We start from the raw sequence: 130484 nt of genomic DNA, 5'->3' as shown, positions 1-130484 counted from the left end.
GCTGCAAAGCTGTTATTCAGTACAAAAGGAGTAGAGACTCCAAAGAAAATATTTTGTTTAACACAGAATAAAATGACACGAAAACGACTGAGTCAACAACTGGACATCTCTCCTTTTTGGTCTGGGCTCCTACCGTGAGATACCCTGAGGGGATCGATGGTTTTTGAAAGTCAAAAAAAGGACTATAAATGTCATTCTACTCGCTCATTTCTCCCCTCCTTGCCCTCACCAGGAAAAGATGATTTGATATGAAATTTGTTTGGCAGATATGTAATCTACTAAAATACCCCTGAAATCGGTGACATGCTTGCAGGTAAACTGCCTTCCTTCATGGACTGGTAGGAACTCATCTCGTTCACCTATGGAAGCCTTATATAAGCTGTTTGGAAAGCTGAAATACAATCCTTTAGAAGTCTTGTTTAGTGTTCATGTGGCACATGTGGGGTACAACTCTCGCTGTACCACTAGGAATTTGTCAAGAGATAAGTCACTAGCAAATGATCAGTCATGTCCATATTAATTTTGTTTTGATGCCTTCAGAACACAATGAAGTAGCTTATTATTTATGCCAAAAGAGAAAGGGAGTTTAAAAGCTCTTACAAATACTGCTCTTAACACATTTAATCTCACTAAGACCTTAAAAATCAGCCCATTTCTGTCAAAATAGAACCAATTTTGTGGTTCTGTCCTGTGGTTCATGAGCAATAGAAAAACAGCTAAAAAACCACATTATTTCTTCCCAGTTGCCAGAATCTAAACAGGGCTTTTTGGACATCTTCTCTTCATCCTCTCTCCAGTACTAATGGTAACACTGGTTAACAATTCCTCCAGAAGAGATGAGGAGGCCAAAAGAGCAAGTGATATACTTAAGGTCAAGGAGGAGAGGAGAGAGCAAGGAGAGGCACTTCTCTCTGTCCAAATTCCCTTCCATTTCAGCCTCCGGCACTTTTCCCTCTTATATCATGTTAGTAATATGTCATATTTTTCCAGGTAAGAGACATTTTAAGCTGATGTACGTCTCTCTACCTTTCCAAACCTCAAGGCACATTGCCTAATTGACTCAAGCAGTCACGTAGCCCAACAGAGCCTGTGCTCCTGAAGGTCTGTGTCTCACTGAGGCTCTTCCATGTCCTCTCCTTTCCATGCCACAACTTTGTGTTGGGAAAAGCCTGCCCTGAGGGCAGCTGGAACAGAGCCCAGCTCCTCTTTCTTGAGGGAATTACCAGGGGATTGCAAGGAGATGGTCTGGAAGGAGAAGTGCTTGCACATGGGGTGCGTGCCTACAGCATGCAGCGCTCTCACCACTACTCATGGAGAACCAAGCTAAGGAGGTTTTTAATTACACTTTTCCATGGAAATAATGTAAAATTACTTTTTCTTTTTTTCTCTTTCAGAAGGCTCATTTGCAGCCCTGGAAAGACCAGCCACATGGGTATTTTAGACAGATAATTACAAGTCAGATTTCTTGGGCCAAGATATTAAATCCAGCCACATCCACCACATTGCCAGCTCACTACTTTAACTTTTCATGAGCTGCTGAATGGTTATTAAACACAGCACACTTGCTATTCAGTACAAAATTGTCATAATATATCACAGAGAGAGTGAGTAAGGAAGAAAAGATTCCAGTGCCATGCAGGAGGGGTGATACCACAGTTACCACAGCACCCTTTGTGCCACAGGACTTAGGCCACCTTGATGGAGGCACTGCAGGAAAGGCAGTGCATGATGACCTGCTCTGGATTTTTATGAGACCTTCTAAAAAAGTGCCATGAAGCAGTAAGGCTGTTGACCATGCCTAAGAGGATGACTAAGCTTTGCTTTAAATTTTCTATGCTAATGGCATTACTGAAAGCAAAAATTGTTTAAAGTTTCATATTTTGTAGCTATCTTGAGACTTCTGATGAATCATTGAAGGGAAGTAAGATCAGGGGAAACAAAACTGAACTGCATTTAGTTGGGATCCAACAGCACCATGGCTAAGAAACACTCTTCTTGGTGCAGTGCCTTACCTCTCCTTGGCAAGATCTGCTGCACAGTCATCAAGGTGACACACAAATCCATTTAAACTACCCCGTCTCCAAGCCCAACCTTAGTAACTTGGGATTCTTCGATCTGATTGACTTTAAGTGTGGTAATTCCTCATGTAATGAGCTTTCTGTTGTTATTGCAATTCATTCCAGTACGCTGTCAATCACTTTGTATCATCTCCTTTTGTTAGAGTCCTTTATTTTCAATTCTTTTTTAGTTTTTATTTTTTGCTTTTCTTTGAACTTAAGCTGTTCTGTCCGACTGTGGGACTGTGTTGCTTTTACTCACTTTTAAGCAAACATTTTCAGGCCAATTTATAAATGGGCTTTCTACATTTCACATTCTGAATTTGTTTTAATTGCCTGTGAGTTCCTCTATAGATTTCCTCTGTAACAATTCAGCTTTGCCATCAATTTTGTACCTGAATGCTGGCTTAGCTTAGTCTTTCTGCCTCAACATTATCTTCAAAGTTGTAACGGAGCCATCAGAATATCACCGTCTGGGATTTTTCTTAGAGGAAATAGGCAGTTTTGCATTTGTTTTTCAGAAGGTCAGGGTGAGGTGACAGGAACTGGAATGTCACCAAAATCTCTCTTCAAGCCTTTGATCCGGAGGTGGGACGACATCACTTCACATGCTACAGACTGCTTGTTCTAAATGAGAAGACATTTATAAGCTCTAATGAATCCATGGAAAGAAAATGGACTTTGGCAAGAGGGAGGTAAATAACTTTCTACACAGGAAGTCAAATGTTTGATTTAAAATTTTACACCTGAAGGGCCCATCTGAGCCAAGAAACATTACTGGAACCCCCATCTCAGTATTGCTATAGGCACAGGTGAAGAACCTGCTTCCTAACGCTGCTTTTCTAGTTTCGTAAACATTGCAGATGGAAACTAGAGGTGAGAAAATCAGTCCAATGTGAACAGATGAGAGGATGAAACCACCTCGCTACAACTACTAAAAAGCAGGAGATGAGTTTGGTGTCACTGGTGGGCCCTGAAAATACCATGATATATTTACAGCAGAGAAACTTTCTGCAAACCCAAATGCATTGGGAACAGTAGACACAGCATGGGGAGCTTATTCAAATATTCTCTTCCAGCAAATATCCTTTGCTGACATCTATCATCATTTAGCAGAGAGAAGATTAAAATTCCCATTAGTCCTCTTTGTTTAATGGCTCTTATTGCTTCTGTCACTTGATGAGAGCTTAAGCAGTACGTGCGCTGATCTGAGGACACCTGGTCCATCTGAGAAGTACTAGATTCACCCAGATATACTGGGGAACTACACTCCCCATTTCCCATCTCAGCCTACTCATGTCCCAGGACAGTTTGATGAGGACCTGGAGTGAGTACAGGTGCTGAATATTCATAGAAAAGGGAGCAAAAGCCCTTTTCATGGTGGGGGGCTGTTGGTGGCCCCGGTTGACAAGGCATGATGGAGATAAATTGAGCATATTTATGGGGAAGGAGTATGAAAGGCAGAATTGTTCTCTGGAGATCAGCAGGTTTAAAACACAGAGAATCAGCCAGCATCTATTTATAGGGTCAAAGGGCCTGTTTGTGAGACTATTGATGCAGAGACATTGCTCACCATTTGTTCACAATTAAAACTCAATTTGTAGACAGCCATTAAAATATTTGCCTGCTCCCAGAAGCAACGTGAAACCACCTATAATTCTATACATTAATTTGCACATCACTGTGGGTGTCTGCAAGGCCTGTGGGCAAGGCTGTCTACTGGAGCTGTAAACCAGCAGCAGTACCTGAACTGAGTGGGCACCAAGCGCAGGGTTTGCTCTGGAGGTCTCTGTAGGTTTAGTGCACCAGAACCCAGACACGTCTTATTTCCTTCCCTTTTTGGATAGGGACTTCCAGGCAAAACACACATAAAAATAAATGGGTAGCCTGGAGATTGGGCAGTCCCACATACACCTGATCTATGTGTCTGACACTTCTAGGAATGCTGTGCTGCATGCTAAGATCTTCCTTTGGAAGTCATTGTAGACAGTGTAAATGCTGTCAGGGTACCTTTTCCTGCAGGGCGGAGGGCCTTGGTATGTATTTGTCTGTTTCAAATCAAAATAATGCTGGACTTGACAAGGAGTCAGCATAGACTGTGCTACCATATGTCTCTTATGCCTTGTGTTTGCTGCAGGTAAGAAACAGATGGACAAAGCACCAAACCCTTGGTCACAGGCAATACCCAGGAGCTCCTCCTGCCAGTGTCACCAAAAGCCATCTTGGAGGACATATCCTTGAGTGGCAATAACTCCACCACGCTCTCTTCCCACAGGGCTATGGGATGGCATTCCTGTTCCCATCTCTGGAATAACAAAGAGAACTTTTTCTCTTCCTCAGTACCAGCTGAGAGTTCCCAGGAAGCTGCAGTGAATACGTGGCTTTGATTTTCCTTGACCTCGTTATACCTAATCAGATAAGACAACCTGCTGAAGAAATTCAGGGGAGTATGGCAGGTAGGAAACAGGGCACTGGCAGTAAGTCTGTAATATAGTTAGGGATTTGAAATGTACTGGGTCTGAGCTGTGATCCCCACAAGTGGGCCAGATCTCCTTCTAAGAAAAGGAATAGAAAAACACAGCAAGACTGCATTTGTGCTCCAGTTTTAAGAACAGATTAGGTAAGCATTTCTGGGGAGTGATAACAACCTAAGTAACATGGGCAGGTTCAGGAAGTGCATGTGGGACAGCCTCCGACAAGGGACAGTTGTCACACAAGAATACAGATGGCACTTCTGATGTCTGCAGTGGCTTCTACATGCCAATGCATCACTCACACTGCAACCCACCCAGCCACATGAGGAGACGATATATACCAGCCCACATGTTACAGAGCCTTTGAGACTTTCCAGCCATACTGCTTGTCAGATCAGAGCTGCTCCTCTTAACCCCTTCCCTGCTGGTCTCTCATGGAGCTCCTCAGTATCAGGACCTCCTCACGGGCTGAGGTCCAGCCCAGAGCATTGCCTCATCTAGCCACAGATATGCCTACTCATACTGAGCTGCTGATGTCTGCTGGCTGCAGGTGTTGCATGCTTTCTGGGTAACACCCTGTCTTTTGTACCTGTGAGACATTCACATACAATTCTTCCAGGTGGAAAGGACTGCTTGGGTGATGGAAAGAGTAATTCATCTCTTCCAAAAATAAGAAAAAATCAGTGTTTGACACTTGGGGGCTTGTCCTTGTTTCTTTTTTAAAGAATGCTGTCCCTCTGAGTATGTCTCACTGATTGTTTTCTTGCTGTCTGAGAAATGGAATCCCACGCAATGATACATAACAGACACCAAAAACACCTGAAGTCTGCAGCAGAATTGATGTCCTCCAAGCCTGGAGCAGATATCACCGGGACCTGCTGACTGACTGCTGCATTCATGGGGGAAGGCTTGAGCCTGACAAATGTGTTTGAATTCTCTGAGTACATCAGGGCATTACTTGATAAGTATGTAATAGAGGACATCATCCATCATGATTTCAGGGAAGCATTTGACAGCACGGCACAAAGGGAATATGATTTACAAAGTAAGACAAAAACAGTATAAGGAAACTATTGATATCATTTACAAATCAGATTGACAGATTGAGGGAGAGGGTGGGGATGGGACATATTGTAAAAGAGGGCTGGGTGGGGGGAGAGCTGTATTTCTGTAAACAAACCTCCAAGTAACCCAAATCTAATCACTGGGGGTACTTGGGTTGAGAGGAGAACAAAAAAAGAAACATACAGAAGCCAAGCCTGCTTACCTGAAATGAGACTGCGACTGCATTCAGCAAAGCAAGAGAAGAGGAGACAAAAGCAGCAGGAGCCATAACACCTGCCACCAATAAAAGCCAGTCTGGGGCTGACTCAGCACAGCAAACTGCCCTGGGATTTCTGCAGCTGTTCTGCATCAGGGCTGGGTGCTCTGACCCAGCTGGGTGCAGGCTGACCAGCAGCAATGAATGGAGGAGTAAATGATGAACAGAATGGGTGCATCAAGATGGCAAAAGCATTTTACTGTTGATTTCCTCATCTGCTTGGGCAGCAGGACCTTTGGAATGGGACCTGCATTTTCTGGGGGCTTGTGTGAAAGTTTTGTGAGTGGCCCTTGTGGTTACTGCTCTGTTAGCAAGCAATGCCCTCCCTGGTGGGCTCAGAAAGGTCCCTTTGAGCTCTGTGTGGTGATGCTCTTTGCCTCTGTGCAAGCTGCTGCTTTGGGCAGATAGCAAATGTCAGCTGGCACCACCAGCACAAAACCCAAATCGGCAGAGAGGAAGCTACAAAAATTTCTCATTTTTACTCCTGCAAGGCTGGGGGTGCAAAGCCTACAATTTGTGCTTGTTTTCTGTTTTTTTCCACTTCCTGATTATTGCCAAGTATTTCATATAGACACAGCAATTTAGTTAGATTGATGGCCCTTGTCTCCCTAGTGACAAATGCAATGCCTGCCAGACGCTTGGCTCTAAACTGTCTTTACAATCATTCTGCTTTTTCAAAAGTTTAAATGCCCACTAGAGAAAAACTTAGTTTGTCATTTAGAGCCGCCTTGGCCAAATTAGTTCACTCCTGAGCAACACCAAGCAGTGCAGCACTCCTAGAAGGCAGGGAGGTCTCTATAAAGGGTGGGTTTAAATTTACACTGAGTAGAAAAGTTGAAGAGTTGAGGGCAGGAAGATGTTAAGGAGTAAGGATGTACCCAACAGGTGCGCTGAGGGTGTGCAGGCTGCATGGCAAGGACGCTGAGGGATGTGGCTGGTGGCCATGGTGGGGATAGGTTGATGGTTGGACTTGATGACCTTACTGGTCTTTTCCAGCCTCAGTGATTCTATGACAGTGAGTCTGGGTGGTACTGGACGTGCTGCATTTGCATCACGCTTATATAGGGCTGCACAGTTTGCAGAGGAGCCTTCTCTGTGTGCTTGGCTCACCTGGAGCAATGAGCTGGGTTTGGCTGAGCGCTTGGGGAGCAAGAACATCTCTGCCTCAAATAAAAGCAGTGCTAGAAAGTTCCCTGAGAAGCAGGGATGCTGGAAGTATTTATTACTTGGAAAAATAATCCAACCCATCAGCTTTCAATTTCTTTTATTTTTATGCAACTTAAAGAAGAACAATAAAAAAACCCCAACCAATAACCATGCACATTCAGGAATAGACTCCAGGAATTAATCTCCTCTTAGCTGACACTTTAAATGTCAGCCCTGAGCCTGGAGTAAATTTTCTCAGGCAAGTTATAAAACTATGAAAACAGGATTTAATAATGGTAATGCTGACAAAGCCTCAGCCGCAGCAAACCCAATGGGTGCCTCTGTGTATACCTACAGCCAACTGGGCTGAAACACAGAAGGGGTGGGAGCTGATTTATTGTTATTACTAGGTGCACTTCTATACAATCTGGAGACCTTCCTTTTCAGACTGGTAGAAGTCTGGATCTAGGGGTAGATTAATGTTTCTAATTTCCCCACCTGTGTTGTTTTATTCAGCCCTCCATGGCGAACCAGCATGGTGGTTGTTGATGGGTTCTGCATACCTTTTTCTCTGTGCAGAGCACGCAGAGCGTGTTCCATTGTGTCCATCAAAATAAGTTCATTAAAGATGGGGAGGCTGAGTCTGCTATGCCTGTTAGCAGAGCTGAAATGACAAATATCTGGCAGGAGTGGAGTCTGGAGCAAACAAGAATTTACTTAGACTGAGGAAGAAAGTAGGGTCTGATTTAGTGTTCAGTTCAGGTGTATGTTTTACACATGGGCATATAGAAAGGGAAAATTCATTGATTTGCTTCAGAACCAGTTTATGTCCTGATGAAGCAAAGTGTGTAAGTGGCTCCTTAAGTCTATTCCTGTTCAATAAAGCATTTATGCAGCTGCCTATATCCCGCTGATATGAATGTAAGGTTTAAGCATCTGCTTACAGTGAAATGTTCTCTTTCTTGTACTGATGCTGATGCATGCTGCTGTATTCTGAACACGAGTAAAATCACAGACTGAGGATGCAGGGGTGAAGGACAGTGTTGTCATTACCATGTCACTGCTGACGGGTGGTTCAGATGTTCTCCAGATACTACTTCAGGGATGTATTTTCAATCTTACCATTACACATACATAAGGGATTCATTTTTAAATCAGTTGCAAATTCTCCTTCATGTAAATAGTTCTTCCTCATATGGACAGTAGGAAAAAAAAACCAAACTAAAAATAATAGAATAAATCAGAGTTCTAATTTCGAGGATGAAATCTGTGTAGTATTTTTGCTTGCTATGTCTATCAACAAAAATCCTCCACTGGTGAGCTTACTTTTCCAGCTCAGACAAGGGCATTCTGGGTTCAGTTTGAGGCACATCACAGAGGCACATCCCTTCCACCCCTTGGTTAGGAAATGCCCCCAGGATCCACGGCTCAGCAGGAACTGCAGCTCTCAGGATCAGATCCACACACTGACCTATACAGTATGAAACCCAGAACTGATAACCATATTGCTTTACCAGGTTTTGCAACAACTTAGGGAGGGTCTCCTATTTTTTGCTATCTCCCATGCTATTGTCTCTAAGATTAAAATTCACTGTTGCTGCTTTTTCCAGAGAGGAGCTGGGAGCTGAGCTGAGGTTTCCTTTTATTTCAAGTGTTTTTTGTTATTGATAGTGCCGAAGAGTCATCTGTGGCAATTATTTTATTCTGTCAGTGAAACTTCCTACATGGGATTTATTTTTACAGCCATCATCCTTCAGAATATTTCTTCTTTTTCTTCTTTCAATTCCATTTTCATTTGCAAAGCAGCTTCTGTGGGCTGTCCTCACACAGACATTTCCGTAGACCCTGGGAGTCTGAGTTGCTTTGCTGACTCTGGATACGAATTGCCATCTTCTGTGCATTTCAATGGGATTTGTTTAAATCCACGTTAGCTTTGTGGATTTCGATAGCAATTTTACCTTGGACATCACCAGTGTTTCTGCAGTGGTTTGGGTCACACACAACAATGTGTTTTTTTCTGAGGTGTGAGATCCAAACATCGCTTGACCACAAAATGCCTTTATCAAATTTAACATGACTGGCACTTCACTTCTTTTTGGTCATTTATCTTACTCACTTTCCCCCCCCCCCCCTTATTTTTAATAACAATGTTTTAAACTGATATGATCGGAACCCATCTAGAAATGTAAGTCTTTACATTTAGGGAAAAGGAAAAGACCTGCGATAGCAACTGCAAGTACTCAGCTGTCCAAAGGCTCATTAGTCTTCTGCACTTCAAATTGGTCAACACTGAGCCCTTCTATCATACAACAAAGCTTTCCACAGGGTGTAGCATTACACAGCCATGCTGTCATGTATAGCACCGAGCTTCCAGTGTGGAATTTGCCATGTCTGCCATCATATTTCAGATACCAAGCAAATAAAAACACATATTTCCATAGAAACTGTAATGTGCTGCCAAATACTGTCCTCAAGTATGCAAATATCTCTTCTAGTATAGCCAAGGGAGCCTGTTACTATATTCTAAAGAAGAAATTGGTGCCATGTGTTGGTGTATGCCATTCACTGAATCACAGAATCATTAAGGATGGAAAGACCAATAGGATCATCTAGTCCAACAATAAATCCATCAGTTACGTATGTCCCGTATGTCCCAGTACCTGTATCATGCCTATTGTTTTTACTTTTGCATGGAACTTGATGACCTCTGCACTACATAGAAGTCACGGTTAGCACAGGTCTAACAGAACCTTGGTCAGAGAGAACTGAGAGACCTGGGCTGCTTGAAGGGAAAGATTTAAAAAGGGCTGTCAATGCAGAGATCCCATAGGAAAAGAAATGAGGTGATGTCTGCCTTAGTTGTTGTCACTGTTTTTCCCAGGCAGATCTCTAATTTTAAATGTTTGTCACATCTTTTTTATTTCCCCCATAAAGCAAGTGCAATTGCTCTGTGCCCTGCTCAAAACCCTCAGGTGGAATTGGGACACTCCATGCATTCTTTATGCCCAGGGCAAAGCTCTGGTTTAACCGAAATGAGAGTAATAATCATTAGATGAAACAAGTAAATGAAAACATTGTTTGCGTATACCTGACTCTTTTCGTTTGGCTTTGGATGAAAAGCTCTGATTCACTGTAAACAATTTAAAGATTTTCCTTCAGCAGAAAATCGAGCCAGGTTTTAAAAGTAGAACAGCTATTCTTTCAAATGAAGCCTCAAATAATACTTCAAAAGTGTTGTGGTGAAATGCGTTGCATTACCAAAAACTTTGTATTTTTAAAACTAGACAAAATGCTGTATATTTCACCCATTTTATCCCCTTCCAGTTCTCAGCTGAAAGGTTCACACTTGGGTATAGTTCCATCCCCGTGAGGTGCCTGTTGTTGAGCAGAGATGCTGATGGTTATTTCAGTGAGTAAGATCATTATCCAAGAAACAATCTCTGCAGCTGGCAAAAGTGTTGAACTGCTAACACATCCCAGAAGGAAGCGTGGCTGTGGTTTCCATGCTTCACTCCCAGCCAACAATCTCCCCATAGGCAAAGACCCCAATCTACTGGTCTGATGCTGCAGGTGGATGCTCATCCTTCACAATTACAGTGAGACTTCCCAACAGTTATTCCATCAAGTTGATTGAGAAGAGGATGAGGATAGAACTAAATTCCCTTTTGTATGTTGGAGACATTGCCTTTAAGAATGTAGGTAAGTTTTGGGCTAAGTTTATTTTCTTGACTTCTGTTTCTAAAGGATGTTGGGCTTAAAAAAACTTGAATTTTTGAGCTGGTTTCATCTCCATAATCTCTCATTGGAAGGCAGCACTAACTGTTGATGACAGTGAATGAGAACAGCAAGAGAAAGTACTCACCAGCACAACACTTTCAGACATTGTGTTTCAAAGCACTGTTCACACTGCTGCGTCACCTTTGGGGAATGAAAGCTGAAGAGTCACACCGTAATCCTCTTCTGATAGTGGAATATTGAAAAAGATGATGAGCCCCTTACAATAAGGCTTAGGAATGAGTGGTCAGATCCCAGACTGAGTGCCATCTCCTAGCAAGTCATTTTTCACACACACTGTTCTGGCTTTTACTAACAATTATAAAACTGAAATCCAGTGGCATTTGAATATTTCAGTCCTTCAGGTCCTGCAGTAGAAAACTGGGCTTGCTTAGAGATGTAAATACTGCTGCAAGAGCCTAAAACTAAGAATTTCAGCTCACTACTGCTCTGCAGCACTCTAAAACTGAAAAAATCAATATGTATTCTAATAGACAGGAACAAACTGGGTCTTAAAGAGTAAATAGGGCTGTGTGGGATACAATAAAGTAAATTTAACTAGTGAACTGTATTAACTGTAGTGATTGTTCTGTATTCGGGGAGGATAATTTATGTAATGATCGTCAGTACTGTTGGAATTTCCACTCCAGATCTTGAAGGTCATCGGCTGAGCTGGGACCTGAGCCTTTCCAAAGGTAAAGAAAGTATTTTCAATTAGATTAAACCTCATTATTATTTTCCAAGTCATCTCACCTCCATCACACAGCCAACATCTGAGAGCACGAAGCCTGTTGCTCTGTCTTTTGGGCTATCCCTGCTGGGGCTGCAGCTTCTGGAGCAGCAGAGCATCGCTCACTGCTTCTTCCCCAGCGGATGTCAGAGAAGAAAGACTCTGAGAAACATGGATCCCTTCCTCTAGGCTGCTTGAAAAAGAAGGCTGTGATTTGGTGGGAATAAATAACACGTTTCCAAAGGAGCATTTCCTGCTTTGGAAATGCTTGCCCAGCTTTGGATGAAGTTTTTGAAATCTGAAGAGAAGCATTTTGGCTTACTCATTTCTCTATTGTGTCAAAATGCTTTGCTTCATAATAGCTTGAAGCTGTTTCACTTGGACTTTGATACAGTAGAATATTAGCTGTAATAACAGGATAAGTACTAGACTATAGCTGTTTTCCTTTTATTGAAACAAAAGTTATCGCTGTATCGGAACTACATGATCCACCGTGAGCGAAAAGAAACACTCCCACGTTCCCAAACCAAATAAAAACAAAAACCATCTTGTCAGGAAAATTCTGATGCATGTATTTTTCATTTAGAATGAAAACAAACTTCAGGATTTACTTTAGAGCTGAAAATCTGACCAGCATCCCCAGTGGCTGCCACACGGTGCAGTTTTGGTGGCTGAAGACTTGCTGGATGTCATCTTCAGACACAGAGCAGCTTGCCAAGCCCAGCACCAGGCTCAGTCTGAAGGAGGTTTGGAAGACCCTCACCCAGAATTCAATCCGGTTAGTGATTTTAATGTATTTATCATATTCTGTATTCCCTGTCCTTGTCTGCACAATCCACATACAACACAAACAGGAAGGTAGACTGGTAGAGACAAGCTTTTCTGCATTCAGGAAGAAAAGTTTTGTTAATCATACCATTAAACACATACATACGGAAGAATTGTGCTCCATAAAGCAAGCAAAGAAAATCAGACTAAAGAAAATCAGACCATTAGTCGGTGAGCCCTAAGAGGAATTAGGCTGCTCTGCTCCCCCTGCAAATGATGCTGGGAACAGTCCCTGAGGTTTCCATAAAGGTGCACTCACTGATGGTGGGCAATACGGCCTCAGCTCTTGTTGATCTTCAAAACATAATTTTGATACAAAAAAATGAATCAGAAAATACATCCAGAATCTTCTCAGTAATTTCTCTGTATTTTGTAATTTCTGTATTTAATTCGTATCTACCACATGGGTAACACTCTTCCTTTGTTGTTCTAGGATTGTCTTCTAGCATTAATTCTTCCCCAAATAAACACAACTGAAGAATTTCTAATGAATAATTCTGACTGCGTCTCAGGCATGGCCATTACACTAATTAAAATCCACAGTGACTGATGTCTTCCAGTTGAGTTAGATCACAAGTATATCCAACGAAGCAGTTTCCATTGCCATCTCTGTGATACCATCCTGGCAACCAGTCCAGCTCAGTTTCAATGATTTCCTCTTCTGCGTATTATGCTGTTCAGCCTCCTATGGAGGAGTCTGCATAGGAGCTTGACCTGACCCAGAGAGGCAAGGAATAACAGCAGACTTATTTCTATCTAGCTGTAAAAATAAAGTGAATATGCTCTACCAATGACGTCCTTCTTTAAACTGTTGTATCCCACCACTAGCATTGCCAGGCAAGGCAAAATCTGACCCAGGGAAATGCTTTGACACATGAATTCACAAAACAGAGTGGGATGTAAACAAGCAATGGTCTGGGACTCCTCTTATTCCTTTTAAAGCTGCTTCAAGCTGATGAGCAATTGTTTATTTTCCAGATATATATATTTTTTTCCTGTTAAAATGTTAACTCAAAACTATTTTTTAATCATGTTTTGTGTTCCCTCGGTGTCTGAGTGCCCTTGCCTGTGACACAAGATGTGCCATGCTCCAGTGCCCTTGGGCAGCAGGACCAAGGTCCTGGCTCAGTACAGATCTCACACTGTGCCACTTTTTGAATGATTTTGAGTGGAAGCAGAAGAACCCAGACAGATTTTGTTATCTGCAGGATCCTTGGTACCATCAAGAAAAGAAAACCTGCACTGCGGGGTGGCTGCTGCAGATAACTGAAGCATCTTGGCAAAACTGAGATGCTTTAATAACAGATGGTAGAGAACAGGCTTCTCCTTCAGTCCTTCTCCAGTGTGGGGACCCCTCCACGTGCCATCCTGTGCAGCCTTCCTAGACTTTTCATTGCACAGCCCTGCATTGTTCCCCTCCCTGGAACATGCCTGGGGCTCTCTGCATGGCTCCAAGGGACACAAGAGGGACCCTTTATGGTTTCATGCTCCATAGACTGAGATATTTAACCAAATAGAACCTACATTCGTAAATACTGTTCTTGTCCTGGTGCATCACCATGCCCATCACACTCACAAAGGAGCAATAGCTGGAGACAGAAATACTCCTGTGCCAGGAAACCTCCAGAACCTTCACTTCTGCTGCACAAGAGTACCCTGAGATCCCATGACTTTATCAATATATTTGGGCTTCAGGTGGCCACGTGACCCTGGGAGGAAACAGGAACTGAGCTCCCTAGAACTGATACAGTTCTACATCCAAGCTGAGTGACTTGAATAGTTGCTGAGCCTTGTTCTACCAGAACTAAATTTGGGTCCAGGTGTTTGTGAAATCCGAGGGTTTTTTCACAGTAGTGACTGAAGGAGAATTTCCCCATCATTTTTCATCTTCATGTCTTAAGCCTCCAACGGAAATGTTCCAGCCTTGATCTGGAAAGGACTTAATAATGCCCTAGCTGGTGAGAAATAGCACATATATTGCTGTGAAAGGTAATGCAGCCTTTCTGAACATTGGCACTCAGGAATGTGATGGAGGTGATCCTCCACAGCTCTTAGATGCTGCAGGCAGTAAGCAAAGGCTGGGCCATGAGAGCTGTGAAATTCCACTTCCAGAGGAATCTAAGAAAAGCAGGTTTAAAAATAAGCAATCAAGCTAGTTTCATTTGTTAATGACTCAGTGATTCACCCAAGATAAAGCGTTTCAGATTGGAAGGCTTCTACTCCTGGGAGCAGCTTTCTTTGGAATCAATTGTTTTGAATGAAAATGAGAGTACAGCAGAAACCAGTACTGATGAGACTGTATCCACTGTGCTGCCTTCTTTCTTGGCCCCTTTTCTCCTCCTCCTCAACTGTAGATCTCCTCAGTCACTATCAGCTCCCAGTCAATGTAAACAGACCTTTGGCTCTTGGCTGACCATCTTAAATGCTGCACATCTCCACCACTGAACTGCCTGATTTAGATCCAAAATAAAACTGGACCCAGCACAGGAAAATGAGAATTCAAGCTCATTTCTACCTTTCTTTGTTCTCTTTGCAGTGCTCAACCCACACAACCCTACACTGACAAGATTTCAGAGCTGAAAAAAGAACTCATGTTGGCTTTTCTTCCAGCTATTGGTGATGATGTCAAGCAAGATGTTACCTCTTCCTCAAGGTCCTGCTCTGTTCATGTCCTTTGACTACTGGGATTAAAATAGAGGAGTTAAAAAAACTTTGATTGTTGTGATAAGCAGCTAAAGGAGCAAATGATGATGCTGATGCCCCTTGATTAGATCTATTGTACCAAAACCCAGAAAGCCAGCAGCCTCTAGGGCTGATCTTTTTGACAAACGTTGCAGTCTCACTCCATTTCATATTTGCTTTTTAAACCATCTCCCAAATATCTGCCCACAGGGATCTCACCCTGTGATAATGGAGGAAATGCAGAGTTTTGCAGAGGAACGGTGATGCACTAAATAACCCCTGCCAATAGCAGGCTACTTCAGTGCCAGCTCCAGATGGGTTTTTTAATCAAGCAGAGCAATATTGATGGCCTCTGCTTGAGCTCTTTTACTAATTGCTTTCCAACACGAACTCAGCTAAAGGTATGATAAATCCAAATTTCCACCAAATGTAAATATGAAATGAAGATGCATTTTGTCCACATACAGGCAGCAAACAGAAAATCTTTTACGCTTAAGACTTTCTTTTGAAGATGTTTTCACTGACTTCTCTGGATCTTGAAATACATAATTTAACATCTTATGCTTTACCTCATTTAAAAGAAGCTGCCAAGTCCTCACCTCCTTACCCACCACTTTAAGGCAGTCTTCAGTACTTACAAAGGAGCTGTATTAAGTACTCAATGTTCTCTGCTCATCTCCATTATGTTTACTAAGCAGTTAGTATTATCAGCTCGCTGCTGTTTCTCATACTACGATATGAGCTATACAAGTTCTCAGATCTGCAGCACTCATCTACAGATATATTTAATGGATTTCAGCTTCAGGAATTTGTGTTTGAATTGGTAGTTAAGAGGGATTATTAGCATAAATGTGAACATAGCTCTAAAGTGCTGAAATATGTTCAGACATTATAGACGACTTGTAACCTGCCAGAAGACCTTTTCCAACTTACCTGCTCTTTATAATAGGAAGTATGCATTTAACATCAACCTGCTGATGCAAAGGAGAAGACCTTTTAGCTCATGTTTTTACTAAGTTATCTCTGCTCTGTTCTCTGTGCTGAAGATGGCACTGTTTTCAGTTACACACTTCATTCTCTGTTTGTGAGGGTTATCATTAATTCACTCTGTCCTTGGAGAGTTTCTGGGCTTGAGCTGTGCTCCGAGTTTGGATGAACAAAGCTGGCACTTTTTTACACCCAGTTATGTCTATTTTTGGTTATTTCCACCCAGGGACCTTTTCATGGCCTCTCTTTATTGCCCTCAACATTTCAGCATTCCCAGGAATGCTGAAATCATCAATTGTACTCCCCTGCATGATTTTAAAACAAGACCTGCTGAAGAGCTAAAGGGCCCTCACCCCACAGATTTTGTCATCTTGGGGCTAAGATTGGTGATCCTTGCTGCCCATGGGAAGCTGAGCAAGATGCAAAGTGCTGATGCACAATGCAGCCTTGTGACAGATCCCTCCTCGGGTTGAGACAAGCTCATTCTACAGCCTCTTTCCTGAAGAGGTGACACAGGAGAAAGGGCTCACATTGGTGACCAACCGCATGGTGGAGAAGACACCATGCATCAGGCTTGCACTTGGTCTGAGCATCCTCCCTTACAAACCTCCTTGTCCTCAGGGCATCGACAGTGATCTGCCCAGCCACCCTGGGGCCAGGCTGCTTAACTGTGTTAGGGAACAGTAATTTCCTGTTGAGACAGCCAACAACCTTCCTCATTTCAAATTTTCTGTTTAATTTCATTCTGTGTTTAGATGAATGCTGTTTTCTCTGTGCTTGCCTCAGAGCTTTGGCTTTTTGGTTCTCCAAATTGTGGTTTGGCGAGCATGCAACCCAGCTCTCCTTGGTTAAACAGACAGCTGCTGCTTTCTGCTGAGCATATAGGAGGGCCTGGCTTTATACAGCTTGCCTTCAGTCTCTGATGATTTCCCCATCAAGAAAAATCTCAGTGTCAACCCACCTTTGTAAATATACTTGGAGATGTTCAGCTACAATAGAAGCAGTAGCATGCAGACACCGGGTGTTTTCATTAAGCCCTACAAGATGCTGTAATTTTCGTTACATAGAAACCACTCAAATGGCACTTCAAGGATGAGAATGCAGTGCTAACTGGGCTTTCAGTGGGGGCCAATTTATTAATTTCACTGGAAGCCTCAGAGATCAGCCTTCCAATGCTCTTGATGCTCCACGGCACAGCTGAAAATACTGGGTCTCCTGCAGGTATTTTCCATTTTAAGTTAGTGGCAGAGAAAAGTGGGGAAAGAATGGAATGCACAAATAATGGAAGGGCTATGTGGTACCAAGCCATTCGCTTCAGCTCTGTGAACAGAGAAATAAACCTCCCAGCAGACATTTCTAAGCATTTCTTTATGCTTTAGGACCATCAGGTTTATGTGGGGTGAGTCATGGTGCCATATTCTGTTTTTGAGAACAGTGACACATCCGGCTTAATTCTTCTTGAATTTGCAGCACAGGACCTGCCTCAAGAAACCCAATCCATCTCCTGAGACAGGTTTTAACATATGCATGGGCCAAGTTCCCAGACGCTTGGGCTGGGCTTCTTCACACATTTCCCATCCTGGTCTGCCCACTTTGTTGATCTCTTGCTAAACTTAATGAAATGAAGACTGGTTAAATCATCTCCAGATTTCTGCAACTGATAATGAAAAGTGAAAAGTACACTAAAGAGCTTTCCAACAGAAATAATGATGGCCTTGTCATTGCGTCAGGATTGTGTTTGGATAGGCAAAGAGCAACCTTGATTTTCATTCTAAAACTACTTCAATTCTATAATTTCACATTATTTTTCACGGCAGTTTTCTCCATCCAAATATATTTTCAAAATGGTTTCTTTTCAGAGAAAACGAATTAACTCTGAATTGATTTCTGCTTTCAGTCTGACAAGCCAAAAAAATGTTTTCTCCTGGATGAAAACTTGAAAAACACCACGAGATGGAAAACAACTTCTTAGCTCTCCAAAATGGGAATCACACTCCCCATCGATTTCCTTCCCTGTACAAGCTGGGTGAGTCAGACTGAGGTCAACCTCCCACAAAAAAAAAAAAAGACAAGAAGATTAGAAGAATTAGAAAAGATTCGAATTGAGCAAATAAAAGGTAGGAAAATCTCCAGCATTTCTGTATTTGAGGCCAATGCTGGCTATTCCCAGAAGCACGTAAAGACGTGTTTAGCATTTTTTATTAGAGAATCATAGTCTCATAGAATCATTAAGATCAGAAAACACCACTAAGATAAGGAGTCAATAGAGTCTCTGCTGAGCAAATGGAAGAGGATGAGTCTGGCCTTCCCACTGAGGTTCATTCAGGACAGAGCTCCTGGGAGCCGCATGTACCCACAGAGATGGGAGAAGCTGCAGATGCTGTGCTGAACCCCTGCCATTCTCTCCCACATTCCAAGCAGTGAATCATAGAGCCTATTGTTTCTTACCTGAGGTTCACCTCCAGGGAATTCGGGTGAAATGCTGGCACAGATGAAAGCCGGCTCACTGCAGTGGGAGTATGTCAGTGCCTTTGTAGCAGCTGGGAAGGATGAGCTCCCCCAGTTTAAACCTTTGTTAAGATAAGCCCATGCCCTGGGGGAGGATATACAGAAAACACACACAACTCAGATTCCATTCTTTACACCTGCAACCTCCTTGGGGTTAATAGATCACCTCTTGATTAAAACTAGAGTGCCCAAACAGCACCAAGCTCAGACGATCTGCTCCTCTCACTTTTTCCCTTCACGTACTCCTCTGCAAGGCTCAGTTCCTACAGCTGTTTAAAATGTGCCAATTTGATGTCTATTCATATGAGTCACCAAATTACATGTAGAATCCCATTCTGTTTGACATTCCATCCAGTCTCTAGGCCAAAACATATGGCAGCATATTGAATGCCTCAGCATGGTCCAAAAATTGAGCAGCAAGGGGGCTTTTGGCTGCTCAGGGAATTACTCAGATCTAACTGCAGCAGCAGCATGGCAGTAAAATACAGCAGTTACTTCCCTCTGGAAAATTCTTTTCAGAAGAGGATGGAGGCTGAAAAGAGCTGGCATCCATCTCAGAGACGGTCAAGGAAGGGTTATATGTGATGTTCCATATGAAAGGGACTTGGTTTAATGTAGGACTAAGCAAGAATGCTGGGAAAGAACAAGCAGCAAAAGCCTGACACTCCATTTTTTCACCTGATCAGGACTTGGCCACGTTCTCAAATGTTTTGGAGCACATGAGAGCTGATTATTAGACAACCATTAGCTCCTCATCTCTTCATGACCTCGTTTTTCCAACAGACAGAGTTTAGTTACAGGCATTAAATAAAAGCAGGTGGAAAATAAGCCAAAGTATCAAACACTTTTTTGCTTCATTGTCTCCATTTTTAACAGAATTGTCTCAAAATACTGCAATGAGCACCTGCCTCTCACCACCACTGTGAGGATTACCTAAAGTTGGAGCAGTGCCTTGAAGACAAATGTATGTAGGAAGGCTAACTATCATTACTGTGTTGCTAATAAGGTTATTTTAAACTCAAAGTAAGTAAACTCAAAGTAGGCAGAAACTGGAGGAGTTTCATTAAAAACAAAACAAAACAAAACAAACACACAAAAACCCCCTGCAATACAGTGTTTTAAACAACCTCAGCTGAGAACAAAAGACTAACAGTCTCAAATGAAAGAAATAGACCAAAAATTAAGCAGTGTCTTTTAATGAGCAATTGTGCAGCAGCTACCAGGTGTGTCCCTGGCTGGCTGTGAGCAGAGCCCGGGGCAGCCAGGGAGGCACTGTGCCATGTGAAGAGATGATAAAGCATCTGGATGCAGCCTGATGGGAAAGGGCTTCCTGGGACCTGGCAAAAGGCAGAGTGCAGTTTGGTGGCTGTAACCAACCCACCCTGAGCTCTTGTGCCATCAGGCTGTTTGCTCTTTTTCCAGAAAATAATGGTCATTATTGCAGCATCTCTCTTCTGGAGAGCACACAAAATGTGCTTATTGGAGCCAGTGCAGCAATCCTGGAGGAAGGGAGGGAGGAAGGAAGGAAGGAAGGAAGGAAGGAAGGAAGGAAGGAAGGAAGGAAGGAAGGAAGGAAGGAAGGAAGGAAGGAAGGAAGGAAGGAAGGAAGGAAGGAAGGAAGGAAGGAAGGAAGGAAGGAAGGAAGGAAGGAAGGAAGGAAGGAAGGAAGGAAGGAAGGGAGGAAGGGAGGAAGGGAGGAAGGGAGGAAGGGAGGGAGGGAGGGAGGGAGGGAGGGAGGGAGGGAGGGAGGGAGGAAGGGAGGAAGGGAGGAAGGGAGGAAGGGAGGAAGGGAGGAAGGGAGGAAGGAAGGAAGGAAGGAAGGGAGTACCGCTTGAGTTGGCTGTAGGCACCATGCCCGGTGATTTCCATGGAACCCCCTTCAGACTCAGTAAAGGTGGGGGAATCAGTGACTATCTCCTTATGAAATACCTGAAGTGAAGCATGCAGATGTTGCTAACAGCTCGTTAAGTTTAAATCTAAGTAGGAACAAGTATATAATGTGTGAGAGCTGGTGTAACTTCTCTGCAAGTAGGTAAAGTTGATATGTGGAGTTTGGAAGGCTTCCATCCATGATTCACTTTGGCTTTCTAATGCCCCAGCGCTTCTGATACTTGTCTGTAAGTGCACCTACCTGTAGATAAATTCAGCTGAAATATTAGACAGCACCTGAGCCAGCTGATCTCTTTCCCGGCAATGAGATGCTCCATTTCTGCAGCACAGCATTCCTGGCCAGTGCAATAATCACCATATTTCACAAGTTCAGCTGAAGTGGCCTTCTGGGGCTCTTTGGTACCTGCCCTTATTTTTATTCACATCTGTTCAATGTCCCCCAGTTTATGTCATAGGGGCCCCCAGAATTGTGTTGGTTCTTCTGCATTCTTATTTACAGCTATGTATGCAATGAAGACCTCAGACTACTTAGCTCTATGAACATTTTTTAATCATACATTCCCATAACTGTGTATTGTTCGCAGATCAAAATATTGTGGCAGGTTGGGAGCTCCTTGTTTCATAATCAGCATGAAGGAGCAAAGCTCACAAAAAACATGTAAAACCAGAAGAGAGCTGACTATGAATTCATTCATCCATCCTAAAAGAAAAGCCTCAATTTGTTTTTATACAATATAATTTTTAATCTAATTGTCATTTTAAGAAAAAAAATCACCTCTGATTGGTGGCAGTCTGGGTTATGAAGGGAACATTTGGGAACGCCACGGCAAACTGGCCCTGAATTAGAAGAAGCTGCTAAAATTGTAAGGCTTTAATTACTATCTCCTAATGCCAAGTGAGAAAAGAAAATGCTGCCATTGTGACACCAGCACATCTGCACTCCGTTGTCATCATTCTTAATTACGATGGCACATGGTGATGAGGTGTAAGATGCAGGAGGGTGGCGGAGAGGATGTGGATGTGTACCTAATGTACATCTGGAGCCTTTCACATCTGTGTTTGACACTCCTCTGCACACTCAGATGGATGTATTCCCAATTAGCTCAAATTCTGCTGGAGCTGGCAGAGCCAAGACAGGAGGAAATATTATCTTTAATGTCAAGGTCTTAAAATATAACCTTTTCAGAGCACGGTCAGACTCTGACCACATCTGAGGCCTCTAAACGATACTTTAAAGGAGATAAATAATATAATAATAGATAATAATAAATGTCAAGTTTGTCATAACTTGGAAATGCAATTTACCTTCTCAGCCGGAGGGAATATAAGCTTCTGTGTTGTTCTTTGCCATTAACATTCTGTCTGTTAATATGCTAGGTTTCTATAATTATCAGCCCTGCTCTCGCTATATTGGTGGTTGATTGAATGTTTGGAGATACACACTTGCACCTCAGCTCACATCTTGGCCCTTGATTTATCAGATCTGAGCAGCCGAGGCTCTGCCTATTTAATAAAGATGGAGCGACTCAAGAGAGCTCTGGGCACTGCTGCTGTTTGCAACAGAAGAAATGAATTACTGCAGCTTTGATCCGTGAGGTTACCCCTGTCCACAGCGCAGCCATTAATTACATCTAATGATGGGGCGCTACAGACAGATTTTAAGAAACTTCTTAATAAAGTTTGGGAGACAAATGCTTGTAATTGTGTGATCTGTGCAGAGTGCCGGGCAGCTCTGCAAAGTGCTGTGTGCACTCTGTGGCACTGCCACGAGACCCACAGGTTGCTGGTGGCAGTGCGGGGACAATGCAATGGATAAGGGAAGGGATGGGCTTTGTCTGCAGCACAGCCCATGCAGCTGAGCTCTTATCTTTTGCAGTGCTGAGAAATACAGCCAGGGCAAAGACCTCAGTTATCGTGAGAGCTCATAAGATAATTAACTGTGCAGATAAAACCAGTGAACAAATTGATCCAAAGCAAAAAGACAGAGGGGAAACGTCAGCTGCCGATCAGAATATACCCTGCTGTCTGCAGGCATGCAGCAGTGCAGCTGCAGTGCTTCTGAAGCATAGCAAGCACAGACAGAAAGCCACTGGAACAACATGATGCTGGTTCAGATGTTAACTGCAGCGCTAATAACCCTGTGAGAAGGAGAACTTAAAACAAGAGGTCAGATCCTTTAACTGTTAGGGTCTATAACCTATAAAGGGAAAAGTAAAGGCACTTCTGGATGCTGGGAGCCTTCATAATGCAAAAGCAAAATACCAAATAGAAAAGACTTAGCAGGTGGGTCACGTCTTCAGGGGGCAGTACTCTGCTTCACAATTTGTAGAAGTGATTTGAAAATGTCTGTGCTCAAGGATTTGCTCCAGCAAAATAAGTAGATCTGCTGATGCAACCTCTCCAGAACGTCAGCTCTTTGATAAAAGAGTTTGCAAACTGGACATCTAAATAGCAATCAAGGCCAACTTTGATTCACAGTACTAAGTGTGACAATGAAGAGGTTCTAGTTGGAATCCAGCATGCTGCCGAAGCATCTCTTGCTCACAAGTGTAATTTAGAGGATTAAAGAAGGTGAAGTTTGCACCTTCCAAGGTAGAGTTAAGGTTCTGTTTCTCTTGAAATGCAGATGATGCACAGTTTTCTACCTGTTGGTGTTTGCCAGGGACCTGACACACCTGTTAGGCAAGAAGGCAGGGTTGCTATGCAGCCTGGTCCTCTGCCTGCCCATGCTCACATCCTTCTCCTGATGCTTTCCTCCCCTGGATGAAATATGAATTGGATTGGAGAGAATCTGGATTACATTCAAAATGCAGCTCTGGAATGAAATTCCCATTCTTCACTTATCATTATTATGAAGCCCCATCCAAAGATTATTGCTTGCAGGAACAGCGCATGCATGGACTTCAGCAGCCTGCAGCCTGGGAACATGCTGCGGGAAAGTGTCTGCTGCAGCTCCCTGCTCCTCTCCCATCTCTGAGACAATTCCCAGTGCAGCTGGTTGGTCTTAGAGTGCAACTTTGGCCAGCAGCCCTCTGGGTGTGTGGGTATTAATAACACCTTTGTATCGTGGGATGATTAAAATAGAGATGAGAGGCAGCATCACTGCTCCTGGCGACGCTGTGGTCGCCAGCAAGGAAATGCAAATGATGCAAAGCTGAGAGAACCACTGGCAGCAACCTTGTGCCTGTCCCCTTTAGGGGCCCAGATAGCATCTCCCATGGGTATATACATTTGGACAGAGTCAGGACATGAAAATCAGCCTCTGGGAGACCCTTCCTCTTCTCCTGCAGGCATCTGCTGCATTCTGGTTTTCTGCTAACCCTGCGTATCTCAGCTGCGAAGGAGAGTGAGCCATCCATCAGCACAAGCCTTAGGCTGGGGAGGCTCTGGGGCTCTCTGGCTCTGGGATACAATTGGTTCATTTCCAGCTGCAGGCTTTCTGAAGGAGCTGCATAATCCTTCCACATGCAGCATAGGCCGTTCTTTCTCTCTTGGTGATTGTGGGAAAATGGAGCACAGAGAAAGCAGGGTCCTCTGCATTTTAAGCACCTGAAATAACCACGGCATTCTTAAAACACCATGAACTGTATTTTTTGTAACTGATTCAATAACTGCCCATTCATAAAATAGCAGCTATTTGTCCACCGTTATTTCAAGGAATATGGAGTACGAAAAGATGCACTTTGAGGAAAAAAGGCAGAGATGAAAGGAAAACCCACCAAAATAAATTAGAATGCTTCCAATCACACAACATCCCGCAGCTCTTCCTCAGCACCTGATAATGGATGCTCAACACAGCTGACACAATGCTGACTGTCTGCCCTCATGTTGCCCATGGGGGTGCAGGAAGCAACCATGGGACACAGTGTCTCTGCACCCTGCAGCACCAGCACATCCCCCTCTGACTCCCAGAATTTAGAAACAAAAGTACAATCCTTTTTTATAGCAGAACCTTCTAATTAAAATACATTTTTTCTGATCAAGCTTCTGAATGCTTCTGTTAGTGCACTGCACAGTGCTGTGCTCAGCTGGGCATCCGACCTATTTATTACCTGTGCTTCTGGTTTGGCTGTAGCCAGTGTAAACTGAAGCCTGAGGGGCTGGAGGATCAGCCCCTGGGACATGCCCAGCTCCCTTTCATTTCTTTATGTATTTCCCCTCTTGTCTGCTGCTTCCATAGGGAAAACCATCCACCTGAACCCTGATCTGTTTGCTGCACGATAGTGCTGGGACAAGGACAGGCACAGCCTGGATGCTGCCAGACCATTCCCAGCTCCATTCACATCTCTGTAACTGCCTTATGGCTGAACCTGCAGTTTGCATGAGCTACATCCCTCCTCTGCACTCACAGCACATCCTGTGCTCCAGGAGCCTTCCTGCACCAACAGACCCTGACTATAGAGAAAGCTCTTCACTGGTAGTCATATCTGGCTTGTCCTTCCAACAGCATTTCTCTGAGATGAACTGAAGACTTATATGAGCAGGGACCTTCTGAGACGTTTGTTAAGTGCAAAACATAGGGATGACTTCATGGCATGATTATCTCCTTTCTGCTCCGGCACGATCCATGCTGCACTCACCATATCAGCCTTTACAGCACTCACCCAAGCCTGTGCTATCTCACACGTGAAGCTGTCACATCCCTGCCATGTCAAACACAGCCATGCAGTTCAGGGGGAACAGTTCTCCCAGATGCTGGTGACAGGCATCAAATCTCCCTTAGGTCTGAGAGCCGAGGCTGCGTAGTTCTGCATTACATAAACTGCCCTAATCCGCACCCTTGCTCTTCAGCTGGCAGAGGTACCGACTTCACACTGCTGTGCTGCCAGCAAACAGTTTGTTTCTCCCCTCTTTCTTTAACTTATTCCCCTTTTCTCCCTTTCCCAGAACCTCTTGCTGTCTCAGACACCCGCTTCTCTCCTAAACCCCTGCAGGCCTTAGGGGTGATATTTTAGAATGTCAGAGTTGTCTTCTCTTAGTGCTGTAGTGTTTCATAAGGAAACTTGGTGCTGTGGAGAGATGAGTTCAATAGCATTATGTGCTCTGGAGAGATGACAGCATGAGAAGAACCAAGAGCTCAGAGAGGGATGTGAACAGACAGAGGCACGGAAAGCTCAGCTCTGAAGTGGAGTCTGTCCTTCCCTTGCTGGGAGGGCTTTTGCAATGTTATTTATTGCTCTGCAGCGTTGCAGAGCCCAAATGTACTGGAATATGTAATATTGGGCAACAGTTATTTCCCTCAGAAATTCCCTTAATGCTCTCTGAACACCTGTATGCATTAATAAACACATGGAAAAGAGAAGAGAAGAGAAGAGAAGAGAAGAGAAGAGAAGAGAAGAGAAGAGAAGAGAAGAGAAGAGAAGAGAAGAGAAGAGAAGAGAAGAGAAGAGAAGAGAAGAGAAGAGAAGAGAAGAGAAGAGAAGAGAAGAGAAGAGAAGAGAAGAGAAGAGAAGAGAAGAGAGGAAAAGAAAAGAAAAGAAAAGAAAAGAAAAGAAAAGAAAAGAAAAGAAAAGAAAAGAAAAGAAAAGAAAAGAAAAGAAAAGAAAAGAAAAGAAAAGAAACAACAATTAAAAACATTAAAATAAATTAAAATCTCACAAATAAATTGTGCTTTGAAAGGAGAGAATATGTTTTTGGGATAAACAAAGTGCAAAGCATTTTGTTGAGGCTAAAGGTTGATAAGCACTCTTTGAACAGAGGAGCCCCTTCAGATGAAGCCTCAGCAGCTCTCCTCTCTCTCTCCCCAGCTGCTCTCCTGCACTTTTTTCACATTAATTCTGCAGATGTTCCTCCTATGGACCCTCACCAACACATCACAGCTCGGGTTGTTCTCCTTGCCAATGCTGATGGAAGAGCAAGTGTGCAAGGTGGTCAGATGGTACCTGCTGCATAATGTTGGGATGGGGGGAGAGAGCCAGAAAAGTCTTCTAAGAACAGAGGGCTTTAATTAGCTCTCCAAGCCTCTAAGCCAAAGTAGAGCTTTCAAAGCAAATGCTGCATGCTGTTACTGTGAATGGTACCGGGCCTTGTTTCAGCCCTGTAGCAGCAGAGGGCATAATTGAACCGAATGTGAATTTCCTGAGCTTTCCAATTGCATTTTCTTTCTGATAAGCGAAAAAATAAATTACTTTGCAAATGTAAGACAGAGAGACCCTCCCATCTCTCACTCTCTTTTTCCCTTTAGGTTTAAAATTAATTCAGTCTCCTTTTAGGTCAGAAGATTTCCTCTTTGTTTCAAACTCTGCTCTTTCTGAACAGCAAGAAATTGCAGCAAGCTTTCAGGTGTTCCACGTCCTGGATTTCTCTGTAGCAGCTTCTAAGAGGTCTTCTGAAGGGCTTTTAACCTGTTTTATGCAAAGCATCAAACAAAGTTAAAGAGACAGCAGTCTCAAAACCAAGCTGCCTTCTGTGAACTGAAGGGTGAACCTGCCTGGGATAAGGCTTGTAGGAATTTTTTGCACGTTTCCATGCAAAAAGGATTGGCTTCTGCTCTCTGAGCACAGGTAGGATCTCAATGCACTGTTACTCGAAAGAGCTGCCAAGAGGAGATTCCTGATGGATGAGGGAGCAGGGGGAAATCCAACAAAAAGCAATGGGGAAACAGATCACCCTGTTGCTATTTCTGTATTTATACTGTTGATTAACCAACAAACTCAAACACTTGAGCTGTGTACTCAAGTTCCTTGATTACTTGGTGACAATTCATTATAACAGTCATGAAAAAAATAACACAAAATGTTCCTGTATGAAACTCTTGAAGCCCTGAAAATGTGGCCAATTGGACACAAATACCCTGGCACCCTGCTCCAAGGGAGACCTGTGCAAACTATAAATGCACTAATGCATTCATTTCTCATTGTTTTAAACTCAGCACAACATTGATACAAAGAGTCAAGTAATCCACAGGTATTTGATCTCTAAGGTCCCTTCCAACTCGCATGATACTATGATACTGTGATACTATGATGAATGGTATTTGTATGGAAAGTTTTAACTAGTTGAAGCATTATGTTACATTCAAGTGCCATTGAAATCCACGGGGTAGTACTGCAAGATACAGGATACCCTAACAAATTCCAAGCCTTGCAAAGCCAAACTGCACACCGTGTGCCCTTGGGATTGTCCTCTTACGCTGCCATTTTCTGCCCTTATAGGGCACCCCATAAAATGGTGTGTCCTTCCCATTTGCAGAAGGGTCTTCTCCAGCTGCATGTTGGCTTGATGCAATGGGGACAACAGAGACAATACCAGGAGCTCACCAGCGTTGACCAGAGTAGAGGGATGCTCATAGAAGCATCTATGAAATTGAGATATATATTTTTTCAGGTTTCTAGACGTATTTAATTAAGATAGGGATGATAATATTAACCCTTTTCATTAACTGGTAGCCCTGTGAGCTCCTCTAACAGAAAGTGCTGTGAAGGTGGCTGAGATTTGCTCTCCTTACAGTCTAATCCTCTAAGAGCGCCCGGCTCTGGGGAGAGAGGGTCGGCTCTGCAAAAGGCGACGTGCGGCCCCATCCAGTGGCAGCTCGGCAGACTGCAGGGGAGTGCATTTCGGGAGGGCGCCGAGCTATTTCGGTTACTCTTTTTCCTATTGAGCTGCAGCAGTTGGAGTGACCGGTGATAAGCTCTTCTGCAAATACAAAGCGTGCTGGCTATTTTCAGCAGCACTGATTTGAATGGCTGCACTCGCTAAGGGGGAAGCTTAGAAGATGGTAATTTTCTTTGCAACAGTGAATTCAGTTGATTTTAAAAGTAGCGAATTGCTTTCTCTGAGCGTCACCATTTGTAATAGCAGATCTTCATGGCAAGTGTTGTCAGGTTTGTAAGATTCTGGTGTAATACACGAGCAATTATTTAGTGCAGTGCAGAGAAATTTGGCTCAGACTGAAGCATGCGTCTGTGCCTCACACATGAGAGTACAGCTACCCTGTGGGTTGCGTAAGTGTGTTACAAATGACAGAGTTTGGGTGTAATGCTCAGTTTCAGCTCCAGCTGGGGGTACAAATCAGCACATTCCCAGCCCTGCCGCTGCAACCCCCTCCCCAGGACGGTGCAACTTTGCAAATACAGTTTCTGGCTGTTGGAATCAATGCAAAATGAATTGTGGATTATTAGATGCATTACACAAGCTACAGGCTTAGAAACTGCAAGTGCTTATTTCAGCACTCGAACATTATCTCAGCAGTAAAAGGGAATGAAATGTTGCTGTTACTGGCACTGAAGTGTTGTTCAGGCTTACAGATCTTAGGGCTTGCAGTGAGTTAACAAATATTTGAGATCTTATCTTCTAATGCTGCCTACGTGGCTAGGGAAGAGTGGGAAACAGGCTCTGCTGCCAGCAACAGTCCTGTGCCTCAGCTCAGCTCCTTCTCAAGTGCATTTAAGAAGGAACAGACAGGACAGAAAGTAACGGGAAAGTCATGAGAAAGTCTACAAAACCTGCAGATGAGAAAACTTTATAGTGGCCCTTGCTGTTGCTCATGAGATGTTCTTGCTCCATGTGCTGCTCTGAGGTGAGTGATGGAATGGCTGTCTGGCATTGCTCACAGGAACCTGTGGGAACACTGTTCCATCACTCAACAGAGATCCCTGCTTTAACCTGAGCCAACCCCAGCCTGTTTGTGGTTAATATCAGCACACCCTAAATCTTCCCATCAGTTGGGTGCTTTCTTTCCTGAGTACCTGAGAAGAGATTTGCAAGCAGCTCTGTGATTAAGTCTGCTAATTATTTTCTCTCCTCCTCACCTTCTGTTGTGTTCATTTAAGGAAATATCAATCTAAAAATGACTTCTGCACAAACGAATGCAGACACCTAAAGAAAAGACCAGCTGATCTGCATCTACCTCAGCTCGATGTATCTCTCAAGGAAAAAAAAAAAAACTACAGCTGAAAATCAAAAATCCCACTTTTGCTCAAGATTGACCTCTGGATTCAGAGCATCACTTTATGGAAGGACAGGGAGAGACTCCATAGCATCACTCAGCTACAGGGACGCTTGATGGAGATTAACAGAGGGCAGACTAACAGAGCTGGTCTGAAAGTGGTTCAGGCTCCTGTGTTGTCCCAAGAAATTCAATACACTTCCAATAATCTGCTGAAAGGTCACTGAATAGTGAGTAATTCTGCAGGCAGCCGATAGCAAGATGATAGCATTGCTGGCACACAGCCTACGCGCTCTCGCAGCTAACTTGCTAAGTGAGGCCATTTCCCCTGCAAGACAAAGCTTGGGCTAGGAACACAGCCCTCTCACTGGGAGCTGGGATTTTTGCTTTAATTTCATGATAGAGGATCTCTGACTCCCCCAAGGCACCCAGCTTGATCCTGGAAAGAGAAAACACGTGGATGCATTGACCTGACCACTGAGTCTCAGTGCATCTGAAATAGCAGACAGAAAAATAACAGTATCACTGGGGAAGCCATTGGCTTGGAAGCAGAGCCCCTATTTTGGGGTACATTTGGGCAAAGAAAGGGGAAGGTACAGGAAGGCACTAGTGCCAGAGCACCAGATACTGCACCCAGGAGTGCTGTATCCTCCAGTGAAGGGCATGAGGATGCTCTCCAACTCAGTACAGTGGATAGGCTGTATGTAAGGCATTTGGGGTCAAATTCTTGGCCAGCACCAAAGACTTCTGCTCCTGAGGTCAGTTGTTGAACAAGGACCCATTTCAGCCTGAGAAAACAGCTGAGTTTTGTGATTAGGCAGGAGAAAAAATACAACTGCTTCTTTGCTCTAACAAACTCACTGTTCTTTACATTCCCAAGGATCTCCAACAAGACCTCTGATCTACTGTGATAAATAGAGCATGAAAATCAGGTTTGGGCTTCAATTTTATCCATGACGTTAGCTCTGCCTTCCATTTTTTCTCCTGCAGGGTGAAGTTCTAATGAAAAAGGCAAAAGTCGCTGTTAATAATCTGGGTATTATTTTTGCCTTCCTTTCTTTCAGACCTGAGTGTGGTGGATTTCAGAAAGAATGAGTCTGCAGCTCAGAGCTCTCCTGCAGGCCTTCACTGCTCTGCTGGCCGAGTCACCACAGCATCAGCATCTCCCAGCTGCAGGATCCTCCTCTTCCCAGTGCCGACACAGACCTGTTGGACACCCAGCTCCTCACCTCCTCCTGCTGAGAATGGGCTGATCATAAAGTAAAATAACAACAACAACAAAAAGAAGTCCATGGGTCAAATTCTTTCCAGCCAGGAAGCCCCATTTTCTCAAAGCAGGAGGCTTCCATGGGAATGCTCTGCCTCTATTAGGTGAGCACTGATGTTGGAGGCCTCAGGTCTGCATCACTCACCCAGGATGCAGGTCATATCTCCCCGGAAGGGTGAGAGCTCTACAGTCTTTTATATCAATGCTAATAGCCCCTGGGTATCCGGAGAGGGAGGTCACTGCAAGAAAGCTCCTAGCTTTGAGTGTACTGGGAGCATTCCCAAACATACTCAAGTCGGGTTAAAGTGGTAGGCAGGCTTATCCAAAGCTGTGGAAAGCCTGATGGACTTATCTTGCTGCATGTTTTCCTGTATTCACTCATCTAAAGCAATGCACAGCACAGAGGCGTCTCACTCTTGAAAGGGGCTGGCAGCGAGTGTGGGTGGAAGCGCGGCGTGGCTCTGATCGCGTTATCAATCATCCCATGGCTGTTGGTGCCACTCAAGTGGCTGCTTGACTGAGTGGCCCACATTTGCCAGGAAGCCACATGGCCCAAGCAGCTGCTGAGCAGTCGGCTAAAGCAAATGCTGGGGGAAAGCAAAGCGTTCAGCCACTTTTCCTGAAGAACTACATTTAAATTTGATGACAGGCTGGGTTATTGCCCCCTAGTTTAATTACATGGGAGTGGTGAGGTACACCAAGGGTGGGTTGCTGCAGGGTTGGTCTCCATCCTGGGGGATCATCCAGGAACATTTTCCAGAGGGTTCTTTTGGAACAAATTTTGGGTTCATAGAATGGCTTGGGTCGAATAGGGCCTTAAGATCACCTAGTTCCAAACCCACTGCCATGGGTAGGATTGCTACCCATTAGACCAAGCTGCTGTGTGACTACATGGTCTACCTGCCAGATGTGGTCCTATTCATGCTCCTTTCAGCTCTGTTTTCTGTGTGAAACCTTCTTGTTGCTGATGCTCCTCACCTCCCAAAAAGCTTTGAGATCCAGTGATGGCAAATGGTGGATGTAGACAAGATGTTAGTGCAATTAGCCAGACTCGTTAAGTGCATCCTGGCAGGTAATGAGTACATGCCATGTGTCTGTACACTAATTCAGCAACTTAGCAATGTTGAAAAAAAAAGCTATTCTTGTTTTCTAAATGCCTTCAGTTCTGAAGAAGGGAAGGAAGCCACGTCTGCCTTTGCACAGAGATGCCGTGTGAGTGTGAATCTGAGTGACGCACTATATCCATCTGCGGACATTTAGCATCCTTCACATGTAGACAGCCCAAGTGAGGCTGTCCTTCAGCAAGCTTTGGCTCTGAAAGTGCCATAAAGGTGATGAAAGCAGCCACCCTAGGGAAGCTGGGATGTCACTGGAGGCAGGTGGCAGAGCACCCACGTCCTGATCATGACCACGGGGACAGCAAGGCTAGAGCTGGGCTCCACAAAGCCCCGTGCCTGAAGGGCGATGTGAAGTGTCCCAGCTCCTGCAGCCACCATGAGCTCCCTGCTGCCTTCTCTCACGTGGCCCCTCGTGGCAATGGCAGGAATCCCTCCTCTCCTTGCCTTTCTGTAAACGTACAGCCCAAGTGTGAATCAACATCGTGATTCATCCTTCCTGCAATGTATCCTTTCACTGTGATTAAACAGCTATTCTGTAAGACATGAACTTCACTTAAGACTACATGGTTTATTTGGGTTTGGGAATACAGATGCGGTCCTGTTCAAACTGCCATGCCCGGGAGCCAATGACAGAGTATAAAAATAGCTTATGCTGTCAGCATGGCTTTTTCTTATTTGTATTCTGAGTATCATCACTTTGGCAGGCACAGGAAGCTCTTCTTGTTTGCATTTTATTTTGCCTGCAGAAAATTTACAGTTCAAATGACTTCTCTATGCTTCATCAGACTAATCAGATGACAAATTGCTTGAGCTACAGAGAAGAGACCTCAGACAACAGAAAATTGTAATGGAAGAAAAAATTAAATGCGTGCTTTTTGTAGGAGCGAAGATTTTGCTTCACAGAAATCTCGGTTTTCATGTTTTTTCATCCTACTGTAGCATGAAGATCGGTGAAATGGAAATCAGATTATTTAATCTGATTACGGGATCTGCACGCTCCACATCGTCATTTTCTTCAGTGGCACAAAACCTCAGAGACGCCTTCCCTCCCTAACCAAAAGAAATGGCGATGTACTCTTCTTTATGTTGCACTTTTCACTTCTGCTGGAGCCTCGCAAAGCACTGAGAGAAACTTGTTTTGTGCTCATCTTCTTTATTGGTTTTGATGGCTTGATGCTCCCCAGGAAGCGTGCTTTAACAAACACCCAAAGATCCGTCCCCTGTTCAGCAGGAAGCAGGGAGATGGGTTGGGTTTTCTCTTCCTTGTGCTGGCTGACCTTGCCTGGAGTGACACAGAGCGAAAGCAATAGAGATACATTGCCCTAGTTTTCAATAGGAGCCTTACCACAGACTAAATGTCAGTTTTGGAGCTCTGAGCTGCCCTTGAAAATAAGTTTACTCTCAGATTTCTATGAAGAATTATTTTCTGTGCAAGGACTTTCTTGCGGTCTGGTGTTTATTTTTCAGGCAGAACTGTGGCACCATCTTCTGGATGACTCTTTAGACAATAAAAAATAAGCCACCAAAGGCAAAGATGTTTTTTATCATCCCTAACAATGAGAACAGCTTGAATATTCATTGACTGTGCACTCCTGATTACGGCAGGCATTAAATCATTTAATTATGCCATCCATTTTGGAAACGCTAAGAGCTACTCAAACTCTTGATTGCAGAATATTGTTGCAAGGGAATACAGATGTTGCTTCTGTAGGGCTACTCCCACCCAGAGTTGTGATGAGAGGTGTCCCATGGATTAGCCTCAGGGGCACAACCCTCCCTGATGTGAGGGAAGACCAAAGGAGTAGGGGTGAAGGTTGGCTTTCAGCTGGTGCAGTAGGTGCAAGCTTTCACACCTGTCATTGCTTAAGTTTCTATTCTCCCCCAGATTAAACTCTATTAAATTCTAAAGCTTTATGGGGGGAGCACACATCCTTTCTCCTCAGAATAAAACTTAAGCTGTGTGATGGAGCACAGCTGGCAGCTCTGTTTCTCTCTCCACAAGATTAAAGTCTACCTGTGCAAAGTTGTTCCAAAGCAAGGTTTGCATGCCGTGGTTATAAAATGCATCAGGGAAAGCATATGCATAGCATGATTAGGGAAACTGTACAGTGAGCAATGAGGTCTACTTTAGTTACTCATTATCTCTGGCATTATTTTGATGTCTTCCAATGCCCAAAACTGAAGTAAAGGGGAATTTCATTTGCTGTATAAGTGCTTTGCTCTCCAAAACCTCCAAAGAATATAGGTCCAGATGTTGCACCAGTGATTAGAGAGGAACTGATAGTATGGAAATGGCATGCAGATGTATCTGCAATCTCTCTATCTTGATGATATCCAGCCATGTTTGGATCACCTCTCCCTTTTGCTTTTCTCACAAAAAAAAAGTGCATCACGAGGTCTGCCTGCAGAGATGCAGAGCAAGAAGCTTTCATCTGTGCAAAATCAAGGGCTCATTCACAAAAGGGTGCATTCCTCCCACAGAACTATCTCTTCTGTCTAAGCAACATCTGATAAATGTCCACTATGTACTAGATTTTCTGGGCAAAGCTTTCAAACAAAGCATTTTTGTTCTCCATTCCTCCAGCTCCTAGCACATGACCAGGGCTGTAAATTACTCTAGAGTACAAGAAATAAATTTCATCTCTGTTTTGCTCAGAGTTAAAGACAGACAGCTTTGAAACTTGTATGCCCATGAAGATCAGGGCAAGGCTTTCCTATATTAGAGAAGAAAAGATGAATTGTCCAACAGTGACTGTTGGACCAAGAGGATGGCTTACCCATGTCCTGTGGGGGAGGCAGAGCAATGCTCCTGGTGAGAGCTGGGGTGCTCCACTGATGAGGGGCTGCCCAATGGGAAAAAAATTGCTTTGTGCCACTGTGGCCAACACCGGAGCTCAATATGGCAAGTGAACTTCAGTGACCGTGTTTGACTGAGTCAAGGGGCTGCACTGTGGTACCCCCAGGTCTCAGGATTTAATCACAAGCCTTGCAGTATTTCTTGTTATGGTGGCTGAAGGAACAATTCAAATCAAAAAAGTTGATCCCTATGTATCCTAAATCTGACTGTCAAGCATCTTGGCTGTGTTTTAGCAAGTTGCATTTTAATGTGCCAGAACAGTGGCTATGCGTAATTGAAACTGAGCTGCTGGAAAATAAAGTAGGAGTGCAAGAAATGACAGCAGACCCTGAGGTCCCCAGTGTGAAGCCAAGGTAAGCACAAGAAGCTGATATAAAGCTGAGGGAAGGTGCAGACAGCCATGGCCTCGCTGTGAGAGAGCCATCCACGGCTGCAGAAAATGACATCTGGTCTGGGATAATCTGCCTACGCATACAATGGATTTATGCGAGGGAAACGCCACGGATCTCAGAGGACTTGTTCCAGATTTAGATCTGGGATCAGGAGGGTGACTGCAGCTCAGCTGAGGGCGGCTGCTCTGCAATTCCTGTCCTGGAGCCTGGAGCACATCAGAGCCGCTGCCAGGCACTGTGGGCAGCTGTGGGCATTGCTGTCTTGTGCTGCACTGAGTCGTACACAGCCAGGAGAGGACCCTCTGTTGGCTGAATGTACTGCCCTAAGGCAGAAATTTGGCCTTCTCCAACTTCTTGACACACATCCCAGTTCTACAGCAGTGAACTGCCTGGGGCTGGTGCCCAAACTATAATCAATGGGATGAAAGTCATCCTTCAGAGCTTGCATTTCAAAACCAGAGGTGGAAGACAGCACCCCTTGATCCCTACTGGGTACAGCTGTGCAGCCCTGGAATTGAAATAGCAACTGTGTGTGTTGCCAGGCACGCCAAAGCCAGGTGATGTCAATGTAAAAGAATTTTGCAGTTCCAGACTAAGCCCAGCACCTTCCCCATGGCAGCAACAGGGCCAGCAAGAGGGGCAGCCTAGCTGCAGCAGATCTGAGTTAAATTCAGGAGGAGAGGAAAGGGATCATCTCAGGGATCCCTCTGCTGTATTTATATAGCTTACAAATCCAGGTTACTGAATCCTGATGAGACTTGAGCATGGGTAGACCAGGTCTGGGGACAATGAATCACTCTGTGCTGCAAGAAAAACCATGAAGCAGCAGCACTTTGAACAGATGACCACCACACAGTAAGGTTCCTCCAATGGAGAGAATCGAGATTTTCCCATTGAAGCTTAAAGTTATGTTATATTTATTTATCTTAATAGAAAGACAACTCTCATGCTACAGAACCTGTCTGGGGATGTACCATCACAGCTGAGGATGATTGCAGAGCCTGGGACCAGCAGCTAGTGCCCAAGAATGGCTGTTCCTGGCAGAAGAACAGTGTTTGAGCCCTGAACCTCCAGCATACTCACATAGCCAGAGCATTTAGATGGAAGATAAGAGTAATATATGTGTATGTACACTAACATGAGGATGCTCTACAGATCTGTGGGCTCATAAAGAAGCTCTGGTATATACAGGTCATTGAAATGAACTACACAGACTTTATAAAGATCAAGCTGCTCCAGAAGTTGTTTCTGCCAAGGCAGATTTTGAGAAAAGCAGTGCAATGTCACTGCATTGCTTTTGCTGACAACAGCCTAAGGGAAAAGGAATCTTCTTTATTTTCTTCTCTATCTACCCCTTCCTCCTCAGGCCTCCCAAATGCTCTCAGACAGCCTGAGCTCATCACTTCTCCCAGATAAGTTATTTCAGAAGCTCAAGTCTCTGCTTCCCATCCCCTTGACGGATTCTGCAAGAGCTGCCATAGCCCCCAGCTCTTTCTGCACCTGAAGAGATGCTCCTGCAAGACTTCAAGTGCTTCTGAAAACTACAGCAGAAAAAATAACTGAAAAAAAATCTAAGTTAAATGGAGAGAGACAATAGGAGACAAAACATAAGGAGGAAGACAAAAAGCTGCTGCAAAAATTCCTTCTGCATTTCATTGGGGCTCGTTTTTTGTTTGTTTCTTTTTCTTTTCTGAAGGTCTCAGAGCTCAATATTCCCTTATTTTAAAGAAAAAAATGGCCTTCAGCAAGAGAAGAATACAACATTCTCCTAAGAAGGACACAATAATAAATAAGACTGATACAAGAGTTGCTCAGCAGATGCAGACAAGCTTGGGGCCAACCTAGTGCCTAACAGTGCTGCTGCTTCAAGCAGAGCATTACCTGCCTCTCCCCACAGATCCTCTGGCAGCCATTCGGGGCTATAGATAGCCTTCCTCACCCAGCCCTAATTGACTTAATGATGCCTCTGGGAGGGGCTAACTCAATATAAACCTACTCTCCAGCAAAGCCCTTTGTATCTCCTAATTGCAGCTCCTTGATGTTTTTGCTCTGGGCTTAGTCTTTCTAATTGGTCTTTTGCATATATTTGTATGTAGGGTTTTTAAGCTTTTTTTTTTTTTTTTTTTTTTTTTTTTTTTTTTTTTTTGTGGTTTTTAGTTTTTATTTTTAATATTAGTCTTCTTTTCGTTTTGCATGTTCTTTCCTGAGCTTGGCAGCATTCCTTCACATTGTTCTTGTGTTGTTGCTCAGTCCTGCAGGTCCCCTGGCATTGCCTTTTCCAGCAAGGGAGAGGGTTTGCAAAGTGCAGGGGCCAGCACTGTGTTCTCTTCTTCTGTCCACCCACCACGTACTAATGAGATTTCCCTGACAAGAACATCCAAGTAGGTCACAGCCGTTATTGTCCAACACAACTGGGCTTTCACCAGTGAAACCTGCTGACTATTTCAAGCTGGCTAGGAGTATCCTGCTTGCTGCTCTGACCTTGCTGGAGCTGCATGGCAGGTGATGCTTTGCCTCTCAACCTGATCTCATCTGTAGCTGAGCAGCAAGTTTTGAGGAGCAGGAGCTCTTGCCGCTCTCTAGAAATGGTGGGGCATCGTCCCCCATCTCCAAGCTGTGGGTGTGTGCAGAGTTACATGGATGTATCCTGGAAGGTGTTTGAGATGTTTCCTGCCCTCTGCGTTTTCTATGGCTGTGTTATACAGCCAGCTGTGAGATTCAATCCAGATTACAGGGCTGTGCTAGTGTACACTGGGGGGTTTTAGTGAGTTCGGTTTCCCTTTTCTACTCAGTTCTTCAGGAGATTAGAATCTGTTGTGCACTGTAGGGCTTTACATCCCAGTGTAAGGAGGGGAAATAGATGCTCACCTGCTGAGGAAAGAAGGGAAGTCTTTCTTGAGATGCATGCCTACCTTATCCCTTCCCAAGGATGCAGATGGTGTGTGTGTCCTTTACACCAGTACCTGGAGGCGAGGTTTCTTTGTGGTATTTCTCATCCAATCATCATTCCTGGAGCTGGCAGTGTGAATCCTTGGCACTGTCAAGGTGCCCTGGTGATCTGATCCCTTGTCCTAGAAAGAACTCTAGCATGAAACAAAGCAAGGTAGGCTCAGGGCTCCTGCTTTGTGTAGTGTGGGGCTGGGGCAGTTCAGGGCATGGTTTCTAAGCAGGGCAGGTACCCCAGAGCATCCCTTGTTTCAGGAGCCATATCTTCAAGAGGATGTTTTCCCTCTTCCTTTAAGAAAATGCAGCATTTAAACCTTTTCTTTGGTAAAGGATGCAAGGGGAAAGTAGGTCATATTTGAAGGATCCCAGCCCTGACAGTGTCCCTTTTAGAGCTCCAGACCCAGGTTTTCGGAGAGAGACAGGATCTGACTGTGGCAGTGCTCCTGTGTACCAAATCACCCTGAAGATGCCCAGAATAAATTGCAGTCTTGTGCTTTTTAGGGAAGGGTTTGGTTGCCAGTGAAATAATTACAAAATGGAGCTATTCCTGCTCAGCTCCTCTGACACCAAACTGGGTTTTACCAGGTAGCAGGGCCGTTTTTTACTTTTAAATAGTCTAAGCTAAATTAGCTGGAACCTAATTACAGAATGCTTTTGATTAAAGTCAGACAATACTCTCTGGAAGCCAGGATCCAAAATGATGAGACTTGATGTCAGTGAAGGTTTAAGAAAGAAAAGAAAAATGACTGATTAATTTTTTAAATCAGACAGAACTGCTCTTTGTGCACTGCGTAAAGGTTTCAGGGCAGCAAAGCCTTTGGACTCAGCAAACTTGACTTTCAATTATGATTTCCAATTTCATTTCACATATGCAAGCACAATCCAAAAGGAGACATCAAAGATGATTGCTCTAGAGATCAGGAGAGAAACCACGGTAAGTCTTGTGTGAGATCTAGGAATTGCATTAAGATAGTTTGATCTGTAGCCATTAATGCTTTTGGATCAATATCAGCCATGCAACTAAACATTGGTGCTCGATTGAAATCCCACACCTCTATGAGGTGCCCTGTGATTACATGCATTCCACACTGCAAATGACCCTCGTACCTGTTTACAGACTGTTACTGGGAAATAAAATGTTGATTCGACAAAACTAACTTCAAACAAGGATATTCTGTACTTCCAGCTTAACAGTGAGCAATGGTCATGTTGCTCAATTAATTGGAATCCTGAAATCTTTTAATTATGTATCTGTCAACATACTGGGGATGTCTTTTTCTAAACTGAAACGATCACACGGGGATTTCTGTTTACGAACTTTTTTCAGGTTCTAAAGTTGAAACATTCCCTCATGCTGCGGTCTTTGAGTTCATTGACTTCCATGTGCTGAAGGGCATTGCCGTCCCCATGTGGCCCTATTCTGTGGAGGCAAGGGGGAGTTTGAATCATAGAATTGTTAAGACTGGACAAGACCACTAAGACCATCCAGTCCAACCATCAGCCCATCCCTACCGTGTCCCTCAGTGCCACATCTCCACAGTTCTAGAACAGCTCCAGGGACAGTGATTCCACCACCTCCCTGGGCAGCCTGTGTCAATTGAGAAATGAAGCTCCTTGGGAAAGAAGGATTTTTAAGGATTATTAATTTGTGGGAGTGGATGCGTAGAATTTGGAATCAGAGCAAGAGAGAGACCCTGAGATGCTGGAAGGTAGAGTGGAATGAGCGGGCTGAAGCAGAGTGGTCTCTGCTGCTTCTCCCACTGATCACCCATGTGTGGTTTCCGGTCACTTGGCTTAACTCTTGGCTGTTCTAAGGCCCGCATTTTGTTGCATGTTATTAAATTCTAGAGTGAAGACATCAAACAAATGAAACAAAGCCATGAAATGACTGGCAATTCCCAATGGGATGGGTGTCTGCTTTCCCAGTGCCAGGAAAAGGTTAAAAGCTCCCCAGTGCAAAACACAGCCACGGGGAAAAATATCGTAACCTGCTCAAAGTGTCTGGTAGCTTTAAAAAATGAAGATCCAAGAGACAGCATCAAGCTCTCCCTTCCTGCAGATAATGTGTTGTGAACAAATTTGATGGAGACCCCGAGAGGATGAAATGACCCTCCAGAGTGTGGATCTTGGGAAGAGTGACAGGTAGAGTGTGAGACTGAGGCCTGGCTGGAGCTGAGAAATCTGGTGTGCTAAGCACCATATGGTCCTCCTCGCGCCTGTGAGAGACCTCATTTCCACACCCAACTGCTCACAAAAAAATGTAGTGCTGGTGCTATCACCAGTTGCCTTCAACTCCCTTCAAACTGGGTGACCCCACCGTCTGGCCTTGGCTGCTGCAGCCTGGGCAACCCGTGGCCATGGGCTTTGTGCTCCTGCATGTACAAGGAGAAACGTCTTTCCAGCCTCTTGTCTTTTATACATATATATGTATTTGGCTTACATTTAATGTCCAGCAGTCTAGCAGAATAAGAGATCATTTCCTACTGTTTCCCCACGGGCTTAAATCTTACAACCATCTGCTAAAGATGTCCCAAGGAGTGATGAATACCCACTGCCATCATTCAGTGGCCACCAATCCTTCATGGCTTTTGCTATTCCTACCCACTGTGGCAGCAGTATGGACAGGAAAGCATCACTAAGTCCATCCCTGGAGTTTAGCATCCCCTCTTACAATGGCCAATTCTCAGCTCCCATGGGCAGCATTTAATCCTGAGCCATGAGGAACCTCTACAAGAAAGGACTCCTAGTGTAGTGAGCACACTCATTGTGCAAGGCCCTGTGCCTATAAAACACTTCTGCTCTCCCCAGAGCATTTTCCATTTACCATGATTTCTAATTGCACCTCTGTAGCATTTCCAGATACTGCATGCCAAGCACCAGCCATCCAGGTGTGAGAACAATGAATGTGATTTAACACAAAACCCAGCCTTGATGCATAGCTTCTTGCTATTCCTCAGCTAATTGCAGATCTATCACATCTGCTGCTTTGAACATATGTTTCAGAGTTTTATTACACAGCACCAAAAAAGCGTGGATCTCTAAAACATCTTTTGTAAAGCAAGGTTTGTACTGGGGAGGCTCGAGAACCATCCCTGGAGGTGACTGAGAGCCATGGAGATGTGGCACTGAGGGATGTGGTCAGTGGGCACGGTGGGGGCGGGCTGGTGGTTGGACTTGGTGGCTGCAGTGCTGTTTTCCAACCTTAGTGATTTAACTGGTGAGGAGATGCTCTTCTAAGCTAACTGGGACTACGCATAGTGAGAGCAGCTGCAAAAGCCAGAGAGACACACTCTGCTGAAGTACAAATGCTAATAGCCATCTGGAAGCCTTGGTGATGCCTAGGAGAGACACTGAGTGCAGGCTGTAAAATCAGGTTACTGCTGCTGTTCTGCAGGGATTTCCAGCTGGGGAAGGCTGAGCACTGAGCAACCAGAACATGGCTGGGGTTGTGGAAAGACAATGGGAAAGGCAGCACAAGGGGTCTCTTGTAGGTGCTGCAAGCTCAAGCCTATGGAGAAGAGAGTAGCAGGAAGACCATCCCAACCCGCTGCATGGAGAGTCTTCAGAGCACCTCCTGTTCATCCGAGGCTGATAATTTCTGAACAAAAAGCCAAGTGCTGCTAAAAACCTCAGGATTGCAAGAAAACATGATTAATAGGAGGGTGAGTGAGTAAGGCTTCCCGTTCTCAATGGCAGTCAATGGAGACTGAGCTTTCGTTTCTTCCAGAATATGCTCACAATGAAATTAAGGGAAAAATCCCCACTGCTCGCTTACACCTTTATTAGATATTTCAGTATTCTTTTAGTCCTTGAGGAAACTTCCTGAACTATCACAGGACACCCACTGAAGCCTCCCACAGCACCAAGACACCCCCAGGCAGCAATGAGAACTGCTGAGGAGCATTCCCAGCAGAAATAATTGCTTTGTTGTCTACAGAAAATAGCTGCCACAGTGTTTGATAATGAAAATTCTCCATTTTACTTTCTTTATTTATTTATTTACTTTTTTCCTCCTAGAGAAAGGGGAGCTACGAGCTGCAACAACATAAAGTAATAAGAGTAACATTCTGACCCTAACCCTATTTTTGATAGGGGAAATGTTAACAGTAATAGTTTAAATAGGTGATTCCACTCCCTGCACCCTCACAGCCTGCAGCTGGGTCCCTTGCAGTTCCATAGTTTTGACTCCAAATCTTCCTTGTAGAACTCCAATTAAACTCAGGGAACTTCATTCCCTGTCCCCCTATGTACCTCCTGTTCACTCTTGGAATATATATGGATTTTTTTTAATAGAGCTCTGTCCTGAACAAAGCTGATTGATTCATTTAACCTGCACAGCTGCTTGGTTGATTAGGGGCAGTGAGAGTCTCAGGTGTCTCTCAGGTGGTCTCTGACCAGCTCCTATTGGGGTGGCAGAATGGGTGGTGCTGCTTGCATAACCTGGCTCTGAATCTGGCTGGATATGTGGTGTTCAGTGGGTCTGTGCCCTCAGCACTTTCCAAAGCCTTTGCAGGACTATGACTCAGCCCCACCGCAAACCTCTCACAGTGTTATTTCACAGCCACAGTGAACTGGAAGCACCGCCAGCGTGCGGGACCAACGCGAGCACGGACAGACACGGAGATGTGCCGCTTGGGAGTTAGCATCGTTATTGAGGTTACGCCGTGAAACGAGGCCAGAACAACGGCAACGCGAGACGGGAAAACGCCGCTCTGCTGTCAAGGAAATGCCACAAAAGCACGAGGGAGGGCGGGAGAGCAGCAGGCAGCTGCCGCGGGGGGCCGGGGGTGGCTGGGGCGGGAGGGGAACGGAGGACACGGGGCTCTAATGTGCTAATGTTAGCCGCTGCTCGGTGGGCGGGGGGACGGGGAGGCAGGTTTTCTTTCTTTCTTTTTTCCTTCTTTCATTTATTCCCTTTCTTTTATTTATTTTGTTTATTCCCCATTTTTACTCATTCCCTTTATTTTATTTCCTTCATTTTATTAATTTCCTTTATTTCACGCCTTCTTGTATTTCTTCTATCCCTTTCATCTCTTGGACTTAAAATTCCCTATTTCCCCACCTTTTTCCCTTCCGAAGCAAATAAAAATAGATTTCGAAGAACCAACCCCATCCTAAATGAGAGACGGTGCTCCCGGAGCGCTCCCATGGCGCGGGGCGGCTCCGCGGGGCGGTGCGGGGGGCGCGGGGCCCCGCCCGGCTGCTCCGCCCGGCGTGCGCGGGGGCAGCGGCGCGCATCCCCGGTTGGCGGCTGGCGGGCGGCTCCGCTCCGCTCCGCTCGGCTCCGCGGGGCTGCGGCGCCATGGAGGCGGTGGACCAGGTAGGTAGGACGCGTAGCTCAGCGGGTCGGACGCGATGGTTGAGCGTTGCCGTTCGCTTCTCTCTCTCTGATCGCTTCTTTCTGCCCCGCAGCTCGCCTCCGCGGGGACTTTCCGCGTGGTGAAGGAGCCGCTGGCCTTCCTCAGGGTGTTGGAGTGGGTGAGTGCCGGGTGGGTCGCTGTGAGATTGGGGTGTTTTTTTTTGATGGGTGAAGGGATGTCCCCAAAGTGAGCCTCGCAGAACAGGTGGGAGCCGGGCTGAAGATGGGGATATGGGGACCCGTCATCCTGCTGTGGTGGGATGGGACAGGGGGGTTGTGGGTGCCCCCAAGCCTTGTGCAGGTTGAAAAAAAAAGCTAAAAAAAAAAATAGAAAATCTCATTATGCATTTAGCAAACTTGTCTCTGGGCCGAGCGGGAAAGGAGGCAGATAATTGGTTTGCAGAGCAATGTCACTGTTTGTTGCTCTGATGCTCATTCGTAGTGAAGTCTGCAGGTCAAATGACATTCATCGCCAGTAGGTCTGCGGGAGGAGAGAGCTGCTCTGAACGGAAAGTTCAGAACATGTCATGGAGGATTAATCACATTCCCCTAACGCCGACTGGCTGAGGAATTATGTAAGCTGCATATTTTGGGGGGCGCATCTGCGTGCAGGTGCCTTTACCCACACTCTGGCACCCACTGTGCTTACCATAAGGAGGGGGTGTTGGGGTGTGCTGGGGGCTGCTGACCCCCAGAGCCCTTCGTGCCCAGCAGAGCTGGGTGATGTGCACATGGCTGTGGGTTTGGGATGAGGTGGTCCTGCAGTGGGGTGACCTGTGTGCAGCACTCCCAGCAGCACTGCTGCTGCTTCCAAGAGAACTGGGGTGCTCAGAGGCTGAGCCCTGGGCTCTCCCTGCTGCTAGCTGCAAAAGCAATTGTGGAACAGAACAGGGAATGAAGCTATTTCCATGGCAAATCACTGCTGGGAGTGTGGTGTCTTCGCTATGTGCAGCTGTGCTGGTGGTTGCACGGCAGTGAGCTCCAGGGGCACAGACTTTGACCTTGCAGGAAACTGTTCCCCACAGTGCATTGGCATTTTTGGGGCAGTACATGGGAGCTCTCAGGGCTCTTTCCCTGACAGTTGTCCAGTTCTGTAACTTTTTCCGACTGCTAAATGTAAACCTGCCTTTGTTGTGGTTGAAAGTCACTTGTAAAAACTCTTCTGTTGCTCCATCTGCACATTGCCTGTCTGCGTGTATACAAATAGACAGGGGTCTGTAACAGAAACAGAACTCACTGGTGCTGCTGGGGTGGATCAGCCCTTTGGAAATGAGCAAAAGGATGCAAAGTGTATCAGAATTCAAGATGGTCTGAGAAACTACTTCAAATTTTGAATGTAAATGTGAGTGGAATTAAGCACACCTTAGCATTCAGAGTCAGACTTTATTAACCTGACAGGCTTTGTGGATTACCTGAATTCCAGCTCTCTCACTTCATCTTGCTGCTCCCATCCTTTTCCTTTCTCCATGTGCCCACCAGCTCTGCACCATCTCTGGTCCCAGTAAGTGTCTGTCTCTCCCTCTGACTCCTTTTCACTCCAGCTGTCATTTTGAACTCCAAAACAGACCCAGAGCTCTGGCAGATTCTGTGGCAGCTTTCACATTCCCCAGCAGCATCGCAGCCTTCAGTGCACTTGATCAGAACAGTCAAATTTCGCTGCTAATTGCTGGATTTACAGCTGTTTCATTTTGGGTGTTAAATGATGTGTGAGTGGGGCTTTTATGCAGAAAGTGCTGGTGACAGTGGAATTTATTAAAGCTGCTCTCGTTAACGCTGATGAGTTTCTCGGAGGTTTACAGTAATCACCTATAGGAAGGTGTGACCGACGTGGTGTGATGACGTGACAGCTGAATCACAACACACATGGAGCTTTAGGATATGGAAAAGCAACTGCAAGTGGTTTTAAGGTCGCGTTCTTTTGGCTTATTTATCGTGTACAGGGAGGTGTTAACTTCTGCTTTTGGAAAACCTGTGCTTTTGTTTGTTTTAATGCTTGTTTCCCAGAAAGCCAAGCTCTGGATTTCAGATGCTGTTAGGACACAGGGGTGGGAGGGCTACAGCATGGGTGGCACGTTGGGACCAAAAGATCCTCAGCTGGTCCAGGCAGACCAATCCCTAATGTGTGCTCCCATCTTGTGATTGATTAGGATAGGTCCATGGAGGAGGTAGCTCAGGAGTCTGTGTCTTTATTAATAAACCTCTGCACTGTAAACAACACAAATACTTTCAAGTCTGGAGACAACCAGGATGGCTGTAGGTTCTCGGGTTGATAATTGCAGTCTGTTGGTGTGCGAGTTCTGTGCACTCACAGAGCTGTGTCTGGAGGAGCAGGCACTGGATTGGGCCTCTTGCAATCTTCTGTTTTGATTATTGCTGAGCACCACGAGAGAAGATGCTGAAATAGGACTGATTCTTCTGAATATTCATGGTATGTTTTCATTTGTATTTCTTGTGTACTTTGCCATCTATTTCCAAGCAAGAAATTGCATTTGGAAGCCATTAACAGACAACGTTGGCTCAGGCCCAGGAAAGGTTAGAAAAAGAAAGAAGTGACTTGTAGCAATTGAGCACCAGAGCTGTGTTTTTTTTGGGGGGTGTGGGGGAAGTTCAGAGCTCTACACTGGTTATCAATGGTGTACTCACAGCATAGGGATCACAGTTCTGGGCTTGGAAAATTGAGCACAGCTGTGCTAGATAGGCTCTGGGTGTTCCCAGTTCTGAGTCAACTCTTGCTTTGTAGCATGTGTTGGGGCAAGCTGCTGAAGGGCTGCGATTGCTCTGCTGCCCTTCGTCCCCCTGCTTCATCTTCACTTGAGACAAGGGGATGCTGCTGAAGTTTATTTCTCATAATTGTCTGCTGTGGCTCTGCGGTCCTCTGTGACCAGTTAACAGTGTCACAGCTTTGCCTGAGAAATGACACTCCTCAACGTGCACCTGACAACAGCGAATAAAGAAAGATGAAAGAAATATATTTGTTTGTCTCCCTGGATTAATTTCCGTCACGTGGATGTCTGGATGTGTTTGGATAGCTTTGATTGGGTCGGTGAGAAGTAAGCAGGAAAAGCAAGTTTGTCAGTTGTGTTATATTTGTGTCACGGTTGTTGCTTCTCTGGAGTAAATCTACTGAAAAGCAGAGCTTTGTGTGTCTACAATGTGGCATGTACATCCAGTGCTTCCTATGGAGCCAGGGGTTACCTGCAAAAGTATTTTAGTAAGTGGCCTTAGGCTGAGGTTTTAAGAGCCTTTCACCTCTCTTCCTTGCTTACAGAGCTGTGCTGCTGCTCATCCCTTGTACATTGCAACATGTGTACCTGGGAGCAGTCTTAGAGCTGTGGTTTCTGGTTATTGGTGGTGTTGCATGCTGAAAATTGCTGCTGGGGCTTTTATTAAGAGGAGTTGGATGTTGACATTGAGATGCTTAATGAACCTGAATCTATTTGAAGAGTTGTTGCAATTCTTGCTTTGTGCAGAAAAATTACATTCTGGTCTTTGTGTGACTGCAGATAGTTACTGCAAGTGGTTCTGCTCAAGATGTACAAAAGGTTTCCAGAGCAGTGCCTGGGATTTGGACAACAGATTCCCATTCATCTCTGATGGAAACTGGACATAGGGATTGCCAAGGAAGTTTAAAACTGTGTGCACGTGGACCAAACTAACCCTGCTCTGCTTCTTTGCCCTCATGATGTGATCTTTTGGCTTGGCAGCTAGGAAGAAAAGCCTGGCAAGAGCGAAGCTTGCTTTGTTTGCCTGGCCTCTAAAAGGGTTAGCAACCTTTCCCTGCAAACAGATGTGTGCGTAGAAGGCAGAGGGAATCTCAGTCTACAAAAACTGATGGAAAGTCTTATCTCTTGTCCTAATCCAATCTGGCCATGGTGCCCTTCATTGGATTATATTTGCATATGAATAGCCATAAGTAGGTGCTTGCTTCCAAGCGTGTCCTAGGAAATCCTAGATGTCATGAGTTGATGAAAATCATCATAATAAAACAAGTTACCTGAACAAGGCGTTGTGATCAAGTATTATGGGCCTGAGATTCTTTTCAAGTTGTTGGAGCCACTTCATCACAGATTTTTATTGAAACCCTGACCCCAGTTACTATCTCAGGGGCCGTGTATGTGCAGCATCAGGTCAGTATGTGTGCTACTTAATGAAAACATGTCAATCCATTTCTATGGTATTTTAATATTACAAAGGTAATTACCATGTAACTACCCCTTGAAGGGATGATTTCTTATAGGTGGTTTAGCATAACGCATGCAAAACACTTTGCAGTTCATCACAGGCAAAAATTCCCACTTTGGAACAAGGGGATGTGAGCACCCAACAGAATGGAGCCCTGTGAGCTGGCTCTGTTGGTCCCTGTGGTTGGACATACAGCTTCTGGATGCTCTGCAGGGCATCACTCTCTGCAGCCTCACTGAAGAGACAGATGTGAACCTGTATCTCATCATTGGTGGGACTGGAATGATGGCAGCAGAAGCCCTCAGTGCAGACAGTGTTTTACTGTGTAGTTTTAAAGTCTCAGCTTCTGGGAGTCTTGTGATTCTGAAACCTTTGGCTCTGATAAGCCATATGCTACCATATGGTAGCAGAAGAGAGATGGAAGCCCTGAAGACTGAAAACCCAGCAGACAAGCAAAGGAACAGAAAATCTGTTCTGTGATCCCCTGTTTCCATGCAGACTGCACAGAGCTGGCTGTTCTGCACACTGCTCACATGCATGTTTGTCATGTGTGGTACAAATTCAGGAACAGGCAAAGAAGGAAGGAGGAAAGGCCAGCGATTCCTGACCACGTTGCAAGTAAAGAGCATCTTTCATCTGAGATGTGCCTGCCATTTCTGCTTGGGCTCAAGCTATAATCATGGCAGAATCAGTTTTTAAAGGTCACCTAACAACTCACTGAAGTCTTGATGATTCTTAGGCAGGCTAAGATGAGGCTGAGTGGGACTGGGTGTGCAGGAGTTACACTGGATTAGTGTGGCTGAGAAAGTGTGCTTTGGGAAATGGGGGCTCTTTGGAGTGAGGAACTCCATAGACATCCCTGATTGAAACTGGTGAAATCTCTTTATGTTAAGCCAACTTCCTGATGGCAGACTCAGCTGGTGTTATCTGAGTGTGGCTGTTCCAAGCTGTAGGAATAAAAGATGAGGAGAGAAACTCATTAATGCTAAATTTGATTATATATGCAAACCAGGTTTCTATGAAAGGAAGAACAAAAATCATCTGACTTTCAAACTAGCAAGGAGATGTATGGAGATAGAGGGGCTGTGCCATTAGACATACACAGTTACAGGATCCTTGCCAATTTTTATGAGGGAGATGTTTCAGTCATCACTCCTGTAAATCAGCATCTGCATAATTGGAGCCTTGGGTGAAAGCCCTGCCTGTTGACATCTCTGGATTCCAGTGTTGCAGTCAGGGAGGAATGTGCTCATGACAAAGAGCTGCCATTCTTTGGATACTGCAGTCTCCATGTGAACCTGGCCTTGTGTACCAGCTTCTCCTTGGAGCTGAGTGAAAGCTATCAGGTGTTATACTCCAGGAATACAGAGCAACAAAAAGCACTTGCCTGTCTGCCCACCCAGACTGGCATCTGGCCAGAGGGGTCTTAAAGGTGGTGATGGGTTGGTGGTTGGACTAGGTGGTATTAGTGGTCTTTTCCAGCCTTAATGATTCTCTGATAATGGCTTTTGCTCTTTGGGGGGGATCCAGCAGGTGCTGCAAAGAACATAGTGGAAAGGAACATGTGGAGGTGCTGCTTTTGAGGTGTTGGATCAAAGTGGCACATGTACTGCAAAGACACAGTTGCTAAGGTGACAGTTTGCTTTCTTTTTGGCAAAAGGAAAAGAATACTGAATATAGACCAACTGCCAGCTTTTGTACTGGCAAAATTTTGTATTTAATTTGCACAGTTTCATCTTTTAGCCATTGTAGAAACTTCTTGAGTTGGTCTTTGGAAGCAGTGATGCTTCAGACCACTCAGCATACTGCACTTGCTCAGCTGGAAAAGCCAATAGTGCAGCTCATTCTCAAGGAAATGCACAAGCCATGTAAACTGATGGTGTTTTCAATGAGTGTAACTGCAGATACAAATCATGGCGTTAAAAGAGTTTGTCAATGGCATTCAGTCAGTCAGAGAAGTAGTTTCAAAGAACCATTTATAAAAACCAAAAAATGTTAGATATTGCTTTATTGGCGCTTTATTTCACCAGCACTTAATAAATATTCAGCTGGTAATGGCCTTTAGTTGTGCCAGTGGAGATTCAGGTTGGATATTGGGGAAAAATGTCTTCTCAGAAAGAGTGGTGAGGGCTGCCCAGGGAGAGGGTGGAGTAACTGACCCCAGAGATGTTAAAGAACTGTGGAGGTGTGGCACTGAAGGTAGAATAAATATGTCCTGTAAAACTCCTACCCTGTCATCACGATCCTTTTTCCATGAGAAGTACCAGAGCCTGTTGCAAACAGCCTGAGTATTTGTGGGAGTAGGCAGCTGTGTGCCTCTGCCACCTCGGCTGGTGGTTCTGGGTAACTGCTCTTCACACTTCCCTGAATTTCCAGCAGAAGTTTGTGATATCTGTCCTCAGACTTTGCAGCTGATGTACGTGCTTTGCCCTCTGGTGTTATTCCTCAGGTGATGCGGATCTGAAGTATCTTTGGTTTGAATTGCTAATCCTCGGCTCCAGCCCTTTGACATTTGCCCTTTGAGTGCTCATATTGGCACCTCAAACTTGGCTCTGTAGAATCAGAGAATTGTAGAAACATTAAGGTTGGAAAAGACCTCCACGATCATCAAGTCCATCTGTCAACCCCTCACCGCTGTGCCCACTAACCACGTCCCTAAGTACCACCTTTCTGGTGATGGTTGAAATGCTTCCCTGGCCCATCTCAGTGCAGGTTGGACCCTGAAAATGGGCTTATTACTGCGAGCTGCGTTTACCTATGTGCTTCTTTAGTGTGGAGCAGTGCTTTATTGGAGATGGTTCATCAAAACCTCTTCCTGTAAAACCGCAGTGAGCGTGGGGTTCCTCCCAGCATTGCCAAATGCTGCAGCCATAAGCCTGCAGAGCTCTGCGGATCACCATCTCCCAGGGCAGCCGGCATGCTGGAGCAGAATTAGGTCCCACTTTGCAAGAACACGCCTGCCAAAAGAATTAAACAATGGATGCGTTCCTAGTTAATTTTAACATTTTAATTAAATTCTTTGCTGCTGCGTGCCTTTGATCTCAGAAAGCTGATATACATAATGTCTTTTGTTGTGTCCTAGCTGCGTTTTATTTCAGACTTACTCATGGCTGCTGGGACGTATTTGAGTATGAATAAAAGTACAGAACCACATGCTGTCAGGTGAAGAGTGCATCACAACTTGCTTTGCCAATTGGCGACCAGAGGCATACGGACTGTGGGATGATGTGGGCAGTATTGGTGGTAGATGGATGGTTGAAGTAGGTGATAAACTAAAGGTCTTTTCCAACCTTAATGATTCCATGATTATTGAGGAGTATTTTAGTGATGTCTCAGTAGAGCTTCTTTCTGGATGTAGTCTCTCTCTCTCTCTCTCTTTTTTCTTTCTTTATCTTTTTTATTTTAATCTACTTTTGTAAATGGTAATGCAAGAGGTTGGTAGGAACACTCAGTGATTGAATGGCTGGGGTATTAAAGTCAGCTTCCTCCTGTTTTATAGCCTGTGGGCAGTGACTGAGGAGCTGTGGAACATTTGGGCTGTACCAGGTGTCAGGCAATCCCAGTCACTGTTGCATCAAAGTTGTTTGTAGAGCCGACTGGAGAACATAGTTTCACTTCAGGGGAGAAAAGTCACTTTTCATATAAGTTTCCATTGGAAACTCTGGCTTTCTAGTGAGATTATGAGCGAAGAAATATTTTTGCCAGAAGCCACAGTCTTTCAATTCAACACTCAATTGGAGGTTCAGGTTGGATATCAGGGAGAAGTTCTTCGCTGAGGTGTTGTCTGGGCACTGGAACAGACTTCTCTGGGAAGTGGTCATGGCACTAAACTTGGCAGAGTTCAAGAAGCATCTGGGCAATGCCCTCAGACACGTGGTCTGATTTTTGGATGGTCCCTTGTGGAGCCAGGAGTTGGATTTGATGATCCTTATGGGTCCCTCCCAACTCTATCCTTTAAGGAGCAGTGATCAGGTTCCCCCTCCAGCATCATGCTGTTATGCACCAGGCTTGCTTCTGGAGGAGCCGGAGCCACTTACGCCCTTGGCACTGGGACTCGCAGGGGAGGGTTAACATTTTTGGAGCAGAGACAGTACGCTCTTGGAAAAAAGTGAGCAAGTAAAAAACGCAGAAAATCCTTTTGGTGGAAAACCTTCAGCTGTCAAGCACTGATTTTTAGACAGCATGCATATTGGCATTGTAGTTTATGCTTATACTTTGTGCGTGTGGCAGGAGGCTCTGTGCAATCAGAGCCCATCCCAGTACCAGATCTGTGCTGTCCCAGATTGCGGGGCCTTGGCGGGCAGCTGAGGCTGTGTCTCAGTGGCTGACATATGTGAGGACTCAGGGTGGGTGCAGCAGAAGGTCGCCTGCTGCCACCAAGCACGATGCTGCGGTGCGGTAGAAATGAGCTCCTTGTCTGTACTGCTCCCTGCATCTGAACCATTTTTTTCCTTTTTTTTTTTTTCTCCCATCCTTTCCATCATGGTTTTCACAGTAGATTGACAGCAACAGGAGAGCAAGGACAGGCTTGGGGCAGAACTGCGCCAGCACAGCTTGTGCTGCTGAGCAGTGAAATAGAGAAGCTCTTTCTGCCACAGCATCCAAATGTGCAACAAACCCAACAACCGCTTTTCCATCTTTTTGTTTCTGTGCTCATTAGCACTGGCCACCCGTTGATGTTGTATGGGTTGTTAATGCAGCTGAAGAAGCTCTGACAAAGCGCACAAATATTGTTTCCGCAGCTTAGTGCCTAAAAAGTAGTGACTCAGCAATGATCTCATGGGACAAACAGTTCCCAGCTCTTCCCAACTTGCAATGAGATCTGCACATCCCTGGGCTGCTGGAGGCAGGGCTCTGTGTACCCCACATCTGCATCCCTCCTGCACAGAGGCTGCTGGGTGTGAGCAGAAGAGTGCTCTCTTCAAAGAGATTTTCTGGGGGATTTTTACGCTCCATCCCGTGATGTGCTTTGGGATGCATTCAGCTTTCTCTTCTGAATAGGGCTCCAGATGATGGAAATAAATTATCATAAATTAGAATAGATTGCACTCTTCAGCATCTCTACATCTGTCATTATGTTTCTTTAACAGCTCAGTTTAACATTTATACACACTCTGACAGCAGCTACTGGTGTGTATGCTATAAATATTGGCTTGCAGAAGACATTAATGGAGTTTAGGTAAACGTTTGATGACGCTGAGATTCTGTTCCATATGGTGGCATGCAGCAAAATCGAATTCAATGTGCCATGTATAGCACGCCTGTGTTCCGTATGCACCGTCCTCTTGGCATTCTGCACTACCAAGAAGTGCAGGTGCTTTCAAAGAGGAAAGTGAATTTCTTGCTGTCAGTTCTGTTGTTTATCACCTGTGCTGTTTGCAGTGCTTGAAGCCAACTTGTGACATGTGTCACAGAGTCGTTAAGGTTGGAAAAGACCTCCATGATTGTCCACCCATCACCACCATGCCCGACATGTCCCTTGTATGGATGGGAAGGGGCCAGGGAAACGAGGTGTCTCTGAGAAGCAGTGGGCTGGAATTGGGCAGTGTTCTACTGACTGACAGGAGGACAAATAGCTCAGACATCATAGCAAGAGGTAGGAAAAACAATATTCTGGTCCCTCTGGCGTGCCTTGCCATCGTCCAATAGAATTTGGATGTCTCCTGCAAAACTTTCTCTTTTTTTTTTCTTTTTTTAAACTTTTTTGCTAATTGCAACACCTTGATTAGTGCAGCCTGATGATGTGGCTGTCTCCTCTGCAGCATTTCTCTGATGTATCCTTGTTTTGAGTTAGCACTAACTAGTTACCTGACCTAAACCTCCCCTGTCTCATTCCCCCTTGTCCTATCACTATCCACTTTCGTGTTCAGTGTTTTGTTGGCTCTGTGCTGCAGAGGGGCAGCTGCAGTACAGGAGCTGGACAGCCCAGATGTGGGGCCCAGGAGAACATCTGGCTCAGGCTGGCCTCTGGGCACAGCTGCTTCGTTTGCCCCTGTGTAATGCAATGTAAGTAATGAAGCAACCTCAGTGTACAAAGCAGGGCAATCCAAAGAATGCTCTTCACACTGTGAATTGCTGAAGGTCTTTATGATGCCAGTGAATTAAAAGTCTGAGTAGAAAAAAACCCTGCAGTGCTGTAAGTTCAAGTCACTTCTTTCACAAGCTGTGAGTGGGGAGGGGAAGAGATAAGTTATCTGAATGGCAATGTATTTAAATTGTGTCTCTGGCAGAGTGCTGGGTTATTGAACAGAAAACAGTGCGCTCCCTGGCATGTAGAGAACTGGAGATGTTTTTGTGTATACCATATGGGTTTTCTTTGGTGGCATTACCCCTTGTGATCGGGATTGTTAGGTAAATTTTCAGACCCTTGCAGGTTGCTTCTTTTAGAAGACGTAGCTTCAGGTGTTTCAGTGATGTGCCTGTGTTTATTAGCATAGGGATGCTGCTCCATTCCTCCTGGCTGGGTACCAAGCCCTCTTTCTTACCTTTTCTCAGGTTTCCAGGTTTTATCATTGTTCTGCCCAGTTATATCGTCCTTCTGCTTCAGCCTTCCTGCTCTTGCTGCCTCCTGCAGAAAGAAATGTGTTTACAAGACTCTTTCCACCAGAGCAGACTTGCCTATGATTTTCCTCTGGGCAGCTAATTGTATCTGAGCTCGGGGCTTGCATTTACGTCTCTTGAATGATGCTATAAAGAACTAAATAGTATTTAAAGAAAGGCAGTGTTTATGTTTGCTTGCTCTTAAAGACATTTCAACCCAGGCAATGTGATTTCATAGTGAGCCTTGCTCCATCCAGCCTTCTCCAAGCTGCAGGAGAAGCTGAACTCACAGAGGGCAGTTTCAAAATGCTGAAGTCCCCTTTTCTTTCAATGTCTTGTATTTTCTGGGTCTTTTAGCTCTTTGAGGTGTGTAATTTCGGGCCTGGAGGCTCTGCCTGCAGCCCTGACCGTGTAGCTATGGCAGGTTTCTCTGTGATGCCCTCATATGAAAGGTGGATTTGAGGAGGGATGTTTTGTAGTTAGGTAGAAGTTCATGGAAATGAGACACGTGCATCTTGAGAATATCTCCTTCTGGGGGTTATTTAATTAATTGCAATGTTTTGTTTAGCTCCAAACTAAGCTGTAAAGATGCTCTTGGGTAGAAGGGAGGGAAAGATGAGGCAGGGACGCAGGCTGCCCAGGGAAGTTGTGGATGCCACATCTCTGGAGGTGTTCAAGGCCAGGTTGAATGGGGCCCTTGGCAGCCTGGTTTGTTGTCTGATATAGTGGTTGGCAGCCCTGGCCATGACAGGGGGTTGGAATTTGATGATTTTTGAGGTCCCTTCCAACTCAAGGCATTTTATGATTCTATAAAAGGACCCCTTGTTCTGAGTGGATTATTTATTTTCAAATATACATAGTGTTCTGACAGAAAGTGAGTCTATGTGCTGCTTTAATTAATCTGTCAAGTTTTATCTTTCACGTATGACTGATGTTCATAAATCCTCAAACTATTTCTTTTAGGCTTTCTTGTATAATGAAGACCCATTCCCAGCTCTAGTTGTCCTCCTTATCTGGCCATAAGCCCCTCGAGGGTAGGATGGGAGAAATGTTGCACTTTTTTTGCACTCAATCAGTGCTGGATCTCAAAGTTTAAAAATATCACAAGTGAAAAACAAGAATGTGAGTCATACAGAAAACACCCTTCATTTCCAAGGAAGTATAAATATCAGAGAAGCACATTCTTCAGATGTTTCCTCCTCCAAACAGGTATTCACATCCAGGATTTTTGTTTGAAGTGTTCAGAGACATTGGCTCCCTGCTGTCAGAGTGACCATTATGTACAAGAGATGCCTAGCAAGTATTGATAGGTAACGTCTTCCCGGAGCTAAAATAGTCATGGAGGTGTGGGTGAGCTTTGAATGAAGGGGGAAAGTAGGGAAGGCTGCAACCTCCCTTCTTGTGGCAGTGATCTCCATAAACACCTCTTCTGCAAAGGTTGGTCCTCACTTTGAACCTGAATGCTCAACTACACCTCACACATCAGATGCTGCCCTCCGGGGCAGCACATCTGCATACTTTTAGGGAGCAAGTGTCCCACTTGCCTCTCAGCAGCTGGGAAATGAGGGTTTTGTATCAGCCAGGCTTGCTCTGGTGCCAACATGTATTAAAGTGAACGTGCGTTTCCTTGTGTTTTTACGGGATTAATATTTTCAAGGCTTTTTGATAGAAAATTGCTGAAAATTATTTAAATCTGAGGCATGCTGCAGAGATCAGAGAACTCTTATAAACTCTTGAATTGGTAATGTTGAATTAGACGTGAGAAAATCCTTTTTGGCTTAAATGGTGAATAGGCTTTTCTCAGAACTATTTACGAGTTTAACATCTTCATTCATCCTTCTAATAAGCGTTACAGCTTTGGCTTTCCCTGTGTATGCATGCAGTTCAGCCAAACTGTACATCTTTAGGGCTATCGGGGAGCCCTAGAAACTCTGTAACCTCAGTAGCAGGCTGCTGTGATAACTTGGGAAAGCAATGCTCACCTTGGTCCCACCAAGGATCTCGTTTGTGTTGCCGTTCAGAGTCTAATCGGCAGCAAATGGAGCAGAGCTTGAGGCAGTGCTTTGCTGCCTGAGGTTAGTGCCTGATGAACTGATGGGATAAATACAGTGAGAATCTGCCTTTCCCTCTTCCCTTTGAGTGTGCACGTAAGTGTTAGGTGAGCCATGTTTGAAGAGACATCATGAAGTGAGCTTTCACATATTTTCTTGAAGTTCTGTTAATTATTTCGCTGTAACGGTAAGGAACAAAGCAGAAGAATCAATATGCCTAATTATTACATCTAAATGCAAGAGAAATTAGCCAACGAACTCTCCCTTCTCTGGGGAAGATTAATCTTCCTATGCTCTATTTCAAATGTCTTCCAGAAAAATGAAAGGCTTATCACCTAGGAAACACGCGGTCCTAATCGCCCAGGTCTGGCACTTGGGCTTACAGCCAGTGAGGGGACTTGTACTGAGTTGGTCTTCTGAAGTGCAAAATTAGATTGTTTTCTTGCGTTCAGCTGTTGTAGTAGGAGTTCTGAAGCGGAGTGATTTGAATGGCAGATGCTAGCAGCACATGCACAGTATGTAATCTGGAGATGCCCCCTGGCTCTGGAAGTGTGGTGGGCCCACTTGTCGCCAAGGGGTGCCACGTGAAGGGCTGGGTTGGTCCTGGACCTGACCCTGCTGATTAGATGAGCTTTTCAGTACCAGAGTGCTGTGTTGATGTGTCTACACTGCCTTGTTTACCTCTGCACTGTATCATAAGAGCTTCTCTGACAGCTATAGGAGACTCTGAGAAGATACTGTTCTGCTGTGACCTGATGGGAAATGGCCAGGAGATGCTTACGGGTGCTCTTGGTGGGATCTTGGTTCTTCCTCCTTTAACTGGTCTCTGAAATGAAATGATAAAAGTATTTCCTGCTTACAAGGTTCAGTATTGCAGCATATTCTGGTTCTAATTCCTTGTGTTTGATGTGTGCCAAGCCAATAATATTTATGATATTTCTGTTTGGTTGATTACAATAATTTTAAGCTTTCACACAGATGTAAGATGATTTCAAATGGAGTGTTTAAAATGAGTAAATTCATCTTCACATAAAATATGTTCACTTTCACTCAGCTAGGAGGGACTGGGTCTTGATTTTTGTCATTTATTTTCTTGTTGTACTGGTAGAAATCCTAGTCTGGAAGTACTAAGATGTGTTTCCCCAGAATATGACCACATTCTAATATATGAAGATCATATCTGGGAAGAGAGGGGTTGGGTTTATACCTTGTCTGAAAACCCACCTCAGCTGAGAGAAGATTTAGCAGCTAAAATATGAAGTCCAAATAAATAGAAAATAATTTTAAGTGGGCAATTTCTTTTCATAGCACTGAGGAAATCAGGCTTACAGTTCACAAACTGAGATGACAGCTCGCTGTAGGGATATACTTCAGCCCATCAATTAGTTTACATTTTTGTATTGCATTACTCGTGGCAGTTTATTAATTAGTTTCTCTTTTGCACTCGTTGTTAAAAGGAAAAGATTTCAACTCATTATGTATCAGCCTGCAACCTTCTCCCTTCCCAAATTGCTATTTGAGTTGTGAGCAGTTCCCTTCTTTCCTGGCTGTTGCGTGGATCAGCTGGGTGATGCTGACTGGAGGGCATGGGATGGGCTAATGATGCTCCACCTGATTATGTATGTGGTCATGGAAACCCTCCGAGGTAAGACCTATGTTATCAAAATAAATTGGGCTTTTCTGCCAACTAATGGTTGGCGAGGCTTTTGCTAATGCTAGATCCTGCAGGATGATGCACTATGGAAGCCAATTAGCCTTTGCTGTGATAAGCTAGGCTTTGATTAAGCTTTTCCAGGCTTTCTCATTGCAAGAAATACGTATTACTCATTGAACATGCAAATGCATTTGCAGTGTGTAATTACAAAATCTTCTAAAGGAGTGGCGTATTTTAAACAGGGCTTTCGTTTCACGCTTATTCCTTCGTTGCACTTAACGACTGGTTCACACAGGCTAATTCAGCAAGCGTAATTGACTGGTTTTAGGAGTTAAAATATCCTGTTGTTAAATGTTTTCTGCTTCAAATACCAAATATAATGAAGACCATTGCAGTGGGTATGTAAGCTATCTGCAGCAGCTCAGAACACCTTACTCTGCACAAGGAGCTTTTGGGAAGCAGTGAGCTGGCAGTGCTGCATCCATTGATAGCACTGCCTATATTGGTTTGAGGCAATATAGGAGTGATCCTGCTCTGATGATGTTGAGAACAAATGCTTTCTCTGTAGCCAAGGACAGGGTTAGCTTTTATTCCGCTGCATGTGCATCATGTTCCACTTGATGGGAATTAATTTATTGATCCAATTAGCTCCCAACCTGCTTACAGAGTAATCACAGATGAAACAATGTAATTAAAATTACTCGTGGCTGTGTATCATGTCTATAAACTTTGACACTTGGGATTTGGACTGTATGGTGTGCCTTCTGTCAGTGATAATGGATTGCAAAGAGCACCAGGAGGTTAACATATTCTCACACTCATAAGGAATACACTTACTATGTTACTTTCTTGTATATGGTGTTGTTACCTGTGCGACTGGGTCGTGTTTCTTACCTGGTCATGAAAATTATGATAACTTTTGTCTGTTCACCTCAGAGATTATACAAGCTCATGTATCTATGTTCATATGCCGCAGCTTTAGAAAAAGCTTAGGAAATGGATTTCTTTCTTCTGGTTCTAATTAATTGTTATGGTCTTCATGTGTAACACGAGCATTCCTATAGGTGCGTATGCTTCCCATTTGTGATGCCTTTAGTTTACTGCCTGCCTAACCCCATGAAATTCCTGCAGAGTTATATACTGTGGCATGCTGATATGACCTAAGTTTGGCCTGCTTGGCATCTTCTGAAGTGAGTAATGGCCTTACTCCTGTTCTTCATTGTTGCTGAGGGAACCGAGGGCTGGAGGGTTCAAGAAGAGCACGGTGGGAAGGTTGCAATGCATCTTTCACTTGTGGGGCTTTGCTCTTTCAGCCCATCAGTTTTTCCTGCTTGTCTCCTGGGTGCTCCCAGAGTTCCTGCTAATGGTCACAGAGCAGGCTTCTCTTACTCAGAAACCACGTGTCTACCCTTCTCCATACTAGCAGTTTTCAGGTGTCCCACAGGACACTCAGCCTAAAATAGCCTGAACGCTTCTCCTGTTTTATTTTCCTTGCCAGTTTTCACGCATGTACACAGGCTCCAGTGAGGCATCAATCTGAATGTTACTGTCCTTCATTTAAACAAAATTCCATCTGTGATAGACATTTTTGCAAGTGAGGGTTCCAGGATTGATGTTTGATTGTTAATTGTCTGAGCTGTGATTTGAATTCTGCAGCATTTGGCTTTAGTTGTTTTTTGTGTTTTCTTATAATCTTAAGAATTGTTTTTTGTGGGTTTTTTTTTCATTCTATCAATAGTAACTGCAAACTTGAGCATATGCTGCAAAAAGCACGGAGGCAAAGCATTCAGATAGAGAGAGAACACAAGTGCCTTTTTAATCTGAGAAAATTAGCAGAAGGGATTCAACTTCCAGCAAATTGTGGCTTCCGATCCGCAAGCTAAAATCTGCATATTAGTCACCAGTTATTTTTCCAGATTTCCAGTTCGTTCTGTTTTCTTATTTAAAGATGCTGCAATTCTCTTTCAGCCCTTTCAGACTCTGTTTCGTAACTAGTTTCCTTGGTGTGGGGGGAGGGAAGGGGGAGCCAGCATTGTCACCACCACTGTTGTTATAGCTCACATCTAGCAGGTCATGGTTTGTATCTGCCTCTAACCAGCAAAGGTGCCAAACTGTTTTTTAGTCAGGAGGAAACTGAAACCACCATCAGTGGTGTCCACAGAGCAGGCAAAGAGCCGGTACAATGAGGGCAATTGCAGCATAACCTGCTGTCTCTCATGGTTACCTAATATTGATACCATTTGGTGCTGCCTGTTAGCATATACAGCTATTATTTTCTATCCTAAATTTACATGAAGAGGCTCTTCGCCTCCATAACTTGGAGGGATACAAAGAGGGAAAGATAGGTTGGGAGCAGAAGGCAGCTTCAGCATAGGCCAGTTTTGTGTTTGCAGTGCCTATTTCCAGATTAGTTTAGCTGGTGAACAGAAAACCATCCCACTTTATTATCTATTTTTTCCACCCAGAGGATCATCCGTACTTGTGCTATCCAGTGTCCATTTTTCTTCCTTATGCTCCTCTCTTTTGTCCCATTTTTCCCTGCTGTGGACCTGATCAAGGCCTGGAGATGTATGTGTAGAGGTCTGTTGCTCATGGGGAAGACTTCTGTAGTTGGAACAAGACTTCCTAACAAGCATAAACCAGGGCTCCTAGTTTGTTCTTCAACCTGTTACAGAGAGACTTAGAGATTTTCCCACCTATGCTGGTAGATACAGGAGTGGAAGAGAGTCTGTGCTTTTAGGTTAACCACTGAAAACCGTTTTTTATCCCCATGAAATACTGTAGGGCCATTAAAGCAAAACGTTTGTTGTAATTTTATATGTGTACACATAAAGACTGTAAAGCAAAACGAACTTTATCAATTTGATGGCGCTCATTATACCAGAGCAATATTTTTTATGGAGTCCTTCTACTTCATTGCTAGATCATTTCTGTTTTGTCTTTAAATTTGCTTGAATGCATTCTGTGTTTTGGAGGAACATTCCCCCTTTTCCCCCCAAAACAGTGTCTCATGTCTGATATTTTTCTTACTTGAAGTAAACGCTTAGAAGTGCAATGCTGACCTTGTGGTGGGTGAGGATGAACTCATGGTTGTGTTGCCTTTGATGACACAGCTCTGTACTGAAAACGTATTCTGTTTATTTTCTGTCAGGGCCAAGTAATATGCTCATTCAAAAATTTTCCTCCTCAATGCCATGCCATTAATAAAGTCTGTTTTGTAATACCCAGAGCATTGTCTGTTTTGTGTTTTCCTTATTTATTTTCAGCATGACCTTCATATTGGATTTATCTGTTGTTAGGCTGAGCAAGTAACAGCGTTCTATGGTGTTGTGCTGCTGCACATACTAACAGCGTTTGGCTGTAAATTGACAGTTGCTGTGACGCATTTATGTGGAGGCAGTTGGTGATTTCCTTATTCTAAGACATCGCTCTTCTAAAAAGAGCTTAACAAGGAGAAGCTGGCCTAAATTCAGCTGTCGTGCCAGCGGATGCACCTGCAAAAAGTCCTGGTGCTGAGGGGGCACTGAATGGCGTCTCCATAGATTGCTGCAGCCATCATCTTGATTTTGCAGCAAATCACCAAAAGAAAAACAAAAGTGATTTGCCATGGGTGAATGTTGACACTTTTTGACACTGATGAGGCAATGGGGAGACTGTACGTGTGTGTCACCCAAACAGGGTAAATAAGTTCTGCTTTCTGGAGCATAGCTGTGATATGGCTGTGCTGATGCATCTCTGGGAAATAGTTGGGTGCTGTCGAAGTTGGACCCTGTTCTAAAATGAGCTCGGAGTTGTTTGTGTAGGTAAGAAAGGTGCACGTTTCCATTGGCATGCTGATTGTTACTATTGCAAGCAGAGGCTGTGATTGCAGTCTGTGTTCCTCCAGGAACATGCTTAGTGCAGATATACCCTCTGAAGATTTATCTATCAGAAATATTTTCCTCTCGTTCCACTGTTATTTTTTATTTATTTATTTATTTTAAGTGCAAGCTTGTAAAACATGGGCAAAATGTAGGGCTGAAAGGAAGAGAAGCCAGGAATACTAAAGAGAGAGAGAGAGAGAGAGAGAGCTTGCTTGAAAGTGTTGGCCAAGCAGCTGTTCGTGCCTCCTATTTAGCATGAATGGAAGACATAGCCCTGATTAAAAATGGTAGGTAGCAGCTGCACAGCCTGGGCTAAGGATTACCAGATGGTTAACTGTGATTGACTTGTCTCCATGGAGCTCAGTGGGGAGGGAGGAATGGAATATCTGAAATGTGATGAACATGCTAGGTACACAATTTTTTTTTTTAATTTTTTTTTTATTTTTTATAATGAATGTGCCAGATTTGTTTACATGCTTCTTGAATAAAATATGGCTGCTAGTTTGACTCAAGACAGACATCTTTAGTACATGCTATGTTGCAAAACCTTGCTCTTTTGATTGTAGGTGTGATGATTTCCCCCCTCCTTCCCCACCCTCACCCTCACCCCCCCCCCCCCCTCCTTAGAGCTGTGATACAGCATAAAATAATTGGTTGACAGAATGTTGATTCTGCAGTACGGGGAGGATTTGCACAGATGGGAGTCAAAATATGTCTCCTTGCCTTATGCTAATGCCACCACAAAGGTTAGAAAGAAGTTCAGAGCTGAATGTGGAATCCTTGTGCTTGAGCTGTTGCAAAGTGTTTGAAGTTGGTACCTGAAGAAAGAAGATCTGAGTCCAAATGCTCTCGCTGTCTGCTCCCTCTGTTTTCAGGAGGTCAGTGTATTATTTGCACAGCGATAGTAACTCAGCTGCTTTTCCTTCATGTGTGTCTGTTATGGCCAAAGTGGAATATTTTCAAGCCCGGGGAGGGCCCGTGCTCAGCAGAAAGGCAGGAAAACACAGATAGCTCTAAAAATACTGTGGCGAAGGGATGACACATCCGCACGACTCCAAACAGCATCTTCTAATGGGGCTTGGCCAAATTTCTTCCAACTGCCAAACAATTGGCACTCGTGTGAGCAATATGTTCCGCAGAGGCTGTAGCCATATGCATGGTGATGTATTCATCCCACAACCCATTTGTCGGGATGAGGAGAAAAGCAAGCAGCGGTCAGGGCTACGGCCAGCGTGCCTCTCCCGGCTCTCCAGGGTAGTCCTAGCATCTTGTGACTTAGTTTCCTATCCTGTGAGCTGCTTGGCAGCTCTCACAGTGGGGTTTTGGAGGGATCTCAGAGCCCAGGCATCCCTGATGCCCCCAGGGCTCTCTCAGGCAGAGCATCCCTTGTGCTTCCGACCTTCTGCTCTGAGCGGCTGCTGGGACTTGGTTGGCAGGCAGGAGCTGCAGCTACCCCAAAATAGAAACCGTTTGTGTTGGGAGTAATACCTTGGCATGTTTATAGGGGGGAAAAAAATAGTACTAACAGCAAATAGTTTAGAAATGCAGAGCTAAATACTGTGTTTGAGGGAATGTATTGCCTCAGGCTGAGGGGAGTGGGAGGCTTGGGTTGTTTGTTTCTTTATCCTCTATCGTGAATATTTCTGCTTTGCCTGCATTAATTTTTAAATCAAATTACAAATATGTCAAAAAGATGGAGCTGACGCTTGTGCCAAATCTTTCCCTCAGATCTGAGTATGAATGAAATTGTGGTGCAGATTTGTCTTTGTAAGTGCTTTGTTACCTAGAAAACATTGCTTTTGAGCTCGTGACTACTGGTGTGTGCAGTGGTCTCACCTGAATGTCATCGGTGTACATAAACACAAATAAAATGATGGTTAAAGCTATCAATATTGAGATTCAGATGGTTTATTTCATCTTTGCTGTGTTTTATGTGTGCTTTGGCAATCCCATAGCCTACCTTCTCTCCTCTGCTAAACGTAATACCAAACCAAGACCTCATCTGATTTATCAAGATGTCTCTGTCCTCACATCACACCTGTAAGTACTGAAGGGAGGAGGTGGTGGTAGTCAAGGCCCTTCCTCAATGTAAGGTGAAATGTTTAGCTGTGGTTTCTTTGGTACTGTTCTGAGCATCCATGGCTGCAACAGGACTCCCAGCAGCTCCTGTGTGTGTCACATGCAGAAGGGAGAAACTCAAGGTGACAACACAACCGTGTGTGCTGTGCTGAGCCTGTATGCCATCTGGTTGGTGGTGCCCCATGAGTGGGCTTTGTCTCCTCCTACGTATTGCAGCCCATGGGTGCCAGCTGGGATGGGTGCCCACAGTCAGCTCTCTGCATTGGTGCCCTCATGTGGGGCTCGTTTCTTCTTCAGTGCTGCTTGGCAAAGCCACAAGTGAAGCAGCCTTCACGTCTTACCAAAGAAAAGGCAAAGCTGCCAAAATTTTGTCTGTTTCGAGTCAGGAAGGAATGCTGAAATTTGGAAGTGTGTTTGCCTTGAAAACGATACCAACACCTCCAACCTCAGATCTGGTCAACTGATGGGTTTTGATTTTGATCCATTATACTTTCTTTTTTACATGTGTTAAGATTTTGTAACACAATATTTTTCCACTGAAACTGTTCATTTTGAAAGCTTCAGAAAGAGAATTTTGACAATGTCAAAAAATTTCAGTACAGAACATGTCATCCCGCCTGTCAACAACTATTTGTGACAAATCAAAGTTTTAAAGGGGAACACGTTCTTTGGGAAATTTGTCTCCAGTTGCATCGTTCAGTGCATTATTTGGAATAAAAAGTGGTAAGTTTAGACCCGCAGTGAGTTATGTGGATTGAAAGCAACTCCTCTTGAGGCTCATAGGAGCGCTCAAGCTGCCTTGGAAGGTAAGTGTGTATGACCGTGCTTCTTGTGTTGTTTACTGCCATTGTAAATACTAACAAATGTGAAGAGAAGGATTTATATCGTATTGCTTTTGCACAGCATTGTCTTCTACTGGTGCAAGAAAGCTATTCAGTATGTTCATCATCAAGTATTCCCATCTGATTGAGCTGCATGTCTCTAAGTGCTTGATAGCAACCAAAAAATATCTGACTGCCTTTGTAAGCAAAACAGATGCAAGTGATTTTTCCTTCTGGTGTTGTGTGCTGAGCTCCAGGCTTTGGAAAACACAGCATCATCCAACCCCATCTACATTCTGTGTTAACCCCACCTACATTCTGTTCTGCCATTTCACTCTCAGCACAAACCCATGGTCTCCGTGTCATTTCATCACTGTGACATTTTCCTGGTGATATTTCTGGGCAGACCTTTTGTCCCCAGCAGCATAAACACTGCGGACCGGGATTTCTGTGTTGTAGCTCAAGGCCTGGAGCTCTGCACTGAGAACAGAATTTTGCAGTGAATAAAATCTTGGTGTTAGAATGCCAGGTGTCTGTGGCATCCCGCCTCATGCACTGCTCAGCGTGTCTCAGAAGGACTGTGATGAATTTGTTCTTTGGCTAATTGCTTCTGTATGCATAGCCTGCTTTATGGGTGCTTGGGTGGCTCACTTGTACTCCAGCAAATATATCTCCTGCTGTCTGAGTGCTGCCTGAGACGGAGATGGTGAATTCAGAAACTGCTTTTTTATACACGTTCTGTTTATCAGCTTAAATTAAGTGCTAAAATGAATTATTTGCATCAGTACAGAAAACTGTGGACAATTGATCCAGTTTAAGAGAAGCATGTTGTGTAAACTTATTCCATGTTTTGCAAGTGCAAAGCAGTACAAAGTTGACTTAAAAGAGCCTGCATCTATAACGTGTGATTTTGCCTTGACTGAAGTTGTGATGTTGACCTGCTGCAGTATAGTGTCTAAATATGTATAAAATACAGAAATTACATATATATATATATTGAGAGCACATATATTTGCACGCACATCTGTTTGAATATGTATGTTATATATACATGAGAAACTGAGAGCGACTGCACGATGACTGTAGGAATCTGGATTTCACCTGAGCGTGAAATATGCCCCAAACCTTGATGGGGCAACCCATCACTCTGCTGCAGTTGGGTCTGTGATGTGCTGTGAGCAGGCTGTGCTATGTGAGGCCAGATGAACCTCATCTGTGCTGCACAGGCCATGAACAACATGGGTTGTCCCTTGCTCCCTCTCCTCACCCTGGGTACCCACAGCTCCTTTCAGTTGGATGCTTCTGTGTAATCATCCTTAATTATAACCTACAGATGGAAAATGAGGAATGTTTCTGAGCTGGATTTTATTTAGAACCTGGATATCTTGGGGAAGCCACACATATGTGCCTTGCATGCCTGCATTTTTGTTTATAAAAGCAGCACTGCCTCTGTTACTTCTGTCTGCAGCCAACAGTCGTGCTGGGCTCTAATTGTGGCCCTGGGTGGCTCTGTGTTGTTTGCACCCATGGAGAGGTGCTCAGAACTTTGCTGCCCAGATGCAGCATCTCCTCTTGTGGTACTCACAGTGTTCATATGGCACAAAAATCTCATCACAGAGGATTAGAGGGTTTAGTTCTGCATTGTGCAGTTGAACTGGTTAAGCTGCACTTGGTTTATCCATGTGCCTGCATACCTTGATGAGTTCATCCTGCCCTGCAGCACATGCATATTCTGCTGAGAATGAGATTTATGATTCTGAATTTCTGGGAAAATAAAATCTAAATAAATTGCCAGAGTTGAGCAATTGATCTGGATTAATGGGGGCTGACTCTATTAGCCTAATACAAACGCTAATCTGATTCCAAACTGTTAACATATTAAAGCTGCTTAATTATGTGTTTGTTTGACACAACGTGGTAATCCTGTATGATTTGGGGTATACTGTCACAGCTCTTGACTTGTGGTGGGTCACCACTAATAAAAACACAATTGCAGCCCTTCTGTGTGGGGCAGACATTTACTTCCCCCATTGCTGGAGTGTGGCTGGGGGTAGGCGCTGCCAGGCATCCTCCTGGCTTTTATAGCCAACAAACCTGGGCTTCATCAAACAGCAATAAATACAAAAAGCAATACAGGAGGAGATCTGAAATTACTTCTGGATTAAGCAGGAGGTCAAGGGATAAGAGGATATTGCACACTGATGGATCTGGGAGGTTGTCTGGTGTCGTGCAGTGCTTTCTACCCAGTCTGGGGATAGCAAAGCTCCAAAAGTGAAAAGCCGCCTCACATCTGCTCACTGTGAGGAGTAGGATAATGAAATGCAGAATCAAAGTGGAGTGCGAGGCCTCTTGGCTCGTTAGAGCTGGGCTGTGCCAGAGGAGGAGGTTCTTTCAGTGGGAAGACCACTTGGCCACGTGAGTGCAGGTTGTGGCCTGGTCCTGGGTGTATCAGAAAGCTGCTGCTCTGATGCACGGCATCAACAAATCTCTGCTTTGCTCTCCCAGATTTCACAGGTTTTTGACACCCGTTGCAAGACCTTTGAGATTTTGTGTTACTAGCAGGCAAGGCAAGGCTGGAAATTTTTCATAGCATATTTGAAGTCAATATAGACCAGAGGTGTCGGAACCTACAGCTTTGTATAGAATTGGGAATGGAGGTTTTTACTGCACATGGCAATCCCTGAATGTAGCACAGTGTTCCCAGCCTTTGGTAGACATTGTAGAGACAGTCTCAAAGTATGTGGTAAAATGAGGGCAGAGCAATGCTGTCAGTTCTGGGGTATGTGACAAGGTTCCTGAGGACAGAGAGGTCATATTTTCATACGATCCTAATGGTTCCAAATCTGCTGTTAAATGTTGTCACTCTGGGAGGATTTATTTGCTTCAACCAAAGGACCAGGGGCCCATCAACCAGTAGGGAAAGGTCTGTTCTCTGTTAGAGTAATCTGTATCCATAGCAGCCCAAATCAGAGCTCTGAGTCCCTCCAGGAGTGTCTTCTACATGACAAGGCAGCAGCAAGATGTTGCAAGAATACTTCCTTGTTGATCATCTTCAAACCTTGGCAATGTCTGTGAGCACTGAGCACGGTGGCAGTGTTCCAGCTGGGGCTGTGTCAGCGTGTCCCCTCCTGTCCTCTTCCTTTTCTGGCATTGCAGTGGGGTTCTGGGATACAGTCCCCCCTGGGCCCCCACCTGAGCTGTTTGCTTTCCATTGCTCTTGCTTTTGTGCTATTTCTGATTGATGTAGGAATGCTGTCCCAGCACCGTGTGCTCCAGGATGGTTAATTGTGCATTTTGCAGCTAACACTGACGTTGTTCTAAGGTAAAACCGGGTGAAAATCGTCCCCTCGAATAAGAAATCTCCTGATAAAGACGCGTTTTCCGATCCGAGCTGCGTTAATCAAGAAGTTAGTGACACCTGGTGGCAGGATCCCATGGAAATCATGCGCTTTTCTGGTGACCCAAATCCAGCAGCCCCCTCCCTCCTCCCTGGCAACGTGCTGCTGCAATGTGCTGCTGTTTACTAACAAGGGCAAACCGCTCCCAATTAGAGCTCTTGTTTTCCAGGGTTTTGCAGAGGTAAAGCCTGGTAGGTAATTGTGTGCAGCGATAGGAGCATCCCGTGGTGTTCCTTGCCTGAGCAGGCATGGTTATGTTCCTGAGCTGTCCCTTCATCCCTCTGTCTGCTTGCATTCAGCCAGTCCCCACCTCTCTCACCTCCCAGAGTGCTTCTTTGAAAGGTGAGGAATTCAGTAGGCTATAGGAGGGGCTAAGCTCAGCTGATTTCTTGTTTGATTACCTAAATGCGTACATAACTAGATAGGTAGGGAGTTGTTGTTTTTTTCCACTTATATCTGGCTCATCTTAACAGAGACACAAGGGAAAACGTTACAAACAAAATAATTGTGTGCTGGCACTTCACCACACCTGCTAAACTTGCCACTGCCTACCTACTTGGCAGAATATTTCTGCTTGGTTCTTGGAATTTTGGAGTTACCGACTCTTTTATTGCATGCACCTCCATGCAGAGGGATGTGTGATTGGGGAGCAGCAGTTTGGGGCTGGTTCTGAGTGATGCTGGCTGCTGCAGGGCCAGAAGTACAGCTTTAGGGTTAGACTGGATGTAAGAAAAAAGCTATTTTACAGTAGGGGTGGTGAAGCAGTGGCACAGGTTGCCCAGAGGGGTGTTGAGTACCCCATCCCTGGAGGCACCCAAGGTCAGGCTGGATGGGCTCTGAGGACCTGATGGAGCTGTGGGTGTCCCTGTGCATTGCAGGGAGTTGGGCAAGACAGCCCATAAGAGTCCCTTCCGAGTCAAATGATTCTGTGGTTCTGTGAAGTGTTTTATGCTTTCTGTTTTAATTAGTTTCCTCCGGATATGTTTGGATTTTGTATGTTGACTAAGTGGTTCTTCTCCAAGCTGTCTGAGGTGTCCATTTGATCTTGAAAGAAATGCTGTAATAAGCACTATTGTTTGGTTGCTGTGGCTGTTCAAAGCTGCATGGCTGGTGCTGAGTTATTAATGGCTGTGACAGCTCATTATCTCCCTGTGTTCCCAGGCACACTGGGATCAAAGTCACTTTATCCATGATCTTAGGAAACCTTTTCCTTTATCCTGGTGGGCTGAAAATAGAGTTGTGTGTGATTTTGCTCACATTGCTGCTTGTGCAATAGAGTAACTGTATTTAGGAAGTGTTCATCATCTTGCTTGTGGAGTCTTATTGGCGCTGGTGCTAGTGGGGAGTTGTGTACTGGCATTAATTTGTTTTATAAGGTCCATTGTGTTATTTTTCTATATGTATTTATGTATTGTAATACATACATTTTCTTTTTTTACATACATTATCTTCAGAATAGTGTGTGAGAGTGGATGAAGATGACTGTTGTTTCCAGCCATGTCTGTGTATACCTCCTAGGAACATTCAATAAAGAACCTTCTGAACCTAAAATACTGAGCAATGTCTTTGTGAGCTCATCTGCTATTTGCAAGGGACAAAAGCTGTCGCGTTAACCACAATGGAAAAGTGGAATCACAATTACAGAGACTTTTCCAGGTCAAAAAAGCTGTGATTGGGGTTATTTATGGGAAAGGAGGATCTCAGCAGCTGTCATTTCAGACTCCAAGTAGAGAATATATTTTGGATATATAACACATCTCAACTTGAGAAGCTGGTACAGCATCATTGGATTGAAAACTGTCACTAATTTTCATTACTTTAGGTTGTTTTGTGTGTTTTTTCTAAGGAAAGATGTTACCTATTTTGATGCCCTGAGACAACCTTGTGACACTGACCTTTTGACCAAGCAAGAAGCCACATTTTCATGTACACAGTGCCTGTAATATGCATTATATGTGTCAGCAGATCGTGGCATATTAGAAACAAAAATCCATAGATATCAGTTCTCATCTATGGATGAGAACTTGGAGGCTTGTCTGCTACTACTTGTTTTCTTCTCCTTCATTTGCAATACATTTAATCAGTGAAGGAACCAGTGAACAATTTTCCGAAGCTGCTGACAGTCATGGTATTTTGTCCCTAGATCTTTCTAATTTCCTCATAAATGCTTACCTTTTTCTTCAGCGGGATGGATTCACTGCATTATGTATGTATTTGTGGTCATAAAAGTGCTGACAAAAGAAGCTGCCAAAATGGTGTTTGTCTGCATACATTTATCATATAAGAACCTACTTATGATGAACTCAAATCCAGGGAAAAGCTATGCTATGAAGAGCAACAGTTCAACATTTGCTGTACCATTGGTTGTAACTTTGGTATCAGACAAAGCTATAGGGAATAATTCCATAGGAAGAGAATGCATTGTGCTGACCTTGGCGGGGTCTGAGTGACTGCTGCTCCCCTGCAGCAGTGTGCTGTAACTCACTTAGGAGTCTCCCACTGCTTTTAATAGACTTCCTGTGCTTCTTGTTGCTCCGAATTATTAAATTACCCTGTTGTCTGCAGCTCCAGAGGCAGCATGGAACAAAGGCTGCCTTGCATATGCCTGAAGCACCTCAATCTGTGTGTATCCAGAGCACTGTGGGTTGGGAAGGACCTTAAAGCCCATCCAGTTCCACCCCTGCCATGGACAGGGACACCCCCGCAGCTCAGGCTGCCCAGAGCCCCATCCTTGACTGCCTGCATGGTTTTGTTTCATTGATCTCTGTAATTATTGCACACATTCTAGTATGTGTGTTTCTTTCAGTGAGTGCACAAATGCTCCTCTCTCCCAATAAAAATTAAAGCAAAACATCTGTTTTCTGTCGTATCTTTCTTTAAGTGACTGTGACAAGCCCCCTGTCCTTACACGTGCAATTCCAGCTTTCCTGTGCTATGGTAGATGATTTTCCTTCTCATTGCTGCTCATCAGGAAGTTCCCGTTGCTCTCCCAAGCACTGTGCTCCTGGCCCTGCCATGAGCCTGGCAGGGAGACAGCTGCTGGAGCAGCTTGGCCCCATGGGGTGGATGAGCTGGATGGCAAATTTACATTTGTGAAAGTAGAGCATGAGTACAAACTGATACACTGACAAAAAAGGTGTTGGGATTGTAAAGGATTTTTGGTCCACTGTGTTAATTAACCTTCAGTTCTTCCTTTCAGGTCAAGCTGGAATTCCCCTCAGTTAGTTTAAGGTGAGGTTTCTTGCACATTGCTCTTTCAGGCTGTTTCCTATGCCTGGATGTTGAACCTACCTGGCACGAGACAGGAGTGGTTTCCCTTCCATCCTTCTCCTCCCTAAGGGTTTGTAGGTGTCTTTCTTTAATTAACACATTGCTTGAACTTAATAATTGGCTCATTTTGGGTTTCTGGCTGCTATATTCTTCCACAGCCTTCTGAGGATGCACTGTGGATCATAAATGTGCGATATTAAATAAATGGTGTTCCTAATAGATTCGTAACTACTATTCCTCTGTGAATGTTGTGTAACAGCAAGTATGTGACACAGAAAGTGAATCTGGGAAAAGGAAGCTCAAAACAAGCAGTTCTTTCCACAGCAAAAGCATTATGTTCTTTCCAAAGCCAAGACCGCTCTTGGAAATATAAAGACAATCAAGTAGTTACTCACTTTGTCCATCTCATGAGTAATGGTTATTCCATTTAACACAGCTATTTCTCATCCTTTTCTCCAACAGTTCACTGGGATCATCCGCCTGCCCCAAGGCAGGGTCAGCATAAACTCATCCTGATGGTTTTATCTAACTTATTCCTAATATGTGCCATGGTTGAAAGGTGTTACCTCCCTAAAAAGTAAATAGTGGTTTAGTACTCCCAACTATTTCTTTCCATTTCCTTCGTAGGAATGTTGTGCTCCAAATAGAACAGAAGCTTGCAACTGAAGACTGTCAGTCTTAGGACAGTGTGCTTTGACATGAACAAAGCCAAGTATCTTTTGATATTGTACATAAAAAGTGCACGATAGAGTATGTCAAAATAATTAAAACTATTCACTTACAGCCACAACCCCATTACAACACTACTGCACTTGTTCTGTAGCTTTTAATGTAGAAGCTTCCAAACGACATGGAAAACAATTGTTCCTGCTTCTAAACTGAACTATGTGACATGGGCATAACGAGATATGTAATAGCAGGCAGTGATTATGTTTGTGAGACAAGACAAATCCCTCTGACCTGTAGTAACAGATTTCATAGACATGGAAGAATATATTCTTAATTAGGTGGGAGTAATTTCTATGTACAGATTTCCACTGCCAGGGCATTTCTTCTAAGACAGGTTCATGCTGCTGAGAAACCAGGGCTTCATTCCTGGCTGAGGTCAGGCTTTCTGCAAGGGTCTGGCAAGAAATATCTTCCTGTGCTTGGCTGTAAATGAGGAGTACTTCTTTTCCTCTATGGGGATCTCAAGGCTGTTCCTTCTGATGACACACCAGCCCCACTGCCGCGATATAAATAGGGCTTTCTCTTCAGTATATCTGTACAGCAGCTCAGTTCATTGCTTCAAAAGTTACCTTGAGATTTTTCACTGTTTATTGAGCACTGTTATCCTGCCTCACATTTTCATTTGCCTTTGCCTAATGCTGTGGTCAGGAGAGACACAGGATGGCACAGTGCAGCTGCTGCTGTTCCCCTGGCAGAGAGGGCTGAGCAGAAGAGCTTATCTGTTACAGCACTCTGCTGTAATCCTGCCGTGTTGGTTGGAGTGCAGAAACGGCAGCATTCAGCTCGTAAATATTTGTGCTTCATCACCACATCCACCAAAACCTGGAAGGCTGCTCCACACAGACAGCTCAATCTTCAGTGACAATAGCATTTTAATTGCTTTATTTTACTTCTGGTGCTCATGAACCCAAATGCAGCGTCTGTTTTCATATCGAGTTCAAGAGGAAATTAAATCTTCTTCAAAATTTTGGAAAGAAATTGCTTAAATAGGAGCCTGGGTTTGTGATGAGGTTTTTTGCAAGACGTTTTTTTTTTTCCTCCTGCTCTTTGCAGAAGAAAAACCTCCCACTGCCTTTATCCATCCCCTTAGTTCAGCCAGCTTGTTTACAAGGGCTGAGCTCTAAAATCAAAGCCCCATAAGGCCTCAGCTGTGACTTTGCTTGGATTATAGCAATGACAAGATTGCTAAATACCGGTATTATGTTCTTATGTGCCGTAAGCTCTGGGGAAGATGCAGCTCTTGCTCTTTCCTTTGCATTCTACCTCCTCCAAGACACTCTATCCAGTGCACTGGGAAACACCAAAACTCTCTGATCATCTTTTGGGCTTCCTGGGTGTATGGGAAATTGGTAATCACAGCCTGAACCTCTGATTAATCAGCTGAGGCAAGTGTCAGGTCAGCTGTGGGAGCACAGGTGAGAGTAATTTAGCTGTGCTCCCAGAAGGGGTGGAGCTTGACTTCACCTCCTCTAGACCTCATTTAAGGGCTGACCACCACTAAGGCAGTATCTCTTGGAGATTGCTCTCTGGTGGAGATTGCCTCAGCATTTCCCATTGAAGGCATCCATATTGGTGAGTTTTTCCTCATAAGTAATCTTTTGAGTATCTGTTACCATCTTTGTTACCATCCTTGTATCATTCCACCTTACGCTGAGGCTCACAAATACCCCGAAAGTGACCTGGGCTTCCAAATGCCTTTTACTACAAAGTGGCTTCCACCTGCCTTTATCATTTCTTAATGCATTTCTGTATACAGGGCAGGGGCCTTGAAATAGCACAGGCACTGCAGAAAGCTGTATCTGCTGAATTTAGTCCAGGAGCAGTTGTGATACCATGGAGCTCACTCCAAGGCATGGTTTAGTGATGTCTCTGGTCACAGCATGGACCTGGTGCTCCTATGGGAAGCTCTTCCCTGTTACTTTCTCCATAGGCATCAAACTCAAAATGAAGTTAGCAGAGCATTGTTTTACCCTGATAACAGTGGGAAGTCCTAAAATGCATGGGGTGGAACCCAGGACAAGCCAGATCTGTAGAACAGATGACTGATGTGCAAAATGGGATGTGTTGGAGAGAATCACTCACCACAGGTCATTGCTGTGTCTGTTGGTAGAGCTGGGTCACCAGTGGAATGGAGGACTGTAGAATGGAGAAGAAATAACTTCATTTTTTATTCTAACAAGATATCTATTCAAAGAGAGTTATCTAAGAACTGAATCTTTTGGTAGAATGTGATATTTCTGAACATTTTGCCAAATGCCCCTGAGGCTGTTGCTGCTGAGCCAGCACCCAACTAACCAGGACTGGCAGCAGAGGCAGCCTGGTAGAAGGAGTCATGGTTAGGTTGTGGTTAGACTTGATGATCTTGAAGATCTTTTCCAACCTGAGCAATTCTGTGATTCAATGAGTTCTCAAAGCTTCTCTGCTTTCCTGGCTCCAAACCTCAGAGAAGTAGAGGGAACAAAATTGTTCTGCTGTGCTTCTTTAAGCAGCTAAAATCTTGAAGACTCAATACAGCCATTCCGGAGTGGGGTGGATCCTGAATGAACTCTCCCCTGGATAATCATGTTGTGGAGAAAGGAGTTAAAAGAATTGCAGAAGAAGCCAGAGATTTCTTCCAGGGTGTGAATTCATAACCTGGATTGGCCATGTGAGACATCTGTGGGAACCATGTCTTGCTGCCTGTGCTAATGTGGGAATGTGCTGTCAGCAGTTGGTATTGCTGTGGGCTACAGAGATGGTGCGCTCAGTTTGTAATTGTGTCCTATAAATACACAGGTTGCTCCAAAAGTAATGCATCCTATTTATTTCCATGGAAACTATAACTGATACAAAGAGCACAGTGTTTGATAGAGCAAGTTCTCAGCTGCAAAACACACTCACTACAATTAGCTGTGCATTTTTGCCAGCTATGAACAAGAGCTTGCTTGCCATGTTCATAAACCTCTAAATGGCTATCCAGAACGTGGCTTGTCTTTCATGTCATTGTAGCCACTGCTGAAATGCACCACCCACCATATCATTGCGCTCACATCCACTGTTTAGTCTTCATTAATGTTCAGCAAGGATCAATGAATGTTGATGGATCCCACTTTTTCCTTGTGGAGAAATTCAGTGAACCCCCTTTGCTTCACATGCACTTCCATGTCAGATGCCATTTTGTCAGACTGCCCCTCTGCTGCCATCTGATGCACAGCAACAAAATGGAATGGAATGTTGATGGGAACGTTCAACCTCTACTGCCATTCCATCTGGAGGCATTCAAGGCCAGGCTGGATGTGGCTCTGGATAGCCTGATCTGATGGTTGGTGACCCTGCACATAGCATGGGGATTGGAACCAGGTAAGCATTGTGATCCTTTACAACCTAGGCCATTCTAGGATTCTGTTATTCTATGAAATGGTACCGATGGCCCCAAAAGCTGAGTGAATGGATTTGGTTTGATACCTCTTAGTAAAAGTGCCCACAAGGCCTCACTTCAACCTGCGTGCATCCTGAAGTCACGTTCTGCATATATTGCCAGACTTTATCTGATAATCCTTTTACAGCAAACTCCAGTTAGAAACAACAAAAAGAACATGAAAGAAAATTACTATGGGCTATGTGACCGAGTGAAATAAGCATGGCACCAGTGATTTTTCATTTTCCTGTTTCTCACTCATCCCTTCATGAGGTACAGAGAAGCATTTGCAGTTTCAGCTAACCCATAGCACGGATGCTGGTGTCATCTGCTGTAAGTGACCTGGCTGACACATATCCAAGTGAGTCCCAGATTGCCTGCTGCAAACAGGAACATGTCGCCTCCAAGCTGGGTGCTAAAATCACAGCTCAGGTAAGGAGCAGCCATCCTCTTATGGCTGCAGTTATTAATTGTAACAGGAACTGGCAGGCTGGAAATGTAGAGATCTTTTGTGCATTAAAACATCTTCAGGCAACAGTAGAACTTTGTAGGGATCTATAAAACCTATCAGCTCTAATGAAATCACTCGCTTTGATCCCAGTCTTCATTTTGGTGTCCTGCAAAATTAAACAAAATGATGTAAACGCTATAAGAGAACCAAACTGCTGTCTTGCAAAGAGGCTTTTTTTTCTTTCTTTCTTATGGAACGTGTTTTTCATAAAGCTGGTACAACTGAAATTAAAAATACAGCTGCACACACACAAAAAAGAAGGAGATGAGCGTGTTCATTTGCAGCTTCAAGGTGATGATGAGTTTTTAAATGTCACATCAGATATTCTTCAGTCCTTTTCCTTTTTTCTTTTCCCCCAAACCAAAAACCTGTCTCTGCTAATTGTGCATTTATGATTTTTCATGAGAATTTGTGCTTGTGCAAATCAGGTATTCTGCTGCGTAGCCACCATATGTGCTGCTACAAATGCATGCCAGCAGGTTGGGCATGGATGTGAGGGCTGAAGTCACAAATCACTGCATGCTGAGACCTGGGGGTGTCAGACCTTGTCTTGCATCATTTCATTTCATGCAGGGGTGCTGGTATGTTGTGTTCTTGGTAGGGAAGCTCATTCTCTTGTATTGTCTGTGATTTTATTGCTCATAATCTATGAGTTCTGATTTTTACAAGTTGGTGGGCTTTTGTGTTTTGTTTTTTTTGCCTGAATGAGCTGTAATTCAGAACCAGTTTCCATGAGAAGAGAAAGGAATTTTAGAAATGGTCACAAGACTTGCAGCAGACCTGAAGATAACGTGTGAGTTAAATAAGCCCAGCGCTGGGCTTGAATAGTGCTGCACACAATAAGCACCATCACAGCCTGAGAACAGCCACACAGCCAGGGAAGAAGCGTATTACTATTAGTATAATGCTGCTCCTTCCAGCAGTAATTTGTTAGCAATTGTTTGGGGAACTGGAGCTATATCCATCTTAATGTTCTGCCCAGCTCTGTTAGAAGATGATAACTGCATGCCAAGCTGCTCAACACACAGTAAGGGGCAAAGTTCAGCTGCGAATCTGAACCACTAAAAGCTGATGGCCTAACTCGGTGCAGGTGGGCTCAGGCCAACCAGACTGACAGGTTCAGAGACCATCAGCAGTTGCATCTGCAGAGACTTCATTAGCAGTTGCTTGTAGGGGAGGAAGGCAGAACAAGCAGTGTTGTTGGCCAGGTGGCTGATGTAAATCCAAGCTGTGTAGGTGATGTGTTTGTGTAATCAGCCCTAAATCTGGTCCTTGCTGGTGGCCGCTGCTTCTTCTGTGGCTTGTGAGTAGATGGATGGGCAGGGTGGGATTGAAAGGATGCTTGAGGCAAGCCAAAGTGGCCAGCAAGTGCTTTTAAAGGTAAATAAACTGTAGTGTGTGGCTTGATGCAATGTAGTATTTCCTAGGTTGGAAGTAATAGAAAAGCCAAATAGTTGTGGGGATGCAGCGGGTTGAGGGCTGCCTGATGGGGAGGAGAAGCGTTCCTTCCTGTTCTGTTTCTTGCTGAGTAGACCTTTGAAAAGCATCCTGTTTTTAGGTTATTATTCCTCACATAGAGGTGATTAGGGAAACACAACCCAGAAAAACACAGCAAAAACAATCTGAGAACAGAAGCTGTGGGGAGAAAAAAGCTATAGGACTAAGGTTGCTTGGTCTCAAGGAGAGGAAATGCATTGAGCCTGAGTCCACCAGAACTGTTGTAGAAAGGAAGGGAATGGGCAGCTCAGCTCTCTATGTCTGTGGAGGATGGGATGGGCAGAAATGATATTTAGACATGTAACTTGAATGTGAGGGTTGAGAAGCACTGGGATAGATGTGCCCTGGGAAGCTGTGGAGTTGCAGTTGCTGGGAGTCAGAAGTCAGACAAACATCTGCCAGAAATGGGCCCTTCTGATCCTGCCCTAGGTACTCTGCCTCTGCTTGAGGCTCCTCTCAACCCTCAGTGTTATGGTGACACTAACAGCAAGTTCTGCATAAACAGAAGTCAATATATTGTCTTTGCGAGGAAGGAGAAGCAGGTTTGTGCCTTGAAGGAAGAGATGTGGCATAAAACAGCTGTGGCAAGGGGCAAGATGTGACTGAGACCTGAATTCAGTGGAACTACCATTTCCTTCCTTCTCTTTAAGTATTAATAATAGATTTATTTTTTCTGGTCTACCAAGATAGCCAGCATAATTCTATGCTATGAAGCCCTTAATGCACTGTGCTCCAAGCTGTATTCTGCAGGCATTTACTTTCCTTCCTCAGGAGAGATTTTCTTATGAAGTGCCATTGTAGGAAGGGGGGCCAGGTGCTCCAGTACAATGCTGTGCAGCTTTTCATAAGCAAATTCCTCAGCTTCTGGAACAAACAGTGACTTTCTGACATGAGGCTCCTCTGCTTCCCTTCTAGCAGCAGGCAGACCTGCAGGATGACTGACTGTGATGATAATAAAGAAAAGCACGCTGTGTGCACCAGGGAAATAATAAGAGGAGGATTTGTCAGTGGTTTGGAGTGGGGTTTGTTGGCTGTGCATGTTCATCTACTGCTCTGTTGATGTACAGCAGCTGGATGTATCTGCAGGCAATCAGCACCAGGAGAGCATCACCAAGTGCAATAAGTTGGAAAATGCATACCAGCCCAAAGGCTTTGCCATAGGGTGGGAGGGGTTGGAGGATTGTGGTCCCCCTGGGTGGGGTGCTGAATGGTAGTGGTTGGCAGCGGAGTTGGTCCATATTGGTGCTGTGTGGTTGGGGTGGTTGTAGCTGTGCTGCTGGTCAGGCTGTGGGGCTCCTGTAGGCTGTGGCTGGCTGCTCAAATCAGAATTCAATAAAGCCTGGAACATCGTGTCTGTTTGGAGGCATTTCTCATCTGTGGAGAGGCTTAATAGTGAAGCCTGGGCAGTGGAGTAGCAGTGTGCTGTGTCAACTCAAGCTTGATCAAAGCTTGCTGGTTAGGAAGGCCTCTTGCTCAAAATTAGTGATAAGAAGACAGTGAGTTTCACTATCTGGCTGTTGTGGAGCTTATTCAGAGCTGTCTTGTGTGTTCTCAATGGTGAAGAGCCTGGGCTGACAGCGCTGCTGTGCCAGCAAGAGGCAGTGCTGCACATGGATGCTCTGTAGAGGCAGTCAGAGCAAGGGAACAAGCTGTGCAATGCCAATATTTGTGCTTTTTAAGTGAGAGTATCTCGGGTGGTATTTTCATGTTATCGAGCTTGTGTATCGGACAGTATCGTGGAGAATTCAGGTACTGTGTACACATCCTGCTTATTGCCATGAATCAGAGATGCTGAGGGTAAACAGATCAGCCCTCTAGTGTCGGTCAGCAATGCTGTTAGATCCCAACTAGCAGAGACCCTGGGAAGGTGCTGGCCCAGAGCATCCCTTCATGCACGGAGCTCTGTGTGCTCTGCTGGGGCCGGAAGCTGGGGTTGGGCAGGCAGCTCAGCACACTGTGCCCTCTATGCATCTCTATTTCCCCTTGAGCAGCCCAGTTGAGCCTGATATCTGCCTTCCCATAATGTTTATTATGCCTCTGAGAGACATGCAGAGGAGCCAAATGACTAACAACCATTTGAGGAGCTTTGCTCTTTCGGCTCCATAAATAATGAATTCACTGGGGTGAGAAAACACACACCCAGACACAAACACATACAAAGCCCTGGAGAAGAAGGGGAGTAAAAGCATGGAAGCTGGAGATACAAACACAAAGTCCTGTGCCAGTAAAATGGGGACTGCTTTTTGGAGATAGAAGCTGTCAGAGAGCTAGGAGTTAATTGCCTCGAGGGGAGACAAGGAGCACTTAGAGATGCGGGTGAGTGCTAGCTGAGATTTGAAGTGATAGCTTGCTACCTGCATGGCTGCTGGGGAGGGCAATTAGTTTGAGCAGGATGTTTGTTTTATTGGCTGCAAGTCCTGTCTTTAAGCATCAGCTGAAATAACTCAGCTGTGAGTCAGCTTGTGTGGTAGCTGCCCACCCAGCCTCAACAAGGTACAGGGATTCGTTTGAGCCTGCTGGCCAGCTTCAGCTCATTTAGGTGGCACGGTGTGGTTTCGAAGAGACTGTTTTCCTTCTGAAAGTTTACTTTTCTTTAAAAAGAAAGAGGAAAAAGAACTCCCACACTGCCTGTGCTGAGAGTACTTGCAGAAGTAACGTGCTTTTGTGAACAGCACAGTGAGGAGCACTGAACTGCAGATCAACAGGACTTGGGTAGCACCAGCGTTCACCAACAAGCTGCTGGTCTGACTGCCAAGCTGTGCCTTGCATTGGGACACAGCACATCCAGCCTCTTCCCCTGGTGTTAAACTGGGGAAGTTTAAAGTTTTGCTTTACTGGCAATTAAAACAGGGAAGCATACTGCTTTGCAATTAATCCTTCAAAGATGAGTGCTCATGGACAGCCAGTGGGAGTGCATGGCAGTGGTTTGATTTTATGAAAGGCCGAGATTTCAGTTCTCTGATCCATCTGGGCTTGATTTGACCCGATAGAGCTGGGGCATTTTCATAGCATTTGAACATCAGCTTGCCTCAAATGTTTCCCAAGTCCATCACATCTTGGGTGTTGTCTTTGTGTGGAGCTGGGAACTTGATCGTCCATCTCTCCCCAAACCATTTTGGAGGAGCTTTACTGCTCAGTAGATGGTGATGGTTGTGTTGGTGCTGGGATTGTTGATGGTGCCCCCATAGCGGGAGAGGCTGCTGCAGAGATTTGTGCCAAAGATGACAAATGGAACTGGAGGAGGCAACATAAAAGAGTTAGTAATTCTCAAGCCTGGGAAAAGTTGAGCTAGAGCTTCCTCCTGATAACTGTCAGATTGCTTCTCATCCCCCTTTATCTATTCTGTGTAACGATAAAAGCTCAAATGTTAATGCAAATACAAGGTAATTTTGCAGAGCATCGTTCCTATAAGCACTACATTCATTATAGGATGAAATAATATAATTAGGGGGATAATAGTGGAGAGAGAGAGAGAGAGGAAAATGGAGAGGTGTGAGGAAAAGAGAGCAAATATATTTTCAGCAAAGTTTTGGAAAGAAACAGAGAGCTAATGAGGTGGAGCTCATCTAGATGGCAGCAGCAGGCATTGCTTTTCCTAGCAGGACAAGTGTCTGGAGACATCTGTCTGGAGAATAAAAGAGAATTAATAAATTGCCAGACTAATGGATGAGGGTAGAAAGAGTCACAAAGAAACACCAGTATTAGCCTGAAGCGAGTAGGGTGTAACAGAGTAGAGTTATATATACTCCAATTTGCTCAGAATGAGTGCTTGGTGCTGGGCAGCTCTGCTGCCTTTCTTTCTTTGCTGGGGCAAGTCCTGATTGAGGAAGCTAACAGCTCCATCACCTGTATAATTAGCATGAGTGAGTTTTTGCATGGGGTGTTGGTTAGGGGCTGCTGCTGCCCAGCAGACACATCCGTGAAGGTGGACACGGATGGGCTGCTGCTGGTGACAGGAAAGAATGAGGGGAGCATTTGGTTTAGGCTGAAATAAATGGGTTGTCCAGCTGTAGCTGCTGTAGAGAGGAAGCTGAATGTTAATTAGATGCCACCAGTAATTACGGTGATTATGTATTTTTTGAGTGGCTGTTGGGAATAGTTCAATTCGCATCCAGAGGGGAGCATGAGTGACATTTCTAATCACTTTAAGGAGAAGGGAAGGTTCTTCTTAAATGAGGAAAATTGCTGTAAAACAATTTAAGCTACAGTAGATGCGAAGAACTGTAACTGCTTTGATGTCACTGTCAGGAAAAGTGGATGCTGGAGAAAGCAAGAGAAAATGCAGTAAAAGGATCCTCCTTCCCTGCCTCCTGACTTCAGAAACTCAGGCACTGAGCAGAAAGTCTTTTTGAACTCTGAATATGGGCTGTAATGATTAAAAAAGGAAGGAACGGTAGTAAAGGAAAGGAAGGAGGGTTTGTCGAGTTTAACAACATTCGTAAACAGGTGATGTCAAAAATAGGACCTCCGCTGTTCCTCCACATGTCAGTGTGTTGTCTTGACTGTGAGCCAAGCAGTTCTCCTGGAAACATTCTGAAATTACTTTCCTCTTTGTCTGGTCTCATTTTGTTGTTGTTGTTCCAGAAAATCAAATTTGATAGGCTTGTCCATACACTGGGCTGTTCTTAAACAGTTGTGCTGTGTGTATTTCTGTAGGCACTGGCATCAAATAAGTGCGTGAATGAGGACCTACTCAGGAATATCCATTGTGCTCTGAACTTCATTTTTTCTTTCAGCCATATAGATAAAACCTCTCACTTATACCCACTAGTTAGGAACTCGTAAACATGCCACCCACTGAGCCTGATAAACTAACACATTTGATCTCAGTCTCAGCTCAAATTCACCCTTTAAAATATTTGTTAAGATTTTGAATATGCTTGCATACGTTCCCACCAAGCATGTACTGGACCCTCAGACTTTTGTAGGATGCTGTACTGGAAATGGCTGGTGCAGACCAATTAGATGAGAGCTTACGTCTACTGGGTGAGACCGTTGTCTGCAGTGCAAACCCACTGGGTGCTTCTGGGGGGGGTCCCTCATGTCAAAAAATTCCAAATGTTTGAGTTCTATATGTATGAAAATCTAAGGACAGTGAGCTGATTTGCACAGAAACTTTTTGGTGCTTGCGCAAGAACAGTCTCCTGAAACCAACAGGAATGTTCCACCTACAGGACGTTTGCAGCTGCCTAATGTGAAACTTAAAAAACTGCACCGTTCCCCTTCATTCACAGGGGAAATAACAGTACTTCACCACCCAGCCCTCCCGAAGCTGATGTTTGGAAGGCCTCCACTGCTGATGATTCTGGTAAGATATTGTTGTTTCTTTGCACCTGCTGTATGATTTTTGTCTTGGGCATGACTGACTTAGCTGAGCATTGGGACCATACAAGATAGATGTACTTATGACCTTCAGTAGTCGGTATGTCTTAATTAAGCAGATGTCCAGCATAATGGCACAGCCACTTGGCCCTGCATGCCCATGTCTGCTTGGGCATTGCACCCAAATGACAAACCCACTGCCTTCTCCAGCTTCTTTTTCCATGTGGAGATCCTTCAGTGTCCCCTGACCTTGTTCTATGGGACCATCTACTCCTTTGGGTGTGACCAGAAGTGCCTCCATCACAGGAGCTAAGTGCAAATGTCCTGCATCATGAGGTGCACACATGGCGCTGCTCCCAAGCATGTAGGCATGTTCATTGCATAGTGGGGGCCATCAGAAGGAGCAGTGTTTCACTTCTGTGATGAATCCCTACTGTTGCAGATCAGAGGGAAATGGAGCAGTGGGGGACTGACTGCTGGAGCTGCAGGAGTGATACCTTACACCAATTTTATTGCATGCTCAGAGCAGAGTTGAGATCTGAAAGATGCACTTGAAAAATTTGCTTGGCTTTGCTATACCTTGTGTTTATGTGACCTGTGCTCTCCTCTTCCAGACTGCACCTGAAGGACCTACTGCAGATTGACAGGAAGCTGCCAAAAAGCATTGTGCCACATCAGGAGGACAGAGGACAGCCTGAGACTCTCATTCCTTCTTGTCTCTGGGGATGAAGAGGTGACAAAGCTAAAGGGACACACCACAAGTGTGGGGAAATAGAGGAAGATCAGAAGCCTCTGACTTCAGTGTTTGAGATGCTGAGTTCCCCTGGATCTGGTAGCTTTGGTTGCCTTTTACTCTCATCTTGTACTTGGACACTGTTAGTGAAAGATCTAATGTGGGGCTCTCCATGCTGGTTTGTGCGAGAGCATTGGGGCGGTGCAATGGCATAAACTTTTCATCCTCTTATCTCAAGTATTAAAGTGAAGGTGTTAGCAATGCAGCTTGGTGGCTCTGTCAAAAGAGAAAGCAGTGAGCCAAAGCCATCTCCTGTGTGTCCCCTATAGACACAGCTGCACACACAGGATGCTTTAGGAAACTTTCCTTTCTGTTCTCACCAGCTCTCAGCAGTTTCTGTTCGTGCCCACCAGAGAGCAACCCTGGCACAGGGCTGGTGTCTCCAGAGACAGAGATGGGAACCGTAGGGCCAAACCCAGCTTCCTTCACCCTTTCCAGCCTTATCACCTTGCCCAAACTGGAGCTGGAAGGAGGATGTGACCCTGTTGTGTGCCCCATATCCTAGGCAAGACTAGCATCCCACTGGGCACAAGGATATGGCACTAAGAGCCTGGCTGTCCTGAAGCTGTTGTAGGGAAGGACCATGCTGGGACAGCAGGGAGAGTCTGTCCTGTGCATAAAGAGCAAGTTCAGACAGCTGAAACCTCCAAAATTCAGATGGGTAACAGTATAGTGCTTTATGGCAGTCTCACAAGTAAATGTGCAGATGAATTTTAGTTTTTATATTTTTGCTGTTTTTTGACAGTTGTCTCAGTGAATGTCTTCGGTACATGAATATGGAGTTTGGTGTTATGGTGTGTTCTGTTATTTGAGGTACAATCTAGTGCTTGCTGTTCAGAGAAGGAAGAAACCTGTATTTGTCCTGAACCTGATGTTTATAAGCATCAGTGCTCGGTGCTGGCCTGAGGTCCTGGGTGGGCTGAAAGTTTTAGGTTTAGAGATGGGGCTCAGCCATACTACATGAACTACCTCACTGCAGCTCTCCCTCTATGGGGAGGAGATGGGCAGGGTTTGTTGGGATGTGCAGAGCAGGTGGTAGTCACCTTTGTCTCTGCTCCATGCTGGATCTGCGTTCCCATGGGCAGCAGCAGATGGGATGGCTGTGACCCCTGTGAACTGCAGCCCCAGGGCTCGTGCAAAGGGCTTAGAGGGAAAGCTGAGGGAAGGAACAACACTGCTATTTTTATCCTTGCACCAGCCTGGGGATTTGGATTGGCAGGGTTAGTTATGAAGCCAATATTATGAGTTTAACTATGAGTGAAATAACACAACTTCTGTGGGAAGCAGAGTAAAAGAGGCAATTATGCAGTAGCTTAATAACAGCACTCTGGCTGGGTAGCTGAAAATATACAGTTGACAGTAATTAGATTTTTTTTTTTCATTCTTCCTGTTAAATAGCTACAAAAAATTACAATATAAATTCATCTGATTCACTCTTAGACGCTGTTTTCATCATCGGGTCCGTACCCATTTGGCATTCAGGCTATTTTTGTTTTGTAATTTTCTACTGTCTGGTATTTTAGAGGCACGGAACTTAATGTTCGTAATGTTGGACACACAAAGTGAGATGAAAAAGGCAGGTGGGGAATCGGGCAAGAACCCCATCAGAAATGTAGGGGGGTGTCTTGATGGATGGCAAGGACTTCCCAAGTGGGCTCCCCCTGACTTGCTGTCCTCTTTCCAAGCACTCACCTCTTCTTTTTTCATGTATAGACAGCATTAAGTTTTCCCTTATGCCACACAACCTTGCATTACCTTAGCAACTGTGTGCTTTCCAGCTTGCAGGGCAGAACTTGATGAGCCAGCAAGTGTCTGTCGCTTGGGCTGCTTCTGATCATAGCTTGAAAGCCCTGCGCAGCATGAAGGAAAGAGCTCTCGGGTTTGCTCTCATTGCTGAAGGCTCAGGACGGGATATTTGCTTGGAGGCTGAAAGTGTTCTTCCTCTTTCTCTGTTTTATTATGTAAAAGAGCCAAACGTGATTAATGATACCGTGGTCCTGTTGTTGTGATGTGACACTGGACTGTGAGGTTGTGTTTCGTGGCTCTTATGCCTGGTGGTGTCTCTGACACGTGCAATAAATATTCTCTGCAGCAGCATTCCTGATCTCTCAGCAGAGCATCTCTTACTGCCTTTCTTCTGCTGTGGCAGGAGCAGCACAGTTCAGCCTCACACCTGTGTTTTAGCTTTAAAGCACACTGGAGATCTCTGGAGCCATTAGCAGAGTAGAGGCCACTTCCAGGTATGCTGCTGCCCCATTTGCTTCTGGTTTTCAGTAGAAATATGCTGTGCTCTTGGCAAGGGCAGATGCTCCAGATGGTGCTGGGAAAAGTGCAAATGAGAGGTCTGATTCCAGCCCTTCTTCTCTTTAATGAGTCCTGTCCAGCTCTCTAGTACAATGGGTTTTGTTAGTTGGGTCTGGTTTTTGTTTGCTTGTTTTTAAAGGGGCTTTTAAAATGCATCCCACTTCTTTCTGCTCCCCCTAACTCCACATCACAAGCTTATGACCTTCAGCTCATTCCTCCCTCACTGGGATGCATGCTGTGGGGCTTTGCCATTTTGTGCCCTGGCCGTTCATGTTGCTGTGCTCTCTCATAGCCTGCACAAGTTGGATGTGATCCATCCATGGGATGTCCAGCTGCCTGGTGCTGGGGCCAGCTGCCAGTCTTGGGATCTCATGGTGGACCAGGTGGTTCATGAGGTGTGCCATGTCCTCTTGCAAAGCTGTGATGGAAGAGCATGGGGGATGGAAGGAGACTCTTGTGGATACTTCCTGGACCAGAATATAGTTGATGAGGCTGGGAGAGGAGAGCTGCCATCTCCTCCCTTATCTCATCTGAAATGGTGCATGTGCTCCTATTGCAGGCTGTGCTGCTGCTCACACGGTGCCCCAGCCACCACCCTGCATTAGCTTATCCCAGTGTATTCCCATCTTACAAAATTAGATCAATTTTGCAAATTGAATTAGTAATTGAATTGAAGGGTAGTTTTTTTTTTTGCTGGTTGCTGCTCTCTCTCTCTTTTTCTTTTTTTTTTTCCATTGGAGTAAATCAGGAAGAAGTCAACAGAATCAAGCCCTGAGCGCTTTCAGCAACATGCTCATTTAAATTGGATGCAAGAGGGTGTCTGTGTTTACATTTGGCCTGCCAAGAATCTCTGTTTCAGAAACTGGCTTACATAATATGTCAAAATTGGTTTACTCATTAGCATTGCAAACGGCGTGAAACAAGCCCCAGATTGATAAACTCACAGCAATATTTGCATCCCGAGCCGAGCGGCACAGGGGGAGGGGAGGTTCATTAGGAAACGTTCCATTTCCACCAGGAAAGCAAACGGTTTCCAGTTATAACTCAGACTTCGTTAATTTTCTGTCTTCCCAAATTTAAATGAAGATGGAGAGGGAAATGTGAAAATCTTTGTTGGCAAGCAGGCAGCCTGTGTGCGTGCTGCTGGGTGGGCAGGCTATACTCCAGGTGGCTGCACCCCCTCTGCCAGGCTCCAGCCTCCTTGTACAGCCCCTTACAGCACGGCTGGGATGTAGGCTCTGGCATTGCTCATCAGCTCCTCCAAATGGTGCATGGGCACTAATGTAGCTGCCTGCTCCTGCTTTAACCAAGGTACAACACAGCCTCAGACAGAGCTGGGGAGCATAAAGCTGTGTGCTGCAGGTCTTCTCATGGTGGGATGGGAAAGCATCTCCACCATGCTGCTTGGAGTTTAGCAGGCATCTACCAAACTGGAAGCACATGTGAGCAGGGACAGAGCTGCTGGGGTGGGGTGAGTGATGGACAGATTAAAGCAGCACATTACTAAGGGGTGCTGAGTGTAACTTGCATCACATCATCCGTTCTGGCTGCCCTTGAATCTCTTGAGCCCTTGGGTGATTGAGCAAAGCTGGCAGGAATCTGCTGGATGTGCTCAGCTTTCAGTGGTATCTAAAGGATTTGGGGGGCTCAGCTCCCATGAAGCTCTTTAGTCTGCTGTGAAACTCCCAGCTTAATCAGAAGTAGAAAACTCAGATGCAGCACAAAGCGTCCGAGCAGTGCTGACATTGGTGCAGTCTGTTTTTATGCTTTAAGTGATAATGTCCTATCCCATATTTCAGGCCAGGTTTTGCAAGGGAATCTGCTACAGCCAAAGGAAGCACCTGCTGCAGGTCCTGCTGCGTCCTGATGGGATGCTTTTGGCAGCATCAGCCAACACCAACACATCCATAACGAGCAGTGTTCATGGCATTTGTGGCAAGTCACTGTTGCAGGAAGAAAAATAATTAAGGTTGGATCTTTCTGTGATCCTGGAGTCTGCAGTGCAGTGTTGATTGAAAGCATTGCGGAACAAGGTGGGTCATCACCTGCTGCAGCCTGCTGTGCTTCTGTTGGACCTGTGTCCTGCACTTCACATCCCAGGTGGGCATGTGGTTTAGAGGGCCAAGGGGTAGCAGCTGGCAGAGGAACCCCTGCACAATCATTGTAATGGTGCTTTTCAATGCTTCCGAAAATTTCAGTGAGATTTTAAGCAGTGGCAATCGAGTGGCTGTTGATAATGCAGATGTGGGTTGGGGAGGAGCGATAAAATAATCTCACTGAAAAATGAGGGTGAGAAGTGCTGGCACGTTGCTTACTGTCGCACCTCATGGCAAGAGGCTGTTCCGTGTGAGATGCAGCCACAGACCTGAACACGGTGCAAAAAATCTGAGAGCAGTGGGAGCCAACTGCTGCCCGGCTCTGCAGAGCAAAGGCACCAAGTTGCTTGTTTCATTTCCAGGGCTGGCACTTGGGTAGGCAACAGCAGGCAGATGCTTTCACCTACGCTCAAGCGCACCAAGCAGAGAGCAGCACTTCCACATCTCTCCTTGGAGAAGTCAGCACTGTGACATCTTATTGCAGCGCTGGCAGAGGGCTGTATCTGTTGGGAAGGGCCACGTCACCAAGAGTGACACGTGGCAACTCCCACCCAAGGGAAAGAGATGCAGAGGTTTGGTGCTTGTTGGGCTGAGTGCGAGCACCCTCTGTGCCCAAAGCCAAAGGCGCTGGCTCTGAATGGACAAACTGAGCTGAAATTTGGTAATTTAGACTTCACCTTGATATTTTTCCTATGTTTTTAGTTCTCCTCACACAATCATAATTCCAAATCGCTAAGGAAAATGAACTGTACTCATGTCTTGCTCTGCAGAGAACTGTTGTCACCCAGCAGGTGTTTCTGTACACCAGCATGTAACCTCTGTCTGCAAATAAAAGAGAAAGTTGGCATTGTGTTTCATCTCTTGAGTCACCTCTATTTGCGTATGTTTGTTGCAGAGCATGGAAAAGAGGGCAAAGCAGTGCTAAGCCCTGTAAAATAATAAAATAAAAGAGCATGGAGTGTGAATTGTGATCTCTGTTGCACAAAAAACCAATTGAGGTGATCAGAGCCCTTGTGAAAAGGCAGTTTTGAGTCTGAAGATAGAGAGGGGCCCGCAACCCTCCTGGCAGCAGTGTGGCTCTGAGCTCCGTGCTGGGGGCAGCAGCTCTCTGTAGCCTGGGGTGCAGTGCTGCTGCTGGCTGGCAGATGTTGGAGGCAATGAGCTGTGCTGCTGCTGTGCTCTCCCAGCAAACAGGCACAGGGAGAATTTCTTTGGGGTAAGTGCATAGTATGAAACTTTTCCCTAGTAGATGTGAGGGGGTTTTCCATAGGTTGTTTCTGATATGCAAAAGGTGAAAAAAGCTCATGATCAAGGCAGACCCTCTGAAGGTCCGCTCCTGTGAGAATGCAGGAGCAGTTCAGTGCACATTACTGGAAGTAAGAGCTGAAAGATCTCCCCTGTTCCTGACAGGCTCTGTGCTGGGCAGCTCTTCAGGGTGGGTAAGTCTCCCCCATTCAGCAAGGTGCCCCGAAAGCCCCAAGCCAGCCCAGCAATAAAGAGGCACTGCTCTGATGGCACTCTGCAGGTGTCAGATGTGGAGGCTCTTTCAGCTCAGCACAACTTTAACCCAGAACCGTGGAGTGTTTCTTTCCTATAGAGCACGCATACAGAACAAAGCGATGCTGTGTGGGTGCTGGGGAGGACGGGGCTGCACCTTACAGCACATCCTTGTGCTACCTGCACCACAGCAACGCAATCAGCCCCCCACCACGGGGAAAGTGTTCCATCTCTCTACTTAGGCTTGTGTGTAGCCGCTGTCTGATAATATGACCATTTTGCCATCCCTCTGCAAATAAGGCTGAGGCTGCTGCCTGATTGGTATATCATCTCACTTTCTCTCAGCATTGATTTTCTTGCTCTCCTTATTTGCTTCATAAAAAGAGAGACGAGGAGCTGGTGCTTGTTCCCTCCCTCCCTCCCTCTCTCTCTCCCTCTCCACTGCGAGAAGCTTTTGGGAGCCTTTATTTTTAGTATGAGACAAACCTTGCTTTATTTCAGGAGACGCAAGTTGGATTATAAACCCTTTTGTAAATGTGTATGGTGATATTTGCTCCGGTAAGTTCTATGCTTATCTATTTATTTGTGTGTAGCTGTGCTGTTCTGGGGGAGAAGTGGGGTTTTTAAAGGAATGGCAAAGCCCACCAAATTGTTTTACAGGTTGGGTTTCTTTGTGCTCCCATGCTGAGCCCAACTGTTCCGTGGTTTTTAGGTACATGGAAAATATTTCTGGTCTGTGTTTTGCATTGCAGAGGGGGGTGCCTGCTTTGAAAACTTGTTTTGCGCTTCATTTTACGGCAGAAATGTGGAAAGTGGGAATTAAAGGGAACAGGGATTCCAATTTGTCGTGGCTCTTCCAGCGGTTGTTGTTTTTTTTAATCAAAAGCTCCTCAAAAATAACGCAGAAATGTTTGCTACGAAAAACCAGTGCGAGCTGTTTAATATTGATCATCCTGAAGTACGAGCATCAGACTGCCTATTTCCTTAGGAAGATTAAAGTACGGCAGGTGGGCAGCAACATGCTCCTCATTAAAATGCATTGCTGAAATAAAGAAAATCTTTAAAGTAATTAAGGACGTGGAGTTCTTTTCGGAGTGTTACACCATTAATACAGGTCAATGTACTGTTGCTCTGACTCTGCTGTGCACGGCTCTGCAGCCTCGTTCCTCCGCGCTCTCAGCTAACTTGGAGACCTCTTTGTTACCTGTAAATAGCAGCGAGGTGCAGTGATTTATCTCCCCCCATTACAGCTCCTGGTGTGCTTCCCAGGCAGCTCGAGGCAGCACTTGGAACACTGTGGCTGAGGAAAGCAAGATGTGTATCTGCAGCGCGTCCGGGCTGCCTGATAAATATTTGAATTTGATGCGTTATATTCATTAATTTATTGGCACTTTGATTCTTTTGTGGTTGAGTCTGATCCATGGGAGTCAATCACGTCGGTGGTTCAGAAGTCTTTCAGAACTCCAGCTGTAGCTGCTTTGAGAACGTGAAAATCCACGTATCAAACCCAGAATCATCCACCTACTCTCATGATTTTGGGCCATGCTAATAGATGTGTGAGACGTGCTCCAGTAGGGCTGCAACTGGCTTTATTAAACCCATCAGAGAAGGTGAGGATGTTGTGCTGGTAGAGCAGGCTGAACTCATCCAGAGAGAAATTTCAGATTGGCAATAACTGCTTAGTCATTTTAAGCTGCTTTTGGACCAGCTTAATTGTTCCGATGTTGTTTCCATGTGGAGGAGCTGCACTTGGCTTCCCAGCTGTGTGTGGAACAGCTCAGGACCATGCTGGGCACCTGAGGGCTGCATGGTGGTTGGGTGCAGCTGTGCTGGGCGTTGCATGGGGAGCCCACACCTTGGGTTCTGCTGCCTGAAACTGGATTCATACGTGCCCATTTCTGTGGCTTTTCAATTTTCACATGTTGCTATCTCATAAGCAGCGTGTGTATTTATCCCATTTATATACATTACTGTGAATGTATGTGTTCAGCGAGGTGCATAACAGTGATTGCCTTTTCCCAATCTTTTAATTTCTCAGGTGCTGAGGGTGTGGTGTGAGTGTCTGAGCAGCACGCAGCTCACACGCTTTCTAAGCATAATCCTGCTTGCCTGACGATTGCCTTAAACATTTCCAGCTTTGCTGAGCCTTGGTGCACGGCTCAGTGTGGTAACCTCCAGGTGATGTTAAGGAGCACATTTGGTGACCCTGGAGGGGCAGAGGTTGGCTGGGATGAAGTGAGGAGAGCAGCCTCTGCTTCCAGCCCTGCAAAACAAAGGGGCTGGGGTTTCTGTACCTTGTAATTTCTCATAGCAGGGGTGCCAGACTTCCCTGAAAGCTGAGCGTGCTGTGGCTTACTAAGGGGACAGTTCAGCTTGTCTGTATAGATTGGAAGCAGGAAAAGTGTCCAAGCTGGTGGGACTCCTGGTGTCACCCTCCCCCTGGAGGGCAGCTCATGGGAAGCCAAAGATTGTAAGGCATTGCATGGGCCATGTGGCCGAGTCCATCACTGCAAACCACTTGTTGGCAGAGGGACTTGTGGTGGAGCAGAAATGATCCCTTTGGCTCCAAATGCTGTCCCTCCAGGATAAGACCAAGACAAACTTGGGGGGAGCAGGAGAGCTTGCCTTACTTCCTATGTGGTGCATGCAAAAGTCTTCCATGCTTGTGGTTTTCCACCAGTCACCTAATGCCCATGCTAACACTGTAATGCTATCTCTTTCTAGCGGGTACATTAGGATCTGGAAGGAGCTGGAAATGTTATTTTAGGGCTGTGAGGATCCTGGGGAGCTGCTTCTCTGCCTCATTGGCTGTGGCATCTAGCAGCTCCAGCAGTTCCTAGAGAAATTCCTCAAGCTCTTAGAAGATTGATTTCTTAAAGACTTCCTTCTGAATGCCAGATACGTTTTTTTAGCCAAGTCCTTGGAAGACTTAATGAATGCTTTCCTCACCTCTGTTAATCCTGTTCAGACCGATAGGTGCCCCATGGGAAGAAAGGTATTTGTGTTGGTATTGGATAGCAGCTGCCTGTCGCTGCCGGTGATGGCAGGTGGTGTTTTATTCTTTGTGTCATTCTTGATTAGAGGTTCCTGTACAATTATATGGCCAGTTTTTTATTGTTTTTTTCCAGGGAACGTTTCCCTGTATGGAAAATGGGTGGCAGATGGCAACTTGACCCAGAGGTTGGTCTTTCTTGATTTTGCCTTTGGGTTCCCTATCCTTCAGCAAGCTGAGCACAAATCCTTCCTAACAGCAGTGTGGGCTGCAGACTCAGAGCCTGCACCTTGGCATGGCCTGTAACAGCAAGTGCCATGTGCCTGCCCCCATGTGGGCAGCCATGGGCATGGGGCACTGTCTCTGGTGCCAGCCCCAGGGAAGTGGAAGGGAGAACCAGTGCTAGGCTATGCTGGAGGCTGGGCATTGCAGGCAGAACAGTGCAGCGCTTGCTCAGTTGGTGTTTAATTAGATGTCCAGTACAGGTCTGGCTCTGCTTGTCTGTGGTTTGCAAATGTAATCATGAACCTGGGCCCAAGGGGATGCTCAGAATCCTTGAACTTGCAATGAAACTCTTTCTTTTGTATCTGGGGCCAGAATACTGAATACCATCAAATTCTTAAGCCTTCCTCTTCTGTCATGTCCAACCTATTATTTTGTAAGGGGAAAAAAAAAAAAAAAAGAAAAGAAAAGGTAAGGATAGAAAGGAAAACAAGATGTGCTGAGCCCTTCAGTGCAGATAGGGGAGGAGACAGGCGGTCAGCAGGAGGTGTGGGATCTGCTGTATTGCTCCTGTCCTTTCCCAGGCACGGTGCTGGAGCTGTCTGTCTGTCTGTGCCACACACAGGCTGTCTGTCTGGGTGGAAGGGGTCCTGCCACCTGGATGGCTGCACGGTGCTCATCTGTCACCAAACTTCCCTGGCACCCTGGCAAAGCAAATATGCTGCAGCAGGCTTGAAAGCTGTAAACATATGGGCACTAACAACAGATTAACTGAGTGATTTAGTCTAAGGGGCTTGGTAGATTACCATAAAATATATCTTAATTAGAAAAGCGATCAAACTCGCACAGAGTTAATGAGGACAAAACGTCCCTGTTGGCAACAGCGCTACGTCCCCCAGGCCAAGGGATGGAGGTGTCAGTGGATGAGCCTCATGCCCACAGTGGGAGATCTGCGAGTTTTGCTGCTGTTTGCCCACTCTGGCTATGGGTGTAGGATGCCTTCAGACTGAATTATTTGTTCTTGGACCATGAGGTCATCCAGCGAACCGCTAGGAATGAGGCTGATGGTAAACTTGGACGCCTTCAGCAGCATCAACAACACAGAAACTGCTGAAGGTGAAAGAGTGGAGCATTTGCACATTTTCTTTGAAAATGTGTGCAATTACCTAAAGTCATATTTGAGTGTTTGCCATGTATAGCACAGCTGGTCCCAGATAAAGGACTGGGGCTTCTAAGTGCTACCATAACACAAATAATTAATAAGTCTATTTCCTTCACTGTGTTCTCTTGTTTTTAGTGAACATGACCATGATTAGCTTTTACCTGATTCTGAATTTATAGCATGCCCAATAGCTTTCTTTTCATTCTGCATGTGTTTTCTTCCTTATTTTATCGGCCCCAGTTTTACTCCACGGGCCTGAATCTGCAGATGTAAAATCTAAATAATCATCTCCAGCAGCACAGGTATAAAGAGTGAAGAGGCCAAAAACGAATTGATGTATTATTGGTTTGGAACAAGTGCCTGCTTTTCTCCTGGCTCTGGAAGGATGTGAAGTACACTGGGAAGTGGCACAGAAGATGCACAGCAGCTGCTGGCAGTTGAGAGAAAGGAAAGGATGCCTGATTATTTGAGAGCTGGCAGTATTTTGAAACATGGAGGAAGTGGGGAGTATTCACGCCAGGGGTTGCCAAGTTTCTTTTGTTACCTCTTTTTGTGCTTAGAAACAGATTTCAGAGAACATCAGTGAAAGGGCATGAGAAGAAAAAGGGAGAAGGTGTGGAGGAACATGGGGTGGGTGAGGATGGAGAGGAAACTGGGATAACTTAAACCAACTGGATGGAGTGTATCAAGAGCCAGTGAGATAAGGAAACATTGTTGGTGTTTTGCTTTTCAATTCAATGATACTTCTATTACTGTTTCCTAAAGATATTCATGTTAGGGTGTTACCCTTTATGACTTAGCTTTAGGAAGGAGAGCAATGCCACCTCTAGGGACAGCGTAAGAGGAGCAAAGGAAAAGAAGTGGAAAGGGAGGTTTTAATTCTGAAAACATTTCTTGCTCAAAATGTTCCCCATGAATTCCCAGAGCTCAACAAGGCAAGCGTTCATTTGTAGCCTATCGTTTTAATTACTAGAAAAGAAATTATTTTCACCATGTGTGCTGCTAGCTAGCCAGGAGCAAATTTTTCTTACAGCCCTCTGCGCAGAGCTGGGTGCTGAGGTCAGAGCCAGCACCAATGGAATTTTCCTTCCAAAACTGCTTTGAGACAAAAGGATGGGTCCTGTGTGGGATGCCAGGTGCAGCCCAGGCCTTCCTCCATCACAGAATTGCCTTGGGAAGGTGGGGTCTGGAGGAAGAGGGGCACATGGTCAGGACAACCAACAAGGTTAGGACAACCAACAAGGTTAGGACAACCACCATGGGTCTTGGTGGCCAGGACTGTCTGTACATAGGCTTTCTGGAAAAGCAGCCATGCTCTCCAAAAGGAGAGCCTGGGTACCCAGCAGTGCTGCTCGTAAAGATGTTGAGATACTGGAAAATGGGAAAGCACAGCCAGCCATCCTATCAAAGAGCACTGCTGGGGGTGTGGGAAGGAAGCGAGGCCTCATTGCTTAGCAATTTGAAAGCACTCTCAAATCCTCACGGGACAAAGCTGTTGCACTGGTTTATTCATCCCAAGGGCTCTCTGGATGCCTTCCCAACCTAAATAATTTTCACCCATTTCCTTAATTCAGCTTGAGAAATGAGAGCTGAGTGCGGGCTTGCTTGCTCAGGGAGCAGATGACACTGGGTAGCAGCACAGCAGCAGCGGGGCTGAGAGGAAGCTGCTAATGGCCTCTGATGAGCACCAATGTGATAATAATGAGGTTGGTGCCCTTTCACTCACCCAGAGAATCTTAGCAAAAGTATAATCCCTGCTAGTCAATGGGCGATCATTAGGTCATAAATAATAGAGTGTGATTGAAGGACAGCGCCTTTCCTGTAATAAATCACGCAGAGATGCTCTTGGCTTGGGGAAGGGGGGGTCTCACTGCAGCCCCATGCTGTGCTGTGCTGCAAGCTGTCAGCGTGGTCTGTGTACTCCCAAATCTCATTGCTGCATTTGGCTGCACTCACAGCAGGATGATGCTCCACCACCACCGAGGTCTGCCAGCACTGAGGTAGATGGAAGGAATGACGATGCACCTTGGATAACATTTTTGTGGGCATGGCGGGGATGGGTTAATGATTGGACTAGATGATCTTGGTGGTCTCATCCAACCTTAATGATTCTGTGATTCTATGACAGAGGGAGGTATTTTTTCCATGCACCAGCATAGTGCAAGGCAGGCAGTGCGTGTACCATGTACCACATGTTGAGGGTTTTTTTTACAAGCTGCATTTGTATTCTGCTGGCATCCATTGCTGCTGGAGACACAGGACAGTCATGGTTCTTGCTGAGCCCATAGGGCTGCAGCAGCCATTGTAGGGTTTACTAACACTAAGTTCTGGGGCACTTTCCTTTTGCAGAGTGCTTCTCATATGGACACTGCTCAGCCTTCAGGTAGATTCCTGTGTTTATTGCGGGGAGTAAATCCTCAGCGCTGGATTGGATCACACTCTGTACACAGTTATGTTACATGGTTGGGCCATTTTAAACCCAGATATTTCTAAACCCACCCAGCAAGTAAGGAAACAAGCAACTGTCCAATTGCTTTAATTTTATAATTAAATGTGTATACTTGTACCACAGTAAATCCAATATAAGCAGTCTCTCAAGCCTGCACAAAACCTGTGTTTTCATCAGGGAGCAGGAGCAGAACTGCATTTACATGTGAACCTGCCTGGCTTGTGGCTGGGTGAGTATCTCTACCAAGGGCATGGCAGCTGCCTCTGTGTGCCAGCAGGCTGGAAAAGTCTTCAGGCCCAAAAAGGAGTGAATCTCTGTGCTGAAGTGGCATGTGTCACAACACGAGTTATTCAGGGATCGTATGCAGAAATGAAACAAATCTGTGTCACTTGTGCTCCCATCTCCTTAAAGAAGAGGATATGAATGCGGAGATATGAAGGCTGCAGGTCCTTGTAAATGTCTTCAGTTATCTCAGACCTTTGACCAGTGGTTGGAGGGGCTGAAGCAGCTTAACATCTCTCCCCACTTGTGTGACTGGCTTTGTTCACTGACGACTTTTCCTTTCACTGAATCCAAGAGATGTCGACATACATCTTTATTTTCTGCCTGTTAACTCTTCCGTGCAAGCTGCCAACCTTAGCATTAGCTTTCAACTTTATGGCTGACCCATTAAACATTGGATGAAACATCTCATCAGCTTGCATTACATTTTGAACTTAATAAATAGGAAAGGCATTACACAGATTCTGTCTGGCCATCTGGAGGAACAATGTTCCTTAGCTCAACGAATGGCTATCTAATCCTCTCATATACAGTTTGGTTTTATTCTATTAAAATATAATGAGAAAAGACTACCATACCATTATGTGGTGGGACTAAATGGGATTTTTAGAGTAATCAATGAAAATGAGTAAAAAAGATAAAGATTTTCTTCAAAGAAAAATAGAGAAAATTGTCTCCTTGGGATTAAAGTATTGTAGAACCAAACTATTATAGCACAATCTTTACTCACTAAAAATACCCCAGTTTCATTTCCATCAATCTTTCCATTAAGAATCAAAGGAAGTATTTCTTTTTTCCTTTTAAAAATGCGAAGTATTAAATGAAATGCTCTGCTTTAAGCTGAGGATGCCACAGGTCTGCTGCTTGATGGTCTGGAGGGTTTTCTCTCCTGCCTCCAATTGTGACCCCAAAAACCCATCCCAGAGGATATGGGACAGCCACTTGAATGGCCTCAGGGCTGTCCAGCCTGCCCTTGGATGTCTCCAAGGACAGGGGATCCACCACTTCTCTGGGCAACCTGTTCCACTGCTTCACTACCCGTATTGTAAAAATACTTCTTCTTTATATCCAATCTAAATCTCCCCTTTTAGTCTGGAACCATTTCCCCTTGTCCTATCACAACATACTCTGCTACAGACTCAGTCCTCCTTTTTCTTATAGCCCCCCTTTAGAAGGATTGCTTCTTGCAGTGCTGCTTGTTTATTTCTAAGGGGGGCACACTAAATCCTGGCAATTAGTGGACAATTGCTCTAGGCTTTCTTTTTCAGCATAAGGAGAATATATTTCAGCTTGCTCCCAGGACAGTTGTTGGAGGAAAATGAGTCCTGCTAGTCATCGCCTCCCCCCAGCGCTGCTGCCCACCCAATTCATCAACCAGTCAAGCTGATATAATTAGGAATCCCAAAGTCAATAATCTGATAATCTCCAGCGAACAAAGGCTTGTACGTAGGAGAAGTGATTCCAGGAAGTCTGCAGCTCAGATCCTCGGAGGAAAGATGCCAGATTCTAAAAAGGAAACAGGCAGAAAGCCGGAGGGGAGAGTGCTCCCTAATTTTCACTGGTGACATATTTTGGGCTATCGGCTCTACACTAAATGTTTTCTCATACAGTCATTTAGTGCCTCTGAATCTTCTCTTTACAACCTTAATAATGACGTTTGGCTGCTGGTTGCATTCCATAAATAAATCATCCGAGCGCTACAAGGCTGTGCAGGGGATGATGCTGGCTGCAGGGCATGGGATGCTTCTCATAGGTATCCCTGGCCTTAGTGAACAAGGAGGAGGTGTAAAAACATGCAGTGTTTGGCACATATTTTGCAGCCTCTTTGTGATAGAGATCCAGAGAAGGAGAAGTCTTATAGCCAAAAGCCATGCCAGGAAGCTCTGGCTTTGTGAAACACTTTCAATGTGTAAAGTGACTAATGGGTGAGTAGGCGTCTCAAGTATTGCACGTTGCTTTTCCAAAGCATCTGATGTTCCCCTTGGAACAGTGCTAGTTCTCAGTGCTAGGGCAGGACTGGGGCTGGGATCTCTCCTGGAAGGTATCCTGGGAAAAGCAAGTGGCTTATGTAAAAGTTTCAACAATTTTAAATGACAGAGTTATCTTCATAGCAGGATGTTTTAGCTGCCCTGCTTCTATGTTAACCTTTTAGCTTGCCATATGAAGAGCTGTTCGGCCTTCTTCTAGCTCTCACGGCCAGCCTGTCATTCAACAGGCATTGAGGGGAAGGCTCTGAAGGCCAAGTATGGAGAAATGGTAGGAAGTTGTCCCATCTGTCATTCCTGTGGCAGGAGGAGTAATGTGTGGTGCTGCTGCTGCCTGCCTGGGGCACAGCTGGGACATGAACTCCTGGGAGTGCACCCAGGGTGAAGAAGGGACCAGCACTGGAGCTGAAATGATGTTTACTATTGCACAGTGCCATAATAAATATAATTTCTATTGGTTAAGCTGGGTTATGGGATTTACCTGTCTTCCTTATGAAGTTATAGCGGTTTGGTGGTGGGGATGTATTGATAGTTGGGCTTTATGATCTCTGAGGTCTTTTCCAACCTTAACAGTTCTATGATTCCATGACACAGTCGCACAGAGTAAGGCTGTATAATCACCATTATAAAGCAGGAGATGGGGTATTCATTGACATACACAAAGGCACTGCCATCTTCAGAGACATGCAGCCTTGGTCTTGTGACAGGTGGAGAGCTTACATAGGAGCAATGTGATGCCCCAAGGGCACCGTGCTGCTCCTGGCTGCTCCTAGGGGAACTGCCTTCATATGTAACTTTGCTTATGTTCTCCATGTAAAAGATGGCCCTCGAGGCAGAGGCTGTAATAAGCAGAGCTGGCCATATGCTGAGATAGATCTGGTATAAAGGGGAAAAGCCATACACATGCAGGGTGCAGATGGGATGAGCGCTGAGTGTGGATTTATAGGCAAAGAGTAACTAGGAACATAGGGAAACGCTTTCCCTTTCTCCATAAACTTTCCAATTTCAGAGAGACGAGATTCAATAAAATTATCTTGCAGATGGAAGTTTTATTGAATCTGGACCATAAAGCTCCCATTATGGGGTTTACAACTGCCATTTACACAAATCCTGCTATAATAAAATACAGTGGTGTTTACAGCATTCCTGCAACTGACACAGAATTACAGCACGTGCAAAACCTGCCCAGTAAATCTTGGCTTAATTCACTGATGACAGAAAGCAGCAAAACTTGGAGGGAAAAAAAAACAACAAGAAAAATGCACAGCTGGGAGGGAGAAGGTTGTTTGGGTGTGAGGAGTTATGCTGCTTGGCCAAAATTCCCTGGAGAAAGGATTCATGGCCTGCAAGGCATGATGTAAAGGTGCTTCCAAGCAGCACGGTGTGGTGCCCAGCTGCAGGGACCAGTGATGTGATTGCAGCCAGAGCAGGGAGCCAGGATGGGCTGGGTTGACTATAAAAGCCTCCAGCTGGTTCCTTGCTGCTTTCCCACCTGCCTGCTGGGTGCTGCCCGGGTGCTTGCAGTATGGTGTGTGCTGAGCAAGTGGTGGGCAGCTCTGGTGGGATGTAGCTGGAGAGGGAGTGGGCTGCAGGTTTACCAGGTGTGGAAGCATCTGGAAAGCCTCTGGCTGAGAGCTGAGCATGGGAATCAAGGTAGGTAAAGATGGATCTGAGGCTACAGAGATGCACTCAACCCTTCTGACAAGGAGCAGCCTGAGCTGTATTTTTGGGGCTGGCTACTTGCTGTTGTCACAGGCTCATGTTAATTCCCAATCCTTCATTATTTGCCTGAATGGTGTGTCTTTCCCCTCCTTGTCCCTGTTCTGATAGCTGCAGCTGGCAGGTGATGCTGTTCATTTATGGCAGGTTCATTTCACGCTACAGCCCTTTACTCCCCCCTTTATTTTTTGCAAGCCATTAATCTTTGTGGCTCCCGACACATCTGTAAAACACCTGCATTTACAACTCCATTAATTAGGCCAGTAAGCAGGTCAGCCCTAATCTCTCTGGCTCTCCTTAATATATTGTTTTCTGACATTGCCTCACAAATTAAGCTGAGATGATTAATAGTGATTTTCAGTGCTGTTGCACGCATAAAGGCTGAAAAACGTTGAGGAAACATTTCATTTAGGATTAAGGAGTGCTGTTCAAGTTTATGATGAGCATTTATTTCAAATGAACCAACAAGCCATTTCATGGGAAAGTTCAGCTGTCTTTCAGAGCCCAGTGTAAAGAATTGAGTCAGTCACTGTTTAAATCAACTTGCCTTATCGTTAGGCTCCTAAAACCCCTTGCAGATCTGCCTGTAAGCAGTGTGCAATGGGTGCCCAGATGAACAGCGTGTTTCAGTGGAGCTTTGTGCAGCAGGGATGGAGCTACTTAATTTTTTTGTCATTTCCATGTTGCCTTTAATGAACCACTCAGCCCCTTAGTTTGCCATTATACTTGCTTGCTGAATGATTTTTTTTTCCAGTGTCAAAATACAATTTTTTCTCTTCTAGATGCACGTAGCCTCTTTTCTTTGGGTTCTTGGCCTTTAGTTCATTCAGTTGTGATTTGGGTTGTGGGTTTACTTGCCACTTCCCATATCTGCCTCACTTCAGATCACAGCTGCTAAAGTGGGTGGAGTAACTTTACACCTATTGTGCTGCAATAGGAATAACATATAGCCTGACCTTTAATTTAGGTTACAACTGTATCAGTAAGCTCTTCCCCACTTTTACTCTGGTTCTTCCAAGGCAGCCAATGTCAATGAAGTCCCTTGTGTTTGAACACCTGACGTAAATATGAATGTTGATGCATCTGTGGCCCTCCCCATCCCTCGAACCCCCTTCTCCTGGGATGTGAAGGTGTGATGTGGGTTTGCACTATAAAGAATCTAACTTGTTCTTCCTATCCAGTTTGCTTATGCTTATTCTATGTTTTGGTTTGATTTTTTTCTGTGTTGCCACGTGTTGGTTAATCGCCCCACTGTGTCCATCTTGGGTTATGAGATAAATTTAGGAAAAATAATGAGAAAATGATTTTCTTTTCCTCCCAGATCTTACTTGAAATGGAAAAAGGGCGGTGTGATGTTGTGTTTTGTCATGTGATAGGATGATAGCTACACAGACTGCCTTGGTCTACTATTGCTACCCTTGTCTGCTCCTTATAAATGTTTCTGCTGGCGTTTTATTTGTGCAAAGAGTGGCTCATTATGCTCAGTCAATATTCATCCTTCCCTTCCAGCCTGAGCTTTCCCATCAGTTGGGTGATTTAAATAGCTGCCTGTGCTGTGAATCCCAAGTGGGCTCTGAGACACAGGGGGGAGGGCTGAGATGCTTGACACAGACAAATGGTGATGGTTCTGTCTATGTGAAGCAGCACAGCTTCAAATCTTCTGGTTCCCTGTATTGACGTTTGGAAAGGGTGCAGGAGTAATGTATGGCAATGCTTTGAGTGCATGGAGTGATGGATAACCTGACCCGAGGGGACTGGTGCTGCTGCTGCTGTACAGATCTGCTCGTGGTGTGGGTGCTGAAACAAAATAAAATTAAAATGTTGTTTGTTTTTGACAGCTTTTTGCAATCTTTGCATTTGCAACATGCGGTGGGTACTCTGGAGGACTGCGCCTCAGTGTGGACTGTGCAAACAAGTCAGAGAGTGACCTCAACATTGACATAGCCTTTGCCTACCCATTCAGGTAATGCATTTTTGGTTCATGGTGATTGGTTTGCAGGGAGGCAGGTGCACGGGGTCTGGTGGGAAACCCCCACTGAAAATAGGTTTCCAGTCACTTGGAGCAGCTTCTGATGAAGCACCAGCTCCCGGGGCTCCTGAATTCTCCTCACAACGTGGATTGGACCCCAGAAGGGAAGGAGGAATAGGTTTGGCTGGATCTGATGTGGATGGGGCTGTGGGAACCATGGAGAAACTGGAGCACAGCACAGAGCAGCTAAGAAGAGGGGGTAAAGGAGCCATTAGCTGCGATGTAGCCATTAATAAGACTGGAAATAAGGAAAATTTTAATGGTAGTTCTGAAATTCCTTTGAAAATTGCACTGATTACCTGTCTGTGTTTCTCAGTGCATGAATTGTTTAAGCGCTCGACCACTGGTGACTTAGGAGAGCCACAGTGGAGTTAAAAATACACATTAAATGCTCCTGCAATGTAAGATCCTGCTTTAGAAGAACACCCACAGTCTTCTGTTTTTAAAGATGCCAGGTCCACTCCAGAAACCTTTCACTTCTGAACAAGTGATTTCTTTAAGGAACTGAGATGCTTAAGAAAAGAATGCATAATGCAGTCTCAGGCCCAGTATCCTGTGACTGAAATTATTTTGCTTCCTTGGGAAATCGCATGCAGTTTTGCTTATGATTGTTAGGCACAGAGCAGATGTAATAGCATCTATTACTTTAACTTGTTCTAAAATGAAGCATTTTCCAAACAGTGGAAACTAAATTTGATTCCTTGAACTATCATTGTCACTTGACACACATTTATTATTCCAGAAGTCCCATTCCCTGCTATTACAAATGTTTATGTTTTTGTATCAAACTTGTCTGCGTTCCCTTTCATTTCTGCTTAGTATGCATGAGATGGATCCTGAAAATTGAGTTACATGAATTTGTAATGCGATTCACTTCCAAATAGGTCATTTCTCCAGCATTCATTATAGAATACACCCTACAGTAAAGTGGTTTTAATTTACATGATTATTAAATAGCACTTTATGTGAGAAGTTAATAAAACTGAGAAGAGTAGTCAGCAAGTATTTCTTAATGTTGCATTAGGCACATTGACCATTGTTTGTAGAGGGAAGAGACCAGGTCTGCAATTTCCTAGCCTTGCTTATTAGGAAACCAGAAGCATTGCTGAGTAATTGCAGCACGTGCTGCAAACTGGGGGGTATTTGCAGAAGGGATCCGGCTGGGATTGCAGCTATAGGTGGCCCTTGAGTTGCTGGTGTGGCTCAGCTGTGGCTGGTGTGGTCTGAGCAGTGTGGGATGTATAGACTTATGGAATGCCTTAGCTTTGAGTGGACCCTAAATATCATCCCTAAATATCGTCTGGTTCTGACCCTATGCTGAGGGTTGGTTGCCACCCACCACATCAGGCTGCCTGGAGCCCCATCCAACCTGGCCTTCAGCACCTCCAAAAATGGGGCAGTGATGGTGGTGTGTGGCATATCAGTTGGATGGTGTAAATATACCTGCAGTCTGTGAGCAAGAAGGAAGATACTTTCATGATTTCTTCACCAATTTGATCTTTTCCAGTGCTCCTTTCACTGGAGAGAGGACTCTGAACACAGAAATGGCCTCAGCTGGGAAAGGCAATGTCTCTTGTCAGAGCAGTTGATGCCCTTGGCAAAAAGCAGACAGGCTTTAAGTCAGCCTCCCTCATCAGGACTGTGATCCTGAAGCCTGTCTGCCTGCGTGGACACACAGGCTTTGTTTAGGTCAGATGAAATTCCCACAGTTGTCTGAATAAGTCTGTGTTCACATGGCATTTCCCTTCGCAATGCCTTCAGTTCTCTGGTTACCAGCTGACAACTGGAGCAGGTGTGGGAGGAAGAAGGGATGTGCTGAGCAGTTGACATGGCAATGCTGTCACAACTGTCAGCAATGGCATTGAAGCAGCCAAATACCTGAGTGCTGCTTTCTGAGCTGCACCTTCCAACGGGGCTTGTGATATAGATAGGCATCCAGCTGTATGAACAGCTGCTCTCCAATTGCTGTGAATGTGAGGATATTGGTTTCCTTCTCCTAGGAGGTGCACAGCCAGGCCTTTGGCTAGCTAGTAAGTAAGTGGTGGGTGCACTTAAGCAAGTAAACATCAATTTAGGGCCCAACAGGACAGCTTAGAGAATATTCAGTAAATGGCATGAATGGATTTGGGAGAAATCATTGATTCCAGCTGACAGGGAGCTTGGAAGGACTCAGGAGAGCAATGTGGCAAAGTGTATGTACAGAAGATTTTTGCTACATAAAGCTTCATGTCACGTGCTTAATGTGGTTAAGGTAAACATGTGCATAGGTGCTGGGAGGGCTGAGTGTATAGGCCAGTAGGACAGAGTGATGGTGCTCATAGGAAAGCTTGACAAAGTGAGATGTCTGTGCATGTCTTTGTGCTGCAGCAATGAGCAAAACAAATCTTGCTTTGCCTTTTATTTTAAATCACCAGTTATGTTTCCAGCATGCTAGTAAAACTGTCTCTGGAAGTAATCCCTATGTCTGAAGGAAAAGGAAATTGTGTTTTGCGGGAGCTTTTCATTCACTCTCTGAGAAGCTCATTTGAATAAAGATATTTCCATTGAGTACCCTTTAAAGTGTGCACCTCATCTGCATGCAGTGGGCAGGCTTGTCTCTTTTGAAATATGACAACCAGACCCAAATTGCCTACTTAGAAGCTACAGATGATTATTGAGAAAGTAGCTAACTCTGTGCTTTGCAGCAATCTTTCTTTGGAGAAAGCCTCTGTTAATATTGGCACACTTCTTTGCCAGAATGGACCAGTCTTCAATTTTCTTTATCCATTTGCAGTAAATCCTGCTTCAGAATTCAATGGAAAACATTTTCACGAAGATGTTAAACACCTATTTTGGCTGGATAGCAAGGAGCTGCTGATCATTTGGATGAACAGGGCTCCTGCCTTCTGGGAGAGGACTTCCATACCTGTTAGGTAGCACTGGCATTGTGGTCTTGAGTGTGTTTGACATTTCAGGGACTGCATTACCAGAGTAGGGCTGAAGATGGAAAGGGATAAAGTCATCCTACTTCCTATTTCATTTTGCATGTGTTCAGTACACAAAAGCTGCTCTGCAAAGCCAGGTGAGGCCTCCTGGCACTTCTAGTTTGCTTTTGTACTGTCTACCCATAGAAGCTGTGCCATCTTTAGGTGTTCTTGGTGCCAAAATGCAGATGCCCTGTCTCTCAGGTGGGTTTGGTTGAGCTCCCAGGGAGCAGATTGGAGTTGGTTCAGCTGTGCATGACCCATTCCAACCTGGAATGGAACAGTCTCTTTCCTTCAACTCCTGGTGCCTCTGAAAAGCTGTGTGCCTTTAGCACAAACAAGCTGAGGGGATTATTGAGTGTAGTTCACTGGCTAGGAGGCTGAGCAGCACAACTGCAGTGGTCCCTTCTGACTCTGCAATAGATCCATCCATGAAAACTGCATTAACTGAGCTCCTTTCCTTGGCAAGCTGTGACCATCTCGCCCAGCACTGCGGGTCAGGGGTCAGCATCTGAGCTGACAAGGAAGAGCTTTCAAAACACATCAGTGAAGATGGGGATGTTCAGCAGTGCTCTGTTATATAAACTGGCCTTTTAGGGTGGGCACTCAGGGCTTAGTCATGGGATTCATTATCTTCTTCCTCAACAGTTTCTTCAAAGCCTGATCACAGCAGGGCTTTGTGTACCTAATTGTGGCCTTTGAGTAGATTTGCCTAAAAAGGTCAAAATGGAATCCCAGTAAAAATGTTATTCCATTGTGACAGGAGTGCCAGAACTTCCTGAGCTGTTTCAGGAACGGCCCTGGCATGTGGATCCCTGGTGGTCGGGCATGCAAGACTTTGGTCAGGTCTCTGCAGGGAAGCAGGTCTGTGATCAGACTGAGCTCTGAACACTATCAGGTGAACCTTGGCTTTGTTAGAGCTGCTTGCTTTTACATTGTCTGCCAGCCCTGGGTGAAGGAGATTCAGGTGTGTTCAACAAATGTATTTCTCTTCAGCTTTCAATGAATTTTTAATAGGGAAAAATTCAGATGGAGAAGGCAAGTGGGAAGCAACTTTCTGGAGAAGGCGTCTGCTGCAGAAGAGGGAGAATGGTGCTGCTTAAATCTTCATTAAGCTGTAGAAGCTTTTATTTTGGCACACAAAGCAATTGGAGTCTTGATGAATGGGGATGGTATTGATCCAGACTGGCCTATTTGGTTTCATAGATGCTGTATTTTATGCTTAACGCTGTTTTGGTGTCAGAAAAATTCTTTAACCATAATTTGATCTTGAAGTGGAAGTTACTCTTTGATTTCTTAATATATGCAGCTTCTTCCCAATTTGAATTTTTAATATATATTCATGAATAGTCTCTACAGCATTGTGTGGTGATGGCATTTTATCTGTGCATGCCACAAAGGCCTTCTCTGTAAGCCAGGCTTTTTACGACTTCCCTTGCAATTCTCTTTTCTCCCATTTTCACGCTGCCAATGCAGAAGCAACCGAAGTAGAAAGCCTTTGGCTCTGCTTTGTTTGCCATCTGATCCCATACCCCACGTGGCAGCCATCAAACGCACATCCTTGCCCTGCTCCCGAATCTGCATGCTCCGAGTAGCAGCCCTGAAGGTTTACCTGGGACCATAGGGTCCCTCAGAAAAGTGCTTGAGATGAAAATGTCTTGTCTGGAAGTTCTGTTGGAGATGTGCTGTAAAACTCTACAGAGGAATGAGTTTGATTGCCCCAAGTGCCTTAGGACAACGTGCTTGGGAAAACCATAGATAAAATACAGCATTAATGTGAAAATATGATAGACAAGAATGAATGCTGCTGCTTCTTCTGTAATTGCTCTTGTATGTGTGTTTATCTCAGCTAGCTCTGAAGATGAAACTGCTGCTTTCAGGACTTACAGACCTAGATTAAACTGTATATGAACCCTACTTCTCACAAGGCAAAGAGCAGCAGCAGAGTGTGTTGGCTCCTATGTTGTTCCAGAGGAATACCCGGAGGGTTGGTGCACCCCCCTGCCCACAGATCATTAGATCTGCAACCCTACCAGTCTGTGCCACAGAGCCCAATGTAAGGAGATGTTTGGGTTGGCACAGTCTGGTGGAGGATGTCTGAGTGCTGCACTCTGTTTGCATGGGAAGGAGAAGCATGTGCTTGAGGAGAGCTGTGAAAGTATCTCGGGGAATAAATCTGGGTCTGGATGTAGGCTTGGAATTGGGGCTGGGATCACCCACTCAGCGTTGTGAGTACTCACAGCAGCGTGTGTTCTATAATGAGACACTGTATTTCCTTTTTGGTGTTACGATGGAGTAGTAGGGCTTGAATTCCTGTTACGGGTGCAGTCTGGGGAGGTACACTGCTGTGGCTGGCACGTGTTCCAACGTCTCCCTGCGGGAGCATGGGACAGAGCCACTGTGTGGGCTGTTTTCCAGGGGCTTTCATAGGATCACAGAATGGTTGGATTGGAAGGGAACTTAAAACCCATGCAGTTTTAACCACTGGGCTGTCCCAACAGCTCAGGCTGCCCAGGGTCTCTTCTAGCCTGGCCTTGAATGCCTTCAGGGATGGGGCACCACAGCTCCAGGCAGCTGTGCCACTGCCTCACCACCCTCCAAGTAAAGAAATTCTTCCTAACATCTAACCTAAATTTCCTTTCTTTTAGCCTAAAGCCATCCCTCCTTGTCTTACTCCTAGTAGACTGTGTTAAAAGGTGCTTCCCTCATGTTCTAGAAGGATGCACTGAGGTCTCACCAGAGCTGCCTTTTCTCCAGTCTGAATGAGTCCAACTACCTCAACCTTTTTTCTTAGGACCCACTCTAACAGCTCCTCATCCCTCCTCTACTGGGAGCCTTGTGAGGGCAGAGCAGAAGTGGACAATCCCAATCCACATCCCCTCCCTCTCCCTGCTGGCTGCCCCTCTGTTGATACAGCCCAGGATACTGTTGGCCTTCCAGACATGCTACCTGCAGGGACAGGGCACTAGGGTTGTACTGAGGTTGTCCCTACACCAAAGCCTTTACACCTCATCCTCCACACAGTTCTGACCTTCTGCTTCTTAGTGACCTGAACACTTGCAGAGCCTCACTGTGCTAATGAGAGAACTGATAGGAGGTGAAGAATGGAGATGGAAGGAGCAGAGGATGTGAATGCCGTACTGCTCTGGGTAGGCAGCAGCATGCTGTGTTGAGACAGCAACTGTGGCTGACAGCTTGTCCTATTAAAAACAGCACTCCAGCAAAACAGCACTGGCCAAATGTTTGCACGGCAGCTATATGTGAAGAGTGCGCTGGGAGCCTGACAACTTAGACTGAAAACACAGAGGGGTGAGTGTTTCCCAGTATTTTAACTGGACATAAACCAGAAATGAATGTAGGTCAGTGGAGTTTTACTGATTGGCTTCCTGGTAGCATCATCTGTGTTTTAAGCAATGCCTGCTCTAGACTTGCATCCAAATGGGTGTAAGCCACTAAAGAGAGCTGTGACAAATGGGGTCATTAGAATGTTCAGCTGTCAGGACAGAAGTAGGAATAAATGTGTGCAGGATGAGGTGAGTGAAACCTCATGGTAATGCTCAGGCAGTGCTGGGGTGTCTGTTGTGGCAGGTGAGCATTCTGTACCTCATGTTTCCCACTGCCCAAGCACAGGTCTTCTCAGACAGATTTCTACTGTTGTCTGAGTAGTAAACATCACTTTGTACCCCAGAGCAAGGCAAAAATCCCCATCGCGTTCATGTCTCACCAGAGCAGCTCAGCCCTGTGCATTTCAGCTTTTCCCTACTGTATTTCGAAACCTCATTTGTCCCTTGTTTTGGAGATTATCAGCTAAGATAAACATTTCACAACAAATCCCTTCACGGTCACTACCTGCAGTAACTCATTTCCAGTGGTGTATTTCTCTGATTGCTTTTCAGACAGTAAATACAATTGACAGTGTGACTCCCAGAAACAAGCGAGGGGGAAATAAAGCCCAATGCAAGGATCACAGATCTTTGCATTTTTTGCAAGTGCATGTGTGGGTGTTGCAGATTTTGCTCAAGCGTGTCATAGACGGGTTGGGGGGTGGTATTGCAAGATGCTGTTTGCAGAAAATAGGACAATCTGCCAAAACTTGATATTTCTTTTAATATTTTTCTTTTCTTGCTTGTATTTCTTTCACCACATCCTAGTAAAGGAATGGAGAAACGCTAACCCCCATTGAGAATTTTCAGAAGCAGAGCTTTATCTGGTCTTTATTAATCCAGGCAGTGATCAAACCTCAAGAGGGGAAATCTGTGCTTGTTCATCAATAATACTTGAAGTACTTGCCATTAATTGCATGTTCTGTTGGCTTCAAGGCTAAGCACTTCTGAAGGAAGAGATTTCTTCAGTCAGGGGAGATTGGAGTGCTCAGTGTATGCTCTCCTGCTTGGCCTCTTGTCCTGTGCCTGTTGGTAGTGCTGGATGGCTTCAGGATCATTGTGTTCTGGGCTGCTGGAAAGGAGAGGGGCCATAATTAAAAGCCAATTCCCTTGAGAAATGCACTGAGGAAGAAGTTCAGGAAGGAAAGACAACCTCACGCTGGTACAAAGAGAGCGCAACTCACGCTCCCCCACGCACATGTTCCAGCTGTAGCATTGTTCAGTGTGCCTGGCGTCATGCATTGTTTTTGGCTCACAGGTAATTAGTGTCTGAAAGCCAACCCCCTCTTTGCTGTAGTGGAACAATGTAAAAATCCCCCTTCTTTTCTTTTTTTCCACTGTAAAACATTCTTACCCTTTTTTGGTCTTATCAAGCCAGACAATACAGTTCTCTTGTCATCATATTTCTCACAGCAGCAGAAAGTTTGCCAAGTGGTAGAATAGATCTCGCAAGCCCTTAGTTACCATGGCTTCATCAGTGCGACTCGACAGCCTTTGGTGGACTTTGCTTCAGATTCAAGTGGATTAGGGGGAATTCAAGCTTGGAAAGCCTGGCATTGGTGGCTGTTGTTAACAAACAGACCCAGCAGGTGAAGAGTTGGTGTCAGTGATGAGCAGCGAGGATGGCCTCAGTGCTGCTCTGCTGTGTGCAGGCTGCAAGATCACATTCCTGAAGGGCAGATAGCCAGTTTGGGGGAAGTCTGCTGTGGGGAAAATGATTTCATTACTTTTTTTCCCTAAACAGATAAATATCTTACTGAAGTGCTCTTTATTTGTGTTATCTGTCAATCAGTGACAATCACTTCTGCTAACGAAGACCAATATTATTGCTCAGATGTTAATGAAGAGCAGCAGAGGGTGTGATTGCAAAGAGTCACTCTCAGGGCTCCTGATATTGCCCAGGAAATGGGGAGGTGAGAAGGAAATGCAGGGGTGGTACTGGAGGCAGAAAAGCAGCAGAAGGAGGATGCTGGCCTAGGATGGCTCTGAGGAGATGGTGGATTGTAAAGAATTGGAGATGAGAGAAAATGAATGAAGATTAAGTCAGACCATATGAGAAGCAGAAGAGGGAGAATTACATCAAAAGTAGGAGGCAGAGATGTAGATGCAAGTAATTTTTTGTGAGTCACCACTGAGCGACTGTGCCCCCATAAAGGTTGACTCAGCAGCTTTGGTGGGAAAGTTGGAGCTTCCCCTCTGGGATGCCATTCCAGATCAAAGCAGGCTTGATTACTAAAACTGAAATTTCTATCACTGATCCTCCCCAATCTGAAAGGAACTTTTCAAACGCGTATTGAAAGTCAGCATCCTCTCTTCCCAGGTCTGTGTCACAGTCTATTTTGGGGCCCTTTGCTCAGCTGAGATCTCGGTTGTTTGGGCAGAGGTGCAGTGGCCAAAAGAGGCACCAATTACTGCACATCTTCTCAGAGGCTGGAGAAATCTAAAAAGGAAAAGCTAGTGAACAAAAATAACTTGACAGAAGAAGGCTTCTGTGATCACAGGGTATCTGGTATCACTGACAGATGCTTGGCCAGAAAAACACTGCTGGGAAGATAAGAGTAAGATGTTAATAGAATATGATTAAGAAATGAGATGCAATCCAGAGAATAGAGAATAGCAAAGGAAAGTGGTGCCACAGCCTCTGTGCACACTGTTGCGTTCCCCTGGGGAATGGAGTTGGAGTTTTGTACTGATTCACTCCCCCTGCTGTTAATTTCACAGGTTTTGGGCCAGGTTCCTATCTCCCAGTTTCATTCTGTGTCCATACAGCACCCACACAGCTGTAGGTGAGAAAAGCACAGAACTTTCTTTTCTGGCTACCCACATCTTGCATTTAGAAGCTTTCCATAGTCCTGGTGATGGTTAAAACAAAGCCACTCTCTCTCCAGGCTGCAGAACTGGTACAGCAGCCACTAGGAAATCTTCCCCTTCCCCTTTCCGCCTTTAGGAAAGGTCAGTAAGACCCAACTAATGCTAGGAAGCCCTGCACCTGAGCCAAGAAGCAGTCTGTATGTCCAGAGGCTTTAGTCTCTCTCACTTGTTCAGCTCTCAGAGGGCTTTGATGTGTTTGTGTTGAGGAGGGGAATCAGGCGCTGCTTGTCTGCAATCTGAGCAGACATCTCATGTTTTCATCCCACCTCAACAACACTGGTAGAAGCTGGGGGAGTGCAGTGCCTGTGGCAGATAGCTGCTGCTGTGCCTCAGCTGCTGATCAAAAGGCTTTGGATGTGCTTTGTTTGGACGAAGAGAGGCAGAAAGTTGAGCGATGCTCCAGTTTCCATTAATCTATCTTGGTTTCCCTCAATGGACCCGGCTTTTTATTTAGCCATATATTCATGGCTGCTGTTGGCTTGCTGCTGCGCACATTAATTGCCTTTGAGCAGAGGAATGTCTCCCAGAAGGCCTCACCCTTTCTCAGCACCAGGTCATAACTTTAGTTGCTGCTGTTAACTTTCTGCTGGCTTCATCCCCTCTTGCTGTCCCAGTGCAGAGCAGAACAGCATGAGCCTTTCTTAGGCCCCATGTCGCCACTGATAGGACAACACAATGCTACCAGCCAAAGCACCCCCCTAGGGACCCTATTTCTCTTTCAGAATCAGAAATTAAAATTGTTAAAGCAAAAAAGTGTCTGACAGGAGCTGCCAGACAGGAGCCTTTGATATAGAAGCCAACAGCTGCAATAGCTGTGCACTGAGCTGTGTTACACAAAGAAGATGTGAGCTTACAGATGTAGACGTCTCATAGGCACAACAGAGAGGATAAGCCCTGTTTTCTTCTCAACTGTAAGAATTCAAGAACCAAATTCCTTCATTTCTCATGTTACTCTTTATTTCAGTTACTGTCATGGCAAAACCCCAGTAAGGGGGTGGGGGGGCCAGTGAGCAATTCCAAACCAGAGAAACATCATCTCTTCTCTCTCATTGACTGAAAGACTGATGAAAAGATGTGCTTGGGATCTCATCAAGAATTAACCCCACGTGTAAGAGCAGCTCCAAAGAGCACAGCCCACGCAATTCAAGCAGGAGATCAGTGCACAGTAAATACATTCATATCTTCATTTAGGTAATGTTTTTTCTGTGCTTCACCTTGTGCTCCTTGGGATGTTTTCCAGGTTGCATCAAGTGAATTTCGATGCTCCCACTTGTGAAGGCAAGCGCCGAGAAACGCTCTCCTTGATAGGAGACTTCTCCTCGTCGGCAGAGTTCTTTGTCACCATCGCGGTCTTCGCCTTCCTCTACTCACTGGCTGCCACCGTGGTTTATATCTTCTTCCAGAACAAGTACCGTGAAAACAACAGGGGACCTCTAATTGTAAGTGTGCATTTGCAGTGTTTTCAGGAGCATTTTTGGTGGTTGAGGCTGTGATGTGGTCCAGGAGATCCAGCAGCCCAACTTCTAAAGCATCTGTGTTCACCTTTCTCAATATTGTAATGGGGATTTAAACTTACAGCACCATGGCTTAGTGGGGCTTGGTGACAGTTTTGTGTGTGTTTGTGGGGCTCTGTGCTTCCCCACCACCACCTGCAGTGACGATGTCCATATGGACAGTGAATGTGGAGCTGGGTGGTTGCATGTGGTTTGGGTTCAGGGCAGCTCTGTGACAGCAGAGCTCCATTGATAGGAATGAAGGGAAGAGGAGGAATTAGATAGCAGAAAGATGAAAGCATGCCCAGCCAGGGAGATTGCTTTCTGCTAATTACTGCTGAGTGCAGCCAAGTGACTTTGATTTGGAAAATTACATGGCTGGTTTTCCGGAATTACCTGCAGCTCCTGCCACATTTATGTCTCCGCACAGACTTTTGAACATCCTTGCCTTTCAGTTATCATTACATGCACCCAGCAACCCTTGTCACTTTGTGTCATTATTTTTCTTTTTAGTGATTCCTAAAGGTGCCCAATGAAAAGGAAATGCTGTGGTGTATTTTTTTTTTTCTTATACATCAAGGCTGTAAAACCCAGGAGAGCTGTTTTGTTCGAGATGTCCATTACCCACTAGAGCATCACAACCAGGCAGGGATAGGTGCATGATGTTAGTTAGGCCAGGCCTCTGCAAATGCAGGTTGTAGGGATGCATCATGTTACCAACAGGGATCATTCTCCTTCAGTGAATAAATAGCGCCTTGCTTTGCTTGATGGAGTTGGTATCAAGCAATACCTCATCTCAAACTGTCTATGCAGAGGATTAGTTGCAGAGATCTGCCATTTTAATTTCCATGTAGAAAATAATTCTTTTTTTTCTGACTAACCCCGTTATCCTGCATGATGGAAAAAGGAATGACAAAAACAGTGCTAATGTGTCAGTTTATGATGTTGACATTTGTCATTGCCTGGGAGTTTGCTGACAGCTGCTGCAGTTATGTTTGTCACAGGATGCGCATTGCAATCCGCTACAGCATCAGCACGGTGTTGATTTAATTTGTTCTGTGTAATGGATTGTAATTGAATCTACAAGTTAAATTTAACCGGTGCCTGTTACCAAAGCTGCTGTTTGCAGTTTTCCAGTCTTTAAAGCAAGCCTACGTGACCTTATTTGTTCTGAATATGAAGATTCTGTGTGCCCTACAGCAGAGCTGCTCCTGCCAGGAGGTGGTGCTGGGCAGTGGCTTAGGGTTACTTATACTGCCAGAAGTGGGGTTCCATCCTTGCATGGAGTGCAAGGCAGCTTCCCAGGGCTGCAGGGCTCTCCTGAGGGATGCAATGAATTGTGCAAGGGATGAAAGCAGTGTCGGGTGTTTGTCTCTTAGTGATGGTTGGGAGATGATGACTTTGCCCTTTCCTCTGCTGCCATGCCTGATCACAACTGTGTATTTAAAACCAGTCCTGCTTTAAGCCTTGCATTTCCTCTTGGCTTGGGAGTTGCTCAGTCTGGGATGACATCTGCCTTTAAGCTGCGCCTTCTCAGAACTGGCTGCTTTCCTCTTGATGGATTTGAAAGATCAGTGGATAGAGGCAAAAAAAAAAACCCACCTCTTTTACATGAAATGTTAGGAGATTTTTTTTCAAACCTCTCTTGCACAGGCAGTAAAGCAGTGTCATTGCATCCCAAATTGTAGCAGGCCTGAGCGCAGGCATTACAATTAGGAAGAACATAATGACCACAGTTCCAGGAGACTCCTGGAGAAGATTTCAGTCACAAATGTTTTGAGTTCACCTTGTTGACACAAACATGGGAAAGGCTGACTGCTTGTGCTGAGAGCCACGCTGGGCACCAATTTAGAGGATGGAAATGTGGGAAAACATTTTAATGTACGGTGTGAAGTGAGACACTGTGGCAGGAAATATTCCCAGCTTAATGAACAGGGGGTTATCCTGGACAGATAAGACTGGGAGAGGACCATGCATTGGGTATGGTTAAACTTATGCACTAGATTTGGTCAAACTCATGCGCTGGGTTTGGTTAAACTCTTGTGTTGTGTTTGGCTTTGGGAAGTTATAGAGCATCTGCGAACCCTCAGGTACCTTCACTTTTAAGTGTATATCGCTTTATTCCAGTCAATTAACATAAATGCATTACATGGCTTAGGTAAAAAGTGATTGATAAAACTCTGGAAAGAGAGATTTCATTTTTCTAGTGATTACTTGATAATCTCGTTCTTGAAGTGCATGAAGATGATTCCATGTAAGGAGATCTTTCCTTTACGTTTGGAGTCCTGTGAGCAATCACATTAAGCAGAAAGTTGTTTGGTTCTTTACATATGTTGTGGCCCACGTGAGTCAAGTATACTGCTCACTCTCTCTTTAGAGATGTCTTTGGTAAAGCATTTTATTTCCTTCACTTTGCCTTCTTTAAAAAAAAAAAAAAAAAAAAGGCAAAATCATTTTATCATTTTCAGTTACAAAAAATGATGAATGACCCAAATGATTCTTTGCACTTCAAAGAGCTATTTCAGCCCACTTCTGCCACCTCCTCTGGACGCACTGTGCCCTTGCTGCACACCTTGGTGCCTCCCAAAGGGCTCTGCTGGCAGACCGAGTTCCCAAGGCCGTAGCTGGAAGTGTGTAACTCATTCAAAGCTTGCTCCAAGTAGGCACTTCTTGGCAAAGTGGTAACAGCAAGCTGCAACTTGAAAAAGACAGCAAGGATTTTTTTTTGGCTATGCATAATCCAAGTTCTTAGAAACTCCCCCCTTGGATATCCTGTGTGCTTTAAATCTTGTTTTTTGCTTTCTCCTACATGTTCCTATTTTGCCTTTTTCTCAAAGGCACCTGTAGGCAGGCAGACCAAAGTGTCTCAGCTGAGATCTGAAAATGGAACCTTGCAATTAGGAGTATGGTGTAACTGTACAACAGTACACGCTGAAGAGATCTGTAGGCACCATTTCAGGAGGGCAACTACAAAAATTACCTTGTTCCAAAGACAAAAAGGAAGAGAAGAAAAAAAAAAAAAACCACAAAAGAAGACAAAGGCTTGCTATGGGGATATTAAACATTCAAATGCAAGATTTGTTTTAGTATGCAGACACTCTGGCTTTAATTACCAAGGAGAAATTCCCCAGATAGACATTAAGCCACAGAACAACTTAGCTTGAGATTCACTTTTATTTTCAGCATGTCATTATCTCGTAACTCTGTTCCACCCAGAGTTGTGAAAATGTTCAGCCAGGAAGCCAAAGCTGCTTGCAAACAAGAGCAGTTCAAGCTCCAGCCAAAGCTTGAAGGCTAGCAACGATTCAAAATAAATAGGAAGGCACAAATTCATGTTCTAGTTGCATGTTTTGGGCTTTTTTTTTTAAGGCCAGGCAGGATGGGGCCCTGGGCATCATGATCTAGTGGGTGGCAACCCTGTCTGTGGGAGGGGGGTTGGAACCAGGTGGTCTTTAAGGTCTCCTTCGACCTAAGCCATCCTATGATGATTCTGTGGTTTTGCTTCTTGCGCAGCACAAAGGGGATGTCCAAACCCCTCTGCTGTAGTTGGGGAGCTTCATTTGCTTTTATAACTGTCCTCTTTTTAGCAAGTTTTATCTTCTATATTGCATTAGTTTTGGTCTGTTTGCCTCAGCTTTTTATCTGCTATTCATTTATTCTGTTGTTAAGGCACTGATTCCAGAGCTTGGCTTCGCTTGCAAAACTATAACAGTGTGGAAACACTGAGAGAGAATTATTATCATTTAACAAAGGTATTCCCCAAACCTCTGGTGCATCCCAGACTACTGGGCTGGTGGGAACCCTCTGTGAGACTTGGAACCTGGTTGGTAATATGTCAAGCCTCATAGGAAGAAAAGAGCATATACCATCATAGTTCATAGCTTAGCAAGAATCTGGCATTTCTACCAGCTGGAATTTTTCAGAAAATACTTTCAATTGAGCTGTTGCCTCTAGGAGTTCATTTCTCATTCAGTTACTGCTAAGGCATAAAGTGTACAATAATTCCTTCTGCTGGAAATCTCCCTGAGAAGAAAATGCGTCTGCCAGGCTCTGTTCCTCTGCCTGCACTGCTCCTGTTGGGTGCTAAGATGGTTGTCAGCTCCCGGCCTGCACAGAGCACTCTTCAGGAGAACCCATTTGGGCAGCACAAAGAAAGAGAGGTCAGAGGAACTCAAAGCCCACAGAAAATAAATGGTGGTGCTGTTAAAAAGGAAGGATGTGTCCTTTGGGAAGCATCCAAGCTCACTTAATGTGATCCCATCTGCGTGAGCGGAGCAGCCCTTTGTTCGTGACGTGCCTGGTGCCTACTTCATCCATCCTCTCTTGGTGCCACAAAGAGCTTGTTCCCCCAACGTTGGGGGTGCTGGGAGAAGAGGAGAACCATGTTTCCAGAGATCACTTATTTCTTTGAATAAGAACCCTAAACACTGCCTTCTTAATGACGGTTTGCTCATCCTTTGCCGTATACCTTTACTTTAAAGGGGAGAGGGGAAGCAGCCCCTTAGGGAGGGGGGTATCAAGACGCGATGCAGTCAGTGGGATGTCAGACTTTGGCACCTCTGCCATCTGCTGTGTGCTGACAGATGGCATGGGAGATGACAGCAGAAAGGCTCTTCTGTTTTAGCAAGACATGGGAAAGCTTGAAAAATCACATCTCCTCCCCCAGCTCCCCCCAAACCCACACAGCAACAGTGGCACTTGGCCACTTCTTCTGGCCAAGACAAGGAGAAGCTGATGCTCCAGAGAGCCTTTTTGGGGGAAAAGTGAACTTCAGAGCAGAGCTGTGGGGAATGGCTGTAGTCTGCAGGCACCGCTGCACCTCTTCTCTCTTTTCTCATGGATGGGAATTGGGAGTGCTGCCAGGACCGAGGAGCTCTCTGTGTTTGGCAAATTGTTCTGTTTGTTTGTTTGCTGGGGATAATTAGAGGCTGCATGGTGTGTGCAACGGGGATGTTTGGCCTTACCTGCAGCTGGTGAGAAAGCTCCTCAGCTGGTGGCTGTGGATTAGGCAGTTCCAGGTTCTGCTTGAGGTGGAAACACTTCCCAGTGGAAAGCCATGCCAGGGACAGCCCCCTGCAGGGCTCAGCTCCTGCCCAGGCACCCAGGGTAGCTCAGCACCGCATGCACCAGCCACGCACCTGCAGGGATCTGCCCTTAGGCTGGAGGTGTCGATGGCAGCCTGAAAACCCTGGAAATTAGCACTGTAGGTGATGGCAGTAATCCCAACTCATTCTGAAATAACAAGTTCTTATTTTTTTTTTTTCTCTCTGATGGCTTTTAAAATTATTTTCTTCTCAACAGACAAGCCATTGTAATGCTCCCAACTGATTTGTCTTTTAGGATTTCATTGTGACAGTGGTCTTCTCCTTCTTGTGGCTAGTGGGCTCATCTGCTTGGGCTAAAGGACTGTCCGATGTAAAGATTGCCACCGACCCGGACGAAGTGCTATTGCTGATGTCAGCCTGCAAACAGCAGTCCAACAAATGCTTGCCCGTTCGCAGTCCTGTTATGTCAAGCCTGAACACTTCTGTTGTAAGTGTTGTAATGTTACACATTTCATGACTTACACCATTACCCCACAAATGTATTTTCATCTGTTTCGCCTGTGCGTTGACCTCAGTCAGTGGGTATAAACCTGTCAGTGGAAGGAATCCACTGGATTATCTGGAAGCAGAAGCTTGCTGAAGGGAAAGATAGAGCCTGACTCAGAGCACCTGGGAGTGTGATGGGTGTAGAGGACAGGGGTCCTTTGCTTGAAACCTTCCCCAGCTGCAGTGCTTTAGAAAAAGGGGTTGTGCCTGACAGATTCCTTTAAAAAGCCTTGAAAAGAGCAATGCAAAATTGGTCTTTATGTTTCAGTGATATGCTTAAGTGTTATTTCAGTGTTTAAAATGCGCTTAAAGAACAAAATAAATGACTTCAGTCCAGCAGGGCAATTCATTTCTCTGTTCTTAAAATATTTTCTTCCAATGTTTCTTTAGGCTAGATTGTGTTCTTGAAAAAGCTGCTCTGGGCTAAAATCCCACATTTACTAAAACAGCAGGGAAAATAGGCACTTCACCTTGTCAGTTCACCATAGAAGGTCAATATGAATGTTTGCTCCATGCCTTAGAGATCTTTCTGGCAGGTCTGGGGAGAAAGATTGACCGGGGCACCTTGGTTCTTCAAGAACCATGGGGGGTCCAAGCCATCAGGCTGTTGGTGACGAACTCCTTTTCTCCTTATCCAGGTCTTTGGATTCTTGAACTTTATCCTCTGGGCAGGCAACATTTGGTTTGTGTTTAAGGAGACAGGCTGGCACTCCTCGGGACAGCGGCACGCCGCAGACACCATGGAGAAGCAGTCCAGTGGTTACAACCAGAGCGGCTACAACCAGGACAGCTACGGGCCAGCCGGGGGCTACAACCAGCCGGGCTCCTATGGGCAGGTGGGTGACTACAGCCAGCCCCAGAGCTATGGCCAGAGCGGGCCGACCTCCTTCGCTAATCAGATTTAAAGTTCGTGCGGTGTGAGCTCTTACATCCCTCACACATAGAGCATTTAGCGGGTCTCAAGTTTCCGTGGCACCAGGTTTTTAAGGGTTTTACACAAATTAATACTACAACGCAGAGTTCTATGTCGGTTGACGATCTGACCCTACCTCCTGAGGTGGATGGGAGGTGGCCCGAGGCTGGAGCTGGCATGTTGAGCCCCTGATAGGCATATACAGGGGTGTGTGCATCACAGGTGGTGACCTGGAGTCCATGTTGTAGTGCGTACTGTAGAGATAACTTTATGGTAGTTTTGTATGTGTTAAGATGGTAGAAGCATTTTGTAGCCTCAAGTCTGTAGTATTTAATATGCATAATATAATTAAATTTCCTTCTGCATTTTGGTGAGAAACAGAAGTGTTTTACTATTATTTCTACTGATTATTCGGTATATCCGTGCATGTAACGGTTTCAAAACTGCCTGTCTGTGACTCTTCAGAGCCTTTGTTTTGATTACATCTTTTGTTTCAGAAGGTTTTACTATTATTTCAATTAACCGAGTCATCTGTAACTTAGTGCATGGATAAGCGGTTTCATACTACCAAATGTCTGGACTGTGTAAATGGAACTTCTCAACTTCTGCCACTACGTTTTGTTAAATGTATGTTTAAAAGAAGTATGCATCTTTTATATATTTTGCAGAGTTGAATATATGGCTTACCCAAGTTCTGAATGCTTTGTAACAAAAATGTTTTTTCCTTGAAATGGCATTCAGTAGTATATATGGTACCTGACCGATGTTTATTCCATTTAACCGAGCTAAGTATTCATTCTATAAATCACTATTTCTATGGATGTTTTGTGAATCTTTATATGTGAGCTGTGGAGAATAAGGACCAAGTAACTGTGTTATATGTTTACAAAGGTATTTATTTAACTAAGATAACAGAGGTGCAGATATCAGTATATAAAGCCACCTGAAGATGCCCTGTTCCTCAGTACAATCAAACATGAAAAATGCATGTACTGTTGTGACCTTACGAAGCGTAAGCATTCCTTTATACCCTCTTATCGTAAGAAAGTCTTTCTATCTGTGCTGTTCAAAGATTGTTAGATTTCCCTCTGTTCTGTTGCCGCTCTGAGCGTGAGCTTGGTGCTACTGGAGAATGTAACTGGATTGACCAAATAGCCCAGGTTCAGAGGAACTCACGCTAAAATAGCCAGTGCCTGGCTCATAGCCCACTGGGATTTCTCCCTGGGAGATTCCTCACTGCAGAGTATCGAATGCGTTGACACAAAGTAAAGCCTGAAACACGATATGATAATCAAAACTGATCATCTGCATTTCTAAATAAAAGTGTATCAGTATATAATCTTGTATGAGCTGTAATGTTGAAAGCATCTTAGCTTAAAACAGCTTAGTTTCTTCTATGATTGTTGTAACCAATTTATGGCTACTTGGTGGATGAATCTATATTGTGATATCTATTTGACCCTAATAAAGTTATTGCATACAATGCACTTTTTTCAGAGTATGATAATATTAAAATGTCGCTGCAAAACAACTATGATGGACAGAATATCATCTCTGTGCTTGAAATTATTGGTCGTATTCTTACTGTTTTCCAACACCTTTATGAGGATTGTTTTAATGTGCAGTGGAGTACAAGATGATTCTATCGGTACTTGTCTTTAATGGTCACTATCACAAGTTTAATAATATATATATTAAACTGTGCAATTTAATATCTGCCCACCTCTATGCCTCTCTTTCCATCTGCCAATAGGACTAGCCCAGTGCTGTGCTAACTATCCCAGTTCTGTGGATTGCTGGAAAAGCCATTTCTCAAGCCTGTAGGAAAGACAGGCTTGAACAGCTAAATGGGAGTAAAATCTAATTTTCTGGGTCAGTGAAAATTCTTATTTGGACTTTCTGTTCTTTTGCTCCTTCATTTGTACGTTTGGAAAAAGCTAAATGCAGGCAAGCCAGAAGAGAATGAAATCTGTGCTTGTGGGGAGGGATAGCTGTGTCATGACAACTCTTTGTGTCTCATTCTACTGTCCTCTCCTTCACTCTTTATCCTTGTGTTGTGTTTTTTTTTTTTTCTTTAAATCTGCTTTGTATGAGTTGATCAGGACTGTTATAAACTGTGTCCTCCAGGCTTCTCTTTGAGAAGTAGAGAGGCTTTTTTGGGTGATAAAACTTCATCAGCTTTGCCATATGTGAGCAGGGTCGCATTTTCCAACTTCTCTATGCAGTGCTGAGGGTCAGAAACTTGAGTTTTGCTTGGGTTCATTCCCCATTTCAAACAAGCTGGAATGCTTGTAGCCACATGAGCACAGGACTGTGGCTTTCCAGATCTCAAGGGTTACCCCTGAGAAAGGGCTGCTCCTGATACAAGACCAGGGTTGGAAGTAAGACATGACTTCTTATTTATGAAACACCTAATCTAAGCAAAGGCTGTCTCATAAAATGCAGAGCTGGTGGAAAAGTTGAGTAGTGACAGAGGCTCGTGTTCTCATGGAAGACTTGCCCCTTTCCCTGCTGGGTTGGCCATGGGTAGCCTATGTCCCTGCTGCCACACAGAACAAATAAGCTGGTTGTTGTTCCATACGTCCTCCAGGGATGTCTTTGCTGTGAATTAGAAGTGATGAAAAAGCTTTTCATCTACATCTTCTCAGATTAATGCACTATGGCTGCAGCAAAAGTGAAAACAAAAATGGTACGTGTGCTTTCCTGTGTTACATAAGAATATATTTGAGTGCTTCCCCTCTTTTTCTGGGTTCAAGGCTTATCCTTTGGCAAGCACTGAGGAATTGGAATTTATTTGAACTGAGAAGAGTGACTGTGTAACAGAATGTTGAGCAGCAAGAGAAAAGACTTTATCTGACGCTTCCTTTTTTAAAGACAAACAGCTAAGTAAACTCTAGCATCCTCTGCTGCTGGCAAACCAAGTGCTTTCCTTCTTCATCATTAGTGAGTATCTCTGCCAGTTAGTTAAATAACTAGGTCAGCCTGGGAAAAAAAAACAAAACATGTTCCTTGGTCTTCTGTGCTGTCCCTCCTGCTTTCCCATGTGTTTCTCTTTTTAAACCATTTCTCAGCTACCTACCTAGATGGGAGCAAATCTGTACTTTCTGGATTGATAAAATCTCCTTCACTGCAGACACTGAGCTGCCAATACCAGAGCTTCTGTGATGGCTGGGACTTGGGGAAAGTTCCTGCTCCTGTTGCATGGATTCATACTGCAATTGCCTGATGGGGTTAATTATTAATAATTATTTCTAACCTGCAGGTGCTCTCAGTGCAGTCACATCACATGCATTTAGTCTTCTGTCTACTAGCTTGGAGGCAGACTCAAATCTAAACCTCTGTATGTGTGAATGGATAGCTATGTAGTTTATGCTTTCCCTAGCTTAGCCATTCTTTTTCAGGATTACTTTCTATTCTCCCCCGCTATTTAATACCAAGAGCTTTTCCTCCTGGAATTTTCTAAGAGCAGCAATAATTTGCATTTCAGTATTAATAGGTGGTGCTGAGTGCCCCATCATCCATCAATGCCATACATCTCTAGGGTAAACGTTTGGATTTCGTGAGCGTTTTGGTATAAAGTTTTAATGTTTGAGGAAGTGGAACATCCCTTTGGTTTCATTTAGCAACCAGTTTCTTTTCGCATGTTTTTATTGTTGTGGCTTTTTTTAATAAAATTTTAGGGTTTGTTCTTTTTATTTTTAAATGGGCATCATTACCTTTTTAAAGCCTAATCTTCCTATCATGAAACATGTCTCAGAGGGGAAATTATTTGGCAATAATATTTGCAGGCTTTGCTCTGAAAATGAATGCAGTGCCCAAACTGCAGGGATTGTCCCTTTTGTGTTACATCTTCAAAGGCAGCAGGGTGCCTGCGCCCATGGAGCTCTGCAACCCTCTGCTTCTGGGCAGCTCCATGGGGCAGCACGAGCAGATTCTGACCAACATTACATGCCATATCTGAAGAGTGCCTGGATGTGCAATGACTAAGGATGTTTCCTTGCAGACAGCCTGTTTCTAGTCTCTTTGCTTAAATGGCATTTCACCAGCAGTGGGATTCATTAGTATTTTATTCATTCCTGACCCCAGAGCTCAAACTCAGGCTCAGCTGAGAGCTACACACATGGTGAGGAGATGGGCTGAGGTGCTCTGAAGGTCAGGTTTGGCAGTGGCTCAAGGTTTAGTTTTCTTCACGATGCTTAGCAGCAGGTGAGTTCAATGAAGGCAATCAGGAAGCCTCAGCAGGAGGCTGGTGTTGGCTTCACCCTCCTTCTATAGAGCTCCTTTTTTTGTTTGTGTCCCTGTTTCTAAATAAAACCTCCACTTTGAAATGTCCCCATGCAAGTCAGCAAGGAGCTACTGAGAGCTTACTGAAGGAATGACAGCTAAGTGGATGACGGTGTGGGTGCACCTATGGCTTTAGGCTCTCCTGTGCCCCCATCCCTTGCCTTTCTCAGCACAGGCAAGTCCACACCTGCCTCTGTCTGCTGCCCCACTGAGTCATAATGTGTCATCTTGAATGGCAGAAAGCACATGGAAGGAAGGGGAAAACTCTGGCAAAGCACCAAGAAGGAAGTGAGGGCAATAATGCCTGTGAAAGCTGAACTGAACTGCACACAGCGTTCCCATAGAGGTAGGTATCAGGTTGCCTATTTTATGCAGACAATATTGTTAACATGTGAAATGTGCTAAAAGTTGTTTGATGGGATCACCTGGATATCTCACACATGGAGTGTATTGAGATAGATGCAGAACAGATGGCCCCGCTCCCTGCACACCTTGCTGACCATCAACACGTACAGCCAAAATCTCACTGTCTTCAAAGTGATCATGTGCAAAGGCAAAGGTTAGCCTTGTGCTACCCACTATCTGTAGTGCACTAACACACTTTGTACACTAATTAATATATCCTGGAGAGAGAGAGTGTAGCCCAGGCTTGCCTGAACTTGTTAATGCCCCAGCAAAACGAATCACCTGTTGTAGAGCTCAGGCTCTCAAAGTTGGTTAAATTACAGAGAGAAAAAAAAAACTGAGCTGAAATCTGATTGACAGTGGAAAGAGCCCAAAACCCAGGAACTGGCTCTGCCTAGAGCTGATAAACATGCAACAGGGTCTGCTCCTCGCTCTCATTTCTACCTTGGATGCTGCTAAGCCCAAGCATTTCTGTTCTATGGATTAACCAGGATTGTAAGGCTTTTCATGCCTTCTTGTAGGGTTCAGCAGATGTAAAGGGGAATTATCACTTCAACATGATATCGGGGCTTTTTATTTTTTATTTTTTTAAAGCTGATGGCAGATTACTAAGGCTGTATTCTTGTTTAATTTTAGTGTGTTAATTGATGGGATAATGAGCATTGATTATATGTGTTTTGGCTGCGTCATTGCAATTACAGGCTCTGTTTTATTCATGAGCCAGTCCTAAAGAATGCGCTAGAGATCTAAGACAGCTTAAACCTCTCAAAAAAAGGCCCCGAATTGTTTGAGTAATGACACTCTTAGATGGAAAATTAAAGGTTCTCTTTTCCCATGCTTTTTAAGATAATTAAAATCCACGAACAGTAAGGTGGTGAACATCCTTATTCATTAGCCTTTGGTAATTTAGCTTCTACTAAATGAGGAAAACATTTTAATTCTCTAGGCCATCTGTTGCAGTCTCCTTTATGTGTCCTGTTACATAAGGACTCATCCTGGGAAGTTTTGATATCACCCTGTATCCTTTCCCTAGAAGGATGTGCTGGATGAGGTGGCTGTGGTTGGATGAGGTGGCTGTGGTTGCTGCCTTTCGCCAGCCACTGTGGGACGAAAGCAGCTGCTCAGTGCCTTAGATCAGCATTCCCTCCTGGACACCTCTAGGAAAGGATCTACAGCAAGGAGGCAGGCAGCATGTTTTCTATTAGCAAGATTTGTGCCAATAAATAAAATAAAACTGATCCCTCAGCCCCACCTTCCACTGGCTGCTTTAATCCCAAGGGTTTACTGGTCCTGTGATCACCAGGTAGTGCTTCCGTTATTGATGGGGCACGGCTGTGGGCAGGCTGCTTGTACAGAGCCGAGCTTGCAACCACCTGTTTGCTGTTGCTGGAGTTGCTTAGAGATCACAAACGCTGATCACAAGCGCAATGTGTGGCTGCAGAGCCAGCGTCCCCAGCACCAAACACTACTCTGTCAACCCTGCTCCCACCACGAAGAGCCCTCCGGCTGCAGCAGGCATGTCCAAGCGGTGAGTGATGGCTTTGCTTTTTGCATCTATGGTGATTTCTGCTAGGAAGTCGTTGTCTGGGTGTGTATTCCTGCAATGAGCTTTCTGGGACTTAGCAGAGGTTGCCATGCCTCTCTCTGGCAATTTAATAAGAATCTGAACAGCCCCAGCTCTCTCAGCCTGTCCTTGCAGGAAAAGGGGTCCATCCGTAAGCATCCCAAGGATGTTGGTCTCCCTGTTGGGAAGGAAAGCTGGTCTCCCTTGGGAAATCTTGGGATTCAGGGGGATTAAATACAGTAAAAATGAGCTAGGTCATTTACAGAGAAACTATATGTGTGCATCAGGTGACTAACGTTCCTCTCTTCTCTCTCCCTTCAGCATACCTATTTCCAAACAGCTGGCATCAATAAAAGGTAAGGGCCTCCACCCCCAGCATTTATATATCTAGGATCTGACATGTAGCTGTGAGTAGAGAGCGTATGGTTTTCCAGGTGTGGTTTAGGAGCAAGGGGATGAACCCAGCCAAATATTTCAGCCCAAATCCCCAATACATCACAAAGTAGTGTACAGCTCTGCTGCTGATGCTTACCAGTTGGGCTGTGTTTTCCTGCCAGAGGTCCCTGGGAGCCAACACCTGCCCAGGTGTCGGCTGGCAGGTCCCTTTGGAGTAACTGGACAGGCCTCACCCTAATTCCTTCCCTACCCAGCATATCTCAGCTGTGATAAAACCTGCACTCAGGTATGGGACAGGAGGTATGGGGCTGGCCCACTCCATATAAAATCTAGGCTAGGTCCTCTGTGGGTATAGACACTTTCAGGCTCATTAACTTTAATGAAATGACACTGATTCCTACCCACTCAGGATGCCTCTAACAGATTCCTTTCAATTATATCACAAACACTGCTTTTTCTGATAGGCTGGTAACTTTTTTTTTCCCCCCTAGCTCTAGAAAAAGGCTCAGACCTTGAAAAAGCTTTTGCTACTGCTGTGCTGGTGTATAACAACTCTGCTGACCCTGAGGGCAAACTCAGCAATGCTGAAACCAAGAGCCTGCTGCAAACCCAGTTTTCAAGATTCATACAGGTGAGTGAGTTTGAGCACCCACGTCTCTGTTCCACTGCTGTGTGTGCATCCATCCATGGGGTAATCCCAGGTGAGATGTCACTAGGCTTGGTGAGAGCATTTTTAGTTGACCAGATGTCTCAATATAAAGCAAGAACATGGGGCTCACTGAGGAGTGACAGCAATAATCCACTGTTGTTACACCTGCTTGAGCTCTTGCTAATAAACTACTGTGATTGCAAAAGCAACAAGGAAACAAGCCCTTGGATGATGACAAGTTTCTGTGCATGTATGGGATAAGAAACCAATTGCAATTGAGTAAGTGGCTGGTAGTTTGCCAGAGCACTGACCAGATACCAGGAGGGTCATCCCCATGCTGCAAAATTACATATTCTACCAGTGAGCAGCAGGGCATGGAAAGCTCCTCCCATCCATCTCTAAAAACCAAAAACAGCAGGAACTTCATAAAGTGATAAAAATACATTTGTAAAACTAGTGCCTTTTTTGGTTTGTGTTGAGGGTTTGTGTGTGTTGTTTGTTTGTTTGTTTTTAACCAATTAAGTAAGTGAGAGAGATGTTTAGGACTCAAAATGTTCCTGATGATAACTTTCCTTCCAAGAATAACAAGATCATGTCATTGGGCATCTTCTAAAGGCTGTGTTCTAGATTCAGATGGTTGCTCAGTATTTCTGGTGGAGTTTCTTGGGATATCTTTAGAAAAAGTAGTGTGAGTGTGGACTTGAAAATCTAAATAGGAAGATACAGAGGCGTCTCGCTTCGTTGTGGGGTTTTTGTGTTGTTGGTTGGTGTTTTTAACAGGTGATGCAGTAAAAAAGGAGCTTCATGCTTAATGTTTTTCTCATCGATGATTCTCCACAGGGCCAGGAAGACAAGCCGAAGTACCAGGAGATCATTTCTGCCCTGGATGAGGAACCAGAGAAAAAAATTGATTTTGAAGATTTCATGATCTCACTGGTCAGCCTCGCTCTGCTGTCTGACCTGCTGCAGGAGATCAGAAATGTGAAATCCACAAAATGATGGGTGCTTTGTAAGGAAAGCAGGGGTGAAATGCACCCAGAGCTAACACTGAGTGCTGCATCCCTTCTTGCTGTTGCCTTTGCAATGGAATAAAGCCTTGCCCAAACCTGCTACCTGTAGGTGATGTGCTGGTTGGGGCTCATGCTGCTCCAGGAGCTGCAGCCCTGAGTGCCAATGGGGCAGTATTGATGGGGCTTCTGGTTGGCAGACGAGGAAGATCTGCTGCAGCTTTTGGTAAACATTGGCCTGAGTCCATGCTCTTGGCAACCCACTGCTAAGCCTTCTGAATGGAGCTTTGTTTATTGATGCATTTGTTTTTATTTCCTTCTCCAGTCTGACCTGTTCAATGGGTGACCCCTATGGAAGTAATTTCAAGTCCAGTGTTTGCAGTGGTGTGCTCGTGTGACCAAGGGATGTGCTAGGTCCGTGTATCCACTGAGTCCATAGCTTCATGAAAATGTGAGAAGAAAGCAGATAAGGGATGGTCAAGTGAAGGGACAATGAGCAAAGGGCACCTAATCGAAGCATAGGTTTGTTAACAGAGCCAGCAAAACAGTGCAACCCCTTTGATTTCCTTTTCTTCCTAGCTGAAAAAGAATACAACAACTGTTTAGCTTTGGTACATAATTTTTTAAGCAGGAAGGGGTCAAATAGTTTGGTGCTAAAAGAGAGGAAATTAGTGTCAGCTGAGTAACAGGCTTCAACTCCTTGACATGAAAAAGGGTCGTAGTGTTCTCAGAGCTAAGAGGATGATTTGTAATAGATTTTGGTGTGAAGAAAGACAAGCTGCAGCAGGGAGTTGGCAGACAGCTGTTCTGGGAGGATGGGTCTGCTTCATTGTGCAGTGTGGGATGGAGCTGAGAGGAGTGTTGAATGGGTTTCAGAAGGGAGCTCAGCAGGCAAAGGATTGCTCTGTGGGGCTGATCCCAGGGCAAGGATGTCGTCTGGAGGTGGAACATTCACAGGTTAAAGTGAGGATTTAAACTGGTAGCTCTGCCTCCAGGAGTATCATGGCTTCATGGTGGTAATGTGCCCCCAGCCTCTTCCTCCAGCCCCTTGTTTTCAGCCCAGGCAGAATATCTGTGGGATCGTACAAAATAAGCAGGTAGAAGGATGGATTGAACATGAGTTCCTAGAAGGCTTTTCCTATTACTGAAGTACAGAAACCATAGCACAGCCCTGAAAAGCTTTTTTGAGAGCCACTGGTGACTTTGAAATGATGAATTTCTTAATGTTCCTCTGTTACAACAAAAGGCAAAAGGAACAATGCTGTGAAGCCAATTAAGAAAGTGTTCTTTGAAGTTGCTAGGGCCCTAACACGGTTTCTGTTATTGCTGAAATGTTTCTTAATCTTGCATGACTTGAGTTAATGACTTAAGAGCCTTTTATCAGATCAGTTCACTCTGTCATCTCATCACGTGCCAACCCTTCATATTCTATTGCAGCTGGTGTGATGCACGAGTGTTCAGAGTGCCTGGCTTCGATCAAAAGCCTTTGTGCAAAGCACAGCAGAAATCCAGAGTCAGAAACATAATTCAATATTGAAATGGTCAGGAGGGAATCAGAGGTGCAGAGAAACAGTGTGCATGTAGCAGAGCTGGGGCTGGGTGCCAGAGCTTCACAGGAGGGTCTTGATTGTTTCTGAACAGCATCAATGGGGTGTGCTAGGCTTGATCTACATTTGTCTTTGGCAGCCCTGCCTGATGCTGTAAAGAGGGGGGATGCAGGAAGATATTAGATTGGGTATTAGAAGAAAGTTCTTTTTCAGAAAGAGTGGTGAGGCACTGGCACAGGCTGCCCAGGGAAATAGTGGAGTCATCATCATCCCTGGAGGTGTTCAAGAGCTGTGGAGATGTGACACTGAGGGACGTGATTGGAGAGCATGGTGGGGGTGGGTGATGGTTGAGCCAGATGATCTTAGTGGTCTCTTCCAACCTTAATGATTCTAAGAGCCCCACCATCTCCTTATAGACTGTGGTAGGCAGAAGTTTGCAGCTTGGCTGTGGAAGATGCTCTTTTATTAGCTCAGGCTATTTGCGGCTGCCCCGAGCACTCTCAGCTGACAGCTTTGAAGCTGATCTGGCACAGACAGCATGTCTGGCTGCATCCTTGGGGAGCTGGCTAAAAGCTTGCTTAAAAGGCTACCGTTGTGCTTTATTTTGTTCCTAGCTTGCTCCTATTGGAAACGATGGGAGTTCATCATTGATTTCTCATAGCAGAGCCCACGCAAGTGCTAAGGAGTCGGCAGGCAGCTAAATTGATGAGATCTACCGTCTCCTCTGCAAGTGTGAACATCCCGTAGCTGATTTTCAATTGCTGATCCCCCCCTTGATGTGAAAGCAGCTTGAAGAGCAGCTAGTCAACACCTGACCTCTGGGCTTGGGCTTGGGAAGCTCTGCAGGCTTTGCATCTCAGTTTTAAGTTCTATTCTAAAAGCTCTGAATCATACTTGCAGGTCTGTGTGCTTCCAAATGACTGTCAGATGAGAAATAGGGGTCAGGGAGAGCTGGGCTGAAAGCTTCGTCCTCAGATCTTTGGCTCAGGAGGGTAGAGTCATTCTCATACTCGAATTAGCATACCCAGGCCAATAGGTTCTTACTTCGTTTGGCCTTAAATCTGCAGCCTGCTAGACGTGGAAGGTTGGGACAGTCTGACTCCAGTCCAGTCTCTACCAGGAACCCAAGGCCACGTGCACTGGGCTTGTAAACTTGCACAAAACTTTTAGTAAAGAGGAACGTGTTCCACAGATGGCTCACTGCTCTTGTACCCCTCAGCAAGACCTGGCTGGGACTCTGGGGCTGAAACCTTACAGTCTGAGGGATATGTTGCTCCGTGCCTCCTCACCTCAAGGTGTTTGTTACTTTCTTTGTGTTGAATAGAACTTCTTAGTCCACCACAACAACAGG

The 130484-nt window shown here is 44.9% G+C and overlaps 2 protein-coding genes across 5 annotated transcripts; both read left to right on the top strand.

Annotated features, from left to right (window-relative positions):
• The first annotated feature begins 43061 nt into the window (after window positions 1-43061).
• SYNPR (synaptoporin) lies at window positions 43062-121000 on the top strand. 3 transcript variants are annotated; one of them, XM_072347054.1, is made up of 6 exons: window positions 43062-43184; window positions 43277-43342; window positions 101877-102001; window positions 112525-112723; window positions 118118-118309; window positions 119007-121000. In XM_072347054.1, the coding sequence occupies exons 1-6, from the start codon at window positions 43167-43169 to the stop codon at window positions 119271-119273; spliced, it is 867 nt and encodes a 288-aa protein (XP_072203155.1). In that variant the 5' UTR covers window positions 43062-43166; the 3' UTR covers window positions 119274-121000. The 3 variants fall into 3 exon arrangements, with proteins under 3 accessions (XP_072203155.1, XP_072203156.1, XP_072203157.1); XM_072347055.1 differs by lacking the exons at window positions 43062-43184; window positions 43277-43342 and adding an exon at window positions 89228-89785; XM_072347056.1 differs by lacking the exons at window positions 43062-43184; window positions 43277-43342 and adding an exon at window positions 99862-99972.
• A 4069-nt stretch (window positions 121001-125069) lies between these two features.
• On the top strand, window positions 125070-127612 carry SNTN (sentan, cilia apical structure protein). 2 transcript variants are annotated; one of them, XM_072347571.1, is made up of 5 exons: window positions 125070-125273; window positions 125371-125498; window positions 125856-125890; window positions 126422-126561; window positions 127420-127612. In XM_072347571.1, exons 2-5 carry the CDS (start codon window positions 125398-125400, stop codon window positions 127576-127578), a joined length of 435 nt encoding a protein of 144 aa, XP_072203672.1. In that variant the 5' UTR covers window positions 125070-125273; window positions 125371-125397; the 3' UTR covers window positions 127579-127612. The 2 variants fall into 2 exon arrangements, with proteins under 2 accessions (XP_072203672.1, XP_072203671.1); XM_072347570.1 differs by having other exon boundaries at window positions 125070-125498.
• The last annotated feature ends 2872 nt before the right edge of the window (window positions 127613-130484 follow it).

The sequence above is a fragment of the Excalfactoria chinensis genome, chromosome 12, assembly GCF_039878825.1.
Source record: "Excalfactoria chinensis isolate bCotChi1 chromosome 12, bCotChi1.hap2, whole genome shotgun sequence".
In the NCBI taxonomy this organism is placed as follows: domain Eukaryota; kingdom Metazoa; phylum Chordata; class Aves; order Galliformes; family Phasianidae; genus Excalfactoria; species Excalfactoria chinensis.
Note: the sequence above shows the minus strand (reverse complement) of the source record. Positions and strands in the feature narration are given on the sequence as shown.

What these genes read in the sequence shown, in the direction of transcription:
- SYNPR (XM_072347054.1), top strand. An exon ending in GCCTTTGCCTACCCATTCAG is followed by an intron (nt 102,002 to 112,524) that starts GTAATGCATTTT and finishes GATGTTTTCCAG; the next exon opens with GTTGCATCAAGTGAATTTCG. An exon ending in ACAACAGGGGACCTCTAATT is followed by an intron (nt 112,724 to 118,117) that starts GTAAGTGTGCAT and finishes TTTGTCTTTTAG; the next exon opens with GATTTCATTGTGACAGTGGT.
- SNTN (XM_072347571.1), top strand. Translation starts at nt 125,398, where the DNA reads ATGTGTGGCTGCAGAGCCAGCGTCCCCAGCACCAAACACTACTCTGTC. An exon ending in GCAGCAGGCATGTCCAAGCG is followed by an intron (nt 125,499 to 125,855) that starts GTGAGTGATGGC and finishes CTCTCCCTTCAG; the next exon opens with CATACCTATTTCCAAACAGC. An exon ending in AGTTTTCAAGATTCATACAG is followed by an intron (nt 126,562 to 127,419) that starts GTGAGTGAGTTT and finishes GATTCTCCACAG; the next exon opens with GGCCAGGAAGACAAGCCGAA.